At 43.8% G+C, this 144,179-nt stretch overlaps 1 protein-coding gene, 1 long non-coding RNA gene and 1 pseudogene across 4 annotated transcripts; all 3 read left to right on the plus strand.

The window, feature by feature from the left end:
* Positions 1–31,429: 31,429 nt before the first annotated feature.
* LOC141146158 (uncharacterized) lies at positions 31,430–58,111 on the plus strand. 2 transcript variants are annotated; one of them, XR_012244741.1, is made up of 3 exons: positions 31,430–31,530; positions 55,571–55,682; positions 55,804–58,111. It is a non-coding gene; the product is annotated as an uncharacterized lncRNA (long non-coding RNA). The 2 variants fall into 2 exon arrangements; XR_012244740.1 differs by lacking the exon at positions 31,430–31,530 and adding an exon at positions 43,896–44,020.
* Positions 58,112–61,691: 3,580 nt separating this feature from the next.
* AZIN1 (antizyme inhibitor 1) lies at positions 61,692–102,414 on the plus strand. Of its 2 annotated transcripts, none has more exons than XM_073632066.1 (12): positions 61,692–61,979; positions 79,023–79,153; positions 83,405–83,598; positions 86,987–87,160; positions 88,314–88,486; positions 92,054–92,188; positions 93,496–93,577; positions 94,848–94,919; positions 95,018–95,177; positions 99,089–99,201; positions 100,109–100,323; positions 101,772–102,414. In XM_073632066.1, the coding sequence occupies exons 3-12, from the start codon at positions 83,497–83,499 to the stop codon at positions 101,839–101,841; spliced, it is 1,296 nt and encodes a 431-aa protein (XP_073488167.1). In that variant the 5' UTR covers positions 61,692–61,979; positions 79,023–79,153; positions 83,405–83,496; the 3' UTR covers positions 101,842–102,414. The 2 variants fall into 2 exon arrangements, with proteins under 2 accessions (XP_073488167.1, XP_073488168.1); XM_073632067.1 differs by lacking the exon at positions 61,692–61,979 and adding an exon at positions 72,236–72,366.
* Positions 102,415–130,336: 27,922 nt separating this feature from the next.
* Positions 130,337–133,966, plus strand: LOC141145739 (small ribosomal subunit protein uS2 pseudogene; annotated as a pseudogene).
* The last annotated feature ends 10,213 nt before the right edge of the window (positions 133,967–144,179 follow it).

Raw genomic sequence — 144,179 nt, forward strand, 5'->3', positions numbered from 1 at the left:
TCAGCCTTATTACAGTTTGATTTGTATTTGTATGATTACTTGCTGCATCAACAAATAAAAAAGTTTTGATTAAAAAAAAAGGGTGTGGCCACAGGCAGGTACTGTCATTTAGCCAGACAGGCACAATAAACACAGATGAAGTGAAGTCATCAGTGTGCGGATCTGTTCTGTTTGTTCGCTGTGCAATTGTATTTGTTAAGTATGCAATCCGTGTAGGGATAGTGTGTGTTTGATTTTTTTATAATTATCATATGATATTTCACCTGTTTTCCTTTTGCTTCCCTATTATTTTTGCCATCTGTGTCCTATTGGGGAGATTTCCTATCCCATAGGCACATGAAATGAGAGAAATTCCCTCCATAGAACGGGAAATCCCTGGTAGTCACCATTCTCCCTGAAAGATTTTCTTTACTATCCTTGTTCTGGTGATCACTCAAAATTTGTTTTTTTTTTTACTTTGTCCTGTGACTGTGTCCATTGGCTGTGTCCACTGATCAGTATGTGTCCTGTGTCCTGTGTCCTGTGTCCTGCTGCCGGTACCATGTGATCACTATAACCGATCACAGCAGATTACATGACAATTGCAAACAATTAATGGCTTTGATTCATGCAATTCATTGTGTACAATTGTGTTGCTAGCTGTGACTGGTCACAGTGATCACATGGTACAGACAGGGCCAGTCACAGCCCATATGTACCATGTTATTAACTGTGGCCAATCACAGCTAATCCCAGCAATACACACTGAATCAATTTCATTCAGTAAAAATTGTTGCTTATACCAGTGAAATTCACTGGTATAAGCAATCATAATGTGTAAAATGCTAATGCTGTACTGCTCTGGTCACAGTGTGTTAAAAAAAATCATAAAAAAAGAAAAAAATGTAATATAAAAGAAAAAAAATAGAAAAAAATATTTTAACCAGTTAAATGATGATGCTGTATTGCACTGGTGACAGTATTTAAAAAAAAAAAATGTGGAAAAAACAATTTTGTTAAATTCTTCATTTTCCCAAAAATTGTGATAAAAAAAATGACAACTTCAAAAAGCTTGTCAAACCTCTTACTAAATACCTTGGACTATCTACTTTCCAAAAACGGTCATTTGGGGGATATTTGTATCTTGGTGTTTTCAGGACTCAAAAAATTAGATAGGCCGTCAGTACATTAGGATCAAACAATTTTCAGATATACAGTATCTCAATTAGATTTAGGTCTGGACTTTGACTGGGCCATTCTAACACGTGATTATGCTTTGATCTAAACCATTCCATTGTAGCTCTGGCTGTATGTTTAGGGTTGTTGTCCTGCTGGAAGGTGAACCTCCACCCCAGTCTCAAGTCTTTTGCAGATTCTAATGCCGCGTCGCACATTCCGATCGTGTGTAGGCTCCATTGGACATTTTTTGTCGGAATTTCCAACAACAAAAATTTGGGAGCTGGTTCTCAAATTTTCTGACAACAAAATCCGTTGTCGGAAATTCCAATTGTGTGTACACAATTCCGACGCACAAAATTCCACGCATGCTCGGAATCAAGCAGAAGAGCCGCACTGGCTACTGAACTTCATTTTTCTCTGCTCGTCGTACATGTTGTATGTCACTGCGTTCTTGACGTTTGGAATTTCCGACATTTGTGTGACCGTGTGTATGCAAGACAAGTTTGAGCCAACATCCGACGGAAATAAATCCAGGATTTTGTTGTCGGAATGTACGATCGTGTGTACGCGGCATAACATGTTTTCTTCTAAGATTGCCCTGTATTTGGCTCCATCCATCTTCCCATCAACTCTGACCAGCTTCCCTGTCCCTGCTGAAGAAAAGCATCCCCACAACATGATCCTGCCACCATCATGTTTCAGGGTGGGGATGGTGTGTTCAGGGTGATGTGCAGTGTTAGTTTTCCGCCATATATAGGGGTTGATTTACTAAAGACAAATAGGCTGTGCACTTTCCAAAGTGTAGTTGCACTCTGCAAGTGCAGTTGCTCCAGAGCTTAGTAAATGAGGTAAAGTTTCACTTTGCAAAGAATACCCAATCAAGCGCAAAGAAAATTAAAAAAAAAAAATTTTTTGCTTGCACATGTTTGGATGATGGAAGTCAGCAGAGCTTCTGCTCATTTACTAAGCTCTGGAGCAACTGGACTTGTAGAGGGTAACTGCACTATGCAAAGTGCACAGTCTATTTGCCTTTACTAAATCAACCCCATAGTGTTTTGCTTTTAGGCCAAAAAGTTAAATTTTGGTCTCATCTGACCAGAGCACCTTCTTCCACATGTTTGCTGTGTCCCCCACATGGCTTCTCGCAACGTGCAAATTGGACTTTTTATGACTTGCTTTCAACAATGGCTTTCTTCTTGCCGCTCTACCATAAAGGTCAGATTTGTGGAGAGCACAACTAATAGTTGTCCTGTGGACAGATTCTCCCACCTGAGCTGTGGATCTCTGCAGCTCCTCCAGAGTTACCATGGACCTCTTGGCTGCTTCTCTGATTAATGCTCTCCCTGCCCGGCCTGTCAGTTTAGGTGGACGGCCATGTCTTGGTAGGTTTGCAGTTGTGCCATACTCTTCCCCTTTTCAGATGATGGATTGAACAGTGCTCCGTGAGATGTTTAAAGCTTGGGATATTTTTTTATAACCTAACCCTGCTTTAAACTTCTCCACAACTTTATCCCTGACCTGTCTGGTGTGTTCCTTGGCTTTCATGATTCTGTTTGTTCACTAAAGTTCTCTAACTAACCTCTGAGGGCTTCAGAGAACAGCTGTATTTATACTGAGAATAAATTACACACAGGTGGACTCTAGTTACTAATTAGGTGACTTCTGGAGGCAATTGGTTCCACTAGATTTTAATTAGGGGTATCAGAGTAAAGGGGGCTGAATACAAATGCACACCACACTTTTCACATATTTATTTGTAAAACAATTTGAAAACCATTTATCCTTTTAGTATTGTAATAGCATTGGACTTAGTTTTCTTTGCCCAATTGTAATTGGTTTCATATCCCTGCAGGTTCCATTAAGGGGCTTATCCTCTCTGTGACACACTGATATTTTGCTGAGCTATCTACTTGTGGGTTTTTGCCAGTTCTCTGGAGTCGTGTTCACATTTAGGGTGAGATTATTTTCATCAGATGACCTACATATATATGATTGTATTATGTCTGTGTTTATACGCAAATTAAATGCTTTGAGATTTGTAGACCATATATGGTCTTTATTTGTATTATGAATTTATAATATTTTCTTGTTTATTTATAGTAATATTGTACATAAAGTCTTAAACTTCTCCTGAAGAAGCCATAGTCCTGGCATGTAGAGTCCAACATTTTTATAAAACGACCATATGAAATTGTTCATGTCGATTTTAATATATAACGTTTAAAGAAGTTTACCAAAATAAAATTAGTTTTTTTATATAATTGTTTCTAATTTGAATAATATGCACCTTAAAGCTCCTGATTCCTACTTCTCTATTTGAAATTTTTCTAATTTGGGGAGGTGGTGCATCTAGGTAAGACGTCGTATCCTTGGGAAACCTATTTACACATTTATAATTTTCCTTCCACTTCACAATCATGTGCCACTTTGTGTTGGTCTATCACATAAAATCCCAATAAAAACATTTACATTTTTTTATAACATGACAAAATGTGGAAATTTCAATGGGGTGTGAAAACTTTTTCTAAGCACTGTATATATACACACACACAGTCACACACACATATATACAATTAGAAAGTGTATTTAGAAACCAAATGTTAATCTTTTGTAAAACAAAATAGATATTGTATAATGCATGTTCTTATTCTGATTACATCCATAAAGTCCATGTTAGCATTTCTAGGTGTGCCAGCCAACCTTCCAACTTTGACCTACTGACAATGTTTCTCCTGCTTCTCCTTTGTGGCCTTATCTATAGATACACAAGTGTTATGATATATTACAGCCTGCAGAATAGCACTTGAATATCTCACCTGAATGCTAATGATGTGCGTTTTTTTTTAACTCTTCTTTCAAATGATAGGTTCAATGTTTGCTAAGGAAACAGATCCCATTGAACAGTTTACACTCTGCTTGCAATTTAAGTGGCACTGTGGGCCCAAACATAAATTACATACAGTATAGGATGCAGTCTGTGACTAGCATTAAAGTGATTGTTACCCCCGCATTTCATATTCCTGACATGTGCCTGCTGTACCATGTATTTGTATGAAGAAGTCTCCTGTTCTCTTTAGATTGCTTCCTTTGTGTGAAATCCCTGGTGGTCCTGCCAGTCCCTCTGCTTTCCTATTAATAACTGACCACACTAGGCTTGGGAGCACAGCGTGGTCAGTTCTCTAGCTGTGCTGGGAACTCAGCCTGCTCTTCTCCAATGATCAGACATGTCCTGACACCCCCTTCCCCTCCCTGTGCACAGCAATTCACTGGGAAAATCAGTGTGCTTCTGTTTCTCCTTCCTCAGCCCTAATACAGCTGAGAACGGAGGGAATGTGATCACCTTTTCTTATAAAAAAAGGGGAAAAAACTTTGTTTATAATTTTTTTTTACATCTACACAAATGTTTTGCCTTTCATTTCTATTTTAAACTGAATAGGTTGTTTTACAACAGGGGTGCCCAACCGCTGGTGCCCTTTGATGTGGCCCGCCATCTCCTGCTTTGGGATGGTGGGTTGGCAAGCCCAGATCGCAGGTTTTCGAGCCGCCATCCCCAAGCATCAGTGTGAAGAACAAAGCCGGCGCTAGAGGAAGCAGAGCTCATGTTTACTGTATAGCGCCAGTTCCTGTCACAGGCGGAGTAATACCAAATGTACTCCGCCTGTGACAGGAACGATACAGGAAGCATCGGCTCTGCTCTCTACTGCAGCTGCACGCTTCCTCCAGAGCTCCTGTCACACTGATGTTCGTTAATCGCGGATCGGGAACCCACAATCTGGGACAGCAGCCACCAGGGTAACCCACTGCCAGTGCCAGCAGTACCCACCAACAGTGCCAGCAGTACCCACCAACAGTACCCACCGCCAGTGCCAGCAGTACCCACCAATAGTGTGCAGCAGTACCCACCACCAGTGCCAACAGTTTCCACAAACAGTGCCAGCAGTGCCCACCGCCAGTGCCAGCAGTACCCACTAACAGTGCCAGTAGTACCCACCAACAGTGCCATTGCCAGCAGTACCCATCAACAGTGCCAGCAGTACCCACCAGCAGTGCCAGCAGTACCCACCAACAGTACCAGTCCCAGCAGTACCCACCAACAGTGCCAGTGCCAGCAGTACCCACCAAGAGTGCCAGTCCCAGCAGTACCCACCAACAGTGCCAGTGCCAACAGTACCCACCGCCAGTGCCAGCAGTACCCACCGCCAGTGCCAGTAGTACCCACCAGCAAAACTAGCGCCAGCAGTACCCACCAACAAGGCCAGCAGTACCCACCAAGAGTGCCAGTGGCAGCAGTACCTACCAACAGTGCCAAAAATACCTACCTACAGTGTCAGTGCCAGCAGTACCCACCAACAGTGCCAGCGATACCTGCAGGAATCCTGAGGAAGAGGTGATGATTGAAGTCGGTTGAGGTGCAGGTAAACTGCAGTGCATCAGTGTGAAAGCAGCCTCAGGCCCCCTTCACACGATCGGTCCGATCGGGTCAGAACGGGTCCACCTGTCCATTTTTCGGGTGGACCCAATCAGACCCTCCATTCTCCTCCATAGCGTGGCAGACGGATTTGTGTCCGTTTACACCTGCCTATCTCCAATCCAATCTTTAAAAAAATCTGTCCCCTTCTGTCTGGGCGGAAAGGACTGGAGGGCCCATAGAGTAGAGCGGGCTGTGTCCGTGTCTGCTATGCATATGCAGAGTGGACATAGACCTGTCATCTGCCCGCTATGCTAATTGTGGCCTGCGACCGCTTACCAAGTCGCTAAAGTGGTCCTCGCTCTTCAAAAGGTTGGGCACCCCAAGGTGTTCATTTACAATCACTTTAACACAAATGTCTTTGTTTTACTGAGTACCCATTGTAACATAATATGATTACCTGTTGATCCTGCCAGTAGATCTCTTACTTTTACTCATCTTTTAACAGGGTGATAATACTGTTTATTCTAAAGTGATTTTCCCATAGTAGCATTGTCACCCTGTGGACACGGTTGTCTTAGACAGACATATAATTTAAAATGGATGTTTCAAATTATCTGCATAGTCGGATATTTCTTCAACAGCTCCAACAAATCTTTACAAAATGTATCTGGGAATCAGACTACCCAAGACTTTACTGCAAAATATTCTTTCCACCTAAAATCAAGGGATGAACAAACTCTTTAGGCATTGCCTTATACTACCTGTCCAGGCCTATGTGTATACTAGAGCAATGTACTGGTTTTCATTACCATTCTTTCAAGCTCTACTTTAATGTAGAGCATTCTCTTGCCCCTCTTGACCTACAATCCCTACTATTGATTGCACCTCATTAGAGGAGAGCCATACAAGTTCTTCCTGCTCTAATGAAACACCTTCTTTCCATATGGAATACGGCCACTATCTCTCTTAACGCATCAACCTACCTCTGTTCTTTGACCCTGATGTATGATAACCCAGCCTTTCCTCCGGCTATGTACACTTTCAAGTTTGGCACAAGGACTAACAGTAGCCGTGCAACAAGATCACCAAACGACTACATCTGCCCAGTAACCTCAGTCTCTTCATCCACCACAATAGCTAGTACACCAACAATTCACACTCTTCATTCATTCTATGCCTGATAAGCATAAGCTGATATCCCCCCCTCAACCCCTTTGAAGATTTGCTTCTACAGAAGTCCTCCCCAACCCATATCATATACCAAATTTATACTATTTGGTCACATCTCGTATCCAACCCTACCCAATTACACAAACTTGGGCTGAAGAGTTGGTTATAGCATTTACACCCAACCACTGGGAAAGGCCCTTACACTCTCCCAAAAATTATTAACTGCCAGTAAAGCCCAAGAGAAACATTTTACAGTTTTCACCCACTGTTACAAATGGCTAGATATCATCCACTGCTTGTACCCATTTCCGCACAACTGTTGCTGTAGATGTCAGGTCTCCATTGGTAACATATCCCACATCTGGTGTGGGATAGTATTTCGTCAATCTATACCAGAGTGCGGGCATAAAATGGCAAACACTCGTGAGACAGCGCTACTCTCTTTAATCCCAGGCTCAATCAAGTCCAATAAAAAGGATGTCCACAGCAGTCATCCCCTGCTATTGATGTTCCCCACAAATGCCAACTTTTGCAAAATGTGCAGCAGAACTAGACTTTATCGTAAACTTTGAATGCCTAACTGCAGTAGAACATAATACGATGGATCAGTTTATCATTACAGCCTGGTTGCCTGGACAGAATCATGCGGTATTTAGGCGTTTTTTCCAAATAACGCATGCGATCCTGAAAATGTCAATTCACAATTGCTTTATGTGATATTTACCGAATAAACACTCTGTAAATAATGCATAAAACAGGAATGAAAGTCAATTCACAAAAAGAAAAAAAAATGCATGCGAACCGCTGGCATCCTTAACAACCAGTTAACAGTCTGGTTGTTAAGGAGTGGGCGGCTGCCATGTCCTTAACAACCAATGAGTCATCAGATGAATGTAAAAAAAATGCTGGCAATGAAAAATTAAGCAAAAAAAGGCCCTTTGGGTCTGACATGGATTTTGGGGGAACCCCCATGCTTAAAAAAAAAAAAAAAACAAAGTGGCTTGGGGTCTTCCCCAAAATCCATACCAGACCCTTATCCAAGCATGTAGCCTGGCAGGTCAAGAAAAGGGCAAGTGTCCCCCTCCCTCCTGAACCATACCAGGCCACATGCCCTCAACATGGGGGGTGCTTTGGGGCAGAGGGGGCTCTTACCACAGGCTTTAACTACTAAAATACCGCATGACTTCATAAAATAACTTATGCTTAAAGAGGTGGGAAGGACTACCCTATCCCCTCTTATATTCCCCTGACCCTCTCTTTTCCCCCATCTTTCTTTTCTGCGTGAATTTTGTTAACTCTAAAACCCTCACCCCAACTCCTCAATCTAAGAACCAGTATGTTTTGTATCTAGCTTGCATGCTCCATCCTATCAATGACCAGATTCTAATAGGCCTCTGTTCATCATACTGGTTCTAACCAGGCAAATATTCCCTCATCCATATCAGGTTTTAGTATTGTCCCAACCATGTTATTACGCAATTTTCTGCTCTTCTTTTGGTGTACTACTGAATCAATATTGTTATCGGATTTGCGACTCTGTATGCCTCGGTGAACTTTAAACACTACAAACTTGAGTTTGTTCCAAACTTCCAAACTTTTCTTTATTGTGCTTTGTTTACAATGATAAGATTCAAGAAAATCAGATAGGACTGAAATGAACTTGAAACAAGTTACAAACAAATTAAAGTTTAACTCCAACTAAAATGTTTTAAAGCCTAATGCCCCGTACACACGATCGGAATTTCCGACAACAAATGTTCGATGGGAGCTCGTTGTCGGAAATTCTGACCGTATGTAGGCTCCAACGGACATTTTTTGTCGGAATGTCCGACAACAAAAATTTGAGAGCCGGTTCTCAAATTTCCCGACAACAAAATCCGTTGTCGGAAATTCCGATCGTGTGTACACATTTCCGACGCACAAAATTCCACGCATGCTCGGAATCAAGCAGAAGAGCCGTACTGGCTATTGAACTTCATTTTTCTCGGCTTGTTGTACGTGTTGTACGTCACCGCGTTCTTGACGTTCGGAATTTCCGACAACATTTGTGTGACCGTGTGTATGCAAGACAAGTTTGAGCCAACATCCGTCGGAAAAAATCCATGGATTTTGATGTCGGAATGTCCGATCGTGTGTACGCGGCATAAGTGTAGCTAAAATTAAAGTGATTGTAAACGATCACCTTGTAAAACAATCCATGCAGTTTAACCCTTTCATGACTAAGCCTATTTTTGAAATTTGGTGTTTACAAGTTAAAATTTGTATTTTTTGCTAGAAAATTACTTAGAGTTCCCAAACATTATATATATTTTTTTAGCAGAGAATCTAGAGAATAAAATGGAGATTGTTGCAATAGTTTATATCACACGGTATTTGTGCAGCGGTGTTTTAAACACAAATTTTTGGAAAAGGGACACTTTCATGAATTTTAAAAAAATCCAAACAGTAAAGTTACCCCAATTTTTTTGTATAATGTGAAAGATGATGTTACGCTGAGTAAATAGATACCAAACATGTCACCCTTTATAATTGCACACACTCGTGGAATGGCGACAAACTACGGTACCTATGAATTTCCATAGGCGAAGCTTTAAATTTTTTTTATGGTTACCAGGTTTGAGTTACAGAGGAGGTCTAGTGCTAGAATTATTGCTCTCACTCTGACGATCGTGGTGATACCTCACATGTGTGATTTGAACACCGTTTACATATGCGGGCGCAACTTCCGTATGCGTTTTCTTTGCTGCGCGAGCTCGCGGAGACAGGGGCACTTTAAAAAAACATTTTTAATTTATTTTATTTATTTTTATACTTTATAAATTGTGTTTAAAATTTTTTTTTTTTTTTTACTTTTATTGCTGTCACAAGGATGTAAACATCCCTTGTGACAGTAATAGGTGGTGACAGGTACTCTTTATGGAGGGATCGGGGGTCTAAAAGACCCCCGATCCCTCCTTTGCACTTCAAAGTATTCAGATCGCCGAAAAGGTCGATTCTGAATACTGTATATTTTTTTAAAACCAGCGCCATTGGCAGCCGAGTAAACGGGAAGTGACGTCATGACGTCGCTTCCGCGTTTACAATGAGAAGGCTGGAACGAAGCACCCACAGCTTCGTTCCAGCCCGCCCCCCAGCCGCCGAAGGCAGCCGATTGGACACCGAGCCTCCCGATCGCTCCTCCGGTATAACAGCCAAGCGGCTTTTAGCCGCATCGGTTGTTATACTCAGGTAGCCGATCGCCCGCTGTAAACAATGGTACCGGGATGATGCCTGCAGCTGCGGGCATCATCCCGGTATAAACCCGGAAAGCCGAGTACGCATATCTGCGTACGGTCGGCAGGAAGAGGTTAAAATAGAAATGAAAGGCAAAACATTTGTGTACAGATATTAAAAATATATATATATATATATATATATATATATATATATATATATATATATATATATATATAAATACCCCTCTTTCCTTTTTTTATAAGTGATTACATTCCCTCTGATCCCTCTGTTCTCAACTTCAAGAGCTGGGGGGAGGAGAAGCAACAGTCCACTGATCTTCCCAGTGAATGACTGTGCAGGGGATGTGTGTCAGGACAAGTGTGATCATTGGAGGAGAGCAGGTTGAGTTCCCAGCACAGCTAGAGAACTGACCATGGTGTGTCCTCCTGCCTTTTTATAGGAAAGCAGAGGGACTGACAAGAACACCAGGGATTTCACACTAAAGGAAGCAATACAAAGAGAAAAGGATACTTTCTCATACATCATATCAAGAATATGAAATGTTGGGGTAACAAACACTTTAAAAACAGAAAAATCAGCACAAGGGACATATCTTACAGCCATTAGGATGTGTACCTTGTGCTGATTATTCTTCTTTTAGTTGAAATCCTCCTCTGTCCCTGCCCCCCACCCTTGCCGCTGTAATCTTTCAGTGCAGTAGTGGTGAGCCTGACTAAGCCTGCTATATCTATCTAGCTGCTCCATTCATAGAAGCCTTATTACAGCTTCTATGAATGAAACAGGATCTATGGATGGAGGGGGGGAGCTTTTAGTCATCTGACCATCCTCTATTCTTAGATTGTGTTTTATTAATAGAAGCTGTAGTATGTCTTCTATGAATGGAGCAGATGGATGGAAAGGGTGGGCATAGTTGGGCTCTCTTGATGGCAGCCTGTGACAGCTCTTTAGTTGTACTAACCCCCGCTGCACCGCAAAATTATGGTGGAAGGGGGAGTCAGAAGAGGAGTCAGAGCAGAGGAAGATTTCAAATGAACGAAGAGGAATCAGTACAAGGGGCACATACTACTGACTAAATTATGTTCCTTGTGCCAATTTTTCTATTTTTAATTTTAGTGTTAAGCACAGGTGCACTGCTTGACAGGCTACCAGCAGCGGGTCTGGTGCATCTAGTGGTACGAAAATTCAGGGTACTATGCGCCCAGGGAAGAATGCCCAGAATGCACGCTTCTTGCATCTTCTTGCTTCTTTACTGCCCTAAATATCCGTACTGCTAAGTGCATCGTCCAGCCGCAGTAGCTGTCAGCCTCTCATTTTGAGGTTTGAAGAGTTTAAAAGGTTGCCTGCAGTGGGGATGGACAGTGAACCTGTGGCCTCAGCCTGCAGCTAAACTCCAGAACTCCATGTCCCATGGGGCCTAAAAGGATAAAACTTTTACTACCAGGGGCGGCCCGTCCATTAACCACTTCAGCCCCGGAAGGATTCATCCACTTCCTGATCAGGCCATTTTTTGTGATACGGCACTGCGTTACTTTAACTGATAATTGCATGGCCGTGCGATGCTGTACCTAAATAAAAAATATGTCCTTTTTTTCCCCAACAACTCAGTGTGTTTCTAACTGTGTGGGGGGATGGTCTGCCTGGGACAACACACAGGTCCATCTTCCTGCATAGCAGAAAGACAGGATCTCTGTGTGATCCCCTGTCAGAATGAAGACCTGCCTTGTTTACTATGACAGATACCCGTTCTGTCACTGCGGGGAACGATTACGGGCGGCCGGTGGACATCGAATTCTCCGGACCCGCTGATTGGCTCCCCCGCTGGCCAATGGGTGCGTGCACGCCTCTGGTAGCGCGCGCGTGCCCACAGATCGCCGTGTATGAGCCGACGTACAGCTACAGCTATTCGCACAGCCGTGCCAACTATCGGCAAGCGAGGAGGTGGAGGAGAGGACACAGCCTACTGCCCAATGCTCGCCACCTGCCACCTAGATGGGGTAAGAGCCCTTGCACACTGGGGCGGTTTGCAGGCGCTATTGCGCTAATAATAGCGCCTGCAAACCGCCCCGAAAGTGCCGCTACTTTCATTCCAGTGTGCACACTGGAGCGATGCGCTGGCAGGACGGTAAAAAAAGTCCTGCTAGCAGCATCTTCGGAGCGGTGAAGGAGCGGTGTGTATACCGCTCCTTTACCGCTCCTGCCCATTGAAATCAATGGGACGGCGCGGCTATACCGCCGGCAAAGCGCCTCTGCAGAGGCGCTTTGCGGTGGTATTTAACCCTTTCTCGGCCGCTAGCGGGGGGTAAAACCGCCCCGCTAGCGGCCACATACCGACGGTAAAACGCCGCTAATAATAGCAGCGTTTTACTGCCGGCGCCGCCCCCCGCCCCAATGTGCAAGGGCTCTTAGTGCCGGACTGACCGGGTGGGGGGGGGGTGGTTGTTCGCTGCCCCCACCCAAAAAAAAAAAAAAAAAAAAAACACCAGCCGCCACTGTTTACTACATATGTCCATATGCACATTTACAAAAAAATTTTTTTTTTTTTATTTTGCCTTGATATACTCTTTAAGCACAAAGACATTTCTCCCAGCCACTAATCAGGGTTAATCCTGCATTTGTTTCAGGAAGCCACACCCCCAGGGACCCTGCAAATGATGTGTGCTGTGGCTGAAGTGAATTACAGAGAGATTAGGTGAACTGAGGGGACTAGAATAGTAGCAGTTATTCCAGGATAGCAATATTAGCTCGCTGATTTCTTTCACCTGTAGCCTGGAATTGCTTTTTAAAGAGAATGAAGATGTTGCTTAGAAACAAAGCACTGTCTACATAACCCCTTGTGGAGGACCTATCTCCGTAATACAATGCTTGGCTTCTGAAGACACAACAAATGCAAAAATACCTTTACTATAAGCAGGGTTTTTTTCCCCAGGGAATAGGTGCAGGAACTCCACCCTTCCGAGTCACACTTCATCTATGCCCCCTACCTGTCTCTTAACACCATCCCTTGGTTCCTCCCAGTACAGCACCTTTCAGAGAATACAGAACCAAGTATTTTGCGCTACTCAGTGATTTCTATGAAATTTGGTAATGAAAACTAGAAAGATATTAAAGCATCCCTTGCAATGAGCAACAATAGACCCCACCCCAGACCCCACTCCAGAAACAATAGACCTTCTGCAGCAACAATAGACTCCACCCCAGAAACAGTAGACCCCCCACACAACAAAAGACTTTCCACCCAGCAACAATAGACCCCCCCACACAACAAAAGACTTTCCACCCAGCAACAGTGGACCCCCCACACAACAAAAGACTTTCCCCTAGCAACAATGGACCCCCCACAACAAAATACCAATAACAGATTTCTCAGTAGCCAGCATCAATGAGACTCTCCAGCAGCCATCAACAATAGACCTCTCCCTCAACAGTAGATCCCACCCAGCAACAGTTGACCCCCCAGCAAGATAAGACCCCCCCCCACCAGCAACAATAGACACCCACAACAAAACAGATCCCCACCAGCGATAATAGATACCCCAGCAGCAAGCATCAATAGACCCTCCAGCACCCCTTTCCAGTACATTCAGTGCTGGAGGTGCCAGAACTGCGTTCCCCCGCATTCCCGCTGAAAAAAAAGCCCTGACTATAAGATACCCGTGGCCTGTGTAAGGCTCATCCAAGTAGAAGGGGGTTTCTTAAATCTGAACTCTGGGATTTTTGTAAAAACAAAACACACCCTTGCAGGGGGGAAACTGTCAAGCTGCTACTCAAAGAAGGAAAGCAATTCCCACCGGTCCTTAAAATACTCAGGGACCAAAGGCGAGCACAGGGGGTGTGCCAGGCATGCCTGGGCACACCCTAATCATTACGTGTGGTGCCGATTCCCTCTACTGCCCAGGCTTCCCCGGTGTTGGTCCCCCTGCCCCACAATGCTGCTGGCACCCCTCTTCTCCTCTCCCCCTAGCTGCTGTGGGGGATGTTTCAGGATAAGGGAGTGGGGGAAGGGGTTAGTAAATATGTCAGTTACCAGCATCTTACTTTTCTACATGAACACAGTAAACACTCACTCACTGTGTTCATTCATAACTGAAGCACAGTAAATTGTGTTTGGTATGCTTCAGTTTGAGAATGAACAGGAAGCCACTCAGCACAGAGCACTTCCCATTAATTCACTGCCCCGTGCAGCTGAGGCCGCAGAGAAAGACTTGTGTGTTTGAGCTTCAGGGCGCACACCCTAATGCAATAGGCTGCGCACACCTATGTCAGGGACTGCTGTCAAAATGCAGGCAGGCAAGAGGGAAGCAGTTGAGATACACTTGTCTAGGAGTAGAAGAGTAAGCTGTAATATTTACTTTATTCCTTGCTCTGGCAGGCTTTTGGCTTTCACCTCTTCTCTCCCACATAAAATGCAGGACTACTGATCCTACATTGTACAGGACAAGGTCCGAGCAGGACTGCTGATCAGAACTCCAATGAGATGGGGCTTCAAGAGACAGGGTGCACAGCATGTTGGCATCCTGCCAGAGCAGATGTGTAATTTTTATAGCTTAAAGTGGGCCTTTTAGTACCTTTCTAAGACTGAATTTCTGATATGTTACAATATGCAGCAACCACAGCATTAAAAAGATGCTCCTTTTATACAACGTTGTGTTATTAAAAAGCAGTCCTTGATCTCAAGCCAAGTGACTTTATCTAGCCTTGGATGTCATCAGTCTGCTACAGGTAGAGGGAAACATCTCCTCAATCTGTTCTCCCCAGTGATCAGCCTGCAATGTAAATTTGTATATAAATAAATTATAAACCTAAAGTGAACCAGTAATGGAAAATGTGTACAGATCAGGCTACAATGGAAAGCAATCCTGTGTCCACCACTGTGAGTGCAGGCCAGGCAAGGAGCTTGTCTGAGCTCCAAGCAACTGTTGAGCAACGGATGGGACCCATGAAGCCGCACATCAATGCATACCCACTGCTATTGGAATGAATGGCAATCTCATCCTGGGCTCCCACCAAGCCGCGCCCCCAACACGTTCCACTCTGCCCCTTGGAGATTAATCATGGGGATGGGCCTGCCTTTTATTCCACTACCAGTGAGTCTTCATTGGATCCATCCTTTATAAACCTAAAATGCCATGCTAAAAGATAAACATATATAAAGGTATAAACATACAATATATGTGAAATAAATCCAGTGCTAATACACAATCAACTTCTGGGCCACATCCTGACTGATGGCAGCCCATTTTTGCACAATCAATGCTTGGAGTTTGTCAGAATTTGTGGGGTTTTTTTTGTTCACCCGCCTCTTGAGGATTGACCACAAGTTCTCAATGGGATTAAGGTCTGGGGAGTTTCCTGGCCGTGGACCCAAAATTTTGATGTTTTGTTCCTCAAGCCACTTATCACTTTTGCCTTATGCCGAGGTGCTCCATCATGCTGGAAAAGGCATTGTTCATCACCAAACTGTTCTTGGTTGGTTGTGAGAATTTGCTCTTGGAGGATGTTTTTGTACCATTCTTGGCTGTGATTGTGAGTGAGCCCACTTCCTTTGGCTGAGAAGCAAACCCACACATGAATGGTCTCAGGATGCTTTACTGTTAGCATGGCACAGGACTGATGGTAGCGCTCACCTTTTCTTCTCCGGGCAAGGTTTTTACTGGATGCCACAAACAATAGGAAAGGGGATTCATTAGAGAAAATGACTTAACCCCAGTCCTCAGCTCAGCAGTCCAATCCCTGTACCTTTTGCAGAATATCAGTCTGCCCCTGATGTTTTTCCTGGAGAGAAGTGCTTTGCTGCCCTTCTGGACACCAGGCCATCCTCCAAAAGTCTTCTCCTAACTGAGCGTGCACATGTACTCACATCTGCCTGCTGTCATTCCTGAGCAAGCTCTGCACTTATTATAGATAGATACTACAGGCTTTCTCCTGAAGAGTGATTTAAAGTCACGAAATGCGTCAAGATAACAGCATGCGTTTTCTATACCAATCATGTGTTGACAAGATTTTTATACCATTCATTTACATAATACATGTTTATATGACTATATGTGAAAAACTTTTTGCCATCTTGTTCAAAATTTTTTACCACCAATGATAGGGAGTAGCAAGGTTACAGGCTATATAGACATTATGTAACGTGTATATGTACATAAATGAAATTTGATTGGATCATGAATTAATATTATGTGATATTTTTGAAGTTGTTATAAGGATTATTTTTATCATGAAAAATTGCTCTAAAATTTGATATTAATATTTTAAATATATATGTATATGAACTAATAAATATTCTTATAGCCATCAATTCAGTTGTTTACCACTGCATGCTTCATATAAAGTCCCAATTTCTGGCCTTTTCTTCTATATTGATAGGGATGGAGGCAAAGAACCTTAACAGGTCTTGCCTCATTTAAAGTTTCAAAACCCCGCTCTTGCAATACTTTAATATAGGGATGGAAGTGCACGGTGGTGGTCTATTAATAATATTCCCAGTGATACATCCTTACCTATAAATAGCCCTATGTACTTTTCTTAAATACACTCCCGTATCATACACTAGCAGAACATTACATAGAAAGGGACATATGGTGCCCACCCCATATATTTCTTAGTTATTCCATCCTAGTATGTGTTGTTTGGTGGTTGTGTTTGGGCATTGTTTAGTAATCTGGGTTCTTGTTCAGTCCGGGAGCTGCGATGCGCACTGCAGGCTCCCTCTCATCATGAGATGCTCACCTGGCTATCCAGCTTTCACTGCAACTTCCGGAGAGAGTAATCCATGTACCCGCTATTGTGGATTCAGGGGCCTGCAGTTGCTTTATTGACTTGACTTTTGCTCTTCAACATAAGGTCCCTTTGCAACCCAAATCTCATGGACTTACAGTTCACCTGGCGGATGGGTCATGCATTAAATCTGGTCCTGTTACCCAAGAGACTGTGCCGTTACCTGCTACCATTTCCGGTACTCACAGAGAGCTGCTGCGTCTGGATGCCATAGCCTCACCTTTGTTCCCTATAATTTTGGGTATGCCTTGGCTCCAGGCTCACAATCCCTGCATTCATTGGGATTCAGGGAAGATTGAGTTCCTCTCCTGCTACTGTCTGCAACACTGTTTTGCCAAACCATCTTCTCCTCTACTGTGTGTGGACTCAGATGCTGAAATTTGTTCTGCTATCCCTGCACCTTACCGGGACTTTGCTGACGTTTTTAGTAAGAAAGGTGCAGAAACTCTCCCGCCACACAGGCCTTGTGATTGTCCCATCGAGCTCCTCCCTGGGGCTGAAATTCCATTCGGGCGAATCTTCCCTTTAACAGAACCTGAACTTACCGTCCTGAAAGACTACATCGATGACAGCCTAAAAAAGGGGTTTATCCGTCCTTCCACGTCCCCAGCCGGGGCTGGAATTTTCTTTGTCGAGAAAAAAGACCATTCCCTTCGCCCGTGTGTGGATTACAGGGATCTCAACAAAATAACGATTAAGAATCGCTACCCTTTACCTCTGGTGCCAGAGTTGTTTCAGAGACTCCGTTCTGCCGTGATCTTTACAAAGCTGGACTTACGTGGGTCGTATAACTTGGTACGCATTTGTGAAGGTGACGAATGGAAGACGGCTTTTTGTACCCGATTTGGACATCTTGAATGTTTAGTGATGCCTTTCGGACTTTGCAACGCCCCAGCAACGTTCCAGCACTTTATCAACAATGTTTTCCGGGACTATTTAGATTTATTTGTTATAGTATATCTAGATGATATTTTGATTTTTTCTTCTTCCTTAGAAGCTCATCGGAGACATGTCAGAAATGTCCTGGCCCGACTCAGGCAGCACGGCCTATACGCGAAACTCGAAAAGTGTGAGTTCAAGTGCCAACATATCCAGTTCCTGGGCCTCATTCTATCCCCAGACAGCATCAAAATGGACCCCCAGAAGGTCTCTGCCACTCTGGACTGGCCAGCTCCCACAGACAAAAAAGGGGTGCAATGCTTTATCGGATTTGCGAATTTCTATAGAAAATTTATCAAGGGATTCTCCGCAATAATTTCCCCTATCACCCAATTGACAAGACAAGCCCAACGATTCCAGTGGTCTTCTGAAGCGCAAACTGCATTCGAGACTTTGAAGGGACTTTTTACAGCACCTATACTCCGACATCCAGACCCTGCCCTACCATTTGTCTTGGAGGTGGACGCCTCGGAGACGGCAGTAGGGGCAATTCTGTCCCAACATCAAGGGGCTAAGGCCTTACTACATCCTGTGGCATTCTTCTCCCGCAAGTTGTCCCCGGCTGAGAAAAATTATGACGTGGGAGACCGTGAGCTTCTTGTGATTAAGGCTGCTCTTGAAGAGTGGAGATATATGCTGGAAGGGGCAGCACACCCAATCTTCATATACACTGACCATCGGAACTTGGAGTACCTACGAGCCACAAGACGTCTGAAACCACGGCAGGCCAGGTGGGCGCTATTTTTCATGAGATTTGTTTTTCACATTACCTACAGGCCAGGATCAAAGAATGTAAAGCCGAATGCTCTTTCTCGCATGTTTGGGGTGTCGGAAGATCCTGCTCCCCCTGACACCATCCTTTCCTCTGGGAATTTTCTCTTATTGCAAGAAGATTTCATGTCTCAGATTAAGCAAGCCTCTGTGGGTATCTCGTCTTCTTATGGGAGGAGGTTACAAGCTAAGGATGGCCTATTATGGTACAACAACAAGATCTTTGGGCCAGAAAATTTGCGAGTTACTGCCTTGGGTTTCTGCCATGACCATGCCCTTGCAAGCCCCTTTGGGTTCCATAAAACGGCTGAACTTTTAAAACGAACTTTTGGTGGCCCTGCTTAAGAGAGGACTGTAAAAAGTACATTGAGACCTGCACTACCTGTATCAGAAATAAGACCAGCAGGACTAAAGCCTGGGGTCTGCTGCGACCCTTGCCAATCCTGGATAGGCCTTGGCAAATGATTTCAATGGATTTTATCATTGAACTTCCTCCTTCCGAAGGTTACTCTACCATCTTTTTGGTCATAGACTGTTTGTCAAAGATGGCACACTTTCTGCCCATGAAGGGTACCCCCTCATGGGCAGAATCCTGTATCCTGATCCCAGTTACCTACCCGGCTTGTCTTGACCATTCCTTGATCTCCGCCTGCACCGACCCCGGCTTGTCCTGTGATTATCCTCCTGTCTTCTCTTTGGCTCCTGTTTGCTGATCCGGCTTTTGACCTTGGCTTGCCTCCAGACCACGATCCTGCCCGCACCCTGCATCCTTTTGTCCTAGCCATGTATGACCCAGCCTGCCTGACCTTGCTTCTTCATTGCTGCCATCCGCACCAGTTGCCTGCCTGTCGGTCCTTCCTGCTCAAGCCTGCCGCTGTCTTCTCAGCCTTTCCAGGATTGCTGTCCAGCTACCAGTTAAAGACTATTGACACTCTGTACCTTGGCGCCTTCTGTTCCCACTTTCAGAGGCCTCAAGTCACAGCTGTAAGGGAGGCCTTGCTCGTCCATTCAGGCTCTTCTACTAGGTACGTGATCGGTGCACCAGATTCAGGTTTAGGGCAAAAGTCAGTGGATCACCCTACCAATTAGCCAGGCTAGTTACCACCTAGCACAACTAGATTTATTAGCAGCTCTGTTTAGGACCAGGGTGCTACATATAATTATGAAACCACTCCCATTAGATACACTTTACCACATGGACACAGACAAACATACAGGGATTTCTTCAGAATAACAAAGGGTAGGACTCTGCAACAAAGGTTGTTAAAATCCCTGCAATGTACATAGATCACCCAGAGGGGAATGTTTTTTTCTCAACAAAAGTTTGGTTACTCTTTAATTCCTTATCATGTGAAATAGTAGGAAGTGTGTAATGTTCTCAGCCTGCAGTGGCTTTACCAGGGGTCCCCATTATGTCTCCCACACTGTCAAGTAACTGCACTGATCCCAGGCCTGAAGGTGCAAGATTCTGGATAATTAGAAAATATTAGGATTATTACAGTGAATATCCACTGGGTGTTAACATGGAGATATATAAATATTGATAACAAGTGCCACATCCAAAATATAGAATCAACTAAAGCTGAAAAAAATGCATATATGAACTTTATAGGCACAGCATAGGCGACATGCGAAAAGATTCTGCATAGTATTAATTTACTATTAATTTGGTATCTCCAGATCTCGTAAACAATAGAAGATACAGAGCTCCCACAGTACCTCTATGACATATACCTAAGACTCATTCCTGGAAATGGGGTCTTTGTCATACCTTGAATAGGATTGAATTCCTAAGCCAAAATGTTACATGTTTTCTTGCAGTTCCGTATTGTTTTATATGTCCTTTAACTTGACATAAAGGATTACTAAACCCAAGAACAAAAATGTAATCTATTGCAGCTTACAGTTCTTAGATATGGTGGCTGTATTTCTTTTTCTTTTTCAGGTTAAGAATATTTTTACCAAGTACTGAAAATACCTGTTGATCTTGCCAGAAATACCAATGTCCTTGTCACTACCTGTGAGCTGAACTGAAAAAAAAGTTATCTTCCTTCTGTAAACTACTAACCTCCTTATCAATGAATATAATAACAATGAAGATGAAGATCATATTTGTAGTCCAGCCCGGGTGATAACCATGGCTCCCACCATAAATACAACAGAGAAGTAAACGTAGACACCCAGACACAGTGTGTGTTTTTCATAGGATTACCAGGTAAAAAAAGTAAAAAAAAAGCCTGAAAAAGGAAACCGAGGACTGGCAAGCTACAATATATTACATTTATGTTTTGGGGTTTAGATACACTTTAAGAACAGTTTTCAGGAGGGTAACCAGAGACACCAAAGTTTAGCTGCTGAACCACTGTGGTTATGGTGCTTTGTTCCCATGTATTTCTATAAACATAGAGATGATGCTACAAATCTGACTCACCCTTGGGCCATATATAGCCTGCCCTGGAGTCAAGAATCAAACAAACTGTCATTATTGATAGCAATGCCACAATTACAGCTCAGAAGGTGACCGGAAGATACATGATACAATGCAAATCTTCCCGAGCAGCAGTATTATAACAATAATGTGACCTTCAAACAAGGGCTCTGTACACATAGGACACTGCGGGAAATAGACAGGGGAAATGCATTTACTCATTGCTGGGGACTTTCAATAAAAAGGGAATGATTCTTATTTTGAAGTCAGAATATGATTTAGCCAACCGGCATCTATCAAAAACATCACTTTTGGTGGAGTGACCATTTCATTACAGCTTCTTTGTGCTCAGACACTGATCCCTCTGACTGCAAAAAAAAATTCTGGTAGAGTGCTGAGAGATCAAACAGGACATCACCCAATGTGATCTTGCCTGCACATGGCAAAGCTGCCAACCAAACAGTTTCAACAGCTTTAGTTGCATACATTTACAAATGTACATGAAGCCATACCAGTACTGGGACAGGCTCGTCCAGTGCCCAGGGTGAGGGTGTAGAACATCACCCCCCTCCCTCAGGCATGCCTTGAAGTAGTCCCACATACCAGGCATCCAAAAAAGCTCAAGGCAACTAAAGACCTCCAGTGTGTTTGTACCAAAGCCAACGAAACAAAAATGACAGCTGCTCAGAACATTTTAAAAATAAGAGGGGTTTTCAAGTCAAGCTGGGACCTTTAATTTTACAGGTATAAAAAGGATGCTAGCGTGGCGGCACTATATGTAAGTGGCAAGTATGTCCTATCACTGATAGGCGGTGCACATATCGCGGGCCAGTCCAGAAACTGTTAATCAAGATGGCAGACAACAGTGTTAGTGCGTGCTTGGAACAGTGTGTGGTGATGAATTGTCCACTTTTGACCGGCACAGAAGACCTGAAGTCTGTACTGCTTTGAATGAGCGTTTTGACAGGGAAGGCCAGGATTTTCTGGATTCCATCATTACATGTGACGAAACCTGGGCACATCATTTCACTCCGGAATCAAAACGAACATCAAAGCATAGGAAACATGCGGACTCACCACCACAAAAAAATGACGAACAATTGCGTCTGCAGGCAAAGTGATGGCAAGTGTTTTCTGGGACAAACGTGGCATTATTCATGTGGATTTTCTACCCCGTGGTGCCACTATCAGCATGAATATTACTGTCGTACCCTGAGTGAAGTGCATGCCAGCAGCAGCTTATCCCATCTATGGCAGGCATCGCTTGATCCAGTCGACAGGCATTGCCAATGGCTTTCCTGCTCTCTGAGGGCATCACATCGGCTTACGGCGGTTTCTGTTTCCTCCCTCCTCTTTTGCCAGCCAATCGGGATTCTTCTCCTTTCGGTCAATCGATAAATGGGTTTTAGACCCGCTTCCTGATTGGCGGGGAGGAGGATCAGTGTTTCAATAGCGAATATTCATTATGCGCCCCGAGCCCACCCTATTTTGAAGCCTATTAAAGCCTCTGGCTCTAATCAGGTGTTTCAAACTACACCCACCCCCCTGAAATTCATGTGTCCGGTGTCCTGCAAGGGGCCAGACGCATGGGTGGGGGGCCGCACCAGGGCACCTCGAATGGACAGGCCAACCCTGATGCATGTGCCTCTGTGGAAAAAACAGGGCGTCCTGTTTTTCCAGGACAACACACAAGCTGATACTGCTCACTACGTGTGCATTACAGCAAATCGGATGGAAGGTATTGCCACATCCTAGAGTACTGACCACGGTGTGCTATCCTGCTTAGTGTGGTCATTTTTTAAGGAAAGCAAGGGGACTAGCAGGAACACCGTGGAGCTCACATAAAGGAGAACATGATACTTTCTCATACAATTACATGGTACAGCAGGCATCTATCAGGAATATGAAGTGTTGGAGTAACAAACACTTTAAAGTGTATGTCCAGGCCATACAAAAACACCTCCCTCTATCTCTCTAGGGCATGTCCTAGTATTTTTTTTTCTTTGATTACCTTGCTCCTGTAGCAACAAACAGCTTTTATTACTCATTTTGACATCGCTAAGCTTGCAAAATTCTTGCAGGGGTAGCTGCTGGGAGGTCAGTTTCTACAAATGAGGGATTACACTTCCCAAGAGTCCTTTTCTTACATACAATGTGTGGGCGGGTCTTAGGAGTCAAGGGAGCACTATTGTCTAGCTGTGAAAAAAATCTGTTATATGCATTTGGAGAGATACAAATTGGAGAGGGGGTAGGCGGAGCTCTGTAGTCCAGCAGGCAGGGCTGACAATGTCGGTTGGGATTTCAGAGCAAAAAGACCCTGTGTTGTCAGCCCAAACAGGAAGTATGGAGCAGATTTTAAATCTAGCAGATCATCAGGTATTTTCAAGGGATAAATCATGTGCAAAAGTGCATGTATTATAGAGATGTACTGAATAGTATTTACCCTGACATACATTTTAAGTATGTTTAATTTCATTATGCTTCTATAGCCTTTAATCTCGGAGTCGTCAGTAAAACAAAGCCTTTCCTTTGAACCTCTAGTAAGTATTTTTCTAGAAAGTGAGTTACAAGCTATAACAAAAAAGTTTATGCACATTTATTGTTCCTACTGAACATTGGATTTCATGTCAGAACAATGCAAGATTATATTGAGATTAAAATATTGTTATGACATACCTCAAATTACCAAACAACATAAATGATTCACCTCTGTCTCAGTAATTATGCCTGAAAGACTGCGCTTAACCTTTGGAGTAAGTCCTGTAATTGGATAAATTGAATAAAGATTTCATAACAGGAACAAAGCAAACTTTGTGATTTTTTCATAGTTTAATCATTTTAATTTTGTTCAAGCAGCACAGTGGATTCTAAAACGAACAGTAATGGATATCCTGTAATTGATAGGCCCATAATATTTCATCGCTGCCCTCAACAAACAATTTGAAATCCTACTGATACCAGCTGAATTAAGTTATGAGGATTCCGTTCCTTGCACAGGGGTCACATAAGTCATCCAGCTCAATTGTACACCTGCTAGAGGCTCAGTGGATCCCGACATAGATTCTTGTTCTTCTGTGCTCTGCCCCATTCCTCTTTAACAAATCACAGCAGCTAAAAAAAAACAAACAAAAAAAACAAATTCTATAAGCCAATATATTCACCTAAATGTGTGGTTATGTGTGTAGCAGAGAGCTGGATATATACATATTCCTGCAATCAGAAGACACTCTGTAACATTGCTACAGTGACACTGTTTCCCTCTAGTGCCAGCAAAGACTGTCATCACATCCCGCCAACAGAGTGATTAAGACCAGGAAACAAGGCATACAGGGAATTGAGGTCCTAGGGCTCAAGTGACACATTCCATTGAACTGCTGGGGAATTATATTTACCTGGCAGAAAAAGAAGAGACTGCTGGGAGAGACTAAAGGAGGGATAGAATTGAGGCCTGGCGCGCTCCCTTGGGACTGGCGTGGATCTGCATGCATTAAATTTGTAGAATGGGAGCTGCTGAGTCTCAGCTTGCTCGTGCAGATTGTCCAGAGGATATCTGGAGGGACAACTGCGGAAAGCTCCCTTTGGCTGTTCGTCGGCAGCCTGGAGGCCGCTCTTATCCCATCCATCCTGCAGAGGCTTCAGATTCAAGAGAGCCGTGGTGCGGGTGCGATGGAGACCGGATCTCATCCCTTGAGCCTAATGCCTGAGAGATCATCATCACCATCATAATCTTTTGTTCCAGTGTGGTGAGCGGACGGTGGCCCAGTCCTATAGACACTGTATATAGACACCATTGCCTCTTGCACCATTATCCTCTTTAGCTGCAAGGATCTAAACTGAAACTTCATAGACACTATATACAGACATATTTGCTCTCCATTGTCTGCTGTTGCTTGTAGTTGCACAGCAAGCAATATCATTAGGTCAGTGATCACTGTAAAGTCAGTTCTAAGTTTATTTACACAGGAATATTGTTTGCTGTTATTCACAACTGATTAATTTGGCTACTTTGCTTTATCATCCAGTCTTATTGCCTGCAAATAAACATGAAGTAGAAGAACAACCAGATTGCCACACAGCAACAAAGGACAACCTTAGCTCCCTCCCCACTTTAGGGATTAGTCTTTTACTGAAGCTCATAGAGCTATAAAAACGCCAAGAACTCTCTGAAAGAGCAGATTGAATTACATTACAGTTCTCTTTGCTAAAAGTTGTACTTGTTTATTTACTGTTCTGCCTTCATGTGTGAAGGAGCAGCAGAGAGGGGTCTGACACTCATAGGAGCCATTCCTCTGCTCTCCTGTAGCCTGTTCACATAAGTATTAGATGTGCTTGGTTGAGCACAGAGATTATAGTTCTTACTGATAAAATGTTCAATATTTGATATGTAATTGCCATTTGGTTATTTATTACGTTCCTGTAAGGAATACCATTCTAAAACTGTAACAGTTCATGTTGCTCACCTTTGGATGCTTTTGTCTTATCAGTAAACATACCTTTTGGCTGTGTTTTGCACTAATATTGCATATTAGGTGTGCCAGAGGGGTTGGGACTGTTTTTGGGGTTGAGAGGCAGAGTACAGAGCCAAATATACTTAAACGGCTCCTCTGGGCGGGTTGCACTACACGTGGGGGCTCGACCGGGATCTACCGCTACTCTGCAACCAACTTTCCCAGACAACATCCCTGAAGCCACCAGGATGGACCTAGTCGCTGCGATCCAGTGGTCTGGTGAGGAAGGCGCCTGCTCAGAGATGAGTGTGGTTACTGAACTCCCTGGGGAGGTCTGGGCTGAAGAGCAGATCAGTCAAGCAGTGTAGACATTGGCCCCGGACAGAAAAGTATGGGTGATTGACGTCAGATCAGACCATGGGACCTCCTGCACATATGCCTTGTTAGAATGGAAGCAAGGAGTCCCAGACAGTCTCAGAGACATCAATGTGCAGTTGGGCAACAAGACTGAGCTTCGCATAATCCAGCTGAAAGTTCCAGATGAGTGCCCAGCAAGTTCCAGAAGGGCAATCCAGTATGTTCTGGGGCTGGATATCGGAAGCTGAGGATCTTCTCGGGGAAACAGCCAGTGGAGAGGAAGAGTATGAAGTCTGGATGGAACAGGCCATGCTCTTCCCTCCTCATTTGTCCCTGATTTTGGTCTGATCGATATAGTTGTATATAAAATGCACTACTTAGCTATTAAAATGTGTTTCCCAGTGCCAAACCTTTCATCCAATTTCTAAATTGCTGCATTTGTAAATTCCAAATGCCAATATAAAGGAATAGTAGTGGTAAAAAAAAAAGCATGTGTGGGTTTAACCAATCATTTTTTTGAACGATTCTTCTTTAAGGGGGGAATGGTGTGGGGGGGGGGTGTCTTATGCCTACATACTTTTGCTAATAGGTGTCCCTCATTCCCATTTCAGAAAGTTGGGAGGTATGTTAGGGTACTCCTTCAGGTGCCCACTTTGCTTCCTAGGTGATGTTGAATCTTCCAACCTCTTAACCCAGAGAGCAAGCAATTGTGCTGCAAGTTTGAAAATGACTTGCTAAGCTATTGATAGACTTGTCAGTCTTCACAAGTTTGCTGCACAATTGCAGCAAGTCTACATTGCATGACTGCAGATCAACTTTCTTTGCAAACATTCTGCAGGTCTGCTTCAAGTTCTGGTTAAGTTATGTTGTGCAATAGTCATCCCATCACAGGGGGCACTGTGGCTGAATTTTCATGCTGTAGACCTGCAGAGCTCTTGTTGTAGTCTCACCACTAGCTCTTGCTAGAGACTTGTCACACAAATTTGCTACAAATTGGAAAAATGCCAACTAGAACTTGTGCTTCAAGTGCTCTGCAATTGTACTTGCCAATGAAAATGTGCAGCAAATGAACAGACTTACAATTCAACACAGCCACAAATGTGTGGCAAGTTATCCTAGCTATCTGGGAAGCTGGCCATAGATGGATCAAAATTTGACAAGTTCAGCAGTTCGATCCATCTATGGCCTTTCCTGAAGGAATGTTGGAAAATTTTCATTTGACCAGTGGCTGGAACCAGGGCCGTCTTTAATATTGTTTGGATCCTGGGCAAACATTTTCCTGGGGCCCCTCTGGCCCAACACCAACACCCCCGGCCCCTACTATGCAATTTCTCTCTCCACCTGCTCTGAGACATACAATAAATAGCAGGTAGACTCAAAATCAGTTTATTGCAGCAGATCAGACAGCAATTGCAATTGCTTGTCAGAGGTCACAGCATATCATTACCACTTACTGACTGGTTGCTAGAGGTTACAGCACATTATTACTGCTCACTAATTGGTTGCTAGAGGTTACTGCACAGCCTTGCTGCACATTGATTGGTTGCTAGAGGTTACTGCACATCATTACCACTCACTGATTGGTTGTTAGAGGTTACTGCACATCATTACTGCTCATTGCTTGGTTGCTAGAGGTTACAGCATATTATTACTGCTCACTGATTGGTAGCTAGAGGTTACTGCACACCCTTGCTGCCCATTGATTGGTTGCTAGAGGTTACTGCACAACCTGCCCTGGGGTCTGTCCTGATATCCAAGAGCTGGAAGGGCAGCTGCTTGTGTACCAGGATGCTGACTCCACTAGAGTAGGTGAAGTACGTTGCATGATAGTGAGAGGCCACCCAGGCCTTTTTAAGGCTCAGAATTCGAGAACCCAGGAGGTGGGCTTCTTGTAACACACAAATGTGAGGGGAGTATTTCCTAAGATAGTTGAACACCAGGGATCTCTTGTGTGCAGAATTAAGACCCCGCACATTCCAAGAAATTACAGATATCTGGGCCATGGTGAAGTGAATGTGTTAGGTTGACATTTATGATGAGCTTTAGATGAGAGTACTTCATCCCCTCTGAGGGCCAACCAGCCAGTACCAGTCGTCCCATTTCCCCCCGTACCATAGCCACAAGCACCTAAAGGGCGATCATGCCATAAAGGAACAAACAGAACAAAGAACATTTTTAACTTGAAACTGTAAAACATTCTCAACATTGTTATCAAAACTTGGTCAGCAACGGCCGACCTCCCCTCCCCCCACCCCGCAGATACCACCCAAGGCAAGACTGCATGTTGCCCAATTAACCTGCCCGAAGGCAACCAACGTCTGGGAAGCGTGCGTTCCCCAAGGGTCAGCGGTTTAGCATCGCCTGTGCACCAGCAGCAAACTTAACAGGAGGAAAAAAGGTTAGTTACCGGGATTAAAGTTACTGAGGGAGCAGACAGAAAATCCAAGAGATGCTGCTATGATGTCCTAAGCGGGTTACAAAAATCACCTGGACTTGCCAGGGGCTCAAAACTTATAGCTTGGTTCCAACAGGGAAAAAGGTAAAAAAAAAAACTGACAGTGGTAAGGTAATCTAGCGGCCAGTATCTAACAGGTGAACAAACTTAGCCACCGGCAAAAGGGGGAGAGCAGCCAACAGCATGGTAGCAAGGGGGAGACAGTTGCTCCTAACCACAGTGTGGATAAAGTCGGGCATCAGCACATCAGTGGAACGTCTCCATTCAGTAAAAGGGTTATTATAAGGAATTCCAGCATGTTTTGGTTTGACGCCTCCTGAGGAAGCGGCATTGGCCGTGAAACTGTTGACGTCTATAACCACATCATTGTGCCTCTACACACCTGTGGGGGTTTTTCAAATGTCATTTTAATGTCATTGTCACATGTATTTTTCGCAACAATCACTTTACTGTCTTTGTTGTAATTTATAATTTTTGTAATTTTACAATAAACTCTATTTTTATCTAATGCTCTACCGTATAATTGGGTACCGTGATAGTCCTAACCTTTCCTGGTGATTGAGGGCATTTTTGGAGTAGCCCTTGTTCAATCTCCCCCATTTCTCTACTATATCAATACAGGATGATGGTACCCCCCAACCATATACTTTGTTAATATCTTGTGGCAATACCTCTTTACTGAATTCCATCAGGAAACCAGTGGAAACCAGCATGTGACCCGCATTAAGGCACATCTGATGAAAGAATGGGTCAGTCAAAATTCAGTATGGTAGTGCAAATCAGTCATGCATGTAGTGGCGTCTGAGATTGTACAGTTTAAAGGACGTGACCGTCCAGAGGAACAATCAGGTGAACAGTAGCTCTGCAGGACTTCACCCCAGAGGGGGCACCGTTTCCAGCCAGGTTGCAGCCTCTCTTGGTGAGGTGAAAAAACGTACCGTTTCCCCATCAATCATCCGTAGCTTGGCAAGGAAAAGTACACTGTATTTAATGCCCTTAGTGAGGAGGCCCGCTTACGGCATTGAACGAGCGCTGGAGCTTTTGAGATTCAATGGAGAAGTCTAGGAACAGCATCAGACGGTTTTTCCTGTAGGTCAGCTCTCCTGCCGCTCTAGCAGCTCTAAGCAGTTCATCCCGGTTTCTAAAGTTTAAGAGACGCATAGTAAAAGTATGGAGAGGAGAGCCTTGCGGGCCAACTTGTGGTGGTAGCCTGTAGGCTCTCTCCACCGTGAAGTAGGGGGGCAGGTCGGCGGCCGGGAGCAGGGAGCGGAGCAGTTCTTCTGCAAATACAGTAGGGTTCTTACCCTCAACGCCTTCTGCCAGTTCCACGATCTGGATATTGTTCCGGTGGCACCTGTTCTCTGAGTCCTCAGCATGGTGTTCCAGCATTTTCACTCTGGATTGCTGTGATCGGATTGCACCGGTGTTATTTTCTACCGCGTCTTCAACCTGTCCCACTCGATTCTCGGCCTCGGTTATCCTGGAATGGACTTTGTCCAGGTCCTGCCTGATGAGACCCACGTCCATCTGTACCACCTCGATTTTTGTTGTCAGGGCCGCCTGACACGAAGCAACGGCTGTTCGGCATGTAACGATCGCTGCCATGACCTCCGGGATGCCTGGGGCAGAAACAGCAGGTTTGTGACGCCATGTTAGCATGAGGCGCCTGCTCTCTAGGCCTCCAGCTGTGAGGGCTGGTCTCCGGGGGTATTTCAGGGGGGAATCTAAGTTTCTTTCCCCCTTTGACCGGCTGGTCGAGAAGGTATTCACCGCTGTTTTAAGCCAGCACAGGGCGTCGGATGACACGGTTAGATGGGTATCAGGATCGTTGAAGCAGCAGAGCTCTGAGATGCACGTCCACTCACTCTGCCATCTTGGACAGGCCCCCCCACCCAAACATAGTTAGAAACACAACTGTTAGGTATAAATCTCCATGCCTGCAGATACCTGATGAATGAAGCCAGCAAGTGTGTACTGCTGTATAAATGTTGCCGCCTTAACCTCTGCAACATTTCCAGAATTCGCCCTTTCTAACTAACAACACCACAAAACAATTATTCACTCCTTGGTATTATCCCGCCTTGACTACTGCAACTCCCTTCTAGCTGGCCTACCTTTACACAGGCTATCCCCCTTCAATCCATTATGAATGTTGCTGCTAGACTTATACATCTTACAAACAAATCCGTGACTGCTGCTGCTCTCTGCCAATCTCTTCACTGGCTTCCACTAGCCCAATGTATAATATTCAAATTACTCACCACAACATACAAAGCCATCCACAACACTGCCCCCCGGCTACATCACCAATCTCATCTCGAGTTATCTTCCAAATCGTCCAATCCGCTCCTTCCAAGACATCTTGCTCTCTAGTTAATTGGTCACCTCCTCCTATGCTTGCTTTCAGAACTTCTCCAGAACCTCCCATCCTCTGGAACTCCCTACCCCAGTATGTCTGGTTAGCTCCCACCCTGTCCACTTTTAGACGATGCTTGAAAACTCCCCCTAAAAACTGTACTTGGGTCATCTCCATCAGATCATCCCCTGCAGCTATTACCTTTTGTACCACCTTCCCCTCTCTTCCCCTCCCTTTAGATTGTAAACTCCATGAGCAGGGCCCTCCTATTTCTTCTGTATTAAAATGTATTGTAATTTTACTGTCTCCTTTTATATTGTAAAGCGCTATGCAAAATGTTGGCTAGATAAATCCATTATAATACTTTTCATAATAAGGGCTCATTCACGTAATCCTGCAGTGCACTATATGAACCATAGTTGTGTTGATTTGTGCAGAACTGAGGTGCAGTACGGTGCAGTGCAAAAAAAGCAGCATGCCTACATTTATATGTAACCCACCTCGACGTAATGTTGTGGTGTGACCACAGCACAGACAAAGCAAGTGTATTCTATGTGCCCGTGTGTTGAGCCTGAGTTGACCTGTGCAGTTTAACATAGGTCAACATACATGTTGTGAATGACCCCTGTTTGACTATTTCATCTTTACTAGGGGTGAGCTCAGTCATGTTCAGATCCTAGTCCGAACCCACATGAGTGAGCCTGCCAGGAAACTGTCATTGTACTGGGCCAATCATCTGCAGCTGGGACATTGCCAGTCCTGCAGATGCAGGTATTCTTATTCTAGGGTTATGTATACATGGGGCTCCAGGGCAAGGACTGCCTCCTTCCTTTTATGACTGGCCCAGTACGGTGACACCCTCCTAGGGAGCTTCCTCACGTGGGTTTAGACTAGGATCCAAACACGCCCAAGCTCATCCCCAATCTTTCCCAGTTCCTTATCTGTCCCTGCCTTTTATCTCATGGTGTCTTTAAGCGTGTGCTCAGCATTTGATCCTAGATGCTGAAAATGCATACGTAGGTAAGCTGATCCTTCCTGGGTGGGTGGTGACGGTCCAGGAATATTCTGGAGAAAAATCTTCACAGCTCAGAGATTCCTCTTTGATGCCTAGAACAAAAGTTCTTCCTGCAGGACATACCCCTGTAACAAGAGCTGGTGAAGCCTGAGCTTTTACTAGACATCTGCTGTTATGTAAGCCTGGAATGAGTGACCAGCCAACACTGACAAGTATAACCATATCCTTTGTACTATTTAAAGGCTAATACTAATACATCTAGCGTATGTGTGTAATTCTATTTTTTAGATCTATATAAATCAGCAGACATACATATTTATTCTCTAAAAAAATGTTGCATTGTTCCTTTAAATAACTGACTCAGCAATTAATGTAATTGTAGCAGAATCTCCAACCTCTTCCAGTCTAATGAAAACCTTTGAGGCCACAGACCGCTGACATCCTTCAATGTGTAGTGCATAGGCATGCGCAGGGGGTATGCTGGGTGTGCCTGGGCACACCCTAATCACCAAGGTTGCCAACCATGCAGTGTCTGTAAAAAGCCAGAGGCTATAGTTGCTGTGCATCTCTGCTGCCTCCTTAACCAATGGCAACGACACTGTACCCACCCCCTTCCCCAGCGTGCTTTATTTGACATTAGAACGGGAGGTGGTGGTAGCTGGAGCGGGCAGGAGAAAACACAGCTTGCAGTGTGGGACTGACTTCATCCTACCAGGAAAAGGTAAGCTGGGCTGAGCACAATGTAGTCAGTATACATACATACGCACATATGAATGTGTGCTTGAGTTTTGGGGTGCACACCCTAATGCTATAGGCTGCGCACACCTATGATGTAGTGGGTTGTGAGGCATAGTGGGTGCAAAGGTGGTAAAAGTCATTGGGCGCCAGACACTTCTTGGATGTAAAAGAGGTTTTATTTCTTTTAACAGTCCTTTTAGATTTTGCAAGGGAAAGAGGGTTGGGGCCAGGACAACCTTAAGTAGTTGCAATTTCAATAGGCAGACTCCGAGGCTTCAATAGGAGGACAGCCGAACAGGGAAAGGCCCCAACAAGGTGCCACTTCTGCACGTGCAGGTTTGCTGTCCCCTATGGCTACAGTACTTAACAGTTCCTAATTCAAACGTAACAGTTTTCACAGCTTTACTACAACTTCTGCTTGTAGTTCTTCAGCCCCTTGAGCTCCTGGTCTCTCACTGGACACTTTGATTCACTAACTCTGAATCCTGTGAGCTCCGCAAGGCTTTTGCGGTGGTATCTCCCTTCAGCATCACCCACGCTTCCCTGCTGGGTCCCTAGCATGGCACTTCGGATACCTTCAAGCTTCACCCCTGCTGACCAGCTCGGTCCCTAGCTTGACAACAAGGCTGCTCTGCAATCGTCACCTCCGCTGGTTGGGTCCGTGACTTGATCACCACCTGAAGTTTCCTGTTTCTCCACCGTGCCCGTTCGGTGAGAATACTGCTCCAGTATTTGCTTCAGTTACTCACTGTGGTCCCTGGTAAAAGTGGTTGGCCCCTTAGTGGCGACAGCTTCCCTTCTACCTCCAACCACGACAGGTTCTCCAGCCGACAGAACTGTTACTTTTGGTTGGGCTGCAAGCCGCAGTCCCAACCCTGCGCTGCCCTCTTACTTCTGGATAGGCCTTCACAAAGCTTGGCATGGCAGCCAGATGCCCCCGAGATTTGCCCAATCTTCGGACTAGCAGCCCGGGTCAGACAACACACGTCCATTGGCTGAGATACCCCATATACCTATAGCCTGATCTTGAGTTGTCCTTCTCATATATAGTACCACCAAGTGCTAAATGTAAATATAAGTGTAAGTGTAAATATGTGTTGCCTCCTATCACTCATATGCACCAGTATATGATCCAAAAGTCCATCATATATCATATGAATACAAAATTCATATAAATGTGCAAAGAGGTAAAGTGCTTGGTGCTTATGGAAAAAGATCCTACTTCAAAGTGCTCCAGTGCTCGAATGTGCTCCTTATGTTAAAAGGATGGCCTCTTACCAAACAGCGTGGAACTTGAATTACAGAGATCAAAAAAGCCGGCACTCCATCTTAACAATGGATGATTTCTTTTTTTTTACATTTCAAAAGATTTCTATTGGGTAATAAATTCAGGTTAACAAAGGAGGTATAAATACTTTAACAAAATAAATTCTGTAAGTATTTTTTGCTTGAAAATTACGTATAACCCCCAAGTATTTTACATTTTTTTTTCATTATACATTTTTTTAGAAGAGACCTTAGGGAATAAAAGGGCGGTCACTGCAATGTTTTATGTCACATGGTATTTGCGCATCAGTTTTGCAAACACAATTTGTTTGGAAAAAATACACTTTAACCGTTTGCCGGCCAGCCGCCGTCATTATACTGCGGCAGGTCGGCAAGATCCCACGAGCCATCGTAGCTATACATTGGCTCGCGGGATCGGGACAGCAGGCGCGTGCATGCGCACGCTGCACTGCGGGGGGTGCCGATGCTCGTGGCTGAAAGTCGTGATGGCCACGAGCGATCGCGGTCACGAGAGGCAGAACAGGGACGTGTGTGTGTGTGTGTGTAAACACACAAATCCCTATTCTGTTCTGTGAGGAGTGACAGATGGTGAGTTCCTAATAGCTTTCCTCTAGGTCAGTCCCCTCCCCCTACAATTAGAAACACACACACAGGGGACACAGTTAACCCCTTGATCGCCCCATAGTGTTAACCCCTTCCCTGCCAGTGACATTTTTACAGTAATCAGTGAATTTTTATAGCACTAATCGCAATATGAATGCCAATGGTCCCAAAAATGTGTCAAAAGTGTCCGACGTGTCCGCCATAATGTCGCAGTCCCGATAAAAATCGCAGATCACCATCATTACTAGTAAAAAAAAAAAAATAATAAAAATGCTATAAATCTATCCCCTATTTTGTAAACGCTATAACTTTTGCGCAAACCAAGCAATATACTCTTATTGCGATTTTTTTTACCAAAAATATGTAGAAGAATACATATCGACCTAAACTGAGAAAAAAATTGCTTTTTTTAAAAATAAAATGGGGATATTTATTATAGCAAAAAGTACAAAATATGGTGTTTTTTTCAAAATTGTCGCTCTTTTTTTGTTTATAGCACAAAAAATAAAAACCGCAGAAGCGATCAAATACCACCAAAAGAAAGCTCTATTTGTGGGAAAAAAAGGACATCAATATTGTTTGGGTGCAGTGTCGCATGGTCGCGCAATTGTCAGTTAAAGCGACACAGTGCCGAATCACAAAAAATGGCGTGGTCATTCAGCAGCCAAATCTTCCGGGGCTGAAATGGTTAATTAATAAAAAAAAGAAAAATTTACCCAATTTTTTTATAAAATGTAAAAGATGATGTTACGCCGAGTAAATAGATACCTAACATGTCACACTTTAACCACTTGCGACACACCCACCATCAAATGAGGGAGGGGGCGGTGCGGCTCTCGTTCTGGGTGGACGTCATATGACGGCAATCCAGAATGACAGCTGTTTCGCACCCGCAGCAGCACGGCGATCGTGGCTGCGCTGTGTTGCTAGGACTCGGTACAACCACTGATTACAGGAAAACCCCAGCAGTGACCATCAGTGCCACCAATCAGTGCCTATCAGTACCGCCAATCAGTGCCCATCAGTGCTACCAATCAGTGCCCATAAGTGATGCCAGTCAGTGCAGCCTTTTAGTGCCCATCAGGGCCTGCTCATCAGTGCTGCCCATCAATGCCCATTAGTGCCTCTCATCAGTGCCTATCAGTACTGCCCATCAGTGCGCATAAGTGTTGCCCATCAGTGCCGCCCATCAGTGCTGCCCATCAGTGCCCCCCATCAGTGCCCACTACTGCCGCCTATTACTGCCCACCGGTACCACCTATCCGTGCCCACCGGTGCCACCTATCAGTGCCCACCAGTCCCACCTATCAGTGCTCATCAGTGCTGCATATCAGTGCCACCTATCAGTGCCCATAAGTGCCGCCTCATCAGTGCCCATCAGTGCAGCCTATCAGTGCCCATCAGAGCAGCCTCATCAGCTCACATCAGTGAAGGAGAAAAATTACTTATTTACATAATTTACTGACAGAAACTAAGAAAAACTTTTTTTTTTTACATTTTCTGTCTTTTTTCTCTTTTTTTTGTAAAAAAAAAAAATCCTAGCATAAATAAATACCGCCAAAAGAAAGCTCTATTTGTGTGAAGAAAAAGATGAAAAAATTCATTTCAGTACAGTATTGCATGACCGTCAATCAAAGTGCGACAGCGCTGAAAGCTGAAAAATGGCTTGGGCAGGAAGGGGGTGAAAGTGCCCAGTGTTGAGGTGGTTAAAATTGTGCACGCTCTTGCAATGGCGACAAACTAAGTTACTTAAGGAGGAGTTCAACCGAAATGTGAAACTTCCACTTTAAGCACTCCTCGTCCCTTTATATGCCATTTTTGGGAGGCAGTAGGTACCTAGTTTTGACGGGTACTTCCTGTCCCACTTCCTTCTTCCGTTCCACGCCACTTAGGCGACTCCTCCTCTCCCCCTCCCTCTCTGCAATTTTCTGCGACACGTCACTAGGTCCTAGGAGATTGCCTGGCCACTAATAAAGTGCAGTGCGACTTGCGCATGCACAGTGCGCACCCGGCTGTGAAGCCGCAAGCTGTCACAGCCGGGTGTTCACACTTGCAATGATGGCGCGGCACCACTTAGAGGAGAGGGAGAGAAGCGAGGCTTCGGGGGGCCGCATCGCTGGACCGTGGGACAGGTGAGTATCTGTTTATTAAAAGTCAGCAGCTACATTTTTTGTAGCTGCTGACTTTTAATAAACTTACAACTGAGTGGAACTCCACTTTAAAAATCTCCATAGGTGATGCTTTAAACGCCTTTACAGGTGACCTGTTACAGAGGTCTCAGGCTGGAACGATTGCCCTTGCTCTAACGTACATGGCAATAGCTCACATGCGTGGTGCGAATACAGTTTACAGAAATGCGTGTGCATAACTTCTTTTCTGTGCGCGAGCATGAAGGAATGGGGTAGCTTTAAAAAAAAAATTATTATTTATGTTACTTTGTCCCTTTGATATATTTTTTGTAGTCACTTTTATTCCTATTAAAAGGAATGTAAACATCCCTTGTAATAGAAATAAGAATGACAGGTTCTCTTCATGGAGAGATCTGGGATCGAAAAGACCCAAAATCTCTCCTTTACCTTTAAAAGCAAAAGATTGAAAAAAAAAAAAGTTTTGATCTTTGACCAATCTTGTTTATCTTTGACCAAAACTTGTTTACTTCCAGCCTGGACCAGAAATAATATCATGAGGTCGCTCTGGCCCTCCAAGGCCAAAGAGCCAGCACCGTCGGATCCTTTTTATGAGAAAGCCAGCTGTCAGTTGTAAAAAACAATACTGGTGATATGGCTGATATCTTCAGCCATAATCCCAGTAAACCGCAATGTATATACTGTATATGTATTGCAGTCAGCAAGTGGTTGAGAATTGTCTTGTTTTTTTTATGTTTTTTTTTTAAGTGAATCTAAGCTGTGACTGGATAACATTATGTTTGCTAAAACCCCTTGAGCTTGATTTACTAAAGGCAAATAGGATGTTCACTTAGAAAAGTGAATGTTTACTCTGGAAGGGAATTTTCTCTTGAGGTGAACGAGGTGAAGCTCTGCTAACATTCATCATCCAATCATATGCAAGCAAAAATACTGTGTATTTTAAGCTTACCGCTTGTAATTGGTTATTCTTTGCAAAGTCAATTTTCATCCCAGTTACTAGTGAAATTTCCCTTGCAAAGTGAACACGATCTAATGATTTAGAAAATCAATCCTTAGTAGCAAAAACAATTGACATTTTCTTCATGAAACACTGTTTTTGTCTTTTTTTTTAATTTTTCATCTCAGTGCTGCTAATCTCTTCCAGCTTATTTTCTGTACCTCCTATTTGCATGCATACGCTCCATTGCTGGCTGCACAACATTGTCCTGCTGGTGACAACATTGTACTACTCCGGGGAAGTGATCAGGATTTTTTTTTTTTTTTTCACTGGCATAAGCAACCATTTTAACTGAATGAAACGGATTCATTTAGTGTGTTTTGTTGTGATTAGCTGTGATTGGTTACACCTATTCACATGGTACAGATGGGCTGTGATTGGCCCTTTCTGTATCATGTGATCACTGTGACCAATCACAGCTACCAACACAATTGTACACGATTGATGACATAAAAGGAAGCCATCCATTGTTTACAATTGTCATGTGATTTGCTGTGATTGGTCACAGCGGTCACAGGATACTAGCAGCAGGTCCATTGGACACAGCCGGTGACTGATCATGCTGCAACAATGCACGAGGTGCAATCTGGGAGGACGTTGTATGATGTCCACCCGGATCGATGAACGTCCTGCCCAACCATCATTTTGCTATAGGCCGGGCGGGAACTGGTTAAGTTGATCCATCGGTCAACTTTAGTACAACCAGCCTGTTTTTTTTTTTTGCCTGATCACTTCCAGTGGCTATAGCCTCCAGCAGTTACCATTGTATTCTGCTGACAGGGAAGGCTCCTCACCGGCAGAACACAATAGCGCTGTGGGAAGAAACTCAACCCATGATTGAAGTAAAGAAAATTGCATAATATATCCCCTTCTTTATTCCTAGACTTGGGCTTTAAATTAACATCTTAAAGCTTATATTAGATTTTAGTAATTGGGTTTAGAGCTATATTTTTACTTTTAACTTGTATTGTGAACAGATGGCAATTATTTCTGAATTACATCGGAGAGGTTCTTGATGGGTGATTTGTGGGACTAGCTATTCGTTAATGACCCCATTTATAAAGCCTATGCAGAAAAAGCAAGAATTGCTTTCTTTTTCATTTTGTTGTGAGTTCTAAATTAATAACCCAGCACACATAGGTAATGTGACTTGGGAAGTAACAATCGCTGAGGCAACCTATCCTATTGGAATTTAGGAAGCATTATGATCCAATAGGTTTTTGCACAGCCCCCTTTACTGATATGTTGTGCATTCATTGAACATATCAGAAGCAAGTTTGGAATAAGAGGCTTTTCCAAACATGCTGCATAGATTGGTTCTTGTATTGTCATTCACGGCTCCATATAATTAGTGATGCCGGGGTATTTCATATTTAGGCTAAGAGGAGAATATTTTATAGGAAATATCTTTTTACAAAAGGAGTGTATGGGAGTGACTATGCAACTAAGTTTACTATTTCTTTTCTTTAAACACACAAAACTAGATTCATGGTAATTGAACATGTTGGATGTGGTATGAATGACTTCTGCTGCTTGGCACTAAAGCTTCTTTAGCTATTGTGTCCCGGTAACACTGTCAAAATGTTCTATTGCTCTGACCCCAACTTGTGTGAAGGTTTGACTGAAAGGCTACAAGTCATCGAAAGCTACAACTTGAAAAACCAGTTGGGCTTGCACCGAGTTGCAATAACATGTCATATTACATAATTAGTGCACTCTTTTTTACCTGTCTTCAGCTAATAAAATAAGCATGTGAAAAGCTTGACTCAAAGCCATAGACATGTTTGAGAGTAAGATATATTCAGGTATTAGTTCGTTGTCACGTGTAATATTATGTAGGATCACAAAGTACTGATGAAGAGTTAGAGCCACATAGTTTACTAAACACTCTACTGTTGAGAATATATAAAAGCATTAATCATCGGTCTTTGATGGAGCTTACAAGTCAGAGACTTGAGCATCTAGAACAGGGGTCTCAAAACTTTCTAAACAAAGGGCTAGTTTACTATCCTTCAGACTTTAGGGGAACCAGATTGTGGCCACTGGGAGTAGAAAATGCCCCAGAGTCAATGTAAATAATGACTCAGGCTTGGCTGTGAGTGGGATTTAAAATTACATAGCTTCTGTGGTCAGTAGGAGAAGAAATAGTGTCCCATAATTGGTATTGGTGACAGAAATGGTGCCCCAACACTGGTGTCAATTGGAGGAATGTACCCAATCATTGGTTTCAGTGGGAGGAATACAAGAGCTGGTTCTGGCTAGCTCAATTAGATTGCTTTAAAAAAGGTCTGGATTCTTTCCTAAATGTACATAATATAACTGGCGACTAACAGTTATAGGTAAAGTTGATCCAGGGAATATCCGATTTCCTCTTGGGGGATCAGGAAGGATTTTTTTCCCCTGCTAGAGCAAATTGGATCATGCTTTTCTGGGGGGAGGGGGGGGGTGCCTTCCTCTGATTCAACTGTAGGTATAGGATTGTGTTTATAGAATAGTAAAAAAAAAATGTCCCTTTTATTGGTTGAACTGTGTAACTATGTTATAGTGCCCCATTATTGGTTTCAGTGGGAGGAATTCTGCTAAAATGTGGGTGTCAGTGCAAGGAATGATATCTCATCATTGGTGTCAGTGGGATGAATAGTGCCTCATCTCAGTGAAAGTAATATTGCTACAAGGGCCTGGATAAAGGCAAGCAAATGGAGGGACGCATCCTCAGTTTGGAGACCACTGATCTAGAGGAAACCATACAAACACAGGGTAAGATAAAAAGCTCCATGTAGATTTAAAAGAGCTGAGCAATCCCTCTCTTTTGCAATAATCCACATTGGTTAAAGACAATAGCCTATTATTCCCCATATAATTAGTGGTCAAAGGGAGTAGGCTGGACATATAAGCATGAATTCTCATGGCAGTCTGGAATGTATATTTATGAACTTGGCAGAAAAGCAAGACTTTATTCGGGGGTCAGAACACTTTGCAATGTCTGATCACGTTCTGATTTCTATGCATGGAATAATTACCATCTAATGCCCTGATAATTTATTTTCTTATAAGGAAAATTCATTGTTTCCTTGTAATCAGAAACAACTTACTACTAACCACGTTCCTTGCTGTTTCGACCAGTCAGCTTAGAGGTCAATCATATGTGTGCAATGCCAGTGAGCCATGGTCAGCCAGGTCCAACATCTTGCTCTGCATGGAATTAAAAGCAGCCCAAAAATGTAATCAAATTAGGCCAAGGTGCAGCCTGTGGTAATAGTTAGAACATCAGGGAAAAAGCTCTACACAACAGCAGAGGATAGGTACTGTATGCAACAGTGTGGATAAGTTCCCATAAGCATAGTCATAGTAGTCATAGCTGTTACTGGTTAATTATGAATGAAGGCTCTAGCATAAAGTTCAGGTCCCTGAAAAGTATGTAATCATATGTAGTAAGATTCGCATAAACAGTGACATTATGAATTATAATTGTAAAATTTTGTAAAACCTTCACCCTGTTCACACCAGAGCATAGTGCAGGAAACCTGCGTTCTGCATGCTATTTTTTCACCAAGTTCAAAATGCACTGCAGTTGCAATCTGCAGTGAATCTCAATGGTATGGTCCAGTGCGATTCAGCCCATTCAAAATGAATAAACTCAAATCGAATAGCACTGCACCGCATGTGAATCGTACAGGAACGGGCAGTGCGCTCCTGTGCGTTTCCTGGTGTCTGACCAGTTCTTGAGTGAACCTAAAATAGGGTGACCAGACGTCCCCGGTTTCCGAAGACTGTCCCCGATCTGAGGACACTGTCCCCGGACCAAGACTGTCCCCGGTTTTGTACCCGGATTCAGAGCTAGATTCAGGGCGCCAGGAAGGGGGCGGTAAAATCCAAATCCTCAACCACTTGCTGGGGATTCAGATTTTTTTTTGTCAGCAGTAGTCCCCTTTGGAGGAGTGATCTTCCCAAGTGGATGAGTGGCCAATAATTCTCCAAAGCCGTCAGTGCTCTACAGTAACGGCAGCGCCGCCTCCCTCGTGATCTGGTGGACCGGGGTACTGCACAACTCTTACCTGTGCACACATGGAGGATGAGAGTTTATTTTGGTAAGGGGTAAATTTTGGAGTGCATGAAGCAGCCCATGTTCCTCCCGGACCTCGCCTGATTGAGGGAGTTTCTGCCCTACACTGATCCGTCTCCACGGTCCATCCCCAGCTTAGGAGACCCTAGCTTGCCCCCCTCCCCTGCAGCTTTTCCTTGGGGTTTATTCCTTCCTCTGTTGTGGTGGCAGTGGTAGCTCCTCCTCCATCTGCATTTATGGGCACTGAACAGATTGCATTAATGGCCACTGGTGAGGCTGCATTGATGGGCACTGATCAGGCTGCGATGATGGACACTGGTGAGGCTGCATTGATGGGCACATGGTGAGACTGCATTGATGGACACGGATGAGGCTGAGCTGAGGGGCACTAATGAGGCTGCATTGATGGACACTGGTGAGGCTGCATTGATGGACACTGGTGAGGCGGCACTGGATGAACACTGATAAGGCTGAGCTGATGGGCACTGATGAGGCTGCATTGATGGGTACTGGTGAGGCTGCACTGATGGTAACTGGTGAGGCTGTATTGATGGGCACTGGTGAAGAAATAATGTATATATATATATATATATATATATATATCATACAATAATTCCATAAACACATACCACATACACTGCATATATCATTTGTGAAAAATATGCTTATAAAATAGTTTACTATTTGCCAATAAAAAATAAAAAAAATATGTACCCAGATTTCATTTTAAAAATCTGGTCACCTTAACCTAAAAGGTAAAGAAAAAGTCTGTAGGTGGACACTCATAAGGCTGCAAATGACACTGACAAGGCTGCAGACAGACAGAGGATGGCTGCTTTTGCACTGAGGTATCCGGATTGTTGGTCCTTCCATTGAGCTACGATTCTCCTGTATCTCCCTCTGGTGTTTCCACCTTATCAAGTATTTCATTATTGGCGATGATCTGATGTCCGGATATCCACTTCAGATTACAGGCTTGCTATCGCTTGCCTTCTGGTAAGCGTGGATTTTGTACGGTGGAGGTTCATTTTTTTTTGGTGGTTCTTATTTTCTCACGGAAGGATTATTTCAACAGCTTTTAATTTTCACTGGACGTTATTATTCACTGGATTGTGTTTATTATCTCCTTCTCATTGGGGAGTTGTCTCTTTATTTCACATTTCTTACTGTTATATTGTGCCCATCCAGGCATATACATCAATTTTTCAGCACAGCTCCTTACTTTTTCCTTACCTATTATGTCTGTACATACGGTATCTTACAAATTGAGCTGCAGCTTGTTGCCTTTTATTTTGTGCTATTTTAGCGCGGTATGAGATTACTTTTTTCTCACCTTAAAGTGGATGTAAACCCAATGTCATCCTTTCTAAACTACTGCCATAGGGGTTATCTATAAGGATATACATGCCTCCTGCATGTATCTTTACCTGTCAAATGTCTCTCCTCTGTCTGTTATTAGACCTGAAAAACTGCATATTCTGTGGGTGGGTCTGTTGTCTGGAGCTCGGTGGGTGGAGTCGTGATGTCAGTAGACTACCCGCCCACCTCTACACTCCCCTTGTCAATATGCATTTTCTCATGTGTATTTCTACCACTGAACTTCTGCTATGATCTCTAACATCCAGTGAAAAGACAGGAAAGTAACCACATGACTTCAGCATGCCAAATCATGCTGAGGTGTGGAACAGCCAATCCTTGCAGAGCTGCTGAAGAAAGGAGTGGGGGTGGGAACTAAAAATTAATGCCTGTGTCTTAGGCTAGTGCATGAGATATGTAAATCACCTGTCACTCACAGCAAGGGGGAGGATTTGACAAAGTTTTTCTCAGTTTGTCAAGATTTTTCTCACTGAACAATAAAAGAGGATTGCTCAGAGATGGATTAACTCTGTGTGGCAAGACTGGGCTCAAATGATAGGAAATATTATACTCTACAGTATGATATAAAAAAAAAAAATTCGGGTTTACATCCACTTTAACCTAAAATCTATAGGAAGTAACAAATGAGTGATAAGACAACAAAGCCAAGAATATAAAAGACTGTACAGAAAAATCTTACAGCGCAAAGACAACTATATAAAATATGTTTACCAAGAAATCCTGGCAGCCTTTTGCCTAAATCTTCCAAAAGCATCCCTCTAATCTGTTCAGATCTTGGATTATCTAGACAAAATAGAGGGAGAATGCATGATTACATAATTGTCCAAAAATGCATCCTGAAGTCCTATGCAAGGTCTGATCAGGAAGTGCTGGGAATTCAATGTACTGTTTATATCTTCACAATGTAAGATTATTTTTGCATAATCTATTGCTTTTTTGTCTATGTCATGGAAACAGGACCTGGCAATGTTTACCTACTATGTTGGATCTGTTTTATATCAGTTGTAAACCCAGAATCTGTCAATTACAGGTAATTTTCCACCATTTAAATGATGTTCTAAAACCAATATAAAAATGTGCCCAAAAAAGTATAAAATACTTTTTTTGTGTTTATTTTATTTCTCTATTACAGGCACCTATATAGGGCCATCAATTAACGCACAGCTTTACATATATATTGTACATGCACATCAGTCCCTGCCCTCAGGATTTTGTAGAAGCTTTATTAGCAGTCACACGACTGCTAGATGCCCTCCGTGCAGTTGCAAGCACTGGATAGCTGGGTAAGTACTGAAAGGCTGTGTATAGGATTGCCGCTATCACAGAGTGAGGAAAGAAGGCTGCATGTTCCACTACACTTTGGAGTGAATAACAGGCATTAACTCAGCAAGAACTGTCTTGGTCGGTAGCAGAGTGGTTGGAGAGCATCGGGAGGTTTTCTAGGCAACGCTCCCCTTCCAGAAACAAAGCCATTGTGCCAATTAGCTCCTCTGGCTCTCTCTCCAATTCTGGCTGCTCTCCACAGAGTCCACGCAAACTTTTGTCAGCATGACTGTCTGAACCTGTGAACTTCCAAGCTGACAGGCTCAGAAAGGTATACTGACTGTGGAGGCATCATTATCCAGAGAGAGCCAAAAGGGCCGGATGTGGCCCACAGGCCACAGTTTGCTCATGTCTGCTATAAAGTAACTTTTAGGAGATCAAGAATATCCAGACAAACCATGTACATTTTGTGATGTAGGGGTGATCATGCTCATGTGGTAGGTGCTTTTCCAATGAGTTGCGCCAGTCCAAATTGTATTTTATGACGGGGCAGCCCACTTTTATTGGGAAGAAAGAAGGAAAAAGTTTACATAGAGATCAGTGGTCCACTCAGGGGTTCCTCTACATTAACTGAAAATGTGAGCCACCTGGCTCCTTTATCAGCAGCACCGCTGCTCTTCTTACCAGTCCCTCTGACTGTGTTGTCCACCTCTCCTGGTTCTCTTGGCTACCTCAGCCTTTAGTCTCAGCACCCTGCTGCATGGCCCACTCCTGGCCTCTGGCTAGGGGTTCTCCTGACACCCTGATAGAAGATGATCTTAATCCTGAGATGAGACCCCCTGTCTCCTGGCTATTGGCTGTGGCACCTCTGACCCCTGGTTGAGAACTCCTGTCTCTTGGCTTTTGGTCATTGGTTAATATGGCTTCTGGCCCCTCCAATATGAGAGCTGTCTCCAAACTGGGAGCCCTAAGCTATCCTCAGGCATGAGTATATAACTTCCCTGAACACCTGTGTACTCACACAGGCTGCAGGGACCCAGTAAAATCCGGACACAGAATTGAAGGTTTCATCCTGCCCAAGAAAATTTGGAACCTTCAAGCTCCAGGCCCCAATCCAGGTTTGCAGAATCCAGAGAAAGCCAAAAACACAGAAACAATTATCTGGAATCTTGAGCCCTAATGTGACTCCTGTGTCATTTTCTAGTACAATTTCACAGTGACGGGGCTTTGCAGTGTCACAATACATGAAGGTCAAGGAATCAGGTCAAATTACCCAACTAACATCCCTATATGCTGCAAATGAGGCACCATTTTGTGTAGAGTTGGAAACTCAAAATTGTCTACCAATAGAACTTTAAACCATACCCTGACTCTTGTCCAGTTGAAGACCCACCACCATGAGTCGCCTAACTTGACACAACCTGAGAGTCTGGGATAACACCAAATATTTCATTGAATTAACCTCACCACATGTTCCACTACTTCCTATACTAGCAACCACTAAGCTTCCCCAGCAGCCTGTACATGGTGATGATGTTCATTCTTTCTTAGACAGAAACTTGATTAATAGCTGGTCCGTTATCAAAGACAGACTTTGAGCACCTAATACAGAATTCTTTAGATACATGCAGATCAGCCACTTTATCACAGCACTCGTGTAGAATAAAGCTCTCACCACTAAGCTATCTACTTTTGAATATATGTGTCACTGTACACCACTATCGCATAAACGTATATCAATATTTTACTCCTATCTCAATAATTTAACCAATCAAACCACACATGCATATGTTGCTAAATGGGAAAGGGAACTAATGGTTACCAGATCAGAGGAACACTGGCAACAAACTTGGTCCGCAATGGCCTTGTGCACATTCAATATCACCACTCTTGAATCTACTCTAGAATCCCACTGGTACATGGTACCCACAAAACATTCACACTTCCCCCAAGTGGGATAAATGTTTCATATTTCTTTAGACTGTGGGAGATGTCCTAAATATCTGGTGGACTTTTAGTAGATCTTGGACCAGGGTCTTAAAACAACTGCTTAAAATTCAGATTTCAAAGGACCCACAGTTGGCACTTCCTCTCAGGTGCACCCCTCCTTTTTTCCCTCTCTTTCTTGCCTCCTCGTTTGTTTCACCAATCAGGATGCACTGGATTCTGTGCATAGTATGGCATTTGCTATTTTAATTTGACCAAGCTTGGTTTTAGATCCACACTTGTTCACAGTATCCTCCTCAAACATATGAACATTGCCCATGAAATGCATTGAGTAAAATCAAGAGTTTATGGATCATGTGATTTATTATATAATACTGGATACTATTTCATCGCAATATGAAGTCAGTTCATGCGTATGCATAAAGCTCGCTGCGCTTTCTAACTGGCCTGGTGGTGCAGGAAGGAGGAGGGGGGGCAAACTTCCGTGGGACCTCGCTGCATCTCGCCGAAGCCAGGTCTCCTTGAAGTGGGGACAGGTACCTGTCAAAAACAGGTATCCGTTCCCCCCTCCCTCGAAAGGTGCCAAATGTGGCACCAGAGGGGGGGAAGGAAGCAAACAAGCGGAGCTTCCACTTTTGAATAGAACTCCTTTTTAAGTGTCTTTCTCCCATTGTATAGTTTCCCCATTGTGTGCCTCCTAGCTGTGCATCACCATTGTTAATTGAGTCACCTAATGTTTCTGTCTGTTGGCTAATCCTCCTGGAGGTTCCTACATGATGTGATTAGTCTTGTGTCAACTTTACCTAACCATTGTGGGATGTTTACCCCAATGTGTAATAAATGTTTTTTTTTTGGTCATGTGGTGACTGCCCCTATTTCTGAAGTGTATATAACCTGTATGTCCGTTCAATAAAGTGATTTCTTTGGTTTTTACCTCAACGTCCTGTCTGTGTTCGATGCTTTGGGAAAAGCGCTATTAGCCATCGGTCAGCTGGAAGGGTTTGGAGGGCAGGAGGCGCCGTTTGGCGGAGACACCCAGGCGGGGTGTTGGGCGGTCCGTCACACAGGGGTTATAACCCTACCTTAGTTTTGCCTTTAGTCCTACTTGAGACTCAATAAAAAAAATAATGAAAATTAAAATATAATTGGATGCTTGCTATGGACATCACAGAGACTGTACATGCTCATATATTTCAAAGCAGTGTCAAAAATACAGGAACTAGACTTCCCACTTAGCAAACACAGCAATAATCAGCAACCGCCAACGTTACAACATTTTTATTCCGTTTGTTAGATATGTAAATGACGATGTTCATCAAATGGCTTTAGCACTAATGAAGAAGAGATGTTAATTGGAAGTTGTGTTTCCTGTGCTGTAATTCAAAACTCTTCAGCTTGCTGCCTAAAGAAGTGACGATTCGCTCACTGCAGTAGCTAAATGTCACAGCTCGCCTTCCCTGGAAGGTCCATGTTATGCAAGAGATTGCAAACATGTTATTGCTCGCTCCCAGACCGACCCCTTTGGAAGCACAGCTGTACAGTAGTACTGTGAAACAGCCACCTGTTTTTTTTTTCCCCAAGAGATAAAAAAAAATGCGACTTAAAAGAGGAGGTCTGCAGGGGATTGTGCTTCTTTAATGTTCTGCTCTCTTTGTTGTCTGAATATTAAATAGCAAACTCTGCTGAACATACCAGGATTAAAGGACAGAACACATTTTGTAACTAAACAGACTGGACAAAATGTTTTTGGATGTTCTGTGACAAAGACGTGCCAGAAAACTCTGATTTATTTGCAAAATGATGGTACAAATGTTTCTAACACCCCCTCGTCTTTCCCAACACCTACAATAAATAAAAAATGAAACAACTTTAGGGCTGTTACTGATTAAAATTTTCGCGATTGATTAATCGTTTTTTTTAATCAATTAATCAACTAATTTTGATTAATTATAACACACATACAGATCCAACTACTTTTAGCTGATTTAGCACCGTGTTATGGCAACGGCCGAAGCCGGACATAGCGGGGCATGGCTAGGACGTAACACGTCATAAACTCAGCCTCACCGTGCCCATAATCGCAGCCTCACCGTGCCCATAATGCAGTCTCACCGTGCCCATAATCTCAGACTTACCGTGCCCATAATCGCAGCCTCACCGTTCCCATAATGCAGTCTCATCGTGCCCATAATCGCAGCCTCACCGTTCCCATAATGCAGTCTCATTGTGCCCATAATCGCAGCCTCACCGTTCCCATAATGCAGTCTCACCGTGCCCATAATGCTGTCTCACCGTGCCCATAATCGCAGCTTCACCGTGCCCATAATGCAGTCTCACCGTGCCCATAATCGCAGCCTCACTGTAGTCAGTGCCTGTGCCTGGATTACACAGTCTGCGGGCATCTCCCCCTGTGTGTCTCAGAGCTGAGTGTGAAAACTTTGGCCGTGCTGTGACAAAAGTCTCGCGCTCCTCCTAGATCAGCTCGTGTGATAGACAGAACACTGCGTCTATCACACGAGCTGATCTAGGAGGAGGGCGGGACTTTTCTCACAGCGTGGCCAAAGTTTTCACACTCAGCTCGGAGACACACAGCGGGAGATGCCCGCAGACTCTGTATGACATATAGTGGAGGAGGTGGAGGAGGTAGCAGAGCGCTGCAGCCACAGCTTGGCCCAAAGCGGCCCCAGGGCAGGCAGCCTACCGATCAAAAAATTAACGATTAATCGAGGAATTATTCGTTAATTTCCGCAGCCCTAAAAATCTTGCATCTGGCAGATAACTTTAGCAGCCGGGCGCTCCAGGTTAGTTTACATTGACTCTCTGATCTGGCTATCTGGGGGGTAGTACTGCACCCTGTACTAGTAAGCTACATAGACTTCTATAGGCTGAGTGTATTTTAGTCCCTGATCGGAATGGAGGACGACCGTCTGAAGAAAGTCTAAAGCTGAAGAGACACAGATAAAGTAAATAGAAATGAATAAAGAGGCAAACTGAGTCCTATCATAAAGAAACCTGTGCCATGAAAAGGGCTTAAAGTGATGGTAAACATTCATCTTTTGTTTAAAAAAAAAAATAACAAACATGTCATATTTACCTGCTCCATGTAATGGTTTTGCACAGAGCAGTCCTGGTCCCCCGGGGGCCAGTGCTCCCGGCTCCTCACCCCCGCCGCGTGTGCTTGCTCCCAAGCAGGCTATGTGTGTCTATACGACACACAAAGCGTGGCTTGGCCCCGCCCCTCCTCACTGGCTGAGATTGACAGAAGTGGGAGCCAATGGCTTCCGCTGCTGTGTCTAAGCAAATGAAGAGAGAGAGCCAACAAAGTGCTGGCTCTCATGCACATCACTGGATAGAGATCAGGCTCAGATAAGTTTAAGGGGGGGCTGGGAGGGGAGCTGCATACTAAAGATTTTTTACCTTAAAGCGAAGTTTTGAGGGGGGCCTTCCCCTCAAAAAATTTAAAGTCTGCAGCTACACATACTGTAGCTGCTGACTTTTAATGTTAGAACATTTATCTGTCCCAGAGTCCAGCAATGTCGACATCGCAGCCAATGTTTCCATCGGCTGTCGGGTGCTGCCGCCGCCATTGCCGGTAAGGGAACATGCGCGAAGGGCGGCTGCATTCTCCTACTGGCCCAACAGTAGGGGAAGGATGAGGGAGGATGAGGGTGCTGGACTTCTGACGTACCTCACCGCGGCGAGGTCCAACAGAAGTGGGGACAGGGTACCTGTCAAAAACAGGTACCCGCTCCCCCCTCCCCCCGAAAGGTGCCAAATGTGGCACCGGAGGGAGGGAGGAGACAGATAAGCTTATAAAGCTTACCTGTAGGATGGCACTGCAGGTGTACAAAAATAACAGAGTGCCACGTCCTAACATATTGAGAAATTGAGGAAAAATATAACTGGAAAAATTGACTTTATAGGCACCACTGATAAAAAGTAATGCATTTTATTAAACACACCACATAAATATAAAAACAGAATTTAAAAGAAAGTAATTGAGAAAACACACAGTAGTCAAATATATGTTTCCAAGACAGCTGTTTACATTAGAGTTGTACTGGTGACAACCCCAACTATTGTCATGACGGCAAATACAAAGTATGAATTACAGGAAGCTCGACATGTTTCACGGGGAACCACTTCTTTGGGAGCTTATATACAATTTCTAAATGAAAATGGAGAGAAATTCATTAAGTATATATACATACAGTGCCTTGCAAAAGTATTCACCCCCTTGGCTTTTTACCTATTTTGTTACATTACAGGCTTTGGTTCAAAGTTTTTTTAATCGGAATCATATGTGATGGATCAGAACACAATAGTCTAAGTGGGTGAAGTAAAATTAGAAAAATATATACATAAAACTAGTTTTCAGAGATAAAATAAACTGATAATTGGCATGTATGTATTCACCCCCTTTGTTCTGAAGTCCATATAAAGCTCTGGTGCAACCAATTACCTTCTGAAGTCACATAATTAGTGAAATGATGTCCACCTGTGTGCAATCTAAGTGTCACATGATCTGTCATTACATATACATACCTTTTTGAAAGGCCCCAGAGGCTGCAACACCTAAGCAAGAGGCACCACTAACCAAACACTGTCATGGAGACCAAGGAACTCTCCAAACAAGTAAGGGACAATGTTGTTGAGAAGTACAAGTCAGGGTTAGGTTATAAAAAAATATCCAAATCTTTGATGATCCTTAGGAGCACCATCAAATCTATCATAACCAAATGGAAAGAACATGGCACAACAGCAAACCTGCCAAAAGATGGCCGCACACCAAAACTCACGGACCAGGCAAGGAGGGCATTATTCAGAGAGGCAGCACAGAGACCTAAGGTAACCCTGGAGGAGCTGCAGAGTTCCATAGCAAAGACTGTAGTATCTGTACATAGGATGACAATAACCCGTACATTTTTTAGAGTTGGGCTTTATGGCAGAGTGGCCAGAAGAAAGCCATTACTTTCAGCAAAAAAACAAAATGGCATGTTTTGAGTTTGCGAAAAGGCATGTCAGAGACTCCCAAAATGTATGGAGGAAGGTGCTCTGGTCTGATGAGAGTAAAATTAAATTTTTTGGCCATCAAAGAAAACACTATGTCTGGCGCAAACCCAACACATCACATCACCCAAAAAACACCATCCCCACAGTGAAACATGGTGGTGGCAGCATCATGCTGTGGGGATGTTTTTCAGCAGTCAGGACTGGGAAACTGGTCAGAGTTGATGGAAAGATGGATGGTGCTAAATACAGGGATATTCTTGAGCAAAACCTGCACCACTCTGTGTGTGATTTGAGGCTAGGATGGTGGTTCACCTTCCAGCAGGACAATGACCCCAAACACACTGCTAAAGCAACACTTGAGTGTTTAAGAAGAAACATGTAAATGTGTTGGAATGGCCTAGTCAAAGCCCAGACCTCAATCCAATAGAAAATCTGTGGTCAGACTTAAAGATTGCTGTTCACAAGCGCAAACCATCCAACTTGAAGGAGCTGGAGCAGTTTTGCAAGGAGGAATGGGCAAAAATCTCAGTGGTAAGATGTGGCAAGCTCATAGAGACTTATCCAAAGTGACTTGGAGCTGTGATAGCCGCAAAAGTTGGCTCTACAAAATATTTAAATTAGGGGGGTAAATAGTTATGCACATTGACTATTTCTGTTATTTTGTCCTATTTGTTGTTTGCTTCACAATAAAAAAAAAAAAATCTTCAAATTTGTGGGCATGTTCTGTAAATTAAATGATGCAAATCCTCAAACAATCCATGTTAATTTCAGGTTGTGAGGCAACAAAACACGAAAAATGCCAAGGGGGGGGAATACTTTTGCAAGGCACTGTAGATATAATTCCATAGATCATGCATGAGGATATATACTTATTCACCAGTGTGATATAAACATATAGCAAATAGCGTCTATAAACCAGCACCTCAGACATACACATGCAATTGAGCTACGTGTCTCTGTGATCCAGCATCAACGTTTACATGCAGAGTATTATGGGCGGATGTGCGGCCAGGTAGCTGCAGTCCTGTGCCACGGATCCCCCAGTGGTTTAGGCTGCGGTGATTGCGCATGGCGGCAGATGGCTACCCTTCTGGCCTCCAGTTGTATCAGTGTCTTTTTCCATCCCCTAGGCACTATGCTGGCATCTCCCTGATCACTTTTCTCTTGCGATCTATGGGATGTATGCCCTCTGGGATCCACTGGAGGGAGCATCTCTCTGTCCTGCTATCCCCATGGGACGCTCGTTCCTGCACCCCCACTGTGTTGCAGATTCCCTGTGAATCGCGCATATGTGACTACTGTGTGTTTTCTCAATTACTGTCTTTTAAACTCTGTTTTTATATTTATGAGGTGTGTTTAATAAAATATATTACTTTTTATCAGTGGTGCCTATGAAGTCAATTTTTCCAGTTATATTTTTACCTAATTTATCAGAGTGACAGAGATGGCCTCATCGCTGTGCTGCTTCTCTTTTCACTGTCCAGTCACAGACTCTGGGCTCAGAGGAAGTGGGTCATTAGACCAAGGACATCTAGTGGCACATACAAGTACTGCAGGGGAAATTTCTGGATTAAAAGAGAATGCTACAGCAGAAGTTTTCAGGTTTTTATTTCTCTGCCTGTCCCCACTTGGGAGATTCATCCTCTCTATTGGTCCTTGTGACCATTGTCGCTGAGACAAAAAAGTTACAAGAAGTCCTACATTTTTCAGTTGTCACTAGAACAGAAGAAACAAGGCAATATTCTAAGGATGACGCCGGTTCTATTCACGCAAAAAAAGAAATGAATCACCACACTCCGAGCTAATTTAATAATAGTAGCCAAGTAGCATAAGGATTTCCTGTGGTACTTAATGCCATCTATTACCCAAATGTGGTATTTTCCATTTTAAATCAATGAGAACATTCAACCAGCACAGGAAATAGCCTAATATCATTTAATTTTGCCCTATTCGTACAAAAAAAATTTACATGCACTTTCACTGGGCGAATTGCTATGCAAATTTTTTATTAATACACCACTTAGTGTGCAAGTGCCTAGTGTAGCAAGGTGACTCTGTGCCACTGGGTAAAATGGTGGTTTACGCCAGATTTTGTAGGAAGCAGGCACACTAATGATGCAGGTGTGTGCTGGGTTTATGTTAGAGACAGAGTTAGAGGTCAGTGCCTCACCTTCTCGAGGAGGTCAGTGTGTGAAGGGAGCAGTGAGAGATACTGGTATGCACCAGACTGTCCAGGTCAGGACAGACCAAGGCCTGAGCCTGAGAGAGAGAGTTCTGGAGGTATAGAGCAGCTAGGGAGCTGTGAGGAAGGACGCAGAGCTGAGGTACAGCGTCTGTGCATGATCACTGGGATGTGTTTGATGGTCAGGGGGACCATGGGGTACTACTCGGAGCTGTAAAGATGCCACAAGAGAGCCAGGAGTCTGAATATTGTTTGTTTACCGTATGATGGTGAGAACCCCCTGCGTGGGAAGCAGTGGCGTCGGCAGGGTGAGGTTGACGGTGGCTGAAGCCCCGAGTGGGTCCCCAAAAACTCCAGGGTGTCGGGCATGCAGGGTTTTATTATTAGCCCTGAGCCCAAGAGCCGTTGCCGAGCAGGGACCGATCTGACCTGAGTGCGGCTGAGTGTCAAAGCAGGTCCAGCCTTCTGGAGCCTGCAGCGCCTATGATGGACGTCCCACTGGTCCAATGCGGGGACCGCGGTACGTGTGACATCCATCATGGGCACTGCAGGCTCCAGAAGGCGGGAATTACAATGCAGCTGCTGCGCCACTGTCAGAAGATCCCCACTCGGGTGGCTCTCCTTTCCTCTCGTGCGTCATGGCTCTGGCTGCAAGCTGTCTACTCTACAGGCGCGCCGCACCTTACGGCTGAGCTGCAGTTGCATGTCAGGTTGGTCAGTGTATGTCAGTGTGGGTCAGCGTTTGTCAGTGTATGTATGTCAGGTAGGTCAGTGTATGTATGTCAGGTAGGTCAGTGTATGTATCTCAGGTTGGTCAGTGTATGTCAGTGTGGGTCAGCGTATGTCAGTGTGGGTCAGCGTATGTATGTCAGTGTGGGTCAGCGTATGTATGTCAGGTAGGTCAGTGTGTGTATGTCAGGTAGGTCAGTGTGTGTCAGATAGGTCAGTGTGTGTCAGATAGGTCAGTGTGTGTATGTCAGGTAGATCAGTGTGGGTCAGGTAGGTCAGTGTATGTCAGGTAGGTGAGTGTAATGGTCTGTGTATGTCAGGTAGGTGAGTGAATGTCAGGTAGGTGAGTGAAATGGTCAGTGTGGGTCAGTGCGTGTCAGGTAGGTAGCACATAGGCCCCTGGTTATTATGCCACCTAGCAACGCCCCTGGTGGGAAGCTATCCATGTGAACTTTTTGTGTTCCTTTAACTTAAAGTGGGCTGAAAAAGCCCTAATACGTACTTCTGGCGTGGGGTAAATTCACTGTTTTGCTTTACCAATAAGCTACAAATTCCCCAACTTGTCACACTAGGAATACACATCACTATATTAAAAAAAGGAAGGAGATTATTAATTAAAGTGTATCTAAACCCATAACCAAAAATGTAATATATTATTTTATTTTTTTCTTCTGTATTTTCACCTGGTAATCATGCAAATAACACACTTCCTTTCTCTGGGTGGTTACATTACTCCTCCACTGATCTATGGCGGGAGCCATGGTTGTCACCCTAGGCTGCTCTCCTGATATGTTCTACAAACATGTCCATATCTCTTCATCTCCATTAGATGGGGGGGGGGGGGCAGGGCAATTGCTACCTTACAGAAGATAGCTCAATCCGGGGTTTTCTGTATTAGATGAAAATGTTCTTACCTTGAAAAAAAAAAAGAACTAAGACAGCCAGCCTATTTAAGGACTGTACGCTGCATTATATTGCATTTTGTTCTATGCGATGTTAGTACAGCGATCTCCCCGCTGTGCTATTGCCTGCTGACCCCATCACCACCAAAACCCACCGGTCAAGACAGCGCTCGGCTCGCAGCCATTTGTTGTAAGTGCTGATCAGATGTTGTTTGGCTGCTGGTTTTCCATTCGGCCCATATGTATCAGCCTTAAAGTATAATTCAAGGCATTTTTTAGTTTTGGAATAGAGTGGAGAGGGGAAATCTGCCCTCCTCTATTTGTCCTGTTTACCATTAGCATTGAAAGTGAAAGTAAAAGAAAATCCCAAATTCTGGGTTGTCCCCAGAAATCAATAGAGGGGAAATCTTCCGATGGGGACACTAGTTCTGGTGACCTGGGGGGCCCCAAGAAATTCCCTTAATTTGCAGGGATTTCCTTTCATTTCCTGTTTGGCTATGGGACAGGAAGTGAAAACTCCCCAATGGGACACAGGCAATGGAAACAAATTTGACAGGGGTTATATCCCTCCCTTACATTATCCAAAATGAAAAAAAAAAGTTTAGCCTATTGTTCTACTTTAAGATCTAACAACAGATTTACTGCACTAAGAAATTGAAGCCAAACTCCAGCTCACGCTGCAAATGCACAGTTACCACAACAGTTTTTTTCTTTTTGGGATAAAGGCTTTACATTAAGCTGACTATTGTAAGCACCCCTGCCAGTGTTAAATGGTTTGTCTCTGATACATTCTGCAGGACATCTTGTTCTTTTGAAAGGCAACAGACTTAAAGGTTGGATCACTAGACGAGAATAGAAGAGAACAAGCCTAAAAAACAAAATGAATGCTACCATCACATCTAAGAATTGGTAAGCTGCAATATAATACAAGTTTCCTTTTGGGTTTAATACGACTTTAAGCATTTACTGTATCTAACAGATCTGTATCAGCACCATTTGATTTTTCTTTTTTTTTTTTTTTTTTTTTTAGGGACAAAGGTAAACAATCACAAATCAACCTCCAGCAGCTGAGAATAAGCAGATTAGAGAAAGCTCACATCTGAACAGTTGGCATGGATCATTGTACATCCTTGTTCTTTGCAAGTTATCAAATAACCCTTTTCGTCTCCAGGCTTACTTAGGATGTGATTAGTGTTTCAGTGAGATACGTAAGGAGTTGACTTTGACGTTTCCTGGATCAGGTCAGCCACACCTACAGGACAGGAGTGTAGAGAATCATAAAAATACAACTCTAAAGGGTATTAGTACAGAGTTCGTGTTCCAGATGCCGGAACTGCAGAGTACACAGTGCGCTATCTGCCCTGTCAATAGAACACAAATTCTGATTACATAAATAGGCATGAATTCACAGTCACAAGGCATTTCACATGCGTTTGTTATTTTATCTTATGTTCATTGACACATCAAAATGGATAGCTTACAAAAACAAATATAATACTTTAACCACTTCAATACCAGGCACTTAGACACCTTCCCGCCCAGACCAATTTTCAGCTTTCAGCGCTGTCGCAATTTGAATGACAATTGAGCGGTCATGCTACACTGTACCCAAACAAATTTTTTATCATTTTGTTCCCACAAATAGAGCTTTCTTTTGGTGGTATTTGATCACCTCTGCGGTTTTTATTTTTTGCGCAACAAATAAAAAAAGACCGAAAATTTTGAAAAAAAAACAAGTTTTTCTTTGTTTCTGTTAAAACTTTTTTGTAAATAAGTACGTTTTCTTCTTCAATGACGGGCACTGATATGGCTGCACTGACAGGCACTGATACGACGGCACTAATGGGCACCAATGAGGTGGCACTGACGGGCACTGATAGGTGGCACTGATGGGCACTGATAGGTGGCACTGATGGGCACTGATAGGTGGCACTGGTATGCGGCACTGATGGGCACTTATAGGCGGCACTGATGGGCACTTATAGGCGGAACTCATAGGTGGCATTGATGGGCACTCATAGGTGGCATTGATGAATACTTATGGGTGGCACTGATAGTTGGCACAGATGGGCACGGATGGGCACTGATAGATGGGCACTGATGGGCACTGACAGGTGGCATAAATGGACACTGATGGGTGGCACTGATGGCACTGCTTGTTTGCAGTGATGCCCCTAAGGGTGGCATTGCTGGGCATCACTGCAACATAATGGTGCCAATCAGTGCCCATTTGTGGGCACTGATTGGCACAGATTTGGCACACCGGGCACACGTGACAACGTGACCTTAAAAAAAATCCAAAAAACACCCATTTTTTGGCGCTTTCGAATCGCTTTTAAGGTGCTTCGGAAGTGCTGCCCATTCATTTCAATGGGCAGGGGCGTTTTTGGAGAGCTTTTTACAGCGCTCCAAACCCGCCTCAAAGATGCTGCTTTCAGGGCTTTTTCTAATGTCTCGCAAGTGCACTGCCCAAGTGTGAAAGCACTCATGCAAATGAATGAGAGGCAGTTTTCAGAGGCTATTTCTAGCGCTAAAACGCCTGAGTGAAAGGGGTCTTAAGCATGTTATACAGCACAGTGCTTGTGCTGTGTAATTTGGCCCCCTGTAATACCTGGCTGATCCTACCAGTTTCTACCCTCCCCTCTGTAAACTGACCATGGTTCATTATGGCTGCTGCCCCCTGACACCGTGGTCAGTTTACGTGCATCCATCATCCAAAACAGGTAGAAATCTGATTTTTTTTTTTATAAAGTACAGGCACTAGGATACAGCTTTTTATCTAACAATGGGGATGATATAAAGAACACATAGTGGAGTAACAACCACTTTAATGATTTGCTGCTGTTCAGGAGCTCTGGGCTTTAGCAAAATGGCAGCCTCCAGGAAGAAAAAATAAGAGCAATGCTTAAGGCATTTTACATTAATTTGGGTAGCATAATTATTCCTTGCTAAAGAAAATTATTTTTTTATCAAGTTGTTGTGGGAAAGTTCCACTTTGAATGCAACTGTTTTGGGAAACTGTTAAATTGATGGGTTTAGTTCAACTTTACCAAATACAAAGGAAGATAAATCGACTTTGTGTGCACCAAATGTGTGTAAAAACCCAGTTATTACCTTGCAAATGTATATATTATCACTGTGCTGAATATAGCCTGTTCAGAGAGCAGAGCTGTGGGAGGGGCCTAGCAGGTCCACCCACTACAGGAAGGGGCGGAGACAAGACCAGTCACCCTGCACAAGGAGAGAGAGAGGCAGTGAGTGGTCTTTATTACAGGAAGTTGTTCCTGCACAGGAAAGTCTTACATTGGATTACTGCAGATCTGGAAGAAACACACAAAGCACACCAAGATTCCAGGAAGAATACACATGCCTGTTTAGACAATATTTGCTTATTCTAGAGTTCAGCTTTAAGCAAGTGAAAAGGTGAAAAGTTGCTATGCTGACTTTATAATACAAACTACATTTAAAATCTACACAAAAATTAATTGATACCAAATGAGATCAGATACTGATAACATGATTTACAAGCCTTTACATTTTTTTTTTTGGTTGTAAATGTTTTCCTCTGAGTTTCCAAATGAAACTGTCCCCCAGTCGCACTGCCACACTCCTGATATACAGTGCCTTGAAAAAGTATTCATACCCCTTGAAATTTTCCACATTTTGTCATGTTACAACCAAAAACGTAAATGTATTTTATTGGGTTTTTATGTGATAGACCAACACAAAGTGGCACATAATTGTGAAGTGGAAGGAAAATAGTAAATGGTCTTCAAATTTTTTTACAAATAAATATCTGAAAAAGTGTGGCGTGCATTTGTATTCAGCCCCCTTTACTCTAATACCCCTAACTAAAATCTAGTTTGGATCCAAAAGAGAGACATCAGGGGTCTGTTTAGACACCTGATATTTCACCAAAGTCACCAAGGCTGCTAAAAAAAATGTTTAAACAATTTTTAAAAATAAAATAATAAAGCTAAAAAACTACTGATACCTTCCGCTGCTCTATTGACACCATCCACTGCTCTACTGACTCCCTCCTCTGGCCTACATGACGCTGTCCACTGCCACTAACCTCTGTCCTACTAACATGTCCTCTGCTTCACTGACACCGTCCACTGCTCTACTGACACCATCCTCTGCTTCACTGACACCGTCCACTTCTCTACTGACACCATCCTCTGCTTCACTGACACCGTCCACTTCTCTACTGACCCCATCCTCTGCTTCACTGACACTGTCCACTTCTCTACTGACACCATCCTCTGCTTCACTGACACCGTCCACTTCTCTACTGACACCATCCTCTGCTTCACTGACACCGTCCACTTCTCTACTGACACCATCCTCTGCTTCACTGACACTGTCCACTTCTCTACTGACACCATCCTCTGCTTCACTGACACCGTCCACTGCTCTACTGACACCATCCTCTGCTTCACTGACACCGTCCACTTCTCTACTGACACCATCCTCTGCTTCACTGACACTGTCCACTTCTCTACTGACACCATCCTCTGCTTCACTAACACCGTCCATTTCTCTACTGACCCCATCCTCTGCTTCACTGACACCGTCCACTTCTCTACTGACACCATCCTCTGCTTCACTGACACCGTCCACTTCTCTACTGACACCATCCTCTGCTTCACTGACACCGTCCACTTCTCTACTGACACCATCCTCTGCTTCACTGACACTGTCCACTTCTCTACTGACACCATCCTCTGCTTCACTGACACCATCCACTTCTCTACTGACACCATCCTCTGCTTCACTGACACTGTCCACTTCTCTACTGACACCATCCTCTGCTTCACTGACACCGTCCACTTCTCTACTGACACCATCCTCTGCTTCACTGACACTGTCCACTTCTCTACTGACACCATCCTCTGCTCACTGACACTGTCCACTTCTCTACTGACACCATCCTCTGCTTCACTGACACCGTCCACTTCTCTACTGACACCATTCTCTGCTTCACTGACACTGTCCACTTCTCTACTGACACCATCCTCTGCTTCACTGACACTGTCCACTTCTCTACTGACCCCATCCTCTGCTTCACTGACACCATCCACTTCTCTACTGACACCATCCTCTGCTTCACTGACACCATCCACTTCTCTACTGACACCATCCTCTGCTTCACTGACACTGTCCACTTCTCTACTGACCCCATCCTCTGCTTCACTGACACCATCCACTTCTCTACTGACCCCATCCTCTGCTTCACTGACACGGTCCACTTCTCTACGGACACCATTCTCTGCCTACTGACACCATCCTCTGCCCTACTGACACCATCCACTTCTCTACTGACACCATCCACTTTTAAGGTAGGCTAAGTTTATATTTTTACAGTGAAATTTGTTTTATTTATTTTTACATTTTCCTTACTATATAGTTAAGCTTTTCTAGGTCATTTCTTAAAAAAAAAAAAAAAAAGAAGGGTGCTGAACCCCATTGATCTTTAATCTTTTTCATGTTGTTCAGTTAGATCTCCAACTCTCAAAGGTTGTCTACCCTTGTTTTAAACTGTGTTGCTGGGGAAAATTGCTTGACACGTCACCCTAGGTAGGTAATTCAGGCCAACCAGGCCATCTGATTTTCCAGTTGACCTACACAGGTGCCCTTTGCCCCCACCGGTGCACTCTCTGCTTTGCCCCCCAAGCCCAGCCCAGTACAGCTCCTCCCTCCTAACCTGCTCAGCCCTTTTCAACCATGCACACAAGGTGGAATCCAGGAAGTAACTGAAGAAACGTAAAAAAAAAAAAAAAAGTTTAAAACAGGTAAATTTAATCTATTTACTAAGGATAGCAGCCTAAAGATTAAAGTGACATTAAAGGGGTTGTAAAGGTTTGCGTTTTTTCACCCTAATGCATCCTATGCATTAAGGTGATAAAACATCCGACAATACTGCCCCCCCGTTTTACTTAACTGAGCCCCTAAACCTGCTGCGCTTCGCCCCCGATGTCCTCTTTGCCGCTCAGCCTGGCCGTTGATTGGCTAGAGTGGACGGATTGAAAGCAGCGCAGCCATTGGCTCATGCTGCTGTCAATCACATCCAATGACGCGGCGCCGGGGGGCGGAGCCGAGTGATACAGTGAGCAGCTATATCACTGGAGCGCGCCCGCAAGAACACCATGCGAGAAACCTCGCACGCAGGTGATTAGTTCTTGCGGGGAGGAGCTGAGACAGCCGCTGAGGGACCCCAGGGTCCTGTCGAAAAAAGCCTACTACGATGTGCACATGCGCTATGGCGACGCCGCGCCAGCTGATCGGGAAATCAGCTGGAGTGCCCTTCCGTTCTGCGCATGTGCGGACACTTATCGAAGGAGGGCACAAATCGACAGAACACCCGATCACCACGTAAAAATAAAGGAAAGAAAAAGAAAACAAATGCAGCCATCACATCTAAGAATGGGTAAAGTGTAATATAATAAATGTTTGGGTTTGGATTGAGTACAGGTGTGTTGTATAAGGAGATTTGAAGATGAATGATCAGGGAGGGACAATGAGGAAATGTGAAGTTCAGAAGTCAGCCATCTGCAGTCACCCAGCATGAGTCACATCTCTCTGAAATCACAGCATACCCAGCAGATGTCTGCATTACAGCGAACTCTCTCCCTATGGGAATCCTCTTTCTATGAAAAGCCGAGTTTCCAGCGGAAAGAGTGACCGGCGTCCATGAACAGAGCTTCTCTCACACTTTCCATTGCTATCCTGCTCAGCAACACGCTGGGCTCACAGAAACCTTGCCCTCTTTACTGCCCACTCCAAAAATGGCGTTTTCTCGGCTTCAGCGGTGACGTCAAGCAACCCCCCCCCCCCCGGGCAGCCTATGAGAAGCCGCGGGGCTCGCTCCAATAGGCTAACGTCGAGTAGACTAATCCCCGCCCCTCTGCCGATTCTATATAAGGAGCCCTGTTCGCAGCCGGCCCTGGCTGGCTGAAACCTGTCTGACTTCACCTCCATTTCCACGCAGGCAGAAGACGGTCTCCAGGCTCCCCGGGCTTCCCTTCCTGGCTTCGTACGGACGGATTACACGCCGACACTGCGCCCATTCCCGCCCGTGCCGCCACCTGGGCTTATGGCAAGAGTCGCCTCGGCCATTTCTACCTTGTGTTCCCACACCACTCTTTAAAAATTCCGCCAAAAAAGAGAAGACGATTCCCCAAATCCTTTGGGCCGTTACCTCACGTAAGTAGAAGGGAGAGGAGGGGTGTTTGAATGGAGCGGACATGGCGGGGCCCCGGATGTACGGCTGCCCCTTTGTAGGCGGTGGTGGTGGGGAGGTGTATTGTAGTGGCGCCCTCGTGTGGCGGACGGCTGTTGCCTCGAGCTGTGAGGCTGCGCGTGACCGAGGCTTTCCTCGGGCCAGGCGCCTGTGGCTGAGGGGTGGAGGTCACGTGGTTATTCAGCCCCAGCTGCTGCAGGTTGGAAAGGGCGGGGCGTGGGTGACAGCGCGGGAGATTCAAATCTGGAAAGGCTGCGGGGTCACTGTGCACTGAGGAGGTTATACCAGTGGTGGTCTGTAGAGGGCAGTGGTGAGGAGGGGTCAGGCCGGAAGGACAGTGATTAATGCTCCAGTGCATGCAGATGACAGATCATCCTGGCTGTGCTGGTAGGGAGATCGGTCAGCCAACATCCAATGCATTGGGTGACCTCTTAGAGTCGGCCAGGGATGACAAACTGCCGGCCTTCCAGCTGTTGCAGAACTAGAAGTCCCATCATGCCTCTGCTTTTGGGAGTCATGCTTGTAACTGTCAGCCTTTTAATGCCTCATGGGACTTGTAGCTCTGCAACAGCTGGAGGGTCATCAGTCGTAGACCATGGCTATTAGAAGGCCTCCTAGTTCCCATGTTGGTAAAGGATTGTTTTGGAAGGGTTAAAGCCTAAAATCTATTGCAGTTTATTAAAGCAGAATTCCACCCAAAAATGGAACTTCTGCTTTAAGGGAGGTGACCCCCTGCTATGCCACATTTGGCATGTCATTTTTTTGGGGGGGGGGGGGAGGATACCCTTTTTTTTTAGAGGGTCCCAGCTCCCACTTCCTCCTGGGATACCAGAAGACAGATCACCTCTCGGCAATCATCTGGGACACATCACAGGCCCCAGATGATTGCCTGGCCAGTCACGGCGCGGCTCACGTATGTACCTGGCTGTGAAGCCATAGCCGGTCGCCCACAGTTACAATGCTTTAAGCTATCAGACTGACGATTCTACTGTCTGCTGTGCCCTTTTATTCAGAGGGGGGGGGGGGGGGGCGCTCTAATACAGGAGGTGTATTACTGGCCAGATCCCCAGGTGAAACCTAGGGCAACTATGTTTCACCTGGCGATCCAGCCAGTATTGCATCTCCTGTATTGGAATGCCCCCACTCTGGATAAAGAAGTACAGGAGGCTCAGCAGACAGTAGCATTGTCAGTCTGGGGACCGGGGAGTGTTTGTACTAGCAGATTTAAACACACTAAAGCCAAACTCCAGCTCATACTTTAAAAAGGAAGTAAACTCCAATGGGTTTTACTTCCTTTTTTTTTACCCTGCAAAGTAAAAGCATAATGTGCTAGTATGCATCACATACTAGCACATTATGTGACACCTGCAAACGAAGCCTGTGCCGTCCCCTCTGCGGGCCGCATCCACTTTCACGCCTCTTCCTTCGCCACGGACTCCGGCTCTGTGACTGAACGGAGCCGTGTGACTTCACTCGCTCGTAAAGAAACGGCTGTTTCTTAGCGCTTGCGGCGATGACCTCATCAACGCAGTATACAGTAAATATATCCTAAATGGCGCTTGTTTAGGAGATATTTACAGTACCTATAGGTAAGCCTTATTCTAGGCTTACCTGTAGGTACAACTTGCAAAGGGAGGTTTACAACCTCTTTAAAAGCTGTTACAGCAGTGTGTTTTACGTCAGTTTTGCTGCGTTTGCGTTTAGAAGCGTTTTTTTTTTTTCCAAATGGTCAAATTAAAAATGCAAGCTGTTACAGGCATTTGGCGTTTCAAATGCCTCTGAACATCTGTCCTGAACACATTTTTTTTTTTGCTTTCCAAAAAAGCCTCTAAGCTCAATTGCCTGGAAACGACTATAAACGACCCTGTGTACATGTACTGATAACAGAGTTCAGGGGCAGCTGAAAAAAAAACCCACCAAACTGCTCCTAAATGTCCTTTTACCTGCAGCAGCGAGGCCCTGTGCACACCTAGTTTTTTTTTTTTTTTTTATTCAAAACTGACAGCTCAGGTCAGAGCTGCTGTACCAACAATCTGATGTTAGTACAGCGATCTCCCCGCTGTGTTGTTGTGTTCTGGCAATGGGACGGCCCCCCTGCCAGAAAACTCCAGTCAGCGCTGTTACCCATTGGCTCAAAATGCCAGTCGGCAGACCTTTTTAGGTCATGACCCTTTGACAAAAGCCGGTCAAACAGCTGGCTTCTGTCTGACCGGCTGCCATACACAAAGGCCGAATGCCGGCTGGTTTTGAACCGACCGATGCCGCTCGACATTTGGCACGTGTATTGGGTTTAATTGCCCATTATAAAACTTTCTAGCCCATAGAATGTGGCGTGGTCTTCCTTCTAGTTGATGATCTTCCAGTGCCAGTTTGCTTCTGTGCCCTGTTCCTGCCCACTACTGGCAGCCTTTCTGCACTTGCTCCTAATGATGGTGGACTTTCTGATCACTGATTGGCTGCCACAGTGGTCACATGATAGGGAGCTCATCCTGCACTCACTCTGGGTACTGTTGGTGACAGCTCAGTCCCTGTCCTGGTAGAGTGCTCTCAGCAGAGAAAACCACCATGGACACTTGTGGACATTAAAGCTTGCCCTCCCTGCTGCAAATGTTTTAGGTGGTCAACAAGAGGTTCTACATTGCTAGCTGGAAATGTCTGGTGTTCATGGGTGTGCAGACCTGCCATTGGTCTCTTCTACATATTTCTTGGTAGTGACCTGTGGCAAGTCTGAATGTGCAGCGCCCCCCGGGTCTCTACTGGTTATTTGGCATTGTGCAGACATGAGGCAGATGTCTTCCAGGTGCCAATACCTAACGGGGACCAGCAGCATGTCTGGGTACGTGTGGGATCTCGCTGTGTGCGCCCTTCACCGAAACACTGCTTTCTGGTATGTGAGATATGGACATCTCAGGAGGCAGAGGGGGCTATCCCTACATCCTCTTCACCTAGATAAGGAATCAGGAAGTGCAGGAACACCAATTATTTGCTCATTTGGGGGGGGGGGGTCCACTTTAAGTCTGTCCTTTAGGGCTCTTTCACACGGACGTGTCTGTGTACGGACTCTGGTCAGTGGGGGATCGCCCTGTCGATCCCCGTGGATCCCCGCTGAGCAGGCAGATGACAGGTCTGTCTCTGCACACTGTGCAGCGACGGACCTGTCAGAGCGCCACTCTCCCCTATGGGGGATCGGATGAAGACGGACCTTAGAGTCTGTCATCACCCTATCCGCGGACGAATGGAAAAGTAGGTTTTTCCTCCGTCACTTTTTCGGAGCGGGTTGGATGTCAGTGGACATGTCATCGCTGACATCTGTCCCTCCATAGACCTCTATGGAGTGTCTGTTCAGGCCCGCCTAAAAAACTGACAGGCGGACCTGAATGGTCCATCCGTGTGAAAGGGGCCTTAGGGAGATTTCCTTTTAATTCCTGTTCTGAAGATGGAACAGAAGGTAACATTTCCCTTCTTGAATAGTTGTCACCAGAAAGGGGTAATAACTTTTTAAATTAGCAGAGGAACGAACTACTGTTGACATAAAATCGTTGGAAACATGTCCTCCATATAGGGTGTACAGCTTATTTAATCAGTATAAGAAGGGGTGATACACTTTTAGATCTCCCATTGTTTTCTGCTCCAGTAATGGCCTTCAGGACATAGATGAGCAGCAATGGAAACCTGCCAGGTGTTCCGAACTCTTGCTGCTCTATCCAAAACATTAACAGATTTGTGTACAGTAAGTAGTCAAGTGGATTGTCATCTTTCATAGATTGCTTTTGTTAAATAAGGCTCACCATACACACTTCACTTTCTCTTGTTCAGCCTGCGGCTGAGCGATACTTTGTTTCCCAATCAATGCTAATAGCTTAGATCTCCACTGCTGGCTATTGTATTTAGGCTGCTGCAGCACCCTTTGAGCACCCAAACAGTGACAGCATCTGAATGTAGTTGCTGTTTGGCTGGTAATTTTCTGTCTGACTCATTTGGCTTTTGTCAAACTGGTACCAGCAGGGCTGCCCACGGCTCAGATTTCAGCCAGTTCAGCAGGGATCAGATGAAGTTCTCGCCGTGTATTGCTGGCCTAAGCCTGTTTCAGTCATTTGCACCTGTTAAGGTTGGGGAGTTCATTTAGAGAGATGGTTTCTATTTAGATTTGTTCCTATAAAAGTTTACTAGTCTACATGTGGGAGATTCCATGTTAGGATTTGGATCTGAATGCAGAATTTTGTAAGCTTTTCTGTATCCCCTTCTGGTATTGGCACCCATACCTTATGGTTAAAAATGAGGCCAGCCTGTCAATTGTGTACCTATTGTCTGTCTGGTGGGCTGCGAGTGAATTCACTCTCATGCAAAGTTCCAGGTGCCACCGCTGTCTGGCACCGGACATTATAATCAGGTAGTGGTGGCTGCCAGGAGGAACTGCAGGGTGGGATACGATCTGACACAACCTGAAGTACTCCTGGAGCTCTGCAAAAAATATACTTGCCTCCTGACAGACAGTTAAAGGATAAGTTCATCTTTTGTAAAAAAAAAAAAAAAAGCAGATTTTGCAGGTAAAAGTGCATTTATTTTTTTTTACACTGCAGCCTGTATAGCATTGCACTTATGGTCAGCAGATTGTGGGTGCAATGCCAGGATCCTGCAGACTGTCAGCCCATACCTCCCATACAGGCAGACAGTCACTGAACTGAACCTTAGGAGTGCTCACCAGCATTCTTTTGGTTCATTGAGAACAATGGCAGATGGAACCTGTAGTCTATTCACAAGAAACTTGATGAATGATGCAGCCATGAGGGTGGAAGATACCCAACCTTTCACAATGAGGCATGGCGGGGGTGTGCAGGCATGTGCTTTTGTTGCGTGTTACACCCTGAATATGGGTGTAACATGTTACTAAAAGTGAACTTAAAGGATAATTATAGGATTTTTTTTCTGTGGCTGGCTAACATAGCAGTAGGGTCACTTTAAGCTGTGTAAAGATCTGGCTGGTTGTGAACCTGTTCTTTGCCTCATGCAGGACAGACTGATTTAAATGCTCCGTGTCCTGTTGCTTATCCTTGCCTTCATTTTTTCCTCAGCGGGGTGAATGAGAAGCCTCGTTGAAGGTCCAGGTGTCCCTGGAGTATAGTCAGAGCTACCCTCTTCTCTGCTCTCATGTGAGTGGCTGGTCAGGCTCACAGCGCTGCATTGTGGGAGGAAGGGAAATGAGTCATTAATTCATACAAATCCTGGGGATCTCCACTCCAGATGGCCAAACGGGGAGGGAAGAGCATATGCAGGGTTGGGCATTAAAGCGGATTTCCAGTCCCCCAAACTTTTTTTTTTTGACTGCTCTGTAATTGTCAAAACCTGTAAATTAACATTTCTAACATGTCATATTTTTGTGCTTTTACTTTCTTGAAAAAGTTTGTTACAGATCTCAGAAGCAGGCAGGTTCCATTTTAGCATCTGAAGCCCTCCTGTGTAATTTCCTTTATTTCTGTGCATGTGCAGTAATGCCTCAGTGAGGCCGTCCTCCTTACTGACAGGTTGCTATAGCAATGTCGGCAGAAGTTCCTGTCCCATTGCTATAGCAACATGTCAGAGGAGAGGAAGGTAATAGAAGTTGGATCAGAGAGGGAATTATCCCGATTGCAGTGGCGCCACTAGGGGGTGCGGTCCGCTCCTGGGTGACACAGTCCTGAGGGTGGCAAAAAACAAGGCTTCCTTTGGTAGTTTATTTTCAGCAGAAACCTCTGGCACTGCAGTGTTTTCCTTCTTACTCACTACTCTGTTTCTGAGTCTGTGCCTGACGCTATATCTAATCCCCGGGTGGCGGCGTGGCTGCCGCTGCACACTGTGTCCTCTCCAGCTGCCGTCTGGGTGTACTGTGTACCAGTGGTGCTGCGGGGGCATGTGCCAAAGACTGTACCTGGGTGACACCCGCCAGAGGGGTGACACCATCAAGGAAGCTGTCAGTTGTAGTGGGGCTGTCAAGCCTCCTGACACCGCCCCATCAATGACTTGGTGGCAGGGCCAGGGCGCTGCAGCTCAGCTGAACTCAGGCAGCAGCGGTGTGATTGGGGGGGGGGGGGGGATGGGGGGGAAGCTACGTGCTGTCAATGTTAACCCCGCTTGCCTCCCTTTCTCCTGCAAGGGATTTGGGGATTTTTAGTTCATTCACACAGAGCGGTGAGATGCACTGATTTTAAAAACATGTAACATCTTCCCAAAGGTGAACTTATCCTTTAAACCTGTGATTTTGCAACATGGCAACAGGTATGCTTAAAAGCAAGTTGCACCCATTTTCTGAACTTTCTCCGTATTGCATCCCCTCAGCTCATCCTTTTTACAATGTCCCTTTTTCTGCTTAGAAATACCTTCTTCTCGACTTCCGCCTGTCCCCGCCTAGGCGATTTAGTCACTAGGCGATTTGCAAGGGTTCCTGGGACAGCACATCATGTATCCAAGGAGTCTTTGCAAATCACCTGCTCACGAAATCTCGTGTTCTTTGCAGACAGGAAATGACACGAACGGGTGAGAGACTCTCTCTTTTCTGCAGACAGGAGAAAGGGAGGCAAGCGGGGTTAACATTGACAGCACGTAGCTCCCCCCCCCCCCATCACACCGCTGCTGCCTGAGTTCAGCTGAGCGGCAGCGCCCTGGCCCTGCCACCAAGTCATTGATTGCAGAGAAGAGAGGGTGTCTCACCCGTTCGTGTCATTTCCTGTCTGCAAAGAACACGAGATTTCGGGAGCAGGTGATTTGCAAAGACTCCTTGGATACATGATGTGCTGTCCCAGGAACCCTTGCAAATCGCCTAGTGACTAAATCGCCTAGGCGGGGACAGGCGGAAGTCGAGAAGAAGGTATTTCTAAGCAGAAAAAGGGACATTGTAAAAAGGATGAGCTGAGGGGATGCAATACGGAGAAAGTTCAGAAAATGGGTGCAACTTGCTTTTAAGCATACCTGTTGCCATGTTGCAAAATCACAGGTTTAAAGGATAAGTTCACCTTTGGGAAGATGTTACATGTTTTTAAAATCAGTGCGTCTCACCGCTCTGTGTGAATGAACTAAAAATCCCCAAATCCCTTGCAGTTGTCGGCTTGTAGTTCGCAATGAACTAACACAGTGCTGTGGAGCGTTGTGGTAGTTCTTTGATTCTTTCTGTTAGTGTATCTGCTTGTCCATACGGGATGTACACACACATATACTGACAGATCTGCAGGAGACCTGCATGGCACCAGCATTCTGATCACTGATGAAATGCTTTACAGGCTCCAAATAAAAATAACTGCACATTTTTTTTTACCTGCAAAGAAAACTTATCCTTTAAGCGAATGGCAAAGAAACAGGTTTATATGAAGTCTTCCCTCCCCCAGCAGCATACATATAACTACCTTTCAATCTGCTAAGCTGCTGCAAGCAAAGCAGAGCCCCTCTGTAAGGTACTGGTCGCAGTTTATACAGGGCTATGGCCCAGCATCATCGCAAGGAATAGTCAAATGATTCTATATATCCATAATGGTATATACTACAGCTCCCAGCAGGGAATTCAGGGAGAGGAGGGAAATAGTAGCTAATGTGTTCTAGTGACGGGTTCTTTGATTGGATTCCAGCACTAAACCAAGCCTTGGACAGTGGCTGGTCATAAGTGTGCACAATAGTGGAATGTAAAAGTCTTAGCAGTGAGTAGATGTCTTTGTGCCAGTCCTATGTAAGTGGTGGTTGATTTGGGGTGGTCGCTTCCCTTCTAGGTGCCCATTAAATTGTAAATCTAGCTTTTGGTGTGCCTTAGGCTGGGTTCATTCTGTCACACTCAAAGTTTACAGCGGAGTGCATTATGATTGCTGGTGTGCTGTTCCTTCTTATAGGACCACACAACACTTGGTAACACAGTCATGTTATGGTGCGCTCTTTACAAAATTGTCTCATGACCCTGTTTTGGTGCGCATGAGAATACCGGCACAATTAACTTCCCTCTAATTGAACCGATAACCATGACTGCTGCTCATCATAGCCTGTTAGCCATGTCTATTTTTAACACTGTTCATGTCTGTCACATGGTGACCATGGTAGATTCTGACTTGTGATTTCTGCTTGCTGTACTTCTCACATTGGTGACGCTTTTATTCAGCTTGCCTGAACTAAAAGATGATTGCTGTGGTGCATTAGCCTAGTTAGTGAGCGGTCTAGACAGTTTGCTAATTGGTTTACCAACAGGTAGCATGTTTGTTGCAGGAATATATTAAGCCGTAAATCGATTAAAGAGCTTTTAGGTACAGAAAACAGTTATCCTATGTACAATAAAGTATAAAACTGGGCCAGGTTATGTGCATTTTATTTTTAATGTCTTGTAGCAGTTGGCTCATTTCAAAGTATTACATGCAGAAGAATGCTAATCTTAAAGTTTGTTGAATCAAATTTTGTTTTAAAACCAGACAAACCACTATGTTCTATAGCCTTAGACCTCCTTCACATGGCTGTTTACTGCATCCACTGGATTCCAGTGGCAAGAATCGGCAGATTCCTGAGGCTGCAATGACAGGCATGCAAATAGCAGCTCAGCCTATATAAATGGACAGGCTGACCGTGGCTTCTGCTCCTAACATGTAGCCACACACCACAGGATTACCTGATGTTTAGGGATGGCTGTCTGAGTCCATGATCTGTAAGCGGTGTCCAGGCTCAGATATCTGTCCATAACTGCGGTGTGTACGTGGGAACAGTGGCGGCTGCTGTCAGCCTGTCATTCGTTTTCTTGGGTAATTGGCTGCTGCTATTTGATGCACCTGTGACTCCAGACACAAGAATCCAGTGGATGCAGCTAAATGGCCGTGTGACACCCCGTTCACACTTGTGTGACTTGTTATAGGATTTTGGACATCAACGTTGTCTGATTTCTGCTCTATTAAATTGTATTGTAACTGTATGGTTTGCCTTGATGTTGTAAAGCACTGCACAAACTGTTGATGCTATAAAAATACTGTATAATAAGTCGTACCACATGTTTTGCAGTAACTATATATGTGGAACTTCAGTTATATTTTCATCTTCCCCTCTATTAAATCTTCTTCCCTTGTTTTAACTTTGGATAGTAAAATACCTTATTCAGCCCACTTCCTCGTCTGGTAAAATGCCTAGGCTTATGATGACATGCACAGCTCACTCGTGAGTTTGCCGGGGGGGGGGGGGAGTCATAAGAGGGCCAATGAGAGCTGGAGGTGTGGCTCTGTGTGAATCCAGAAAGTGAACAGGCAGCAGCTTCAGCTGCCCACAGTTAAAAACGTTGCTGCCAGACTCAAAGGGAGATTTCTGCAGCATTTTTGGCAAGTACAGAATCACAGTATAAAATATGCAAAGTGGTTGGAGGGAAGCTTCAGAATGGCAAAGATGTTTTTTACACATTATGTGAGCAGACTGCAGTTCCTCTTTAAAGTTGTAGCAACTTCAGAGTAGTTTATGCACTACTTTGGTCAGACTTTCATGCATCTTGAGGGCCATAGACTTCCATGCTAACCCTTAAGATGAATAAAAGGCACACCTGAATGTTTTATATGCAACAGTGGGTCTGACTTTTCAAAGGTACAAGTCACATTCAAGTCCCACCCATCCAAAGTAGCAGGATTTTGGAGTCATACAAGTGTGAATGGAGCCTGAAGGAGGCCTAGGGCTGGCTATACAATCTACCATTTTCTTGTACAATTTTCCTTTACATTTAGCAAAACCGTATAATATGAGGTCAAACCTAAACGATTGCAATTTGTATGCAACCAGGCAGGCCCTACACTACATAGTTGAAGGTAAATCTAAAGGAAAATAGAAAGTTGTGTAATGTATGGCCAGCTTTAGTCCTCCACACAGGTAAACCACATTGAAGGACATGGACACTTGTGCATTTGTAGCTGCCTGCAAAATCGTTCTGCTAACACTGATCTATAGCATGAGAGTGCCATTTATTTCTTGTAGATGCAGAATCACAATGAAATACAATTCTTCACTGAGTTAAGACTGTGTATGTTTTAGCTATTTTTCTGCTTGGCAGTTAAAGGGTTCATTTTATTTTAGTGGGCTGGAGATTCCACCCAAGTCATGCCCCTCTTTGGCGCCGGCTTTCCCTTTTGCCATTCTCTATTATCATTTTTGGGGTGGTGTGGTGGTAAACAGTGCAAATGGAGGGAATGTAGGGTGGGGTGAGGGATTTCTTTCCGGTCTGGGCCAGCCCAAGCTAGTTTTCTCCTTCCTGTCATTAAATGAACAATATAATGCGCTGGTGTCTGGGCTCACTCTCAGTCTGATGGACCAGCTGAGCACATCATGAAGTTCCTGCACTCTGCTATAGCAGCCTATGGAAGATGGCTTGTTTAAATGTCTCAGGTAAATGCAATCGTTTACTTTGTAGATTTTGACGTTATTTACTGTAATCATCGTTGTAGATGAAAGTATAGGGAAGCTGGAGTTTGATGGTTGAGAATATACAAGTACTTTATAGTGGGATTCCTTGTGTGGGCTGGTGACTGGCAAATGACAATTTGTGGGCTCTTGTAGATTCTACTATAGGGTAGAAGAGCAGTGTGTCCATACAGAGCTTCTTATGTCAGGTCATCGGCAGCAGGCAACCCCCCCCCCCCCCCCTCCCCCCACTCTGCATCGGGAGATGTGGTCTCTGCTCTGATCAGCCCTGATTAGATCATTTAGAGTTTGTACCCACACTGAACTTTACTGCTTTCACACCAACACATTCCTTGTAATCAATTTCACCTTAATCTGTGTGAACAGATTAATACCTGTGCTCTGAAGTTGAATGTCTAGGAAGAAAGTTTTTATTAATGTGATGCCTCTGACGGTTTCTAATGCTTAATGTATTTATACTGTTTCTTAGCAGTTTCATCTGACAACAGATCTATTGAATGGTGCTTGTGTTAGTAATGAGTTGACATGTGTTGTCCTGGCTTCTTAGGTGATCTTGACACTTTAGATGGATAATCATGTAGGATTAGCTAGGAGTTGTGTTGCAGAATACACATCCGTGAATGAATCATTTGCTGTCATAACATAATTTTGTACCCGTGCATGCTGCATTTTTTCCCAGATATTTGAGATTTTGCATTCAAATATATAAAAAAAAAACATCATGTTGGTATAAAATAGATTGTGATAAGACAAATGCAGAGCATAGATGAGTGAAAAGCATCTCCTAATTGACATTAAATTCTTACTAAACGTGCACAAAGTAAGGCTACACTCTGTTCCCGAGGGTTATGAGACCTATTGCCTACTACTACTACTCCAGACCAAGAATTACTAGTACCCAGGAATAGTAAAGATAGTGTGCTGTCAGGAGTAAAAAAAAACCTGTCACATAGTATTGCAGTAGTGAACAATGTTTGAGACCGATTTACAAGAAGATTGCATCTTAATTCTTAAATTCCCATCGGCTTCTAAGTAGCACCACTGTGTCAATATATAACACATGACCACTTGTGTAGCTGACATAAGAATAACTGAATGTAATGCGTGTGTGGGGACCGGCTGTAGGTGGTTGGGGATTGTAGGCACTGTCACTACAAAATGTGAATGATGGCTTGCCGGATCTTCATTAGATGGATGCTTCATTCTGATGATTTGCAGAATAAATCCTCCAAGACCTGTCCTTACCATCTTCAGCTGTCATCTAAACATGTTCACTAAAACATTGCAGTGATTTTGTCAGTCATTCTTTAAGACCTGAAGTACAACAGAGCTTTAACACTTCATGGTTGACTTGGAAATGTCAGAGGTTGTTATATTTTGACAATATAGTCAATTGTAGAATATAGTGATTGGTTGAAGAATGTTACCAGTCTGGCTAAAGCCAACCGCTAGGTGAAACCTAACGTATGTATTATGTTTGGGATCAGGTATCCTGATACGTAGATTGCTTAGTCAATTTTTCTGCGTATTCTCTTACTGGGGATCCTGCCAGTAACAGCACTTCTGTTGCAGGCTAACTTAGAAGCTGCATTGTCAGCTTGCAGTGTGTGCGCCTGATGTCGGGGCGTCCCCTCAAGCCCTACTTAATACCCAAATCTCTTGAAACAGTGATGTGCACAAGGGCCTTGGCTGTCCCGGGTCTCTCTCACAGGCTGAGGCACAGCCATTGGCTCCCACTACTGTCAATCACAGCCAATGAGGAGAGCAGGGGCAGAGCCACAGCTCTTATGGATGCATAGAGCGGGGCTTGGGAGTGAGCACGCACCAGCGCCCCATAGCAAGCGGCTTGCTATTGGGGGTTCTGGTCAAGGAGGAGGAGCCAGGAGCGCTGAAGGGGGACCCGAGAAGAGGATGGGGGCTTAGCTGCTCTGTTCAATTGTTTAGCACAGAGAAGCATGATGTGTAAAAAGAAAAAAAGAACCTTTAATATCACTTCTATAGGGAACTCTATAGATACATACTAAAAATAAACTTGAGGTATATATACTTTAAGCTGTCAGCCCCTGGCTTCTTTGTCTTGGATAATCTCCAACAGCAAAATTCCCAGTACATAATTTCTGGCTCTGTTCTGTCTGCTTGAAAATTGGGAGTTTTCCACTCCTAGTTGCATTCACCACAATCATAGATATCATAAAGTAGACAAGAATTTCCTGGTGCTTATTCACATCAGCAGGTATATGCCAGGATGTATAATGCACACGTGCTGCTGTGTCCTGCATTGGTAAAGCGCATGTGTTTTTTTTTTTTTCTTCTTCCTTTTTAACTTCTATTGAATTCTGTGGCAGCATGTTATGATGGGTTTTTTTTTAGCAGACACCAAGGCAGTGTGCATAAGGCAGATTGCCTTGTCTGTGGCTTGAGACTGTTGGGGGGTACACAGCCCAATTCATATGGTTTGAACAAGCCCCTAAAGTGGTGATACAAGTTTTTTCAACATTTGCCAAAAACTGAAATTCATTTTGTGGAACGGGCTCTTTAAATTAGAAATTGCTTATGTCATTGTATGACAGCGTAGCAACGTGTCAAAAAGACCAAAGTACACAGAGTTCTCTACAATTATGTAATTTTTTACAGATAGACAAAAAAATATCTCCAGTGAGGTTGTTTTCAGTCCTCTGTGGAGGAGAGAAATCCCTTCTCTGTTCAGTTACCATCAGAATAATACTATGGAGGAATCCTATGAAGTACAGCAGGCAATGCCAAGTAAGCTAAAAGGGAAAAATTTAAATCTATACTGATCAGCCAAAACATTATTGCCACCCACCTAGAATTGAGTAGGTCCCCCTTTTGCCACCATAAACCGTCATGAATGGCAGGACCAAGGTTTCCCAGTAGAACGTTGCCCAAAGCATACCTGCCTCTGTCGGCTTGGCTTCTTCCCATACTGCACCCTGCTGCCATCTTTTCCTCAGGTATGCAAGATACCTGGCCATCCCGTGATGTAAAAGAAAATGATACATCAGACCAGTCCACCTTCTTCCATTGCTCTGTGGTCCAGTCCTGATGATCACGTGCCCATTGTAGGCACTTTTGGCTGTGGACACGGGTCGGCATGAGCACCTCGACCGGTCTGCAGCTGCACAGCCCCATACACAACAAACTGCAATGCCCTATGTATTCTGACACCTTCCTATCAGAACCAGCATTGCTTTTAGCAATTTGAGCTACAGTAGCTCTTCTGTTGTATTGGACTACACAGACTAGTTTAAAGGGATTTGTTGAGAAGCCTTTAGTGTAGCTGGTAGGTCCAGAGCATAAATGATGCTTTGATTAGTTTAATGCCACTATTCTAAGTAATGTCCAAACTTAAAGTAAAGTCAGAAGGTTTTTTATCTTAATGCATTCTATGCATTAAAAAAAGTGTAGCAGCCACCCCAGCCCCCCTAATACTTAGCCCCATCTCTCTCCAGCGATGTCCACAAGTGCCTCGGCTGTCCGGGACTCTCCTCCTAATTGACTAAGACACAGCAGTGGTGCCATTGGCTCCTGCTGCGGTCAAATCAGTCAGTTAGCCAGTCAGGGGAGAGAGATGGGGCCGAACGGGGGTCTGTGTCTGAATGGACACAGGGAGCTGTGACTCAGCTTGGGTTCCCCATAGCAGCAAGCTGCTTGCTGTGGGGGCCCTCGACAGGAGGGAGGGGGCCAGGAGAGCCAAAGAGGACCCGAGAAGAGGAGGATGTGCGCTACCCTGTGCAAAACCAACTGCACAGAGCAGGTAAATATAACTGTTATTTTTTAGAGCAAATAAACTTTACAATCACTTTAAAGTAGAACTCTGGGCAAACATCAACATGAATGCTGCAGTCCATGGTGGAGGAGGACCTGCGGGGCACGGGGGGGACCCAGAGGAGGACACCTGAGGCTGGGGGGGGGGGTGGAGGAACACATGGGACAGTCAGGGGTGATCAGTGTGGCAGCGGGGGGCAGTTACAAGCACCAATCCCCCTGTATAGCCTTTCAGTAAAGCAGCTGCAGGAGGGAGAAGCGTCTGTCAGCTGCTTTATTGAAAGGCTATGGGGGGGATCAGTGCTTGTAACTGCCCCCACCGCACTGATTCCCTATGAGGATGCCCGGCCCCCCTGCTACACTGAAGATGCTTGGTCTGATACAAGAAGTGTCGGAGCATTTGCACGAGTGCCAATTCTCATGCAAATACTTGGTATTGGCGCAACCCTATTATATATAATGTGTAAAAAAAAAAAATATATATATATATATATATATATTTATATTCTGTCCATTTCGGCCAAGTGCATCCTGAAGTTTCAGTCCGGAATTTCAGTGCACTGCTAGTTCTCATTTTTTCCATATGCATAAAGTTGACCTTTGAAACCGCTGACAGCTTGGCTAAAAATGCAAAACAATAAGGGATCTATTGGTTAGATCAACAGGTAATTTGTTATGCCAGCCATACAGTGTTTGAATTTTGGTTTATTCCCACTGAATCTGTGAATTTTTGAGCCATGGGTGGCCTCGTCTACAAAGTTAATGAAAAATCATGTAAGCCGGGCGGAATATTCTCAACGGAACAGTGACTTGTATCCAATCAGACACAGTCACTGTTCAGTTATTCAGACAGCTGCTGGTGCTATGATAGTAGTGATTTCTTCCTCTTATCCTGTTTAGTGTGACTGGAGGTGATCCCAGTGATTTGTTTTCATGCTTAGTCTGAGGAATATCTAATTGTGTATGGCAAACTTTACAGTGGGTACCCAAACTACTGTTAATGCTATTGGCAGACTGAAAAGTGTATGTAGATTTTAATTATGCACATAGTTGTACTTTTAATCTTTTATTGTAGGTATTTGTATTGACTTTTAATTATCTTTGGACTGACCTCTCAGAAATGTTTGGTAACATTTCAGTGATATTCCTTTATACATTGTAGTTTACAATTTAATAGGAATACTTATTAGTTATATAGGTCAAAAAGCCACTAGTCCATCTAGTTCAACCAATTAAAAAAACAAAACCAATAGAAAACTCCATATACTCCTATACCCATAGTTGATCCAGAGGAAGGCAAAATAAAGCATAATCCAATTTGCTCCAATGGAGGGGAAAAATTTCCTTCCTCAACCTCTGAGGCCATCGGATATTCCCTCAATCAGCTACCTCTGGCGTTCTTGTCTCTAATTAGAGGTCATAGATACAGAATATGTTCCACTATAAGATTGTCACACTTCCAATTCTTGGCAGTAGCAAATCACCAAAGTAAGACCCCTTTCACACTTGGACCGCCTGAGCATTAGCGGTAAAGCGCAGCTCGTTTTAGCGGCAGTTACCGGCGGGAGTGGGGTGCTTTTAACCCCAAAGAAGGGGTTAAAAGTGCCGCTGCCCATTGATTTCAATGGCAGGGGCGGTTTAGGAGTGGTGTATACACCGCTTCTGGACTTCCCCCAAAGACTCTGCTTGCAGGACTTTTTTTTTTTTTTTTTCCTGCAAGCGCACTGCCCCAGTGTGAAAGCACCACTGTGTCAGTGGCAGCTGCAGGATAGAGGGAGTGCAGTTAAAGCGGAGTTCCACCCAAAAGTGGATCTTCTGCTCATTGTACTCCTTCTCTCCCCCCCCCCCCTCCCCCGGTGTCACATTTGGCACCTTTCGTGGTGGGGAGGGGGGGGGGGGGGGGGGCAGGATACCTGTTTTTTGCAGGTATGCTGTCCCTATTTCAGGGAGCCTTAGCCGCGGGTATTGACGTCACTGCGGGGCTCCTTCCTCCTACCCCGGCCGCCGGGCCTGTAGGAGAGAGGAACGACGCATGCACAATGGGATAACTGGCGTGAAGCCGTAAGGCTACACTGCTGGACTCCCTTACTCGCAATGGAGGCGGCAGCACCCGACAGCTGATGGAAACATCAGCTGCGGTGCATTAAAGTAGTATGTGTAGCTGCTGGCTTTTGATTTTTGCAGTGGTAGGCAGACCTCTGCTTTAACGGCTGGGCCGTGGGAGCTTATAGGTAGCGTTATGATTCCAGAAATTGTGGGGCGCCCCCTTGCACAAGGAGCCAGAGTTGCTATGTCATCTGACGGAAAAGGTAAGTAAAGCAGATCTTTTACATAGGGCATGCAGGATAGGTGGGAGAAGGAGGGGGCAATGTTTGAGGAATAGTGATTTAGCCTTTACTAACACTTTAATGATTCTATAGCTGGCAAGTTGAATCACTAGTTGCTCCAACACAATTATATCTGTTAAATGTCCCTGCCTGAATCTTTTACTCTGGTAATTTCTTTCTATTAAGATCTAGTTTAGGATACTGGTTGTCTTGATTACAGTCTACTATTTAAACTTTTTTTGTAAGGGACCCACCCATAAACATGTACTCAGCTTTGCGTGTGCATGTGCATGGCTGGAGATTGTTCTGAATGCAAGCTTATGTAGCTTTTTCGGGAGTGAATGTTGTACTTCGTTGTATAGGAGTACCTAAGCATGGAAATAGACAGTTTGTGTACTGAACTGTTATAGCAGTAATTTAATAGTTTAATGTTAAATGTTGGGTTGTTGGCTTTTTCTGTAGTAGTTTAACCATTTTCCAGCTATTAAAGTGTTTTTCTTTTTCTAGGGCGGATTTTCTGCATACAACTATCCAGCGGGGCTAGGAAAGGCGCTCTATAGAGAACAGTTCGACTTCAACGCAGAGCCACCTTGGCATCCTAGCTGATGATAGGAGGTTCCATCTCCTAACTTGTCCATGTAAGTTTCCATTTTCATTGTAGAAATATTTCTTCCACCTGAAAGTGAAATGATTTTCTTATATGCTTTCTTACATTACTTGCCTTACTAAGACCGTCCCCTTATAGAGAACAACTTAAAATTTGGAGTAGGTTTGGTGTATGATTTAATCTATCTTTCCGAGTTAGCCCCCTCAGTCACACTGGTGCAGTATTGACAGTTTCAAATTTGCATGGCAAGTTGCACCTTATTGTCCGCATTGGAAGCGGTTAAATCGGGCGGAGTCACACCGATTTTAAAAGTAGTTTCTCTTGCATTTACATCTCAATTTTTAAAATATGGACAACCCCGTAAATTGAGAAATAAAATGGTAGAGAACATGACTTGGGATTTTGCTTTAGGCCCTGTTCATATCTTGACGTTTCAAATCGCGAGTGGAAATGCCGCCATTGGAAATAGCAGGAAATCGCGGGAAGCCCGTGCGATCGCCATAATTTCTAATGGTACCCCGATCGCGCCGTGATTCGATGGGCGCCAATCATGGTAAAATTGCCCAAACAGAATCGCGGCACGCCAGTCGCTCAAAAGAAGCTCTTATACTACTTTTGGGCGACAGGCGTCCCGCTGTTCCATTTGTGTGAGTTTACCACGATTGTTGCTCGAACAATCGTGCGTGGAAAAATCTCAGATTGTGAGAGGTGCCATTGGAAGTGACGAGAATCACACGGGCGTCCCGAGATTTTTTTTTTTTATTTTGAATTGCTGGCAGAATCACGGCGCTTTGGAACACCAAGATGTGAACGGAGCATTAAAAGCAAGGTTCTTGGGTCTGTAGCTCCAGCAATGAAGTTTTTTTTTTTTTTTTTTTTTTCTTCAATTGTCCAAGACTATTTGTAGCAATTGTTTGCTAACATATGTAGCAAGTGGCTCCATGGAATAAGCTACCATCAGGGCTAGATATGTAGAAAAACTGCCTAGAGAGAAAAAGGGATCCCATATTCTGTTTTCTGTGGATTGGGTTTTAGGTGAACACCTGGTCCATAGGAAAAGGTGAACCATAGGATTGTCCATGTAAAAGAGGCCTAATAGCCTGTGTATCTTAACGTAAACCTGTCATGCTAATGAATACAGGAAATGTTTACTGACCACCTTTTTAAATGTTTTTAAAAATAGCATTAATATAAATTGCTGCCAACATGTAAAGCTTCTGACATCGGCCACCGTGCCGGAGCTCTGAATAGCTTGTCATTCTAAACAGTTTATACGCTTTCTAGAATCTGGTGTTTATACATTTGTCATCAGTGAATGCCAGATATAGCTCCATTATATGGAGTTTTTGGATGAAGTCCGCTATTTATAGCAGAAATGTAAACATGCTATTTTGGTTCACTAGGTCATTTTCCAGTTTTAAGCACGTATGGGGCTTTCTTTAGACATTGTTCAAGTTTTTAAACAGCCTAGTCACAATATAGTCTGATTGTTAATCATGTGCTTGTCCTAATTGCTGATGTGTCCTGCATGCTTTTCCATGACCACTGGGAATAATGAAAGCTGTGACATGTTTAAAATAGAACACCCTGGGTGTGCCTATCGCCCATTGTGTTGGGGAGACGTGCAGACTTTTTGGACTTGATAGCATCAGGCAACTGAAACTTTTCTTTGTGTCGATGTCCCCAAAGCTAGCAATTAAGGGATATGCAAGAAAATAGCTTATTGTGTCAAGGCGGCACTAGTGGACTGCCTGCCAATTTCATTGACCATTAGAAAGCTGGTAAAATATTGTACAGATGAACTTAGATGGGCAGTCATATAAAGCCGCTTTGACCAGCGACTTGTCTTAAAAGGAAGGGTTGTGTTCACTTAAAGGAAACCTGAACTAAATACCGAAGCTTCTCTGTGGTGTGACCACCTGAAAATTCTGTCTGCCTTTGATTTTAAATAACCCAAAACGAGTATACAGCAAGTCAGACCTCATCTGTGCTTCTTGATCCTTGGAGGCAATTCTACAACAGTCAGAATCAACATATAAAACTGCTTCACTTGCCAGATTTACATTTTGTGACCCCCATAGATAAAAAAAAGGCCTTTGAGGACTCCAAATTTTTACCATAGCCATTCTGAGTTCAGATGTGATCCTCCCTTATAAAGGAGAGCATCCAGCCCCTGTTTTTGGTTTCCAGATTAGAATGGCTCACTTCCATGAAGAAAATATATACACTCAGTGCGTCATTCAGTGTCAAATATTTTGAGGCATTGCTGTTTGTCTTAAGGTCATTTTTGGTTGATTTTAAAGAATGTGTGCCTTGTTAATTGTAGACTTCATCCACCCTCCCTAGCCCCTTAACCAAAACTAACTCCATTCCTTAAGTTCCAGCTGGTTACTTAAAGGATAAATTCACCTTTGGGAACAAGTTACATGTTCCACAAGTTTTTAGGGCAATGCTTTGCAGGCTCCTACAAAAATAGAAAATGCTAATTTTTTACTTGCAAAAAATGCAGCAATTAAAAACTTATCCTTTTAACCTGAGCAGGACAGCCACGGCTTGCTCCAGTCATTAACATTTAAGTGAAAATCTTTCTTACTGCTACTGTGACTGCAGTGAATGGCCATTGATGTGTATAGATGGCCCTGTACAAATCATAGGGTTGACACTGCAGGTATGGTGAGCAATATTCAGCTGGTGGATGTAAATATGGGAACTGGCTGTGTTAACGTTAATGCCTAGACAAGATTTACCTTAAGCTGTTTGAGGTTGATGGACTGACTATAGCATTTTTGCGGTGATTGTCTATAGGTGCCATGCTGGACCACAATTGCTATATTTTGTAATGGTGATTAGACATCTAAAATTAGGAAGTACATTCAACAGGAAGTGAGTAGATAGCTTTCAAATGTAAGGGAAGTCCCCTCATAGGGGAAAAAAAAAAATCTTCCAATTTGGAAATTTGCTCTCTAATCCTGTACTGGTGGCAACTTTACATTTTGGATTTATATTTTTAATTCCCAACAGTAAGAACCTGACAATGGATCTAACCCCTCACCACTATCTATATGTAAAAAAAACACTTGTGATGGAACTTACTAGCTGTGTCAGTTCTGCAGCCGTTGCAAAGCCAAATTCATGTTTAAAGTGGTTGTAACCCTTATAAAAAAAAAAAGCTCCTGTCCCCTTAAGGCAAGAGATATAGTTGCAGTATCAGTTGACCTTTTCCATATTGTACAATACCTGGTTGAACCTGCCTGTTCCTGTGTTTCCACTGTGTACTGACCACACCTATCATGGCTGCTGATCCATGATGGTGTGGTCAGATTACCGCCATCATCCTGCTATCTCCGTGTCTCTGCATCCCCCCCCCCCCCCCCCCTCGCTCCTATCATTTCCATAGTCTGTGTATGAACTGAAGCCGATCTCCCCATTCCTTCCCTCTCCTGCCTTAAATAATAATATTCTCTGCAGCTGCTCCAATGCTTGTAAAGAGACATCTATTACTTTTATTCTCTGCTTTAAGTTTATATTTAGTGCAGTGTTTTTCTTGAGAATATAATAATAAATACCTTTGCACAGTGCTGCTGCTGTGCAGTCACGTATTCTCCCTCTGCCATCTTGCTTCTGAAGAGTTTTTGTGGAATGGAGCAGACATGAACTACTGCATGAAAATCTCACATTTGCATATTCTGTAAGAAGTAAGAAGATGGCAAATTGATACCCCAGACAATCCTGAAAACACTTTTTACTGATTCTAGAGCCTTGACTTGTCTTCCCTAGATTGCAGAGTTTCTAAAACCCCCTCTAGCCATGATTGATACTCTGTTGCTACCTACAAGTTTTTTGCACAACCCCCTTGCCCCACTTCTAACAGTACACTATAGTCTGTGTGTACAGTTTTATTTCCTAATACTTGAATGGTTCTTGCTCACTACTTATGAGAAGTACCACTTGAACCTGTTGTGCCCATTAAATATGAGTACTCAACATTGAAAATTGTATTTCTCCATTTTGCCTGTACAATGCTCTTCATAATTCAGGTAGATAAGACCTACATTAATTCAGCTCTGCATTTATACCTTTTTTTTATTTGATTTAGTTGCTTCTGAATATCTTTATCTGTCTCTTGAACAAGCAGGGCCCTCTGATTCCTCCTGTATTGTATTGTAACTGTAATGTCTGCCCTCATGTAAAGAGCTTGCAAAAACTGTTAGTGCTATCAAAATTCTGTATAACTATGAGGGAAAGTATATAATTTATGATTTATTGTTTTTTTTTATTTTAGTTTGTTGCATATTTAGGACTTGAAAATACTTGTAGACCCTTTATTTGACGTTTCTTGGTTTATGATTGTCGGCTTTGCGGAATACGGCTGAGATGAAAGGATTTAGCGAAGATGCAAATTACTCCATTGGCCTACTGGATGATACAGCAACTCCAAAAGATGTCATTAGTAATTACATTTATGAGCATACCCTGGTGAGTCTCTCCTTTGCTGGTCCCTAAGATCCCCAACGATGAGCTATTTACTTTTTAACTTCCTGGTCACATTAAAATCTTAAAATTTTGTCACTCCATAAAGGAGTTCTATGGTCACGGCATACACTGTTAAAGCCTCTGCATTGAATAATACAAGCAATAGTTTTTGCCAACCCAATGTTTAATTGAAATCTCCTTTCATGATGAGATTGCTGCCAGTTTACTGTGCTGGTCATCTTTCAACAACTTCCACAATGCTCTGCAAGATATTTTTTCTATTCTTTTGTTTACTTGCCGTTAGCGATGCACCAAAATTTCAGCAGACAAAAATGGTGTTGACATTTTGCCGATGGTGGCACGTGATTTTACATTTCCTTTGACATGGTTTTGCCACTCATATGGTGTTTTTTCATATATCATATGACTCAAAAACTGCATCAAAAACATTTAAAAAAAAAAAAACACTGCGTTTTCAATGCATTTCAACAGGGAGGTGCGTTTTTGATGTCGTTTTTTCAACTGACAAAAATTGTAACAAGCAAGATTTTTAACACCACAATGGACCAGTGTAAAGACATGCATAGAATTTAAAGGGGTGCATTTGTCTTGAGCTTTTCTTGCTATATATATTATATGTATGTGTGTGTATATATGAACAACAAACTGAAATCTTTTAGGTGGAGGGAAGTAAAAATAAAAAAACGAAAATATGGTTGCCTTAAAGGGGTTGTAAACCCTTCCTATGCATAAAGGTGAAAAAAACTTGACACTGAGCAGCCCCCCATTTTTTACTCACCTGAGCCAGTTTGCTCCCTCGGCGGAGACGCGCTTTATCTCCTCTGCCTGGGGTTCTCGGCTCTTGATTGGTTAGACTGATAGCAGCGCAGCCATTGGCTCCCGCTGCTGTCAATCAAATCCAATGATGCTGAGCCGAGTCCGGCATTCTGTGTCTATGGACACAAATGCTGGACTCAGGAGAGTGCCCGCACAGTAACCCCCAGGGAGAGTGCTTTTCCTAGGGGGTTTACAGATGCAGGGAAGAGCCGCGAAGATGATTGGGGCCACTCTGTGCAAAACGAACTGCACAGTGGAGATAAGTATGTGTATGTTTTAAAAAAGTTTGCAACCCCTTTAAACTAATACTTTGTTGAAGCACCTTCTGCTTTTATTACAAAGTATTTAGTCCTTTTGGGTATGAGTATCAGAATGGCACATTATTGCTTGGCAATATTTGCCCACTCTTTGCAAAAACACTCCAGATCTGTCAGATTGTGAGGGCATCTCCTGTGTACAGCCCTCTTCAGATCACCCCACAAATTTTCAGTCGGATTCAGGTCTGGGATCTGGCTGGGCCATTCCAAAACTTTAATCTTCTGGTGAAGCCATTCCTTTGATTTGGATGTATGCTTTGGGTTGTTGTCATGCTGTGAAAGATGAAGTTCCTCTTCATGTTCTACTTTCTAGCAGAAGGCTGAAGGTTTTGTGCCAATATTGACTGGTATTTGGAACTGTTCATAATTCCCTCTACCTTGACTAAGGCCCCTGTCCCAGCTGAAGAAAAATGGCCCCAAAGCATGATGCTGCCACCACCATGCTTCACTGTGGGTATGGTGTTCTTTTGGTGATGTGCAGTGTTTTTGCGCCAAACCTATCTTTTGGAATTATGGCCAAAAAGTACAACCTTGGTTTTATCAGACCAGAACGCATTTTCCCACATGCTTTTGGGAGACTTAAGATGTGTTTTTGCAAAATTTAGCCAGGTTTGGATGTTTTTCTTCATAAGAAAAAGCTTCCGTCTTGCCACTCTACCACATAGCCCAGACATGAAGAATACAGGAGATTGTTGTCACATGTACCACACAGCCAGTACTTGCCAGATATTCCTGCAGCTCCTTTAATGTTGCTGTAGGCATCTTGGCAGCCTCCCTGACCCAGTTTTTTTTTTGTCTTCAATTTTGGAGGGAAGTTCAGTTCTTGGTAATGTCACTGTTGTGCCATATTTTCTCCACTTGACTATCTTCACTGTGTTCCATGGTATATTTAATGCCTTGGGAATTCTTTTGTACCCTTCTGACTGATACCTTTTAACAATGAGATCCCTCTGATGCTTTGGAAGCTCTCTGCTGACCATGGCTTTTGCTGTAGGATGCGACTAAAAATGTCAGGAAAGACCTACTAGAACAGCTGAACTTTATTTTTGTGTTAATCAGACATTTTAAATGATGGCAGGTGTGTACTGACTCCTATTTAACATGAGTTTGAATGTGATTGCTTAATTCCGAACACAGCTACATCCCCAGTTATATTCACACTCATGAAAGCACATTATTTTAGTTTTTATTTTTACCCCCCAAAAAAAATTTCAGTTTGTTTTTCAATTGAGTTGTACAGCTAGGTCACATTAAAGGTGGAAAAGGCTCTGAAATTATTTTTGTCGTGTGTGTATGTATGTGTGTGTGTATATATATGTGTATATATATATATATATATATATATATATATATATATATATATATGTATATATATATATATGTGTATATGTATATATATATGTATATATATATATATATATGTGTATATGTATATATATATGTATATATATATATATATATATATATATATATATATATATATATATATATATAATTTTTTTTTTTTGTTTTTGTTTTTTTTTTTTTTTGAACTGTCCATTTTGGCAAATTGCATCCTGCATATTTGGTTTGCCTCTACTTGCAATTTCTGAGGACTACATATCATAGTACCTTGCTGCCTGCCAGTAGTAAAATCACAAGCAGTAGGTTTCCTATGCTGACAGTCTCCTTAACTACTTCCTGACAGCCTGCCCGCAATGTACTGGTTGTCTGGTACTGGTACGTCACTGCCTGTCTCTCCCCCGACACCTGCTGTGACTGTAATCGGCTTTGTACAATCACAGCCCAGAGCCCTGTGACAATCCCAGGGCTCTGTACATACAGAGGGAGCAGGGAGAAGAAACAAAGATCTTTAGTATAAACATCTTTGGTAGAAGATGTAGCTTCAGGAAATCATTGAAAGATTTTTCAAGTTGTTTAGTGATCAATATTACTTGTTCCCTATACAGCAGCAAATATTCACATTTGTAGGTCCACAAATACTTTCCACTAAGCTCCATTGGAGTTGTTTAACATTCTTAAGGTCCAGACTGAGTTGCAGAATACTTACTTGGTCAGTTTTCAGTGATTGTGGTTACCAAGGAGCTTCCTTGATTGTAAATGATTTAGTCTGACCTTGGATCACACTGTACATCTAGGTAGAAATGGAGTACTGCTTGTGTAGCTACCCTGGCGTTGCCTTTTTGTACCAAGAACCATCACTCGTTTTTCTAATGCAATATTTTTCTCTCTAACAGATGGGAAAGAATGCATTTTTTGTTGCTGACCTTGGGAAAATTGTCAAAAAGCACATCGAATGGCAAAATACCATGGGACACATCAAACCATTTTATACACTAAAGTGCAACTCCTCTCCAGCTGTGCTAGAGATACTCTCCGCCCTGGGCGTGGGATTTGTATGTGCCAACAAAGTGAGTACATTCTGGCTTTGTCTAACTAAGAGGACTGTGTTTAAGTATTGTAAAGCTGGCCATAGATAGAGCAATTTGTTTTTTTTTTCCCTGCAACCACAGGTTGCAGGAAAGAAAATTGCTTGATTTCCCCCAACAGTCAGTGTCGATGAGTTACTCCTTCCTGCAGAGCTATTTTCCTGGCAGGGGAAGCTGTCCCCGCCAGCAGAACAGTGCTTATTGCTAGCGGCTAATAACTGCCGCTAGCAATAATCGCATGTAAAATCTGGCAGGCTGATTGTACTCAAGTTGATCAACTTGGGTACATTTAGCCTGCCCATACATGGTTTGAATCTCAGCCATGTCCTGCTGAACCAGCCAAGATTTGAACAGTCTGTGGCCAGCTTAAGGGACTACAACCTGGGGGAAAACCAGGGTGTTTGCTATACAGTAAGAACCTATGGAAAAAAACAAAAAAGCTATTGGTGCAGGGCCATGAAGTATGGGGATGGGGATGTGGATGGATTATTTTTGGAAAATAAAGATTTGGTTTAGTGTCACTTTAGGCTTTGAAAATAAAAGCTGATTGGTTGCCATACACAGCTGCTCCAGCCTTGGTATATTCCCCTCATATGGTGCTTCCAGATTTTCTGAAATTGCATAGATTTAGGTGATCAGTTAGAGCTGAACTATTCATCTAATAGGGGTTGTAAAGGCAGAATGTTTTTTATCTTAATGCAATCTATGCATTAAGATAAAACATTCTGTGTGCAGAAGCACCCCTTATACTTAAGCCCCATCTTAATCCAGCGATGTTCCATGAGAGACACTGCTGTCTGGGACTCTCCCTCATTGGCTGAGGCAGCAGCGAGCACTAATAATTTCAGCTGCAGTCAATGTCAGTGAGCCATTGAGGGGGGGGCGGGGCCAGGCTGCGGCTCTGTCTGAATGGTCACGGAGCTGTGGCTTGACTTGGATGCCCCCATAGCAAGCTGCTTGCTGTGGGGGGCATTCAACAGGAGGAAGGGGCCAGGAGCGCAGGCAAGGGATCTGGGCTGCTCTGTGCAGAACCATTGCAAAGTAGGTAAGTACAACATGATTTTAGCAAAAAGACTTTAGTATTGCTTTGGTAATTTGTTGCTTGCATAAGGTTAAAAACTGATTTTCTTTGCAGAATGAAATGACAACAGTGTATGACTTGGGCATCTCTATGGAGAATGTAATTTATACTAGTCCATGCAAGCAGGTCTCCCAGATCAAGCATGCAGCCAAACTGGGAGTAAACATTATGACTTGTGATAATGAATCGGAAATGAAGAAAATTGCACGGAATCATCCTAATGCCAAGTAAGTGTACTACTCATGAAATGTCTATCTGATCATTTTCTGAATAAGTCTTGGTTGTGGGGATACAAGTCATCTAGGTGTAATTCAGTACACAAACATGACTTGGTTCAGTAGGTTTGCTGTCACTCATTACACATCTGTTTCCTTTTCCTTTTCTGGTATTCATGCTGTAGGGATAGTCTGAAGTCATCTGGAAATTAAACAATGCATGATGTGCTAGAGTATTTTGCTATTTATGGTTGCACCTGTTTCCCCTATTCATTCAACAGAATGGCTCTATGTAGTGTGACGAGAATGTCCCCTTTGTACTCATTTGACTGAAATGTGTGCCACTAGTTTAACCCCTTTCCGACCAGCCGCCGCATTTGTACTGCGGCAGGTTGGCTCCCCTGGGTGAAACGTCGTAACTGTACGTCGGTTCGCTTTTTGACCACCAGGGGGCGCCACGCTGGAGCGGATGTGAGTGCCCGGCGGGCGCGATGACCGCCGGGCACCCGCGATCGTTCGTGACAGAGCGGGAACCTGGAGCGGTGTGTGTAAACACACACCGATCCCGGGTTCTTTCAGGAGAGGAGGACAGATCATGTGTTCATACCAAGTATGAACATCGATCTCTCTCTCTGTCTCCTTCCCCAATCGGTCCCATCCCCACTACAGTTAGAACACACACTAGGGAACACAGTTAACCCCTTGATTGCCCCCTTAATGTTAACCCCTACCCTGCCAATGGCATTTATACAGTAATCGGTGCATTTTTATAGCACTGATCGCTGTATAATTGTCAAAGGTCCCAAAAATGTGTCAAGTGTCCAATTTGTCCGCCGCAATATTGCAGTCCCAATAAAAAATCGCAGATCACCGCCATTACTAGTAAAAAAAAAAAAATAAATGCCATAAATCTATTCCCTATTTTGTAGACGCTATAACTTTTGCACAAACCAATCAATATACGCTTATTGATTTTTTTTGTTTTTTTTTTGTTTTTTTGTTTTACCAAAAATATGTAGAATACATATCTGCATAAAATGAAGAAAAAAAATTTAGTTTTAGTTTAAATTTGGGATATATATTCTAGCAAAAAGTAAGATATTGTGTTTTCAAAATTGTTGCTCTTTTGTTTATAGCGCAAAAAAAAGCAGAGATGATCAAATGCCACCAAAACAAAGCTCTATTTGTGGGGGAAAAAAGGACGTTAATTTTGTTTGGGTACAGCATCACACAACTGCGCAATTGTCAGTTAAAGCGACACGGTGCCGTATCGCAAAAAATGGCCTGGTCATTGAGCAGTCAAATCTTCCGATGCTGAAGTGGTTAAAGCCAACAGGCCAAAAACTTGTATATTGTCTTTACAGCTGACCTCTGGGCACAAAGACAAAAGTGAATAGAAACCTATATGGTTTTGTTTCCAATGTCCAGGTGCTTTTCCAAGAGCCCTCAGTAAGCTTTTGGTAAGCCCTATAAGAGCTGTACTTCATTTTTACCTCTCCCACGTAGATGCCTGAGGAAGTTTGTTGCTAGCCCACCTTATAAACTTAGCTGCTTGTTCCTCCTTTAAGAGGAAACTAAATGGTGAGGGCCAATTTAAGTTTTTTCTTACATGACGATTTCCAGAGCACCGAGGGTTAGCTGGAGACAGCTCAGAGCTGCTTGCTCTGGGGCAGTTTGCTTGAAATGAAACCTTACATCAAGTGTCCCAGTAAGAGGGGATTGAGTGGCTGAGTTTGTAATCAGCAAACTTTGCTTTTTAAAACATGAAAGTTCCTCCTCTCTTATAGTTATTGTATTAAATGTATGAATGGTATTTATCCTTTCATATTTACCTCACCCTAAACTTTATTGACTATACAGTCAAGTTGACATCACCTGCTTACAGAATGTTTAAGCTTTTCCTGTTATCCAGTCAACCGGCTGGGATCGGTCCCTGTCCAAGTTTAAATTGAGGTTTTTTGACCTGGTTGTGCAGTGGAACAGCTATTCCAGCGCTGTCCTACCCCATCACAAGGCAAAATGGTGGCCAGTTCACACCACTGCATTGCGGAGGTTTGCGCTGAGAAAAGTACTGCGTGAGGTACTTTGTCCCCCCCCAATACAGCGCAATCACCGTACGTTGGCTGATAAAACTGTAAGAAGTGTTGCTATCTGACAATTTCTTTGAAAAATACAGTGCGATGCCCTGGAATTGGTGCATCAGCACCACCTGCACTGCAGTACCCACCAACCACTGTGTTGTAAAGCAGCAGTTGGTGTGAATGGACCTTCAGGAATTTGTAGCTGAACATCACAAGTGCTTGGAAAAGTAAATCTGTTCCATATGTATTTGGCTTTAGGCCTCATACACACTGGACATTTTTAATGCTACTCTTAGGGGCTTCTGGCTTTTTATTTCTGCCTCTAAATACACCTGAATGTTAGCCTATGTGTCCATGCACACATAGGAGTTAAGGCAGAAAAGAACCCACTACCAGCACGTTTTATTCTGGCCAATGAAATTAATGTCTAATTGCTTGATGCGTATAGAATCATATTTTTTTTTTTGCTAAAACTGTGCCGGGAAAAGGTTGTCTAGGAAAGATGGAGAAAGCATGCATGAGGTCTAAGCCCTCGTCCACTTCAACGTGAATTTGAACATGCGATTTCATATGTGGCTTGCTGATTTCATTTACACAGATAATGCAAGTTGCAAATGAAATAGAGCAGGAAACTTTTTCTGAGTTTCGGCGGTTTGACTGCTTCTATTGCGGGTAATTGCACTGGTGTTAAGCACGGCTAAAACTGTTAATGAAGAGTGGAAATTCACACTTGCTCTTTCTATCTCTCTGCAGCAGTCTTTTCTTCTGAAAACTAGCAGAATGTAAGCAATAGGCTGCAGGCTTGCCCTGTGTCAAGTGGATAAGTCAGCTGCTACGCTGGCTGTAGCTGCTGACTTTTAATGTTAGGACACTTGCCTGTACTGGAATCCAGCGATGTTGGCACCCCAGCCAGTGCTTCCATCAGCTGTCGGGTGCTGCCGTCGTCAACACCATTGCCAGTACGGGAACTTAGGAGTGAGGACTTGGAAGCGCTTACTGGCCTGGCAGCAGGGGAAGGAAATGTAGATGGCCGATGGCAATCTTGCCTGCAAGTGGGAGAAGGTACCTGTTAAAAAGTGCCAAATGTAGCACTCATGGGGTGGGTGAACCCGCGGTTCTCTTTTGGAGGGTTTAGAAATTTTTTTTTCCTCAACTTTAGCTTTTTTGCCTTGTATCCCACTAGCCCTGGAGATAGATTTATTTTTTTTCAGGATTTGTAGAAGAAAGTGGGACTAACTTCATTGCTGACATTTTATTTACAGCAACCACCTGTGGTAAATTCTAGAACTAATTATGGCTCGCTGTAATTCCGCTATGTCCCAATCGCAGCTCCCAGTTTTGGGACCTAATTGCTAGTTTTCTTTCTATACAGGAATGTTTCTCACTAAGTTCTTGACTCTTCCAAGGATGGCACTCAAGCTGTGGCAACATACTTCTACAAAACAACATGTGCTGATGTAAACCAACCTGTGCCCCAATCATCTTCCCCTTCTCTTAGGCTATTGCTTCATATTGCAACAGAAGGCAGCACGGATGAGGGAGAAATGAACATGGTGTTTGGCAGCACACTGAAGAACTGCAGACACCTCCTGGAATGTGCTAAGGAGTGCGGTGTGCAAGTCATTGGTGTGACGTAAGTAGAGCATCTCATGTGACTATTTAAATCTTTCCCATTGTGCTGGCACCTGTGGAGTGTGTTTTAAACAAACTTTAAATCTTAACTTGTTGGTTCATTTGTCTTTTAAATGAAATAGTCTGCTTCATGTTGAGCACCTTGTGTTGCCCTTTTCAGTGTCCACTGCTAAAAGCAGACCTTGCACGGACATGCAATGTTCCCTTAGTGCATCAGGGCCCCTCCCCATAAAAAAAGGCAAATATACTCTGCTTACTCCCACATTCCGGAATGCTGGGGGTGATGTCACACTTCTTCCAGCAAGATCCTGGGGAATTCTGATTATATCCCATCTTGGAAGACACTCCAGCATGATACAGGAATCAACTTCTCGCAGAATTTGGGATATTCTGCATTTGCCTAGGCACTGCATGAGGAAGCGGAATATATTTCATTTTTTCCCCCCCAACATATTTTGCTTTAAAGCTGTGATTTCTTGTGGAGGAGGGGGTATTTATGATTCTGTAAATCTTTACCTCCTAGGTGGTGTGTAAATTGCTGTGCTTTCCAAGCTTGGTTAGCTGAGCAATGTGTGACTGAAATTGTGTCCAGTTACTAGACATTACTTTTACAACTTACTATGTGAAGGTGATTATTAAAGGCATTTAAGAAAAAAATTACCTACCTACTCTGTGCAGTGGTTTTGCATAGAGCAACCCCGATCCTCCTCTTTTCAGGTCCCCGCCAGTTCTCCTGACCCCCTTCCTTCCTCCCGAATGCCCCCCACAGCAAGCAACTTGCTCTGGGGGCACCCAAGCAGGCTCACTCCCGAGCCGCTGCTTTGCGTTTGTCTTCACACACAGCTGCCCCGCCTCCTATCTCAATGGCTGTGATAGCGGGAGCCAGTGGTTTCTGCGGCTGTCTCAGCCAATGAGAAGGGAGAGTCCACAGTGAGCCTTGGCTCTCGTGCACTTAGCTGGATTGCGATGGGGCTCATGTAAGTATTAGAGGGGCTTCTCAACACTGAAAGTTTTTTTACTTCATGCATAGAATGCATGAAGGTAAAAAAAAAAAAAAACTTTGAACATTTACAGCCACTTTAAGCTGAGATGAAATGCACAGCTAAGAAATTTATAAAATGCGTGTGAGACTTGAATTTGGAAAATCAATCATCAAAGGTAATTTGTACGTAGTGGTAACATTTAATTGAAAGGTGCCCATGAAGTCCCATGCATTGTGGTTAATGTCATACTGATATTGGCTTGCTGCAATTTTATTGCATAATGTAAGTTAATACTTTCTCTAAATAGCAATATTATCACCCACAGGTTCCATATTTCAAGCTCCACCAGAGACCCCCAAGCATACACTCATGCTTTATCTGATGCTCGCTGTGTCTTTGATATGGCAGTAAGTGATTTTCTTGGGATTCAGGGAAAGTTAAAAGCCATAAATGGTTAGATTTCGCTCATTCAGCCCCATCACTAGATTCTCCATCCACACGAAGCATGCGTGGAGAAATCGCCATACTCCTTTTTTTTTTTTTTTTTTTTTTTTTTTTTAACAGCCACAGCTACCTGAATACCCAAATAGTGGCTGCATCTGAAAGGATATAGTCCTTTGCTGACTGTTAATTTTAGAGCCGGGTGCTGCTGACGGCTCAAATTTTGGCAGAGTTGGCAGGAAATTGCCCCATTTTTGTGCCATATATGGCTACCCCAGAGTCTGGCAGTCTGGATTTGCATATCCAATGCAAGATCCCTCTTCACTGGAGACCAGCACTATTAAAACTAGTTAGTGGTGAACCCTTCCATATACCTGGTGATGTGACTGGCCTCTGGTGACAGATGAAACAAATCCTCCTACATCAATTGTGCCTGTTTATCTGCAGCTGTCTTTGCCCTACATCAATTCTAAATGCAGAATTTACACATGAACCCTCAGCTCTGAAAAGCAGGGGGCGAAGAGCTGAATTTGCATCAGTGAGGAGAGCTCTGAGAGCTGATTTGGAGGGAAGGGACACACCCCCTTCACACAAAAACAGAGTTTAGGCTGTCAATCTGCTGGAGCTCCCTCCCCTGTCACCATATTTCTCTTGTCAGGAAAACTTCTCAGAAGTGACTCGTGCAGATAGCAGAGAAACGAGGCAGCCAACAGAAATGACACTTAGTACTCTGGATTGAGACAAGCAAACACTATAGAGTGATATGCTTTGCTCATATGTCTGTGGTTTACAACCACTTTAAGCAAGAATCAGCCTTGTGCTGATGTGGTTGTTAGCCGTGGACTTAACTGCATTCAGTTTAACAGCATTTGAAGCATTTTGGGGCAGATGTGCGCATCGCCCTTTTTATACAGTTAACCTGGCATGCTGCCCACTCATGGGCAATGTTGGGGCATGAAGAGATCTGCATTCAGGAACCACTGTGCTGTTTGTGTAGGTTACTGGGAATTGACAGGTTCTCTTTTACACCAACCACGTCTGTAGTAGAATACATCTTATGCCAACATTGGATCCTGTTTTCTACGCTGCATCTTGGGGTGAACTATTTTTGATTGGGCTTATGTTCAGAATCTAATTGGCTTTTTAACTGTAGCATTTGATAATGTTGAAGTTATAGAGCCTAGAAGTGTAAACTTTACAAATGGCAGTGAAAATTAAAGGCTGTTTGTTTTATAGGCTGAATTTGGCTTTAAAATGAATTTACTCAACATTGGAGGCTTTTCAGGGAATGAGTTTCAGTTGGAAGAGGTGAGTTGTGTAAGATGTAGAAATTGAGCTTCCATATGTTTTGAGGTTTGGGTGTATTCTAGTATGATCTAAGTGTCTGGAAACATCTTGTCTTGCAGCTTTATCATGCTGTCAGTCCTCTGCTGAGTGCATACTTTCCTGAGGAATCTGAGATCGGAGTTATTGCAGAACCTGGAAACTATTATGTGTCATCTGCATTTACCCTGGCTGTAAACATCATTGCAAAGAAAGTAGAGCATGAGCAGCATCTTTCTGGAGGTAAGTGATCTCACCTGTGACCATCTACTGCATTAACCAAGACCTTGTCACTACAATGAAAGTGCTTATGTATAGCACAAAACTAGTTAGGTGGCACTTCCAATAATTTAACCTTTTGGGTTACCTTTCCCCCAGTAGTACAGTCATATTCCTTTTAAGCCCAGATTGTCAGACATACTCCCCTGGGTGTGCACAGCCTGGGCTCACAGTACTCCTGTACTGAGTGGCACACAAATGTTAGCACCACTCAGACCAGGAGCAGTGCTTCCAAGGAAGGGCACAAAATGTCACTGCACAGGCTAGAACAGGGGTAGGCAACCTTAGAGGTGGAGATCTACCCGAACAACATGGAAGAAGTCAAAGATCACCAGGCAGTGTTGCCTCCTCACTCCCGATTTAAACCTAATTGCTGTACTACCATGTCAAAATCTCGTGCATTGCATGGCAATCATGGTCTAAATCAGATGGTGAGAAGGCAACATATTGCATCGCTTTTCAGAAAAGCAGCAGTGCCCGCTGCACTTGTGAATGAGTCCTTAGTTGCATTCCGTAGCGGCTCGTTCACACAAAGTGAGGGGGTGTTAAAACCTTGCGGATGCAGCGTAGTGCATCTGCAACTTTCCTGGGTTTGCTGTAGACCTCTATTATATCCTGCAGGTGTGATGCACTTTCTAAAAGCGTACAAAAACTGCTTTCAGAAAGTGCACCAAACCCACAGGATATAATATTTATTTTATTTATTTCAGTTACTTATATAGCGTCGTCAATTTACGCAGCGCTTTACATATACATTGTACATTCACATCAGTCCCTACTCTCAAGGAGCTTACAATCTAAGGTCCCTAACTCACATTCATACATACTAGGGACAATTTAGACAGGATCCAATTAACCTACCAGCATATCTTTGTAATAGAAGTCTATGGCTAAGAGAAGGCAAACTGCAGGTACACTGCACTGCACCCGTGGTGTGGGTAAACCGCAGCACAATCGGTGTGAAAGTATCCCTATACTATTATGCCCAGTGTATTGCTTCACACTGACCTGAAGATCTTATTTCTTGCTGCTGGCACCACTCTGGAGACCGCTAGACGGGATAAGAGGTGGAGTGCAGTTTATCACTCGGCATGGGTAGGAGCCAGCACTCCAGAGGAGGCATCAGCTTATGCAGCTCTTGCTCCCTACTACAGCTCCAATTTTACAAGTAGTCCCTCTGAATTGCACTCTGATGCTCTGGGGTGTCGGGTCAGCAAGCCCAGACTGCAATCTACCAGTCACCTGGCCGCGATATACAGGTTGCTGATCCATGGGCTAGAAGATCTGCAAAGTCCCAATTTAAACTGAGCTACGAATACATCTGCCAGCCTGATTCCTGTGTGCTGGAGTGATGCCCTCCTGCGCTGGTCAATGAAGATGTCAGAGAACCGGCACACAGAAGATGCTGGCATGGGACTGGACCGTTGGAGGAAAGGTGAGTGTTGGGATCCCTTTAGTTCTGCCTTAACATTGTGTTGGTAGTCCAAGTTAATGCTTGTCTTCTTCCTTCAATTTGCTGCTGGTTTTCCCTCGCATAGTGATCTGAATAAATCACTAGGGGCTGCCAGAAAGTTGACGTTCCTCCATTAATCTGTAATATATAATTCCGTATAGAAGGGCTATCCAATAATATATAAGTAATTTTTACATTGTGTATAGCACTACAAATTTTGTAGCGCTTAATACCTTGATCACATCAGGAACTTGCAGTTTATTCTCCTACTGTACTTCATTGACAAACCTAGTACTGGCAAATCTGTATAGAGCACAAAATATTCTTGCTTTTCTATTGCAAGTCTCTTAATATTATGCTGCTAATAATATGCTGCTTCTCTGCTTAGAAAACGGCTGGAAGTGCTGTGTTCATTTGACCTACCTCAGGGCTTGACAAATTTGCTTTGAATCTAGGAGCCAGTTTAACCACTTTAAGACCACCCACCACCTATGTACTGTACGTAATTTCGTGTAATAGAACAGGTCGCACACCATGGTTTGGGAGCCGATGCACGTGCCCGGCGGCCGCGATGTCTGCCAGCCACCTGCGATCGCTCCTCAGAGGCAGAACGGGGTTCTGCCTATGTAAACAAAGTGGATCCCCATTCTGACAGGGGAGGGGGAAGAGATCAGCTGTTCCTAGTGATCAGGAACAGCGATCTCTCTCTACTCCCAGTCAGTCCGTCCCCCTGAGAGAAAGCACCTCCCTAGGAAACAATTAACCCTTTGATCACCCTTAGTGTTAACCCCTTCCCTGCCAGTGCCATTTATACAGTGATCAGTGCATTTTTATAGCACTGATCACTGTATTGGTGTCATTCACATTCATTATGCACATGGACACAGACAACTGCTTTTTCAGAATAAAAAAAGTAGACATCTACAACAGTTTGTTTAAATCCTAGCAATGCATGCAAAGCTTCCTCTGAGTCAGGGGATGTGACATTAGCCTGCCTCTCAATCTGAGGAAGCTTTCTATGAATGGCTGAGCACCTCTCAGACTGTATTGTGTTCTGGGTATGAGACAGGAAGGCCTCGGCTCAAACCCGGAACACAGTGTGGTATGCTGTGTGTAGCCTCAGCTACATACAACTTATAGCGCACATTCAGCCTCACATATTAGTGAGGGACATAGTGTTTGGGCCAGCTTGACCCAAATGAACTATGTAAAGTCTAACAAAAGCTGAAGTTCAGCTTTAATTGTAAATAGTCAAGATTGTTGGCTGTTACAAAATCCCTGTCTTTTGACAAGCTTCCCAGCAGAATGCCTCTGGTATCAAGTGGCTTTATGAACATGCAGGTAAAAGCATCTGTGAATGGATTTCCCAGCAGCGCCTATGAAGATACAAAAACCGTTTCTCTGACTTCACACAGCCTTTCATGTGAAAGTTAGAAACCTGTTCCCTAAAGGATAACTCTAGGATTACCCACTCCTGCTCTGTGCAGGGTCACGTCTTGTGATACTCCCTAAATGGCTGCTGCATGCCACCTGAATAACTCCTGGAGTGCAGACATCTTTAGCTTGGCGTATGTGTGCTGTAGTCCACAGGTGGTAATGGTTTCCCATTTCCTGTCTATCAGCTTACAGTGAAACGAAAATCCATTAAGCTATGGAGGCTGTCATGCCCAAACAAGGGCATCTCCAGTGGTGTTCCCAGGGTTTAGTGTGCTAGAAACACACTATTATACCAGCTGATGGTAGTTGAATGCCTGTTCTGCCTTGCAGAGCACACCACCTGCATTCAAGTATCTTCTCAGCTGGGGTCGGCCATTGCTCTGACTTCAAGATGCGTGGGGGTCTGGGAAGGAAAATAGCGCTTTTGTTTGATCAGCAAGCTTTCCTACTGTAGCAATAAGTGTGATCGTTTATTACTACTTCTGTTTTTACTGCCATCTAGGGGTTGGTGAGGTTTGGGAGGGGTGATAAGATGCAAGTCGTTGAAAAGCCTACTTCAATAAGTTTAAGGCTGGGTTCACACTAGTGCGATAATGGGCATCGCATGTGATTCCCACCGGATTGCTGTGCAGATCACATGCAATGCCTGTGTGATCCAAATTTCAGCCATACAAAATATATGGCTGAAATCGCATTTGGACCAAAATGGTGCAGGACTTTTTTTGGTCTGCACTGGAATCGGATCGCATATATGCAAACCGACCTGCGGGTGTCATTAAGCTTCTATTGACAGCTGCAGTGGTTCACACGTGAATGTGAACTGCCGGCGGGTGACATGCAATGCGGGAACCCGCACTGGAATTGCATGGGTTCTCGCATCGCATATGTGTGAACCGAGCCTAAAACGCTTAATTCTCTGAACACTTTTGAACATGAATAAATTTCGATTTTCTTTTTTTTTTTTTTTTTTTTTTTTTTCTTTCAGGAAAGTACACCAGTACCAAGCCAGCTTTTATTTATTGCTTGAATGATGGAGTTTATGGTTCTTTTTCACGTAAATTATCAGAGAGCTTGAATACTGCTCCGGTGGTGCACAAGGTAAGCAGCAGTGTAGGGCCTGCCTCACTAAGTCTTTGGTTTGTAAATAAGAATCTGGAATTTTTTTGCAGCAAGCCTTTACAAGGTTTCAAACCTTTAAATCACATTTTTGCTCCAGTATTGGATTTTTAAATGGGGTTATTGGGTGCAAGTGTAAATCTGAATGCCAAGCAACCTGCAAAATACAGGTGAAAATGCACATATGACCTGTTGACAAGAACGATTACTTTTTTACTGCAGATTAAAGCACACCTGCTAGAACTATGGGACTACCAAGCTTGCTTTCTGAAAATGCTGGTTGCCTGGTTGTTTCTGGCTTCGGTACTTTCAAGTCAGACATGAAACAAGAGAATGTAGATTGAAAAGTCTGCATTCCTCATCTCCTCCAGGTCACTGATTCAAAAAGCATTGAAGCCACAAAATCATTTTAAAGTAAGCAACTAGCTTTTTCAGGAAGAGTGATCCAAAATGGCAGCCTTCCTTCACTAAGCCAAATGTACTTTAAGTGAAACTATGTAATCTCCCAGCCCCTATCTTGTGATTTGGCAGTGAGAGCAGAATCCATTCACCCCTGCACTTCGGCGGACAAAGTTTGCCTCTATTCATAGTGCTTTTTATTGGGGAAATGATGGTACAGCTCTCCTGAATGGGGGGGGGGGTGCGTAGTCTGCAATTTTGATGGCGGAGCTTTTCAGGAAGAGAGCAGCACACAGGACACTCATCCGAGTACCATCCCTGATGCTGGTTTAAAAAAAATTAATAATCTGCTTTTTAAACCGTTCTCGATTCTTAAATGCTTGCCTTGCTAATGCCTGTGAAGCCTCCTGATCTGTCCAGTCTCGGTTTTTTAATAGCATCATCCTGTTATGTAAAAGTGACTTTAATTACTTTTTTTTTTTTTTTCCAGAAATACAACGAAGATGAGCCACTTTTTGCTAGCACCCTCCTGGGTCCATCTTATGACGAGTTGGATATAATTGTGGACCACTGTCTTCTGCCAGAACTGAATGTTGGAGACTGGCTTGTGTTTGATAACATGGGCTCCGGTACTGTGAGCGAACAGTCTGCATTTGCAGATTTTGAACGGCCGTCCCTGTATAACTTCATGTCATTCAGTGACTGGTAATAAACCTTTTATTCCTTCTCTCCAACCATTTTCCCATTTTTTTTTTTTTTTTTTTTAACCATTGATTTTTAAAAAATGTTCATTTTTAAATGCAAAATTAAAAGTTTTTATTTGTAAATAATTTTGTAATGCTTTGTAGCAGAATCGGTTTTAGTATCCTTTTGAGCAGGGCTAAGAATAAAATATATAGTGATACCTCGGTTCACAAACGCGTCTGTTCACGAACAACTCGGTTCATGAATAGAAGAGTTCACAAAAATTTGCTTCGGTTCGAACTCCGCTTCATATTGAGAAGATCAGTGCAAGATGAGTCTTGGGCGAGCCAGTCCACTCAGATAGGGGTTTCTGCCCCCTGACTACCATGAGGGTGGGCTCACTTGATTTGGGACACATGGGAAAGCAGTTCATATACATTCTGCAACATTATCATGCGCTCAGATGATCTTTTCCTGGATGCACAGTGCTGTTTTCTGGCCCCTAGATTAGTCATTTAAATTGGGGTTTGGGATTGTTTCAAACAAAGATTAAAGAGGAGCTATAGTTTTTTTTTTGTTTTTAATGTACAGGTGAATGATCAGCTTAATGCAAAAGACTGTATGTGACATGTTTAAAATCCTTTTTTGTACTTACACTTCTTAATTTTATATACAATGTATAAACAAAATCGTTCAGAATGGATTAACCTGATTTACATTGAACCCTATGTGAAAATTTGCTTTGGTTCACAACCAATTCGGTCCGTGAATTTTCTGAAAATGAACGCCGGGACAAAGTGCTTTTTAATTTTTGTTGCTTTTATTGCATAAAGTTAATTTTTTCAGACAATATCACAAAATAGCCTGTTTACCCTAAAAATGTATTTACCTTTGTGTTAGTAAAGGCTAATTATAACTATTTTTAAATAACTCCCCCACCTATCCTGTAATGCTGTGTGTGTAAAAAAAAAAAAAAAAAAAAAAATACCTGTGCACCTAGCTTCAGTCCGGTCACGTGATCCACTAGCCGCTGATGTCATTCATATGCTCCCACGGCTGATCCATTGTTAACGCCCCCATCTTCTCCCATGCAGCTGCTGCTGACTGACACAGGGAAGTCAGAGCTGCTGCATCACGTGACCAGACTGGATTAAAAAAAGTAAGCAAACAGATCAGTGGTGGTTCCAAGTAGGTGTTCACTTCAGACCAAATTCTCATTTTACCATGAGTATGCAAGCCCCATCACACAAATCATTTCAGAATTTGACCCTTGAATAGGTTTTGCATTTCCAAATACTTGGGAATCAAAACCAGTTTTTGAGGGGAACAAACTTGTCACCCTGCCTTTGAAACTGTGCTTTTGACTGTCTTGGTCTGATTATAGCTGCATATCCATACTCACAAATCTCAATAGTAACAATCAGAATCAAAGTTTTAATAGTTATTTTTTAACTTTTGGTCTCCCGCAGGTATGAGATTCAAGATGCTGGGCTCACTTCGGACACGTTGATGAGAAGCCTCTGTGTGCCTTGTTTTTAGTTTGGTGATGACAGTTTCTCCACAGCAGCTTAGTCATAAGACTGCGCTCAAATAAAATCTCTACAGGTACAAGTCTTCAGCTTGCCTGGTCAACATTCCAGACTGGAAGAACCGGTGTTCACCTCATTTCAAAACTTGAAGTTCAGCTTGTAGAAATAAAACGGGACCAGGCAAAAGCAGCTAGAAGTAAAATCACTGGGGCGAGAATTAGATATGTCTGCATTTTCTGTGTGCCAGCTTTCTCCATCCCCTGCAGTTTCAAGTCCAATATGCAACAAAATGGATGACTTAGTTGAGATGGAAGCCATTACCTGGGTTCCTTGTAAGAGTTTACATAAGTACACAGTTTTTATACTAAGGATTCCTGTTAGTCTTGTAAATTTATTGTCTCCTCCAGTATAACATGTCTTTGAAAGAGCAGTGTGTAACTTAGATATGTCTAGTGTGTGTAGATTGTGTAAATTTGTGCTTCGACCAGTAGTTTAATAAATGTAAATTGCATCATATTTTTATTTTTCCTTATTTGTCCTCCAGACTGATCGTAACATGATTGCAATAAACTTTTGTGTAGAACCTATGGCTTTATTTCTACATCCGTTTCAAATAGTGGCTGTTGATTAAGCTGTGTGTGTGTGCGCTTTTTAATGGAGGGGTTGAACAAATTATTTGCAGGCCAATAATACTCCATAGTGTCAGACTGAACTAGATGATGTCTGATTTTACTATTGGAGAGGAAGAAATTCCTCAGGAAGGACTCTACCAATAGATTTTCCTAATCATCTATGCAGAAGTACACAAATGAAAGTGATGTACAGAGAATTAATCATGTACTTTGTTTCCAAGCCATTTGGTGATCTTTGTTTAAAATAGACATCCATACACAGCAGAAGAATCCCATGACCATGCTGCTTTTGAAAGGATTGCATGACAATCTACACCCACAGCCAAAAGATCAACGTGTTTTTTTTTTTTTTTTGTTTTGCTTTTTAAGGTAGCTTCTGTTCCTTTTACACAGCCCTACTGCTAGTCATATCTGTCAAAGCCAAACTACAAGTTGCGGGAGAACTAAAATTAAACTCACAGCTTTACCTTTTGCCCAGTAAGTTTGTTTTGTTAAAATGTGCAGCTTTTCCAGCGATGCTGTGCTTCAAACCTGTTAAGCCTAAGCTGAGCCATTTCTGCTTTGCTCAACCAGCCACTGATGCTGTCCCCATGTAACATGGCTACTGATCTTGTTTCCTCATAGTTCAAGGAGGGGTGGGTTCAGTCGGCACCACATCATATTGTTACCTGCCCACAGGCATGATTGACAGTCCATGTCTACTACTGACACCCCAAAACATCACCCCTCTACACAAGCATGTAGGGGTGCTGTAGCATGCTGCATTTTTTTCTTTTTTTTTTTTTTTTGTAATTGATAATTTTTATTGAATTTTAGTTTTTTCAATACAAAAAAAACTGGATATCTTGCAAGAATCCAATAGCAATCCATCATAGAGTACATGCATGAATACACTTGGGTACTGATTAAAGCCTACAAATCTGCAGCCATGGTCAGCTACCATATAGTGCGTAAACTACAGTAAGATCAAGCAAACTAGTTGTGCAATAGCATTGTACTGGTTTCCTGGAGAGGCATTCCCAGTGACTTCAAGCCCAAGGAATTAGATTTGGTGTCTACTGGTTTCATATGACATCCAGAAAATCGCAAAGAAAAGAGGAAACTAAGGAAAGAGAAAAAGACAGTTTGTCACTCCTGGATATAGAAAGTGAAGACCACAATTGGATGAGCATCTATAGAGGCTCATGGAGGATCTTCCCGGAAGATGCCATGGTTCCCAAACCGCATGGTGACTATCTACATTATCAGCCAGGCGTGCGGTTAGGCATTCCATGATTTCTACATCCTTGTTCCCAGCATAGAGCTCAGTTGATGTCAACTGAGTTTCTTTTCCATTGCAGAGCTATCAAGCACCTGGCTGCCTTTAAGATTTGACAGGCCAGTTTCTTGGCTAATCTAAGTAGTTGTGGGGTGGGGGTAGCCCTGGGATTTTTGGGTGGAGGGGAATATCTAACTCGAATAGTTGATGTAGGAGATCTTGTACTGAGCGCCAATATGGTTGTAAAGATGGGTGTTGCCAATAGATTTGATCCAAAGTGCCATGGTTTCTATGACACTTAATAGTGATCTGAGGCTGATGGTTATATGGTGGGTAGGGGTCATGTACCAAAGAAATAGCACTTTGTGTTTTCCTTAAAAAGAGTACAAATAGCGCTTTTGTCTGCCTGGGACCATATGGTCTGCCACTGTTCAATGGAGAGCTCTTCCCCAAGAACTTGCTCCCATTTAAGCATATAATAGGTCTCACTGATTGTAACATGATCTCTGAATAGTGGAGAGAGTCCTGTGACTGATCACTCTTCCCCATTCACAGATTGTTACAATGCTTGTAACCAATGAGAGAACTTCTCAAAGGAGAAAGAGAGGGGGTGTCCCAGTCAGACAATCTTGTACTGCTGTTCTGCCTGAAGACCCATAGCAGTTAGCCATTACTGTGCTGGAGGTTCAGAGCCAGGAAGAGGTCAGGCATCCCTGCAGTGAAGATTTCTCCAGGATCCTACTGCCTTACCTGTAATGTCCCATGTGCTGTCATGTCTCCTGTAGAGCTGTGTTCACCTTACCACAGAATCTGCCAAACTTTATTATACATGGAGTCAACACTCCATCTGTCTGCATTTTATTTCCTGGTGGGATTTAGTGGTAGTTACCTGCATGTATAATAGTTTTGGTGGTTCTATCTGAAGTGGATTGAGGCTCTATGCTTGTTTGAATCCAGTCATACATATGTATTAAACTAAAAGTATGAGAGATCCAAAGAACAAAATGTATGTGTGGATGAGAAGATCTGGACAACTACACTCCAATGTAATCTCCTTTATTGGTATAAAAGGCCGTCCATACAGCAAAATAAAGGTGGAGGAATCGTCAGTAGCTAATGCGTTTCACACCCTTACTGGTACTTGGTAATACCTAGGCTAAGCACCAGTAAGGGGATGAAATGCATTAGCTACAGCTAATTCCTCTACCTCAATTTCGCTGTATGGACTGTGTCTTACCAATAAATGTGAATTGCATTGGAGTGCAGTTATCCAGATCTTCTCATTCGCACGTTTACTGCATGCCGAGCCAACACCCTTTCTATGTACTGGGGGGGGTGTAGCTGTAGGATTGCCACCTGGAGCAGTATACCACTTAAGTAACAATATGTAGTATATTGCAGTTTACCAGCCAGTGGCGGCTGCATTTTTCCTAGGCAAAGTACCATTTTGAAATTACAGAAAAGTACCTATTTTTGCCAGAGGTCCCTATAACTATTGTGCACTGAACAGAAATGTCTTCGCTGTTTTCCCAGTTCTCTATGAGAACCCCTCTTCTATGCCATGGAGAATGAGGGAGGTTTCTGTACTCCAAATCTGGGAGTGTATACTAAGGTGACACCATTGTTCCTTCATAGGGGAAAGTAAGTGTTACCCTAGGACGGAAAGAATTACTGTTAGGATCACCAGGAGGGGTGCAGCAGCTCAAAGAAATTGTAGCTGCTGCAACACTATTAAATTTTTGCTCTTAGGTTTAGATATGCTTTAAAGGAAACTGATTTTTTATTTTTCATACTGCAAATGCTTGCCAGGCTCTCATGCTGGAAAGCTTTCAGTATTTATGAAACCCTTATCCAGAACCATGCACCGGAGCCAAAAGTTGCTGATCTTGCAACAAACTGGCAGTGTGTTTCTTTTCTTCCTCTAAACACCTATGTATGCATGAACACAGGTTGACATGCAGGGGGGGGGGGGTGTTTAGAGAAGAAAAAAGCCAAACGCTTCTAAGATGTCCATTGTGCATAAAGCCTTCAAAGAAGCACTGACCTTCATTTCTGTGCTGTGTCTTGGCTGGACAGTTTGTGCAAGGATGATGGCGGCTGCTAGTTCCTATCCCTTTCCTTATCAGACGGTATCCTCTGCTTATAAACAAAAAGGAATAGTATCCAAAGAGATTATTCAATAAGGAACATGCTATATATCAAAAATTAATAAATTGTATTGAAAAATAATCCACATAAAACATTAATTGTGTCCACAACTTTAAAGAATTAAAATTTGACAACAGACAGTATGCTTATTTTATGGGCTGTCTGTGTGCAGCTGTTATAGCTGCAACTGATTATACCATACCAGTGGACTGCCTATACTGAGTTATTTGGCAATCAGCCTACTCAGTGTTGCTACATTAATTTCCACCTAGGTGAATATCTCAGCCGGTTTAATTAATCCATATTAGATAGTGTGAGAGTATGTGGTATCATGTGTCGTGACAACGTTGTCAAATTTTAATTCTTTAAAGTGGTGGAGGACACAATCTATGTTTAATGTGGATTATTTTTCAATAAAATGTATTAATTTTTGATATATACCATGTTCCTTATTGAAGAATCTCTTTGGATACTATTCCTTTTTGATTATATGCCATTGATTCAGAGGAACACACCACCATTATTTGGGTTTGGTGTCGGTATCTTGTAACTAGGTAGAGACAGTGTCTATCTATTTTGGATGAGGCTCAAGTGACAGTTTTATTTTTTGGTATCCTCTGCTTATCTGGCACCTTAGAGACGCTCTGCTGACTTCTGGGTCAGTTTGGGGGACTGTTTTTATTCATCACCCCATCTGAGCCTATGGAAACAAGCTAAAATGTTTTAGTCTGTCAGGCCCGTACCTGTTTGATTATGACTTTTTCTCCAACTTCAGTTGCTCCTCTGTTCTGGAGCTGTACCTCTTACCCTGTTTATCACTTTCCAGGAATTTTCTACGAACTGTTCAAGTAATGTACCCCCAGCTTGCTGGGAGATTCGCACATCATTTATTCTTCATACTCTACAAGTTTTGGGTTAACAAACGTATGAACTGCATGCCTCTTGCACGTGTTGCCTCCGTTACATGGTGGTATGCCATGTGTGGCTTGGAAAATTATGCTGCTCTGTTTTGTGGGGGGTTGTTTTCTTTTTTGTTTAATTGTTCACTATATATGTGTATATGTGACACAGTTGGTTGCTTAATCCCTGTTCTCGATTCTTATGAGCGAGTCGTTGCGTGGCCTCCCGCTGGACTCTGCAGGTCCATCTGGGTTGGTGCTGGTCTTGTTGACCTGATGGCCTCCCTCACTGTGGTTTTGTGGAACGTTAGGGGCCTAAATTCTCACATAAAGCGGTCCTTGATGTTCCAGTTCTTAAAGACCTATAGCCCCCATATTTGTGTCATTCAAGAGAACCTCTTGGTGGGGAAGAGAACTAAGCCTACAGAAACCTTGGGTGGGCCATCAGTATCACTCAAGCTACTCTAATTTTGCTAGAGGTGTGAGGATTTTGGTACACAAGTCCTTACCTTTTAGACTTACACCTTGTGTTAGACCCAGATGGACGGTATGTTGTAATACATGGTATGGTGGAATGTTTGGAACTAGTTCTGGTGGGTTTGTACATACCTCCTTCTGCCACTATTAGATTGCTCCATAAGATTACTACCCTCATTGCCACTTACTCCACGGATAATGTGATTTTTATGGGGGATTTTAATATGCCCCCCAACCCTGAGATGGAATGTTTCACATCCACGGGAGGGAGCTCCTCTGACCTCTCTGTATGGGCAAAGGCTTATGGGTTCACCAATGTGTGGCGTTGGAAACATCCTCTATAAAGGTCCTTCACGTGCCATTCTGCCACTTATAAAACCCTCTCCCGCATTGATCTTGTGTATGCAGGCAGTCCCCTCCTACCTAGGGTTCTACAGATCTCTATACTGCTGAGGGGAATCTCTGACCATGCACTGATGCTGATCAAGCTGTTTCTGGTGGGATTCCCCTCAGACAAACTGGAGGCTGTCTAGGTATTGGATCTCTAACCCTGAGGTAGACTCGGGGCTCAGACAACAGATGACAATGTATTGGAGCCTTAATCCTGACTGCCTCGTGGCTGTGGTTTGGGATGCCTTTAAGGCTTTCTGCAGAGGTCAATGCCAGTCGCTCATAGGTGGGGTTCGCAAGCAGATGAGGGCTGACCTGGCTAAGGCTGAGGGAGTGACCTTTGTTTAAAAAAAAAAAAAAAAAAATCTGAGTGAGTGACCACTTTCCTGGAAACTCTGTATACCCAGACTAAAGACCCACTGCTTCATGACCAACTTCAGGAGAGTACTAGAGTTGTCCTTATGCTCTGTACCTCTCTGACCAAAAAGAAAATGCTCCAACAATCTCAAAGAATTTTTGAGGAGGGCGAGCGTAATGGCCGATTATTGGCATGGCTGGCCCGGGAGCAGTCACCCTGTATGAGTGTTCCCTGCATAGTTGATGTGGATGATGGCAGGCTAACTGTAGTTAGGGAAATAGCTGACTGCTTTTCTTCCTACTATGCTACACTCTACTCCTCTCAGGTAAATAACTCCTTGGACTATTTACATTCTTATGGTGCTGATGTTGACTTCTCTGTCTTGACCTTGACCTATAGAGATCAGCTTCATTCCCTTATCACACTCCAGGAGGTTCAGAGGGCTCTATCCTCTCTTCAGGCCGGGAAAACATGGGGGCCTGATGGATTTCCCACCAAATTTCAGAAGCTATAGCATCTAGATTACACTCTGCTTTTAACCTCCTTGAAAGAGGGGTCCCTGCCAGCCTCCATGTCTGAAGCTGTGATAGTTGTGTCAAGCCCGGTAAGCACACGAAACTGTAAATCCTACCGTCCAATATCCTTACTCAATGTGGATGCTAAGATTTTAGCGAAGATATTGGCAAACCGTTTGAATAAGGTCATTATGGCCCTAGTACATCCAAACCAATCCAGCTTGATGCCCAGGTAGGGGGACAGACATTCATATCTGTAGATTGTTTACCCATATTGACCTAGCTGAGGAAGGTAGTTCTGGGGTGATAGCAGCGTTGGATGCCGAGAAGGCATTCGACTCCGTCGAGTGGCTTCAACTCTGGTAGGTGTTGGAATGTTTTAGATTGGGGCCTAAGTTTATCTTATGGATACAACTTCTGTATGCAAACCTGATGGTCAGAGTAAATGGCCTGTTGTCTGCCCTATTTAGCCTGAGTAGAGGAACTAGACGGCTGACCTCTTTCGCCGGGTCTCTTTGCACTGGCGATCCTTTTACGCCGGGACCCTAGGGTGAAGGGGATACCAGTTGGTGTTACTCTATCTAGCAGTTATCTTGTTCATTCAAGTCGGATGGAAGTAGGACCGATGTTGCAGGGCAAAGTAGGATGACGGTCGTACAACAGTCGTGTCGTACCATTGTGAACCCAGCCTCAGTTTTACAACCACTTTAAGGGCTCATTTAGATGGGTAGCTGGACTGCAGTGTTTTGATGTGGCTAAACTCTGCGTCTGAATGCAGCAACACTGTGTGCTACAGCCACATACAAACTAGAACCACTGGTCATGGATGCAAACCATGTCCAGGGCCAGTCAGCATCCCTATTTGCATGTAACTGCTGGTGTAAGAGGTTACATGTGAGCATCGGCTGTGCCATCTATTGTTTTTTACAGGGTACAAATATGCCTGTGACTGTTCACACACAAGTTGTGCATGGGGCTAGTTACTCTTCAATTGTCTGAACGAGCCCTTAGACAGATGGGTCCTCTGGTTGTCTTTCCAGAAGGTCCTAAAATATTTTTTCTGGCTTCCAGATCCGTTATTTCTAAGTGGATTTGACAGGTTTTGTGCAGGCCGCCTACCAGTTGTGAGAAAAATGCCCCTATTTTCCTTTGATTCCCACTCCACTAGAGCAGTGAGGATTTCATGGGCTTTTTGTCATCAAGCTTCTTTGCCTCAAATTTGTAAGGCTGTGACCTGGTTTTCTGTACTTTCTCTAAGTTCTGTAAGGTCAATGTGTTCTGTGACGCATTAAGGCCATTGAGTCCCCTTATCTTTTATTTCTGTGAGCTATTTCACCTGTGCTACTTATTCCTGCCCTTATGGAATGCCCCAACCCCCCACCCCCCCTTTGGATGTCCACAGATTTCCTTTTTTTTTATCAAGCTGTGTCCCTCAATAGATGATAGAGAAAATGCACTCCCTGTAAAATCCATTTTCTTGAAGTCCTCTGATGGACACAGCTCCCTCCATTCATATGCTATTGTTCCCTCTTTAGACTGCTACAACTGATCAGGATTGGCCTCCAGTTTATGTGCTTAGGGTCTTTTTCTCCTGTAGGTGGCAGTATAACCCTAGGTTTCTTGTCCAGCGGTGTCCCTCAAACAACTGTTTAAAAGGTAACTCCACTTTCGTGGGATTATAAAAAGAATTATATATATAGCTTATACATTTGGGACACAAGTCATATTGTAATTGAATGTTATTAAAAATTACCTTTCCTTTTCAAACTGCAGCTCTAATTTCCTGTAAAATGCAACATGGCTACCTGGAGGCATTCTGTACATAGACGGTGTATATAATGTCCCCCCCCAGGTATGTAATTTCCTGCTTGTGTGATTGGCTCACTGATTCTTCCCAGAAGTCTGGGTTTTTGGTGAGATGTACTCACAAAGGGAAATCACATCTAAAGTTCACACTGGTATGACACAGCTGTTAGACGACTCTCGATCCTACTTTGCCCTGTGACATCGCTCCTATTTTCATCCGACTTGAATGAACAGGATATGATTTTGCTCCAACTTTGAGATTGTCTGACTTGTCCTTTGACCAATCAAAACAATCGCAGTGTGACATAAGTTCCTTTTACTGCTGCTGTAATCACCATGTCGGGCGTTACAAGTCGGATGGTTGGATGAGGATCCAACTTTGATCCGACTTCAATGATATTGAATGGTCTAAAAACGGACCAAAGTAGTGCAGGAACCTTTTTTAAAGTCGGACCAGTTAAGACTGCTCGCATAGGGAACCATTGATTTGTACACATCATGCTGCAAGTGCTCCCAAAGGCGGAGAGTATGTCACACCAGTGTGAACTGGGCCTAAAGGGATGCAGACCCTGCCATTTTCCTCAGAGCCCTGCAGGTGCAGCAGCTGATTCATAATTCTAAAACCACTCCCAAACAGATTCACTCGGCCCATGGACACAGAAAAAACGTTTTCTCCAGAAAAAAAAAAAGAAAGAATCTGAAACAAAGTTTGTTAAAAAATCTTGCAATGTACATAGATCACCCAGAGGGGAATTATTTTTTTCTCAACAAAAGTGGAGTTACTTTTTAAAGTGAGTATAAAAGTCTTATTTGTTCCAGCTCAGTGGCACAAAATGTCAATGGTTTAATAACCAAGCAACGCAGGAAGTCAGCATTAGCAGCCCCACTGTGACACTGAGGAAAGGCTAGCTTTAATCTAGTCATAAGGGTAAAATGGGGTCTGCCTTTATAAAATTCCTTCTAAAAATATCTTTCTAGCTGTTATACTGATTTCCTGATTTGCATTCACAGGATAGATATGCCTGACAAAGCAATAAGTCATCTACACACTCATTCCTGGTTAATGACTAACCAGGAGGCACAGAACAACAGTCAGAATAGCATTTTGAGTATTAGGGCAGATTTCCCTAAGGCTGGGTTCACACTATGTGAGGCCTTGGGGCACAGCAGGACGTCCGGTGCATCCCCGTTTACCATTTCAGGTCTGAATTTTTATCTAAATTTGGACCTGAAACAGAGCCAAGGACGCACAGGACCCTTCTGCTGTGCGCTCTGCAGCTGCCCCAGGGAACCGGCTCCATTGAGAGCCAGGCACACTCTCCTGTTATGTGAATTGGATGCGGGGAAACCCTCTGGATATTCATGAATGATCTATTTTCACATGTTTAACTACTTTAATACCTTAGGGTGTCATATGACGTCCTTGACTTTGTGCTGGGATATCTGAATGATGACTGCAGCTACAGGCATCATTCAGATATCATTCTTTCCAGCTGGCGATTCTGTGCACGATAAGAATGATCATAGTGGCAGCCCCCTCCCGTCGCCATCCGGTGCTTCTCTGGGCTCTCCCGTGCCATCTGGGGCCCGTAGAAAGAATCGACCGGCGCCGGATGACTACGATAGAGGTTTTCGGTGACCAGATGGTCACCAGTCATCTCTATGACCGTCGGAGGCCCAGAAGTAAACAAAGCCGTGATCACGACTGTCAGCATGAGATCGTGAATTTTTTTTCTCCATCTCATGCTTTCCAGCCTGGAGGAGAGATGCGGGGTCTTGTTGACCCCACATCTCTCCATAAAGAGGACCTGTCACAATAGATTCCTATTACAAGGGATGTTTACATTCCTTGTAATAGAAATAAAAGTGATTAAAAAAGAAATGTAAAAAAAGTGTAAAAATAAAAAAAATTAAGTAAAATAAAAAAAAAAAAAATTTAAAACACCCCTGTCCCCAGTAGCTCGCGTTTAGAAGCGAACACACATAAGTCCCGCCCACATATGTAAACACCGTTCAAACCACACATGTGAGATGTGCCTCGTGCGTTAGAGCATGTGCAACAATTCTAGCACTAGACCTCCACTGTAGCTCTAAACTGGTAACCTGTAAAAATGTTCAAAGCGTCGCCTATGGAGATTTTTAAGAAGCGCAGTTTGGCGCCATTCCATGAGTGTGTGCGATTTTAAAGCGTGACATGTTAGATATCTATTTTCTCAGCGTAACATCATCTTTCACATTATACAAAAAAATTGGGCTAACTTTACTGTTTTGTTATTGTTATTTTTTAATTCATGAAACCGTTTTTTTTCCAAAAAAAAAGGCATTTGAAAAATTATTGCGCAATTACTATGCAAGATAAAAAGTTGCAATGACCGCCATTTTATTCCCTAAGGTGTCTGCTAAAAAAAACATATATAATGTTTGGGGGTTCTGAGTAATTTTCTAGCAAAAAAATGATTTTTACATGTAGGAGAGAAGTGCCCGAATAGGCCCGGTATTGAAGTGGTTAAGCACTATTTTTATGCTTTATGTAAATGAGTTGTATTAATGATAGCGCAACACAATTGTATTTTTAAACATAACTGGATTCACTGCTTGTTTAGTTTGCCATATCAGAACCTGTAGTTGCACCTTAATGTTGTGATGAGAAGAGCTGCATGGGATGAGCCATAGAGCCACATAAGTAATCCTGGAGGTGGCAAGAGAGTCGCTAAAGAGAGTTCCTCTGATGTAGGGTGAGCAGACGTTCTCAGTTTCTGGGGACAGTCACCGGACTGAGGACACTGTCACTGGAACAAATCTGTCCCTGGATTCAGGGCCGGCGCCAGATAGGAGCTTGGGGGTGCTCAAGCACCCTCACAAATTCTTTAAGCACCCCCTAAATTCACATATCAATTCTTGTATGTGTCACATATTTTTTTTTTAAATTGTATTCTACCTGTACTGATGCCAGAAAGCTGGGGACTCTTTTTTTTTTTTTTTCTTCTTCTTCTTGTGGCTCCTGCCACATAAGCCGATGATCTTTAGCTAGACCCAGCAGGCAGATTTCAGAGGCGGATTGATATACAGCCTCTTTGCTGCCTTCTCAGCCAATAGGAAAGTACTAAACCCGCCCCTTTCACCAGCCGTCTTTGAGTTCTGAGATGCACAGAGGGGGGGACATATTGGCAGCTAGATTGGAGGGAGAGGAGAGAGGTTCTCCAGCTCCTGGCTGCAGTGAGTGAGTTTTCCCTACACTTAGGTGTCCTTTTATGAAACTGAGATCAGCGGCGATCCCGAGTCTCACCGCTGATCTCAGCGCTTTACCAGTTTATGAAACTGAGATAATCAGCGGAGAACATGTTCTCCGCTGATTATCTCAGCACAGTGAGAATTCACAGAAACGGCCAGTTTATGAAGGTGCGATCTCCACACCTCACTGGCGATCTGTGACAGAATTCTCACTTTCTGATTCACCATTTCAGAAGTGGAGAATCAGAGTGAGAAGCATGAAACTGGCTGATATTCTGGAGAAAGAAAGAAGTCTTTTGACTTCTTTCTTTCACCAAACAGTCAGAGCACACCTTCCCCACCATTACACACCCCAAAACCAGCAGGATAGGAATTTATAGTGTATATATATATATATATATATATATATATATATATATATATATATATATACATATATACATATATACATATATATATATGTATGTATGTATGTATGTATATATATATATATATATATATATATATATATATATATACATATATACATACATATATATATATATATCTATATATATATCTATATATATATAAATATACATCTATATATATATATATATATATATAGCTATATATAGATACATATATATATATATATGTATCTATATATAGCTATATATATATATATATATTTTTTTTTTTTAGATGTTCACGTCTCTGGCTGGGTTCACACTTGTGCGATGCGTGAACCAGCGTGATTCCTGTGCGGGTTTTCACATCGCACCTACATTGACATCTGCGCACCACTGCGGGTGTCAATGTAAAGTTAATGACACCCCCAGATCATTTCACAGATCGCAGTGCGAACTATGTAATGGTGCAGGAATCGGATCGCATGGGTGTTCACACCCATGCGATCCGATTCCAGTGCGGACCAAATAAAGGGTCCTGTACCATTTTGGTGCAAATGCAATATGATTTAGGGCCAGTTCCCACTGCTGCGGTGTCCGAGATCGGATGTGATTCGCACCGCAGTGCAAAATCACATCCGATCTCTGTGCGATGCGATTTCAGCCATACAGATAGTATTGCTAAATTTGCATTGCCCTCGGACCAAACTCTTACAGGACCCTTTTTTTGGTCCACAGCAGAATCGGATTGCATGGGTGTTCACACCCATGCGATTCGATTACTGTCCGAGTTTGCAGATCGCACTGCGATATGCGAACTGATTTGGGGGTGTTAACTTTTAGGCCCAGTTCACACTTGTGCGATGCCGGACATCGCACAGGCATCGCATGTTATTTGCAGCACACTGCCATTCACATTACATGCGATGTCTGTGCGGTGCGATATCAGCTGTACAGATAGTATGGCTGATATCGCACCGCATTCGGTGCAAACACGCACAGGACCCTTTTTTCTGTTCGGACCAGAATCGGATCGCATGTGTGTTCACACATATGCGATCCGATTCATGTCCGAACTGTCAGTTCGCAGTGCGATATGCAAGCTGATCTGGGGGTGTCCTTAACAATGTATTGACGCTCCCCAGCGATTCGCATATGGCAGTGTGAACTGACATGCGAGTCGGTGCGATGCGGGAACCCGCAGTGGATTCGCAGTGTTCTCGCATCGCACCAGTTTATCAATTTTTATGTTTATCTATAATGAAATATATTTTACTTTAATTTATTAATAAATATTTATACTTGTATACTTTATTAAAATTATTTTTTTAATGATTATAAATGTATTTTGCATTTATATGAATGGTGTATAGCTGCATTACATATGTGCATTACATTCATTTACTATACACCATTCACATTTAAATAGGGACATGTATGATCTTTAAATATTGATAAAAACAATGTTTTTTTTATAATTAGGTTAATGTATATTGTGTAGGGGGAATTTAACTTTATTATTTTATTAATATGTTGGGGAATAATGTGTGCTGATTTGTGTTAAACTTTTGTATTTTATGGTTCCTCATACTGTAATCCCGCTATATCACGCGAGATTACAGTGAGAGGAGCCATTCTCAGGAGTTCCCGGCGTTTGTAGATCGCTCCTCAACTCAACATGAGAAGCGATCTACACACTTTCATAAACAGGCACTCAGAGGAGAGCGATCTCCTCTGAGAATGCCTGAGAACTGAAAAGCGGTATTTTACCGCACTTTCATAAAAGGACACCTTAGTCTAATAAGAGAGAGGAATGGCTTCTGTCAGCATGAAGAGCACATGCTCCTTTCTGCAGTGTGGCATAGTGGACGTTAATAGGGCAGCTCCAGAGAACAAGACCCTCCAGGCTGTATTCTCACACCAGCAAGGCTTTTGGTAAAGCTCCTCTGTGGGGCAGACAGAGCACACACTTCCTGCATTACTTGCCAGCACAAGGCTCATGGCTCTTACAGAGACTGACAGGGAGAAAAGAATGCTGGATCTCTGTGTGTTCTGTCTGTCCATTCATCTGCTTCCCTTATCTTTGATATAAACATTGCTGGTGTTACAATACTAGATAAATAGATTGAAAAATGGATTTTGTCCTCTGGTGTTATTTTAACGTGGTTTCCTATTCTTTAGAAACAAGCTAGGTCTTTTGCAGACAGGTGGCTGAGCCCATTCTGTGTAATTGCAGTTCAATTTCCTCCATCCAGGCAGCCCAGGTGCAGTGTACAGCCTCTCACTGACATGAATGGTTGTATGCAGCTGTATTCCTTTATACAGTGGTGCCATAACAAACATAAATACAGCAGCATACAACTATTCATGTCAATGACAGGCTGTACGTTGCACCTGGGCTGGCTGGATGGAGGAAATTCAACTGCAATTACACAAAATGGTCTCAGCCACCTGCCTGCAAGAGACATGAATCTCAATAAAAGTAACGCAAACTATCTCTCCCTCCTCATGTCATGCAATCTATTCAAGAGAATCAGCCAATTGTAGCATCCATGTAGCACACTCCTGAACTCTTCACCCTGTACGTAGTGAGCCCTGCACTCTGTACGTAGCATCCTCCTGAGCCCTGCACTCTGTACGTAGCATCCTCCTGAGCCCTGCACGTAGCATCCTCCTGAACCCTGCACTCTGTACATAGCATCCTCCTGAACCCTGCATCCTGCATGTAGCATCCTCCTGAACCCCAAATCCTCCTGAACCCTGCATCCTGCACTTAGCACCAGCATACAGGGGCACACTGACCACCAATATGCAGGGCCAGTGGTTACCAGTATACAGAGGACGTAACAAATCAAGTAAAAAAACTACCATGCAAAAAATTCTCTAAAGCAATAAGAGAGTCTTATTAGCTGGTTCCCTCATCTAACGCGAAACAATAAAAAGCAAAAAAAAATGCAGCGCTGCCCTACACTTCATCTATACAATTGTACAAATGGACATATACGTGCAATGGTAAAACCTATGAATGGATATCCAGTGCAAATCAACCAATGTATTGCAATATAGTAGTGATCGTGTCACCCTCTCTGTAAAAATATTTTGAGAAATTGCAGAGCTTCAATGTGCAAATAATGGTGAAACCCCCTACATACAATAATATTAACAGATGCAAATCAACCAGTGTATTAGAACATAGTAGTGATGGTGACACCCTCTCTGCAAAAGGTGATAAATATTGCAGAGCTGCAATGTGCTAATAGTGGTGAAACCCCCTATATATAATTATAAAATGTAAAATTTGTACATCAATGATACATTTTATGTCGATTATATATAGGGGGTTTCACCACTATTTGCACATTGCAGCTCTGCAATAATTTTTTACAGAGAGGGTGACGCATTACTGTTCAAATACACTGGTTGATTTGCATCTCTGTTATTATTATGGTTTTCACCATTATTTGCACATTGAAGCTCTGCAATTTCTCAAAATATAGGTTTTACCATTGCACTTTTAGGTCCATTTGTAGAATTGTGTAAAGGAAGTGTGAGGTTGTGCTGCATTTTTGGGCTTTTTATTGTTATACAGAGGCCAGAACATACTAATCACAATTGTACGCCACAAAGAAACCTCCACTTGCTGACCACGCCCACTTGCTGGCCACACCCGCTTTTTTGCCACGCCCACAGGTGTGCTTTGGCGCCGCATTGGCACCCTCACTTTTACCTCAAGCGCCACCCTAGTACCCCCCAAAAAAATTGTCTGGAGCCGCGCCTGCCCGGATTGGATTATACTTTTCCTTCCAAGGTTTTTACCTATCTTATCTTCTTAACATTTGGTAGTCATATTCCAAAAAATTCTGAGTAGCATCTTTTTTTTTAAATTTATCTCATGGACGAAATGTGAGAAAAAATGTATATATATATATATATATATATATATATATATATATATATATATATATATATATATCATACAATCATTCCATAAACACATACCACATACACTGCATATATAATTTGAGGAAAAAATGCGTATAAAATAGTTTACCATTTGCCAATAAAACAAAAAATATGTTAAAAATCTGTTTACCTTAGGGCCCTTTCACACTGGGGCGGTTTGCAGGCGCTATTGCGCTAATAATAGCGCCTGCAAACTGACCCGAAAGTGCCGCTGCTTTGATTCCAGTGTGAAAGCCCTGAGGGCTTTCACACTGGAGCGGTGCGCTGGCAGGACGGTAAAAAAAGTCCTTCTAGCAGCATCTTCGGAGCGGTGAAGGAGCGGAGTGTATACCGCTCCTGCCCATTGAAATCAATGGGACAGCGCGGCTATACCACCGGCAAAGCGCCTCTGCAGAGGCGCTTTACGGTGGTTTTTAACCCTTTCTCGGTTGCTAGCGGGGGGTAAAACCGCCCCGCTAGCGGCCAAATACCGACGGTAAAGCGCCGCTTACAATAGCGGTGCTTTACCGCCGCCCCCGCCCCAGTGTGAAAGGGCCCTTACTGTAATGTTGCTCCCCCACTGTCCAAAACACTTCAGAATCTCAGTCACCAGTGAGGGATCAGTGACAGCGCCATCCAAGCTTCAATCAAAGCAGGATAAGAGCGGAAGTCTTCATGGTAAAAAAGTGCTGTCAGATTCTATCTGTCTGGCAGCATATTTTTGAATGGAGTGACTCCTGTGCGCATGCGTGGGAGTTACATCATTATGTCATCTCAGCCCAGCCAATCAAGATGCCCAAAGACTCTGAACCCAGAAGAAGATGGAAGTACCAGCACTTCCATTCAGGAACCCCCTGAATACAGCTTAAATGAACAATGCAGTTCTACTACTGATGCAGGACTCTGACCAGAATCCCTAATCGATCTGTACTGCGAGACCCCAATTTAAGACGTAAAGCTTCTGCTTCTAGCTGTATATCCTTCCATCGGAGGGACCAGGTTTATGATCCTCCCCTGTGGGCTATAATACAAGTCTGTAGGTTGAACCAAAACCTCCACACACGCCACCCATTGACGCCAATTCTACTCTTGCTTCAGTTTTTTATGTGTTTGATTACGGTGCCATTCACCATATCTCGAATATAAATCCTCCTATATAATTACCCCTAATGAAAGAACTTTGAACCTGAAACGCGTTGGGTACCGTTAAGCTTATCCCGGATGTTGTTTACCGGAAAGTATTATCAGATACTGGAGAGAAACTACTTTGTATTTGTACCTTCACATTCTATTTGCAAGTTATTATGTTATGTGTAATTGTGTTATATGTCAGTGTATGTTTTAGTAATCATCATGTGATGATTTTTTAGCTTGGTTTTTCTTTTGTGTATATGTGTATAATAAAATAATCTTTTAAGTTTTTCAGCAGTGTTATGCCAATTTAAAATCCCACTTGGGGGGGGGGGGGGGATGTTCAACCTTTTCTAGAAATATGTAGAAGAATACATATTGGCCTAAACTGTTGAAGAAACTTGTTTTTTTAACCACTTCCCCCCGCCTATAGTAAAATGACAGCCGGGCGGTGGTTCAGTTATCCTGATGGGCGTTATATGACGTCCAGCAGGATAACTGCCGGCGCTCGCCTGTGGCGGCTCGCATCGCAGCGATCGGTAGTGTGGCATGTCAGTCTGACACACCGCTACACCGATCTCTGTAAAGATTCTCTGACAGAGGCTCTTTACCACGTGATCAGCCATGTCCAATCACGGCTGATCACAGTGTAAACAGGAAGAGCCGTTAATCGGCTTTTCCTTACTCACGTCTGACTGAGTAGAGGAGAGCCGATTGGCGGCTCTCCTGACGGGGGGGGGGGGTCTGTGCTGATTTTTTATCAGCACAGCCCCCCTGGGATGCCCACACTGGACCACCAGGGATGCCCCCAGGACCACCAGGGTGCCCACCACACATTGATGAGCAGGTATGCCCCCCATGGCCACCAGGGATGCCACACAGTGCCCTAAAAGATGCCAATCAGTGCCCACAAATGGTGCCAGTCAGTGCCCACTATGAATGCCTGCCAGATGTTTCCTCATCAGTAATGCCCAGCAGTACCGTCCATCAGTACCACCCATAAGTACACATCAGTGCAGCCTATCAGTGCCCATCAATGCTGCATACCAGTGCCGCCTATCAGTGCCCATCATCAGTGCCACCTCATCAGTGCCGCCTTATCAGTGCCTGTCAGTGAAGGAGAAAGCGTACATATCTACAAAATTTTATAACAGAAACAGAGAAAAACTTCAAACTTTTTGGTCTTTTTTTATTTGTTGCGCAAAAAATAAAAACCCCAGCAGTGAACAAATACCACCAAAAGAAAGCTCTATTTGTGGGAACAAAATGATAAAATATTTGCTGGGTACAGTGTAGCATGACCGCGCAATTGTCATTCAAAGTGCGACAGCGCTGAAAGCTAAAAATTGGCTTGGGCAGGAAGCGTCGAAAGTGCCTGGTATTGAAGTGGTTTAAAACATTTTTGGGGATATTTATTATAGCAAAAAGTAAAAAATATTGTTTTTTTTTTCCAAAATTGTCGCTCTTCTTTTTTTTATAGCGCAAAAAATAAAAACTGCAGAGGTCATCAAATACCACCAAAAGAAAGCTCTATTTGTGGGAAAAAAGGATGTCAATTTTGTTTGGGTACAACGTCGCACGACCGTGCAATTGTCAGTTAAAGCGACGCAGTGCCGTATCGCAAAAAATGGCCTGGTCAATAAGCAGGAAAAGCTTCCGGGGCTAAAGTGGTTAATGCATTCTATGCATTAAGATAAAAAACCTTCTGTGTGCAGAGGCCCCCCCTAATAATTACCTGAGGTCCCTCTCTGTCCAGTGATGTCAACGAGTGTTTCAGCCGTCTGAGATTTTCCCTCCTGATTGGTGGAGACACAGCAGCAACGCCACTGGCTGCCACTGCTGTCAATCAAAGTCAGCTAGCCAATCAGGGAAAAGAGGGGGTGGGGCCGGACTGGGTCGGGGCTCCGAGTCTGAATGGACACAGGGAGCTGTGACTCGGCTCGGGTGCTCCCATAGCAAGCTGCTCACTGTGGGGGCACTAAACATGAGGGAGGGGCCAGGAGAGCCAAAGAGGGACCCGAGGAGGATCTGGGCTGCTCTGTGCAAATCCACTGCAACAGAGCAGGCAAGTATAACATGTTTGTTATTTTTTTAGGAAAAAAAACGAGACTTTACAATCCTTTTAAGTGATTGCTTTGCTTAGTAAATCTGCCTTAATGTGAAAATAGGCTGAGCATACTCACACATTATAGCAAAAACCTGAGGGCCAAAATTGGTCATTTGGTTTGGTGGTTTACTTATGCTTTCTGAAAGGGAGCTCTGCTGTCTGTTTAGATCAAGTCTTTGCAAACTTTTCAGTATGAGGGCCATGTCAAATACTTTACAACTATTTGCAGGCCTAAGGAGAAAAAAACACAATTTTAGTAATAAATAAATCAAAATTTAGAGATAAGTTCACCTTTTATGACACGTTACAAATGATCTTCTCCCACCGCTCACTGCCACAATCTAAAGAAAAAGCTGCTGTACGGGGAGTTCTGTGAATGAATGGACTAGAACTACCGACATCCTTCGTGGCTGTCGGCTTGCAGTTTTTGACGACTTACCACGGGCTCTGGTAGTTTATTAAGTCTCCCTGTCAGTGTAAAACTGCTTGGCCGTACCAGTTACAGGGCAGACAACTTACACTGACAGTCTGCAGGAGACTTGCATGGCACCAGTGATCTGCTGATAGCCGGTGCAATGTTTTCCAGGCTCTTAAAAAAAAAAAATTGTAAATGCGCATTTTTTTATTTGCAAAAAAAATTTTTTTTTTTTTTTTAAAGGTGAACTTATCCTTTAAATCAGAGGTTTCCAAACTGCGGCCCGGGGGCCAGATGTGGCACTTTGCTTGCCTTTATCTGGCTCTAGAGGCACTATTCCCTCCACTGATTCAATGCATTCTTTGTCCCACTGACACCAATGATGGGACACTATTCCTTCCACTGACACCAATGATAAGTGACTATTCCTTCCATTGATACCAATGATAAGGCACTATTCCTTCCAATCAGTGTTTCCAACCGTCCGTAGATTTCTGGTGCCCGTAAATGTCTGTAGGAGCCGAATGGTGCCAAGAGATGGACAGCGCAGGGGGCTGCGGACCCGGCCGGGCCGACCCCCTGGGTGGTCACATAAGGCCATCTGACAGTGCCACTGGCCAGCACTGAGCGCCACGCCCTGGCTGCAGCCCCCTGGTGAGTGAGTGGTGTGCAGCTGTGCATGCATAGTTACAAGCCATCTTGTCTTGAACTGAGTCCCACCACTGGACCCCTGGCCTGGCTACAACATCCATTCGTTGCTTGACTGGCTGCCACAGACAGGCACAGGCAGCAGTTTCCAGACGAAAATGGCAGTGATGAGATTGTATAAAATCATCGTACCATATGCAATCTCTGTCTGCTGTATCTCTGCTATCTCCTGTATCCTGTCTGCATGACCATTTACTGTATCCTGTCTGCATGACCATCTCCTGTATCCTGTCTGCATGACTGCACTGTATCCTGTCCGCATGACCATCTGCTGTATCCTGTCCGCATGACTGTATCCTGTCTGCATGACTGTATCCTGTCCGCATGACCATCTCCTGTCCGCATGACCATCTCCTGTATCCTGTCTGCATGACCATCTCCTGTATCCTGTCCGTATGGCTTTATCCTGTCTGCATGACCATCTCCTGTATCCTGTCCGCATGACTGTATCCTGTCCGCATGACCATTTCCTGTATCCCAGCCTCTAACCATCTCCTGTATCCTGTCCGCAGCCTTTAACCACCTCCTGTATCTAGTCCATATCCTCTGACCACCTGTGCCATGTCCATATCCTCTGACCACCTATGCCATGTCCATATCCTCTGAACACCTGTGCCATGTCCATATCCTCTCACCACCTGTGCCATGTCCATATCCTCTGACCATATCCTGTGCCATGTCCGTATCCCTTGACCATCTCCTGTACCATGTCTGCAATCTCTGACCATCTCCTGTACTATGTCTGCAATCTCTGACCATCTCCTGTACTATGTCTGCAATCTCTGACCATCTCCTGTACTATGTCTGCAATCTCTGACCATCTCCTGTACCATGTCTGCAATCTCTGACCATCTCTTGTCTTTTATCATGTCTGCAATCTTTGACCATCTCATCTTTTCTGCAGATCATGTCTGCAGTCTCTGAGGGGGAGCCTGGAGAGGAGTCAAGAGTGGGAGCGCCGCCAGATTGGGGATCACGAGAGAAGTCAGATGTGTGTGGACTGTGTAGCGAAGACTATCGGATAAAACTAGAGCCACCAAGCTGGAGTTTCCTGACTGAGCCCTGCACGGTGCACCTGAGAGGAGGTCAGTCTGAGGAGGGGTCACTGATGTGGGGGGGGGGGGAGGTGAACACAATAATGTAAGTGGGGGAACTGAAATAAAGGTCCCCCTTATATCAGTAACCCCCCCTCTTACCTTAGTGTATTCACTCTGCGGAAGGTAATCTCTGGTCACTGGAGTCCCCCCCCCCTATTAGCGTTCCCAATGTTCCCCTTTACATCAGAGTCTGCAGGATTTGCTCTTATAGTGCAAGGGAGAACTCTGTGGACCTTGATGTTAAGGACAATGCTGCAGACCCTGATGTAAGTGGGGACTCTGATGTAAAGGGGAGTGCAGAGCCCCCCCTTACATCAGAGTTCCCCCTTAAATCATGATCTGTGGCATTGTCCTTTACATCAAGGTCCGCAGAGTTCTCCCTTGCACTGTAAGGGGGAACTCTGTGCTGGCTGGGTTATATTAACCTGACCTTCATGTAAATAAGAGAAATTTGGTTTTTGACTTTTGTTTAACTTAAACACATTGCTAATAGCACTAGCTACATTCTTATAGTTTAAATACTAATAGTACTAATACTTTAAATGAATGAATACGTTTTATTTGGAGCTTTTATTTATGTAGTCAGCTTAATATGGTTCAGAACAAAGAAAGAAATGAAAAAAAAAGCAAAGGAATTCCAAATAAATTTGAGCCATTAATGAACGTCAAACCAAAATAAATCAGCACACACCTCTCTCATCAGAGTCCTCTCTACATGAGAGCCCCCCATATATCAGAGTTACCCCTTACATCAGGGACCCCATTAGAGTCCATTATTACCTTACACTTACAGTATGACTATAGCAGCAAAGCGGGAGTAGGGAGGTGGTGCAGGTCCACCCCCCTTTGAAAGCAGGGCAAGCACATGATTGGTTGCTGTTACCCACGGTCCTAGTAACCGATGACAGCACAGCAGGGTGAACCTAGACTGAACCGGACCTGTGTATGAGCAAAGTGAGCCAGCACTGAGGATATAACACTGACCCTAGCCCTCTGGGTTTCCTTTGTCTTTTCTTAAATGTATATTTGTAAAACAATGATTTTGTGTGAGATGTATATTAAAAAGAAAAACAAAAGAGCACAAGTATAAAACAATGGAGTATTGTGGGATACATGCCATGAAGGATTAGGGAACCTATTTAACAATTGCTTGCTACTTTGACTGCTAGTGATTCTAGTGGTGTGATTGGTCACGTAGCTCCAACCTAAATATGCTTGTAGTGTAAAAGTCTTCATAGAGCAGTCCTGTTTTTTCCCAGGCTGACTGCGCTGTCATTTCTGGAAGAGATACAGTATGTGTCCTGCACACTAACGTGCACAAGATGTCACTGTTGCAGTTTAAAAAGCAGGAAATGTTTATTAATGAGAGGTGAAGTGGCGCTTTATTTTGTCCTGCCAGTAGCTGCAGCAAAGTTTCCACTGAACATGTCCGGAGTCCGGACATTAATAATTATGTACCTGGTTTTCTTTCCAGTCAATTTACATTAAACTATATAGAAACTCAGTCACTAAAATGTCATGTTAAAGGGGTTGTAAAGGCAGAAGTTTTTTCTTATCTTAATACATTCTATATTAGGATAAAAATCCTTCTGTGTGCAGCAGCCCCCCTAAAACTTACCTGAGCCCATCTCGATCCAGCGATGTTGCAGGAGAGACTCGGCTGCCTGGGACTCTCCCTCCTTATTGGCTGAGACAGCAGCGAATCGCCATTGGCTCCTGCTGTTGTCAATCAAAGTCAGCCAATGAGGAAAGAGGGGGGCGTGCCGGGCCTCGGCTCCGTGTCTGAATGGACACAGGGAGCTTCAGCATGGCCCGGGTGTCCCCATTGCAAGCTGCTTGCTGTGGGGGCACTCAACAGGTGGGAGGGGCCAGGAGCACAGAAGAGGGACCCAACAAGAGCAGGATCTGGGCTGCTCTGTGCAAAACCACTGCACAAAGGAGGTAAGTATTACATGTTATTTTTACACAAAATATAAATGAGACTTTAGTATCACTTTAATGTCTTTTCAGAAGTCAATATTTTCAAATCTGCAACTTTCATTGAAAGTACTGCTTGGACCTTGAAGAAGGGGACACACCTTGAAAGCTCATCCATGAAAAATTATATGTTAGTGCAAATAAAAAAGTATCACAGACAGTACTCAACTTTCATTAAAATTATATCTGGTGATCCTGCTAGGAAGATCATTTGAAATAGTCAGTTCATCCAATTGGCTGAGACTAGTTAGACTTTTGATCAATAAATGTGTTACAAAATAGCATCTCTCCTAGTAATAGGTGTTTGCAGCCTATTGCATTAGGATGTGCACCCCAAAGCTCAAACGCACATGCCTTTCTCTGCAGCCTCAGCTGCACGGAGCAGTGAATGAATGGGAAGTGTTCTGTGCTAAGCGTCTTCCTGTTCATTCACATACCGAAGCATAGAAAAACACAGTTTACTATGCTTCGGTTATAAATGGACAGTAAGCAAGTGGTTATTTAGAAAAGGAAGGGGGTGGTAAGTTACATATTTACCAACCCCCTCCCCCGCTCTTCATCCTGAAACATTTCCGCAGCAGCCGAGGGGAGAGGAGAGGCGGAAAGCCAGCAGCACAGCGGGATGAGGGGGCAGCCTGGGCAGTAGGGGGAATCAGTACCACACATAGTGATTAGGGTGTGCCCAGTCACACCTGGCACACCTCCTGCGTACGGCTATGCTCTTAGTATAAAACCAATTATTGTATTCGTTATACTGTATTACACAATTACCAAGATCCATGCCGCCACTGTCTTTCTTTTCTGTTTGATCACAACAGCAGAAATAGTGTGAGCTTGACCATTATCAATTTTGTATTTACAAAATGTTCACCTTTTAGGCTCCATGCACACTGGGCTTGAAAAAAACACCAGTTCCCTTGGGAGAAAAAAAATGATTATATAGAGCATATTTGTTTACAGTTTTTTCTGCCAGAAAGCTCCAAATCAAAAATGCAAACTAAACGCTGAACGGACTGAGCTCAAAATATGCCTGTAATCCTAGGTTCACAGCTATGCATTTTTTAGTGCGTTTTGCAGTTTGCAGAAATGCAATATAGTCCATTTAACATGGTTTCCTATGGTGCACATTCACATCTATGCGTTTTGCAGCCGGTGCATTTTTGGAAAGGGTCTGGGACTTTTTTCCCACGTTTTGCCTGTAGTAGACTTCAATGGAAACACACCAGAAACATTGTGTGTTGTGTTTGCGGTTTCTATTTTTCTGTTTAAACACTGTATATAGTTGGTTGCTAAGGAGCGGGAAGGGAAGTCGGCCCCCATGTCCTTAACAACCGATGAGTCATCAGCTGTCAGCCCCCCCATGTCCATACCAGGCCCTTTGGGTCTAGTATGGATTCTGAGGGGACCCCCCACGCCAATGTTTTTAAAAAAAAGGTGTGGGTTCCCCTTAAATCCCATACCAGACCCTTATCTGAGCATGCAGCCCGACAGGTCAGGAAAGGGAGGGGACGAGCCGATGTTTTCTTCCTCCGATAGTTTCTTCTCCCTCCGGTGCAGTCTTCGTTCCCTGGTGCAGTTTTCTCCCCCGTTGCTGTCTCCTCCTTGAGCTGTCTTCGCCTTGAGCTGTCTTCACCTTGAGCTGTCTTTGCCTTGAGCTGTCTTTGCCTTGAGGCTGTCTTTCCCTTGAGCTGTCTTTGCCTTGTGCTGTCTTCTCCTTGTGCGGTCTTCTCCTTCTGCTGTCTTTCTTATATAGCCATGGGGGCGTAGCCATCCGATGACGTCACCCGGAGAACCGCCCATTGTTATATCACATGTCGTCACAAGGGGCGGGTTCTTCGGGTGATGTCATTGGATGGCCCCACCCAATGGTTATATAGGAAACAGCGGAAGACAACACAACAAAGGAAGACAGCATTAGAAGAAGAGCATTTTTTTTGTTTTTAGTGGGTATTCGATGGCAAGGAAAAAGACAGCTGAAGGAGAAGACAGCGAAAGGAGAAGACAGCGAAAGGAGAAGACAGCATAAGGAGACAACAGCTCAAGGAGAAGACAGCACCGGTGGTAGAAAACTGCACTGGTGGGAGAAGAAACTACCAGAGGAAGAAGACATCGGTACCGGAGAAAGAAGACGTTGGAGCTACGACGGGGGGACATTTTTAATTTTTTATAAAAAGTTTCTTGTTTCACTTTTGGGGTGAATGGGTAGGGGTACAAGGCATGTGGCTATTGTCTCTTGAATAATATACTCTAGTTTGTATTCTAAAATTAAACCTGTCTCGTCTCTCCTTTTGAAATTGCAGCATACTTAAGCTACTTTCATAATGTCTAGTCACTATAAAATATTTTTGCTTGTTGTCTCAAGATAATACACTGTAATGTTTATTTCATGATAAAATGTTCCTTATCCCTCCCTCTTATATTTCTATCCCTCCCTCTTATATTTCAGCCTAACTAAGCTGCTTACATGCTCTCCAGCCACTCTACAATATTTGTGGCTATTGTCTTTAAGATAATGTGTTCTAATTTCTATTTGAAGATACAACTTGCCTCAACTTCCTCTTTTAAATTGTTGCCTAATCAAGTGTATTACATACTGTCTAGCCACTGTATAATACTTGTAGCTATTCTATTTCAGATAATTCACTATACTTTTTATTTCAAGATAAATCCTGCCTTGTCTCTCTTAATTAGCTACCTCTTCAAGTGCTTATGTACTATCCTCCCACTGGCCAGTTTCTCATAAGAAAATACAGTACCTGCAGTCTATATTTTGAATATTTTGGAAATCATTGTGTATATTTGGTTTGGAGGGGGTGCAGGGAATATGGGGTGTGGTTTTGAAGTGTTTTTGTGCACTCTGTTTTGGCATTTTACAATACAGTGAAAAAAATAAGCTCACAAACTATATTATTAAACTGTTGTGCCTCTGATTAATTTGTACAAAGTTTAGGGCTTTAGTTTTATTTCATATTTTTAGATCTATTGTGACTGCTACTTCCAACAGTTAAATCAGGCATATTTCCACTCAATTACTATAGCCTAATGATCCATAGCACCCAAACAGAGTACAAAGTGAACGCAAACAGTGGCAACAGATCCACTGTGTAACTATTTCTAGGTATGCAGGAGAGTTTGGATTAGCTCCCAGCCTCTGATAATTTAATTCCTTTCCTGTCTAAGGGTTGTATATTAGATCTGGCTTAAGTGTACCTAAGCTGGACCCACATGTTACAAATTGATTGTGAATTCTACTAAATTGTAATTTTCAAGAAAAATTGACTGAAAGAAGATATTTAACCTGTATGGCCTTTTCTATAGTTGCCTGTTTGTTGAAACATTGCTTCTTTGCTGCTCCCTTCCCACTGTAATTATTCTACTGGTCAAATTTATCAAATGCCTGTTTCCCCCTCTGCACACAGCGGTTCCTTCTGCCAGCTCATACATTCTGTATTGAAGTACCAGCTGGTGATAGAAACCAGTGTGTAGTGGTGAAGCAGTTATTCTACATACCTGAAACTGTGGATTACTTGCAGCAGCAAGGAAATGGTGAAGATGACTGTGTCTTTGACAGATGGGCCACACGAATGGTAAGTATATTTCCTCTTCTTCTTCTTCAGGTATGCTTTAACATACAGTTATCCATTTTAGCACACCTTAAAGGATCACTTTAGGGTGTGCTAAAATTACAAAATAATGCAAATTTAAAGGTCACTTTAGAAGATCTTAAGTGCACTTTAAGGTACCTTAAGTGCTACAGTAGCATTAAGAATTAAGGGTTTAGTGAATAATTGCTGTTTACATATTAGGTGTTCAACAGTGTACAGTATGTGAGCGTGTTTTTTCCAACAAAATGATAAGTATGACTTTCCTGAAGCTGGCATCTTCAAAAACATATAATTAAAGAGGACTGAAAATCCGCAAGAAATTCGTCAAGGAGAAATAATCCGGTATATCAAATCTACTGGATTTTACACTTATCTTCCCAGCAGATCTGCTGTTGTGGGCTGGGGGAACATATCCCATTCCTTTAACCAAACTGCCATGTCCATTATCTAGGACCTTGAGATTCAGGTGCATGTGTGAGGACGGATGCGTGTCTGTTGCAGCTGCCAGTTTATGGTGACAACGTTGTCATTTTTTAATATTTGATATGGTGGAGGTGAACTTTTTATTTAGGAGTATTTATATTTTCTAATATAGCACCAGTCATACCTCCTTTACTGCACATGGCACTTACCCGCAGTTTTTCACCACCTACCGGCTCTGCTCCGTCCCGTTTAAGATGACGCATACTGAGCATAGGGCTCAACGCATTCAGCACGGAACTTTTTACCAGACTGAGGGTCTGATTTAGCTCTATTAACAGTCGTTGGGAGCAGGTTTCCATCTACACCACACACCCATTTCAGCATTGTCTGTGTTTGGATTCGGTGTCCATGGTCTGGATTTTACACTGATCTCCCTAGCAGATCTGCTATTGTGGGCTGGGGAAACATCTTCCATTCCTTTAACCGAACTGCCATGTCCATTATCTCGGACCTTGAGACTCAGGTGCATGTGTGAGGACGGATGCGTGCCTGTTGCAGCTGCCTGTCTGTGGTGACAACGTTGTCCTTTTTTAATATCTGATATGGTGGAGCTTTGCTTTTTATTTAGGAGTATTTATATTTTCTAATAAGTATTTTTGAGTATACTGGCTTATTCCTCCTTGATGAATCTCATGTGGACCTTCAGTCCTCTTTAATTATATGCTGTTTCTAGTCTGGAGGAGTAAACGTTCTCTTTTTTCCTTTATTTGAGAAGTGACAGTTCATTCAGGGTTTAGGTTTCATTGGAATTACATTATTCCCCCTTTACCCATTACCGAGGTGTAGCCCACTTAGCTTTTTTATACTTTTTGTTCATATACATATTCAAAAACATGTCTTTTATTTTTTCTGACAAGTATCTTTTATTGTATACGGTCAGCTGAACACAAGTGTTAAAAACTGCTGGGGCTCTTTTGCTTCGGTTCCAGCTGGAGACTCTCCACACGGCGTTGGCTCTTTTTCCCCATTGTAGCTTCAGGGGTGTTTAACAATGTTCGCAGGTCTGGATGTCCTGCAAATGAAAGAGGAAGGTGTCCTCAAGTTCCTGGCTGCAGGAACTCACTTGGGTGGTACAGTATAGGAGCAGTATAGCTACAAAAGGAAAAGTGATGGTATTTACATTATAAATCTGAAACAGACATGGGAGAAGCTTCTGCTTTCTGCATGTGCCATCATAGCCATTGAAAACCCAGCTGATTGAAACATCTTATTCCCCACATTGTACACCCCGATCAAACGGGTTTTGTCGCAGGCCACAAGGCACGCAACAATTCGCTAAGAGCTATCCACCTAATTCATTGGGCATGCACTAGTCCAAAACAGAGCCCATACCTGGTTCTATCGACAGACGCAGAGAAGGCCTTTGATTGGGTAGATTGGTCCTTCCTGAGAGCAGTCCTGGAGACCATAGGACTAGGCCCCTATATGTTGACATGGATCATGGCCTTCTACTCCACCCCAAGTGTCCAGGTCAGGGTAAATGGCCTCCTCTCCTCTAGAGTCCTAACTAAAAATGGCACGAGGCAGGGCTGCCCCCTCTCGCCCCTCCTGTTTGCCCTTGCCTTGGAACCTTTGTTGCGCAGGGTAAGGGCTAACCAGGACATTAAGGGGCTGACGGTAGCAAATATGGAACACAAACTCTCGGCCTATGCGGATGATGTTCTGTTCCATCTAACGGTGCCCCTGATCTCGTTGCCGAACCTCATGAAAGAACTCCATCAATTACTCAAAGTCTGAAATTTTACCGATAGTGCTCCCTTCTTCACTCAAGGATAGCTTAAATGTGGCGTTCCACTCCACCTGGGCCAAATCCTCTATAAAGTACCTGGATATCCAATTGACTGACAGCTTCGAGACCCTCTACCACAACAATTACCCCACCTTGATGACAACGGTCAAAAGTGACCTCAACCACTGAACTAAAACAGCTTTCACCTGGCTAGGACGGGTGACTATTATTAAAATGAATATACTCCCCCGTGTACTATTCTATTTGCAAATGTTACCGATACCTCTGCACAGTACCTTTTTCTCTTCGATCGACAGCATGCTTATAGAATTTGTGTGGAACGCAAAGAGACCTAGAATAGCTATGAGAGAGCTGAAATGCTCCAAGAGGGTTGGCGGCTTAGGGATACCAGATATCCAAGGATATTACAGGGCCATTGTTCTTCAACGGATTCTGAATTGGCAATTTCATACTCGTACTAGGCTGTGGGTCCCCCTGGAAAAGTGTATGGCCGGTAGGGACCTGGCTAGCTAAGGGACACAGGGGTTGTCAGACGCCACTTCCCCCCTAACGAGACAAGGTCTGGGATAGGATTAATGGTATATATTCTCTGGCCCCCCCTGTGTCCCTGTTGGCCCCACTTGGGGGCTTCCGCTGGTTTCTTCGAGGGGAGCAAATGGCCTTTTTTGAAGTGGGTAGGTGATTCTAATGCCCCCTGAGGAAAACTTTTAGAAAACGGGAGATTCCCCACCATGGAAACTCTTAGGGCTCGCCATAAGCAACTTAGCCATTTCTTCACAACACAGGGCATACCCATTAGAGCCACCTCTCAACTTACGCCTTTCAAGCTTCTCTTTGCTGTGGAGGAATCCACCCCTCACATGATATCCGAGCTATACTAGCTACTGGGCACATCCACGTCAGAGACCAAGCCAGCTTATATTAGGGAGTGGGAGCGAGACCTAGGAAAGGAGATTTCAGAGGCGCAGCTAGCTCCCCTATACCATCTAACTCATTCTAGCTCTATTGAGTCTAGAACACAAGAAACCAATTATAAGTTACTGACAAGGTGGTATAGGGTGCCGGCTGCGCTCTCCCGCATTTACCCCACCATGTCTGACTGTTGCTGGAGAGGCTGTGGCCTCCGTGGTACATTACTTCATATATGGTGGGAATGCCCGAAAATCCAACCTTTTTGGAAGGAAATTAAGACACAAAAAAAAGCCGTACTAGATATTGATATTGATGTCCCCCTCTCACCAATGCACTTCCTCCTCCATATACCTCCTATGCCGGTTAGCCAATATAGGAAGTGCGTGTTACCGCACCTTCTTAACGCGGATAAGTGCCTGCTTCCCATTTACTGGAAGCAGGCACGCATACCTAGTCTGGAAGAATGGACCAGGAAGGTGAAGGAGATTAAGGAGGCAGAAGAATGGGTAGCAACATGCAATGGCACTAGCGAGCGCTTTAACACTATTTGGGCTTCATGGCTGCACCACACCTCTGATGAGGGGTTCATTTCTTCTAGTCTAGACACCGCCCTCCTGGAACTTGCAGAGCCCTCCCTTCAAGGACGTAAAGGGCAAAGTAGTGCAAATCCCTGAGGCGGAGACCCCAGGCCCATGAAGACCATCACTATAATACACCTTATTCCTCTTTGGTAAGCTGACTGCTGGTCGTGAGCCAGTAATTGAAAGTGCCTCGTAGTAAAATGGATACGTGCCAGGTGGAGGCGGCTCTGTCCTCCCCCCTCTCTTTTCCTTGTTTTGTCTCTCTTACTCTTCTGATTTTTCTGTTAGGTTATGGGTCCACACGTGTTTACCCAGTCTAGGTCACATAAAGGCCATCAGGTACTATCCCACGTTTGGGTCTGCTTTCTCTAAACGGAAGAAGCCCCGTCTCCTTATAGCAGCGGAGATGGGACTTGACGGAGAGCTAGGCCCCCCTCACCTGCGTGCCTATGGGCTGGATTTCGGCCGGAGAGGGTTTGATGGAGGCTATTTCGGCTCCTCCAGACCGTAGACCCTAGCAAAAACTATCTGACAAATATACCAGCTGGGTGGACTATATCCCCCCCCCCACCCCCCTCTGGAAGTGTCACAATAACACAGTGAAAAGTACCATGATCTACCGCTGTTGATGTGAATCTTAATAATTGAGTTCTGTCTTACTGCACATTGCGGTTAATGTTTGAAATGTGTTGTCTCATAACTTGTTATGTTTGTTATTCTAAATAAATAAAGATTATATAAAAAAGAAAACCCAGCTGATGTTTGTGTGATTTCCTCCAGAAATACTGGCCAGAGGGCTGTTCTGAAATTTACTTCTTCCTGTGGGGCCACCCCAATTGCTGGTCGTTTTACACCTGGTACTTTCACCAATCATATTCAAGCTTTCCGTGAACCACGCCTGTTAGTTGTGACTGACCCACATACTGATCATCAACCACTTACTGAGGCATCATACATCAAAATTCCTACTATTGCTCTCTGCAGTACAGATTCACCTCTACATTATGTGGATATTGCCATCCCCTGTAATAACAAGGGTGCCCATTCTGTTGGTCTTATGTGGTGGATGCATGCTCGTGATATTCTGCGCATGAGTGGAACAATTTCTCGTGAGGATCCATGGAAACTCATGCCTGATCTTAATTTTTACCGCGATCCTGAGGAGATTGAGAAGGAAGAACAGGCTGTTGCAGAGAAGGCTACCACTATGGAGGAATATCAGGGTGAATGGTCTGCAAATGTTCCAGAGTTTCCTCCGCCTGAAGTTCCTGATTGGTCCCATATAGCAAGCAATTTTGCTGCACGTTTGAAAATGACTTGCTAAGCTATTGCTAGACTTGTCAGGCTTCACAAGTTTGTTGAACAATTGCAGCAAGTCCACATTGCATGACTCCAGATCAGCTTTCTTTGCAAACAAGTCTGCTGCAAGTCCTGGTTCAGTTATGTTGTGCAATAGTCATCCCACCACAGGGGTCACTGTGGATGAATTTACATGCTGCTGACTTGCAGAGCTCTTGCTATAGACTCATCACTGCAACTTTGCTCTTCCTAGAGACTTGCCACGTAAATTTGCTACAAGTTGGAAAAGTGTCAACAGGAACTTGTGCTTCAAGTGCTCTGCAAGTGGACAACTTGCCAGGGAAAATGTACAGAAAGTTAACAGACTTACAATTCAACACTGCCACAAATTTGTGGCAAGTTATCCTTGCTATCTGGGCTGCAGTTTCCAAAGTGAGCAAAATCCATTCTTGTATTAAGAGAGGTATGGACTCCAGAGAGAGAGAGACATAATTTTGCCCCTGTACAAATCATTAGTAAGACCTCATCAGGAATGTGTAGTTCAGTTTTGGGCACCAGTTCCCAAATAGGATCTGGAGAAAGTGCAGAGAAGAGCAGCCAAACTGATAAGAGGCATGGGGGAGCTCAGCTATGAGGAAGGATTAGAGGAACTGAATTTACTCTCTGTTGAGAAGAGGAGATTAAAGCGGGGGTCCACCTATCTATCTTTTTTTTTTTTTTTTGAGTTCATTCACAAACTTTTCTTCTCAGCATTACATACTCACATATTGTGTGTAATATGTCCGCCTGTGTCAGATTTCGTCGGAAACTGCAGGCGGTTTCCATCTTCATTGTGGGCATTTGAAGCCCACAAGCATTTATTTTCTGGATGTGGTGAATGCTGTGCTCCCAGCATTCACCGCTCATTCCCGCACATGCTCAGTAGCATCCTGGGAAGCCTGAGACTAGCTCCCAGGAGTCTGGGAGAGGCTAGAAACACGCCTACTCCCATGGGAGGAGAACCAGGAAGTGCAAAGAAGAATAGAAAAATAAAAGGTAATTACGGCAATTTACATTTTTTTAAAAGGCATGTCAGCATCTAGGCAAGGAAGAGAATACATACAGATATTGTTCAAAATTTGGGTGGAACCCCGCTTTAAAGGGGGATATGATCAACATGTATAAATACATAAGTGGTTCATATAGTGAACTTGGTGTTGAGTTATTCCCTTTAAGGTCATCACAAAGGACAAGGGGGCACTCTTTACGTCTAAAGGAAAAGAGATTTAATTTTCAAATACGGAAAGGTTTCTTCACAGTAAGACCTGTGAAAATGTGGAATAGACTCCCTCCAGAGGTGGTTCTGGCCAGCTCAGTAGATTGCTTTAAAAAAGTCCTGGATTCTTTCCTAAATGTACATAATATAACTGGATACTAACATTTATAGGTAAAGTTGATTCAGGGAATATCCGATTGCCTCTCAGGGGGATCAGGAAGGATTTTTTTCCCCTGCTGTAGCAAATTGGATCATGCTTTGCTGGGGTTTTTCGTCTTCCTCTGGATCAACTGGGGGTATAGAATTGGGTATATGGGATTGTATGTTTTTTTTTTTTTTTTTTTGGTTGAACTAGATGGACTTGTGTCTTTTTTTAACTTGACTAACTATGTAACTATGACAGCTGTTTTGTAGCATGAAAGTCTATTCACAAAATGTTAAAAGCAGGTTTCAGGGAGAATTGCCAGTACAAATTCTCTTTGATAGGTCAGGTTAAAGAGGGTTCACAAGTAGGTTGCAGTTGGGTGCATATGGGTGAAAGTCTACAGAAGCTGACCCATAGAGTCTCTACCATATAACACTGCAGGCGGTTTATTTTCAGCACTGTAAACAGAGAGAAGCACGTGTAGTCATTTCTCAGATATAATGCCCTTTCACCCAGTTTTAAAAAAACCTGTTTGTATGTCACATGCTGCGCTGCGGCTATAAGCTCAGACTTTGTTATTCTTGGCAGTGCGCTTTTGTCTCTGTATTAGTTATGAAAGCTCTGAAACAGACATGATAGCCTTAAAGCTGAACTGCAGGAAAACTTAAAGGCAGCACTGCAAGGGTTAACTGCTCTTTTTGGTGACTTTAGGGGCATAGAAAAGTATATGTACTTACCCGATCCTCTGCTCTTGCAGGCTTCTCCACACTGCTAGACTGGTCCCTTCAGCCTCCTCTCTCCAGCAGTCTAAGGTCATGAAGACTAATGTAGGGTCCATAGATCCTCGAAAGCTGATGGACGGTCCACCGCTGATGCTAAGGAGAGTGCCATCTCAGTAAGCAGTAATATTGGTAATACCATGCCCTAGACTAAACAAGAAGTTAGGCTGTAACACTTGGTCATTAAACTGGATCTCTAGTCATACCGCAACCTAATTGTTAAAATTATTATTTTTTATCTGTTTTATTTTCAAAGGATTTGTTCATTCTTGTGGTTTACATACACCTGCCACTCTGCGTAAACAGCAAGGTGACACCACTGTTTACCAATTTAGCTTGCCACTTCTGTCACCTGACTGCTCATTGGACATTGAATGACCCCCATTACACTGTTCATTTAGCAGCAATGTACAGACAGGTAACACAAGAAGCTTCAAAGCTGTTAGGAGACTGCCTGGAAACTATTGGATTGATATACTAAAACTGGAGAGTGCAAAATCTGGTGCAGCTGTGCATGGTAGCCAATCAGCTTCTAACTACAGCTTGTTCAATTAATCTTAATTGGAAGAAGATTTCTGGCGTCTATGCAGAGCTGCACCAGAGTTTGCACTCTCCAGTTTTGGTAAATCAACCCCTAGCCCTGTCTGCATATGTAGTTTAGCAGAAATCTCTAAATCACCAAACTGGCTAATCCTTTGGTATGTAAAATACAGTCGTTCATATATGTGTACTGAAACTGTTGACTTAGCTGTTTGCCTGGAGTTATGATTTTAAATGCTCCTGTAACCAAGATGCACAATGTACAGTGAGAAGCTCGCTCTGCTCCTTTGTCTATGGATGGGATGAACAAAGCTGGCTAGGCTGCTATCTCTGGATGACACTGCCTTACCTGCAGGCTCTGGGCTCTCCTCCTTCTCCCGTTTAGCTCCTCATCCCCGGAGCCGGGTGCTGTGCTGGGCTTGCTCTGCCCCGGGTTGGAATCGAATGTCGGCGGCTTCCACCATCCATCTCCTCCATGTCCTGGCCTCTGTGTCCCCCCTCCGTCTTCTCCTCCAGACCAATTGGGTCTTCGGACTCCCGGCCAATGAGGTCTCAGGACTTAGGAGGAGAAACAGGGAGACATTAGCGAATATTAATTTGCCAATGTCACACAACAGCCAATTAGAGCCTCAGGCTCTAATCATGTGCTTCTGAAAAAAAAACCCTATTGAAATCCATGTGTCCGGCGCCCTGCATGTAGATTAGGGGCCTGGATGCATGGATGGGGGGGGGGGTGGCCCCTATGGACGGGCCGCCACTGGTGCATAGATAAATAGAGCATGGTTAAAGAGAACATGGGTGAAGAGGGCATTGATAAAGAGAGCATTAGTGAGACAGCAGGAACTGAGTGCTCACTTGAGCCGGTGTCTTGCCGAATAAGCTCCTTCGGCGGATAGGTTCCCCCCCTGTACTGCGCAGGCGCAGCGCCTGCGCAGTACGTACTACTGTCGGCCGCCGGAGATAGCCGAAGCTCAAACGCTTCAATCAGCTGTACACGGCGCCTGCGCTCTGGGTCCAGGTTCCTTCCCCACTATCCAAGTGGACCTAGAGGGGGAATCTAAAAGTGCCGAGCGCAGCGAGGCCGTGCCCGAAGCGTGGCGAGCGAAGCGAGCCCGCGAGGGGCCCTCTTACAGGCACCGTGTACAGCTGATTTTCAGCTGTTCCGCTTCGGCTATTTCCGCCGGCTTCTACTGCGCATGCGCAGTAGAGGGGGGAACTAATCCGCCGAGCGGAACTTTCTCGGCAGAACACCGGCTTTCCTTGCTTTGCTGTAACAATACTGACACCTTTACAGAAAATACGATTAACTCATCCCACTGTATCTATAGAGGGAGCCATGGCTGTCAGCCTAGAACAGGAAAGGGTGGCAGGGTAATTGGTCATTTACAGACGATAGCTTGGAAAGAATACTTTGTTTCTGATTTCAGTTCAATTTATAGGAAGTTACAAGGACACAGCATTTCTGACAAGAGCAATGGGTATTTCCTGTACTTGCTGTGTAATGTTAAATGTTCTTAGCCCAAAAATGTTAAATGAATGCAGATATCACATTTAAGGGCTGGTATATGACATTTTTGTTCTGGGGTTTAGTATCCAGTAACTGTGATTGTTATGTGCTAGTTCTATGACATCATTTTCACTTAAATATACTGATGACATTGTTTTTGTTAGTCATAACCCTGGCTCTTTCCTCAAACTGTTACTGATGATTTCATCAGTTATGAGCACAGAGCACTTCAAGGACATCATACATGAGTAGTGCTGTTACAATGTTTCAAATTTACGGATTTATCTCACGCTCTCCTTGTGACTGAAATGTGTGTATTTAGTTAAAACCAACACCGCTCGGGTAAATGGTAAGAAAAAACTGAGGTCACAACGTGTGCTTCCAGACAACCACATTGTGTATTAAACATGTTCAGAAGACCTTATGCCCCGTACACAGGATCGGACTTTCCCGACAACAAAACCGTGGAATTTTGTTCGAAGGTTGTTGGCTCCAAGTTGTCTTGCATACCCACGGTCACACAAATGTTGGCCAACAATTACGAACGTAGTGACGTACAAGACGTACGTAATATCTACATTACCATTAATTTGGGAACCTGCTAGCCAACATTTGTTGGCGGAAAGTCCGCCAACAAATGTTCGATGGAGCATACACACAGTGGGACTTTCCGGCAACAAGCTCACATCCAACATTTGTTGTCGGAAAATCCGTGTACGGGGCATTAATGTGTACCTAACACCAAATTTTCCAATTTTTTTTTTTTTTTTATTTATAGGTAGAAGTTCTAGCTAAAAAAGGAGGAGCTGAGACTGAGGCCTTTTCCACATAGCAATACATGCTGAAATGGCGATGTGCAGCGCCCCTATACCACATGGTTACATTGCTCTTTGGATTAAGCCTTTTGGATGCCTGTACTTTCCCTATACAGTGAATCACCAGACCAGTAATAATTGATAAGGCGCTTAGAGTGGCGCTGTTATGCCACGTACACACAAGCGGAATGTCCGACAGAAAAAGTCAGACGGAAGCTTTTCATTGTCTATTCCGATCAGACTTTTTTTTTTGAAAATTCTGACGGACCTAGAAATGGAACATGTTCTAAATATTTCCAACGGAACCAATTCCTATCGGGAAACCCGCTCGTCTGTATGCTGTTCCGACGGACCAAAAACATGCTCTGAAGCAAGTATGAGACGGAAGCTATTGGCTACTGGCTATTGCACTTCCTTCTTCTAGTTCCGTCGTGAATGTTGTACATCACCGCGTTCTGGACAGTCGGACTTTGGTGTGACCGTGTGTAGGCAAGACCGCTTGAGTGGAATTCTGTCGGAGTTCCGTCGGAGAAACCTTCAGAGTTTATTCCGACGGCAAAACTGGTCGTGTGTACGGGGCATAAGAGATTTCAATGAGTTACTGTTAGTAAATGAATATATATATGTTGATCTACATACATTAGAATTGAAATAAATGTTGAAATAATAATCTCCTGTTTGGCTGCTCCCATACAGAAAGGCAAATGCATCAAAGTGTCATATATAAGTTTCTTACAGCCAGAAATGTCACCAGAATCTGGCAGAAAAATCGGCAGCAAGATCCTGCATAGAGTTTGGTCCACAGTGCATCTCAACACATATGGACAAACACTAGTATGTCTGTTAAGAATTGATATTATTATTATTATACAGGATTTATATAATGCCAACAGTTTACACAGCGCTTTACAATATATAAGGGAGACAATACAGTTATAATACAATAAAATACAACAGGATTAAGAGGGCCCTGCTCAGAAGAGCTTACAATCTAATAAGGTGGGGCAGGTTGTACAAAAGGTTGTATCTGTGGGGAATGAGCTGATGGAAGTGGTAAAAGATTAGTTGTAGATGTGATAGGTTTCCCTGAAGAGATGAGTTTTCAGGGATTGCCTGAAGGTAGCAAGAGTAGGGGATAGCCGGACAGGTTGAGGTAGCGAGTTCCAGAGGATGGGAGAGGCTCTGGAGAAATCCTTGAGATGAGCATGGGAGGAGGAGATGAGGGAGCTTGAGAGTAGGAGGCCTTGAGAAGAGTGGAGGGGACGGTTTGGGTGATATTTGGAGACAAGGTTGGTGATGTAGCTCGGGGCAGAGTTGTGAATGGCTTTGTATATTGTGGTTAGTATTTTAAATTTAATTCACTGGGCGATTGGGAGCCAGTGTAGGGATTGGAGGAGAGGATTGGCAGACACTGAGAGGTTGGTAAGGTGGATAAGTCTGGCAGCAGCATTTTATGATAGACTGAAGAGGGGATAGCCTATGGAGAGGAAGGCCAATGAGAAGGGAGTTGCAATAGTCAAGGCGAGAGATAACAAGGGAGCGAATGAGGAGCTTGGTGGTTTAATTTGTTAAAAAGGGTTGAATTTTAGAGATGTTACTGAGGTGAATTCTACAAACTTTTGACAACGATTGGATTTGAGGCTAAAAGGACAAGTCAGAGTCTAGGATTACATCTAGTACCCTGGCGTGAGGGGAGGGACTGATGGTTGCATTGTTGATTTTGATGGAAAAGTCATGGAGGGGGGCACGGGCGGGGGGGAATATTAATAGCTCGGTTTTAGAGTTATTTTGTTTAAGGAAGTGGTGTGACATCCATGCTGATATGTCAGTTAGTAGGCTAGTAATGCAAGAGGAGACTGAAGGAGTGAGGTGAGGAGTAGACAGATAGATTTGGGTGTCATCGTCGTATAAGTGGTATTGGAAGTCGTGGGCGGTTATCAAGTGACCAAGGGAGGAGGTGTAGATAGAGAAGAGAAGGGGTCCAAGAACAGAGCCTTGGGGGACCCCCACAGAAGGGGCAATGGAGAGGAGGAGACGGAGTTGTAGGTAAGAGAACCAGGATAGAGCAGAATCTTGGAGGCCAAGGGAATGGAGTTTATTGAGAAGGAGCGGGTGGTCAACAGTATCAAAGGCCACAGAGAGGTCAAGTAGTAGGAGTATGGAGTACTGGCTGTTGGCTTTAGCAGTTAGTAAATCGTTAGTGATTTTAGTAAGGCAGTTTCCGTGGAGTGCTGTGAGCGAAAGCCAGACTGTAAGGGGTCAAGAAGGTTATTTTCACTGAGGTGGGAGCTAAGACGGTTGTAGACTAAGCGTTCTAGAAGTTTAGAGGTGAATGGGAACAATGAGATGGGTATTAAGTTGTTCAGGTTGGTGGGGTCCAGTGAGGGCTTTTTAAGTGTGGAAGTGATCTGTACATGTTTTAGAGGGGAGGGGAAGGTGCCACTAGAAGGGAGAGATTGAAAATGTGAGTGAGGGAGCATAGGATAGAAGAAGAGGGTGGCCGTAGTAGTTGTGAGGGAACAGGATCCAAGGGACAATTGGTTAGGTGAGCATCTGAGAAAAGTTTTGTAACCTCTTCAGTAGTAGCCAGTTCAAAAGAGGAGAGTGTTGAATGCGCTGTTAGGCAAGGTATGTTGGGTTGGGAAGATGTATGTACAGTGGAGGTGTCCTCACGAATTGCATCAATCTTGTCTTTGAAGTGATTGCTAATCTTTTGGGCAGTGAGTGAGTTAGATGCGTACAGAAACAAAGTAATTCACGACTGAAGGCCAACATAATTCTGTGCCTCTGCCACCACCATTGCCTACTACTTTGTGTTTACATATCTCTCCTGGCCCTAAATGACTTGAATGAGTCATTCACTAAGCAGTGGCGGCAGTGCAGAATGACCTCAGCCTTTAGTCATTATAAACGACTTAAGACTAAGGTCATTCTGTACCTCTGACTTGTTAATTATTCATTCAGGTAGGCCTTTCTTTAGGCCTGGTTCACACCTATGCATTTTTTAGTGCATTTTCAGTTTTGCAGAAACACACTACAGTCCATTTAGCATGGTTTCCTATGGATGTAGTTCACATCTGTGCATTTTATGGAAAGGGCCAGGGACTTTTTTCTGGTTTTTGGTTCCATAGACTTCAATGGATCAAAAACATGTATTGAAAAATGCAAAATGCGTGTGAACTAGGCCTTAAGAGCTGTGCTCCAGATTTTGGATAATTTTGCCCATTACTCTGGCCTGAAAGTCAATTGGTCTAAATCTTCCGTATTATCGCTAGATGCGGGTGCTTCGGGGAGTATATAGACTGACTTACCCGGGTGGTGCAGGTCACGACCAAGGTTACAGATTGTATGGCCCTGAGTCTTATGCTTCTTATAGCAATGCTGCAGCAGAAGATTGAGTCCTGGAAAAACCTACCTTTGACCCTTCTGGGTATATAAAATCTCCGTAAAATGAAGATCCTACCGATTTTCTTATATTTTCTGTTGCATGCACCTATCTGGGTCCCCCGTTTCTATTTGAAAAAGATCAAAGGATTACTCGGTTCATTCTTTGGTCATCCTCTCACCCTTGGGTAATGATCAGGATACTGCAGGAACTGCTGGGCCAAGGGGGCCTGGACCTTCCTGACTTTGGCAAGTATTATTTAGTGGCACAATTGGTCTTTGTCCACCAACCATCTGGTTTATAGCAGATGATAGGGATGCAGCTATGGTACTAAAAGCGGCTCTGGTGGGGATGTATAAGGGTCTGAATTTTCTTCTTTGCAGAGGGATCCAGATGCCACGCATGTTTACTGGCTCCATGAAAATGACCATAAGGGCCTGGGACCTGGCTCATAAAATGTTCTCTGGATTGGACCAAAATGTTTCTCCATGTTTACCTCTGTGGCTAAATCCCAGATACTCTCATCTCATGTTTGTTCCCAGTGCTGTGGGCAGTGAAGGTGGTCAAAATGATAGGTAATACTGTGTTTTAAGGCAAATTGATGACATTTGAGCAGCTCAAGGACAAATTCATTCTCCCTAAGACCCCTTTCACACTGGGGCGGTTTGCAGGCGGTATTGCGCTAAAAATACCGCCTGCAAACCGCCCCTAAACAGCCTCCGCTGTTTGTTCAGTGTGAAAGCCCGAGGGCTTTCACACTGAAGCGGTGCGCTGGCAGGACGGTGAAAAAAGTCCTGCAAACCGCTTCTTTGGAGCGGTGAAGGAGCGGTGTATTCACCGCTCCTAAACCGCTCCTGCCCATTGAAATCAATGGGACAGCGCCGCTATACCGCGGCTATAGCCGCGCTGTACGAGGGATTTTAACCCTTTTTCGGCCGCCAGCGGGGGTTAAAACCGCACCGCTAGCGGCCGAATACCGCTGCAAGAACGACGGTACAGCAGCGCTAAAAATAGCGCTGTTGTACCGCCGACGCCCCCACCGCCCCAGTGTGAAAGGGGCCTAATTGGTATTTCCTTAGGTACCTACAGTTAAGACATGCTGTTGTCTCACAATTTGGCTCATCTGCCTTAGCGACTCAGCCCTCCTCTCTAGAAAAATACTAAGGAGATGATGCCCTGGCTAAGCAGCTCTTTGAAGTGTACAAAGAGTTGTTCCCAAACTGGTCCTCCAAATAAGTGCGCTGTAGGAGGAAATGAGTGATCAATACTATTGTTCTGGGACGCCGTCATATGACAGCGCCCAGTTTAGCTGTGAGCGCGCCCCCACGGGGGCGCACAGCGTGGTGTTCGCGGGCACGCTGTCCCAGGGACACGTCATGACCCTGATCTCAGCAAAGAGCCATGGCTCTTTACCCATGTGAACAGCTGTGTCCAATCACAGCCGGTCACATGTAAACAAGGAGATGAGGTTTATCGGCTCTCCTCACCTCACACTGACAGAGGGTGAGGGGAGCCGATCAGCAGCATGTCCTCACAGGGGCGATGTGTATAGGCAATTAGGGCACTGATCATCAGTACCCTGATCACAATGCAGCCACCAAAAGTGCCCATTAATGGTGCCACCCCGTGCCCATCAGTGACACCACTCTGTAGCCATCAGTGACACCAGCCTGCGCCCCTCAGTGCTGCCTTGCAGTGCCCATCAGTGCTGCCCATCCGTGCCACCTATCAGTGCTGCCTATCAGTGCTGCATATTAGTGCCTCCCCATTAATGTCCATCAGTGCAGCCTCATCAGCGCACATCAGTGAAGG

This window comes from Aquarana catesbeiana, linkage group LG05, assembly GCF_042186555.1.
Source record: "Aquarana catesbeiana isolate 2022-GZ linkage group LG05, ASM4218655v1, whole genome shotgun sequence".
Lineage (NCBI taxonomy): Eukaryota > Metazoa > Chordata > Amphibia > Anura > Ranidae > Aquarana > Aquarana catesbeiana.

Coding starts and splice junctions, on each gene's coding strand:
- AZIN1 (XM_073632066.1), top strand. CDS start 83,497: ATGAAAGGATTTAGCGAAGATGCAAATTACTCCATTGGCCTACTGGAT. Junction 92,189..93,495: donor GTGCAAGTCATTGGTGTGAC/GTAAGTAGAGCA, acceptor TATCACCCACAG/GTTCCATATTTCAAGCTCCA. Junction 93,578..94,847: donor GCTGTGTCTTTGATATGGCA/GTAAGTGATTTT, acceptor TTTGTTTTATAG/GCTGAATTTGGCTTTAAAAT.